General features: G+C 38.1%; 1 protein-coding gene across 1 annotated transcript; it reads right to left on the reverse strand.

Moving 5' to 3' along the window:
• Positions 1-28,028: 28,028 nt before the first annotated feature.
• Positions 28,029-118,334, reverse strand: tsnare1 (T-SNARE Domain Containing 1). The gene is made up of 12 exons (XM_079470125.1): positions 118,213-118,334; positions 101,519-101,644; positions 91,175-91,252; positions 90,974-91,043; positions 80,809-80,899; positions 80,519-80,593; positions 79,249-79,305; positions 75,198-75,353; positions 62,986-63,058; positions 55,269-55,351; positions 47,164-47,273; positions 28,029-28,800 (listed from the first exon to the last, which is right to left on the reverse strand). Exons 2-11 carry the CDS (start codon positions 101,601-101,603, stop codon positions 47,178-47,180), a joined length of 864 nt encoding a protein of 287 aa, XP_079326251.1. The 5' UTR covers positions 101,604-101,644; positions 118,213-118,334; the 3' UTR covers positions 28,029-28,800; positions 47,164-47,177.
• Positions 118,335-144,179: the final 25,845 nt, after the last annotated feature.

Here is a 144,179-nt window from a genome sequence, read left to right on the forward strand (position 1 = left end):
ACCTCCCAGAGAAATTGTGATTTGCTCTAAATAAAATGTTCTACTTTTAATAAAGTCCAAGCTTTAAATATTACCATCACTCCGATAAACATTTCAGCTACCCCTTTAAAACCAAACTGATGTAAACCAAGAGGGCCATTCAAGTGTCTGGGGCAACATAAAGTACAACACAGTAAGAGGTGTACTTAGAACACAGTACAATGCTGGAAGCAGCTGGCCTATTTCTTCTTATCTCCAGCAGCCCATCTGACCAAATTATTGCTAAATCAGCCAACCACTGTTTTTGTAATGTTCCACAGCTTCGCAAAAAGGCTTGTCAGTTTCTATCAGCCCGATGCTGTTATCCACCAATTCAAGCCTTTCCCAAACACATCTCTGTGTAATTTCTCTTTCCTTCTGTATTTTGCCATTGTGCCTTCAGGAATCAATGTTAGGGAACTTTACTTTTTATAAAATATGTTACAATATTGTGTTCCTGCTCAGAGGCAACACACAGATTTTGTCTGCAACAACAAACAAGCACAACTGGATTCCACTGATGCACTGCTTTCATTACCTGCAGTATTTTAAAGATTGAAACATTTTTATAAAATATAATATACTACCAAAACTCAAACATACCTTTATAGCTCCCAAAATGTTGATTTAAAAGATAATTTAGTATTTATTAGTCTGCATTGTTGAATTGTATTTTTGGGACAGGGACAGAATAAATTAAAGAGACATAATAAATAGTGCAATAAAGTGATAGTTAACCCTAAACATTTTTTTCATGATTTAGTAGTTATTCCAAACCTGAATCACTTTTTTGCAGAACAAAAAGTTTATTTTTAAGGACATTGGTAAATAAACAACACTGGAGTCCAATGACTTTCATTCCAATGACAGAAAACCACTGAGACATTTCTCAAAATATCTTCTATCGTGATCCTAAGTAGAAAGTCGTATACAGACTTTTGAATAACACCAAGGTCAGAATTAAAAATTTTATGTGAACTATTCTTTGTGAATTTGGCACTGTGTGTCTTCAACCCTTAACTGTAGACAGCACCACAGCCCTCCAGCTGAGCTACAGAAACAATGCTTAAGAGAAGACATTTACCTCTGTAAAGGTTAACAACAGGTCAACTCTACAGTACATACGGATCTATGTAGTTTCAGTGTTAAAGAAGGGTGCTACCACAGCAGGTAATACATGGGTGCTACGTCAAATTTGAAAAGAATGAAATGTGAAAACAATACACGTGTGCTCGTGTGTGTCTGCGTGGTGACTTTGTGCTTTACCCGGCTTCCAAAAAGCCCCAATCCTGCCATTTCACGGCTGTCACTGGGCATGCCAAAATTAGCTGGCTTTCCTTGTAGGTGAGTGGCACACGAAGGAGGAAATCCGAACTCAGACGTCAGCCAGAGCAGCCGTGTGGGCTGACAGAGGGGCTTCAACGGGTCCATTCCTCCGCGGCTGTCACCCTCCAAGCACCATTAGAGCAGCATTCCTGGGTTCGGTGTATCCAGCCAAAGTGCCCGCGTTCAGCTGTCACATTAAAAGAACCACATGTGACATACTCGCAAGCCAAACACATTATCCTCCCTCTCTGGCTCTGATGCATGAACTCTAAGGCAAACACAGATCCCCCAGTTGAAGTGCACTGATGGCAGTATCCCTGTTTTTTAAAGCTAGTAAGCGTCCTGCTATAGAGCAGCATAACCATCATGGAATTACATATGATTTGAGAGACATGACTCAGCACGGGTATGTTAACGGCATGATACTCCAAAAAACGTGAATACTTTTTTAATGATTTTAATTTCTCTTGTTCGCCATATGGATTTAGTTTTCCACTAAGCTTGGCAGAAAGCCTTAAAGGAATAGTTCACCCAAAAATACAAATTCGTCATTTACTCACCATGCCGTTCAGAAACTGTTTGGTTACCAGCATTATTTTAAATATATTTCTCTGTGTTCATCAGAACAAAGGGATTTGTAAAGATTTGGAACAACTTGAGGTGGAGACAGAATTTTTATTTTTGGGTGAACTGTCCCTTTAAAGATATACTGACAAAATATATGTGATGTTACCAAAACACTGTATCTTAAAGGGATAGTTCACCCAAAAATATAAATTATTTCATCATTTGTTCACCTTCATGTCATTCCAAATCTGTCTGACTTTATACGTTTTTTTTACAGAACACAAAACAAGATATATCCAAGACATTTATCGGAATCTTATTCTGTGTTCTGCAGAAGAAAGAGTCATATACAGGTTTTGAATGACATGGGGTGTATAAATGATGACAGAATTTTTATTTTGGGTGAACTAGCCCTTTAAGTAGGAGCTTTATTAAGATTCTTACCTTCTGAAAGGGAGGAGCACAACTATTTAGTCTTTAATGCATTCTATGTAGGCAGCTGCCTAGGTTTTGGACCAAAGCCTATAATCATGCACATTAGCAGTAAAAACATTTGAATGTGCCGCTCAAGGGGAGAAAACACTGGAAAACAAATGGTCTATCATGTATTTTTCATGAACAAGTTGAACTTTGTTAAAAATAACAAAAACACTGTTTGACGTTTTAATTTATAACTCCTTTTTTTCTGCGCCGAGCAGCGCATGCCTGGTCATTTAGTCTCATTTCTCGGATCATTTAGGGGTATTGTTTTAGTCCAGTAAGCTCTTGAAGAAGGGCCCATCAGGGCTCCAATTTGCAACCACTACTTTCAATAATTCACATTAATGACTTGACTAATCAAGCAAATTGCTTTAACATTTTCTTGGGAGCAGCACTCACAAAACCGAAGAACGGAGCGAACGGTAGCTTTGAGTTAGAGCTTCGCCTGCTTTCGCAAATAGATTTTGGCCATTACTATCCACTGTTTATTGATTTTATACGGTGCGACATTAATGCTAGATGTGTCTTTGGGAATAGGAGTCACAGCACTGGATCTTATCTGGCATTTATTAATGAGATAAAACGCTGCTCTGCACCGCTGCTTTGGGGAAATAACAAGAACAACATTTCATTTTATTCTGTCCCACTTCGTAAATAGGATGTACGGCATAAATATGCACAGTTACCTTGGTGACCGTCATAATTCATTCATTAGTGCTGCTTGTGTTCCACCTTGCTGGTACACTAACAATAGCTTGTCCATTCCGAAAATCAGCCTCCTAGTGTGGATGCATCATGTCCTTCAACAGCGTTCAAATGCATTTGTTTGGATAAATTAATGATCCACTGTTGACTCCTGTGCTGAATAAACATGCATATTGACATAAACATGCATATTACTGAGCATGCATGAGACGTGGTTTTCTTACCGTTTACCTCAAAACAGTTGCATCATAATGATGTGTTTGTGCTTCGGTCCAGATCGTAAAGTGAGGACAGTATGAGTGGGGACAGTAGCACCTCAACACAGATGCCTGTAATTTTTTGTTGGGTTTCATCGGGCTAGGATTGAAATGCAGGATTTTGTTGTTATATTTCCAAAATATTTCATACACGACAACGATCTATGTGACCTTTGCTGACATGATCCTGCCTTCCTAGCAGCTGTATCTCTTGTTATGGCTGACGGGATCATGACAGCCCTATTTCTTGTGTTTGTTTTGGAAGCACATGGCCATTGATCGTGCCATGTGCTCTCCCGTCCTCGGCCGTAGCTCCACGCCCTCGATCCCTCCCCTTAGTTTCTTTCCTTTTTAAAGCCTGTGTGTTTAATGTTTTCAAGTCAAGTCAAGTCAGCTTTATTTATATAGCGCTTTTTACAATTTTCATTGTTACAAAGCAGCTGTACAAGAAAAAAATGACTATAAGTAAAACATAAAAGGTTATGGAATTCAAAACACAGGTCAAATATCAGACACACAATAAATTCCTATATGCAGTGTTAATTAAATAAGACAACCAAATTCTAGCAGCCCCCCCGGCCAGGCAAAACAGTGCAAAACAGTATGCAAACGGTGGCGAGGAACCCAAAACTCCATTGGAGGAGAAAAAAAACCTCGGAGGGAAACCAGGCCTAACCAGGGGATTCCAGTTCCCCTCTGGCAAAAACTGCAGCCTCTGCACAAGCTCAACAGTGCTTGCACAACAAGGCGAAAATAAAAAAAATTAGATTTAAAATTATCATTAATAATCTAATAGTGGCTGAAGTTTTGTAGGGACGTCACTTCCTTCGTCCAGCATTTGTCAGGTCTAGGAATGGATTGCGCCCTGCCCGCTGTTTTGTTATTCTCCCACCACGTCTTGTTAGCCCAGTAAGTTCTTTAGTTAAAGTTTAGTTCTTTTATTTATCCGGTTCCGTTCTGGTCTTGTTTTTCCCCTTGAGGGATTTTTCTGTTCAGTCTTGTTTTCATTATGATCTTCATGCACTTCATGACATTTGCAACTTTGCAAGCAGAACGTTACAGATCGATATGATTTTATTTTAGTTAACTTCTTGAGACATTGTGTCTCGACACAACGCGACAAAGTCAAGAAAAGATATTATATTGAGGCATTTGGAACAGTGTTGTAACTAAAACTTTTCTCGTTTGTAAGACCCAACTAATTTATTTTTCATTCGTAATGAAACACACAGCGTCTCCATGACATGGCGGCAGCAACAACAACACTACAGCTGGAACAGACACGCCTTCTTTCTTTGCGTATACTTTTTAGGCGGTGTTGTTCAATGCTTCTCACGAACATAGAAATGTGGGGGCGTGTTTAAACAAGGTGTTTTAAGCAGGTTTGCATGAGACTCCGCTTTTAAATAAAACACCTTTTTTGGTTTGAGATTTACATTTTTGCAATTTTACGTGTCTAATATACAGTATGCATGAATAACTTGTAACACACCAAAGATACAAGAAAATATGGAATCACGTCATATGACTCCTTTGAACACATTTTTATCCGATTGCATTTAAAATCTAACATACAAATGCTTCAAAATCTCGATATTAACTAAAAAAGGCCCCATAGAATGATCCATGTGAGTGAGTGCCATTACAGTTTTATCTATGCGGTTTATGAGGCAGTGAAGCATTCCATGAGCCGTTTCTTAACTGATTATTCTCAGCTCGGTTAATGACAACCTGAACAAGCAGAAAGTAATTTTCTTCCTGATGACTAAAGGGCAAACTCATGGCGTATTAACATTGGAGAGACAATGGCCTCAGGTGACTATCGACCAGAAAACCTGTTGTACACGTGACCCATATAAGGCGTGAGGTGACGTGTTCAATGTAACTCTGTAATTAAGCCATGCCAACCGTGTTATTCAGCATGGGGAACGGGAAGTGGAATACAGTGGAATTAGAAGTGACAGCTTGAGACTGGGGAAAGAGCGTACTTAAAAGGCCTAGACTCATAAAACATTCAGTTACTCATGTACTGACAAGATAACTCAACAAATGCACAAATCAGGGACAATTATCGAGGCGGTGAGTGCAAACACATGGAAATACGTGCACGTACATACACAACACTCATGTACGCATGCTCACACATACTCATCCAGTGGCTTTAAAAGCATTTGACATAAAACAGATTTTTTTATGCAATCACATTTCAACAAAATTGATTTGTTGTGATCTGTGTACATTACCACTCAGCGAATGTTCTTTTTGTACCGAATAACAGATTGAGATCCACTGAAATGTATTTGATATTTATGACGAGGCTTAGATTTGTTTTAAAATATTCCCATTAGATTCAAAATGTATGGTACATTGACCAAATCTACTTGCTGCATTGGACATCCTACTTACGCAACCACAGATGCTTCACCACATTGGAAACACGGGTTATTCATCCGAATTTTTGTGACACATTGCGCAAATTCGACAAACAAATTGGTTTATAAAACAGTGATGTACTACAGGACTGAGGGATATCATGCACCTTATTTTCTAAAATCTTAGTCCTGGTGTGAGATGTCTCAAGATAAAGTTTTCATACAGCATGCAACGTAGCTGTGTGTAATTTCATAAATGATTATATTGTCGAGGATCTTGTTTAAATCCACCTTGCTAAAAAACTCAACACATTTTTACAGGCAAAATGCTTCTGGTGGAGTATGCGTGTGCACGTGCATGTGTGGGTTGTGTTCACCATTCCAGAGATGTGGGGACTGGGCTCATCTCCATTATTTCCGATGGGAAGCAAAGGCGCTTTTTTAATTCCTAAAAGAATAGAAGCAGAAATGCTATACAGATGGGTGAAGTTGCTCTTTCTGTTTTCTACATTGTGTTTTACAGGGTATTCATGTTTCATTAATGAGCTCTGTGTTTTTTCCTCACTGATAGACAAACAAAACAAGTTACATACACTGTCTGATAACTGCTTAATCCCAAAAACAATTTCTATAATCCCTTTACATGCCAATTTTCCAATCAGCTCATAATGGCATCAGAATCGACAGTTCGCTGTTATATGCTTTTCTATTAACAGAGATGAGACTTATTTAGTATTTCGGTGGTATTATATATCCCCTCTCAGTTACAGTAAATGTATTTTTTCTGCATGTGTAAAAACATGATACCCTATTTGTGTTGACAGCTCTTTAGTGAGTTTGTGAAGCCCTTTCGTTGTAGGAAAGAATAAGGTATCACTGGCACTTGCTAGGGTTATTTTAAGAGGACGTCCACCTCATGCAAGAGCTTCTGTCTGACATAGCAGCCACAGACCTGTCACACTACAATTGCCGCAGCAGGAATAACTCAATTTAATTGGCTGACACAATCAAATCGAAGCTGAATCAATCGAATCGATCCATTTCTAGTAACTTCAATTTTTGAGTAGAAAATATTGGTCCTCTTTGGCCACAGGGGTGATGGATGATCAATTCCTACAACACAGCCCATTTGTTCCCATCATTTAGTTGGTCTCCCTGTTGCTACGCGACCATTGAATATATACAACCAACATCCCCTCAAGTGTAGTTAGAAATCACGCAACTAATGTAACACAAAGCGGGACCTGCAAAATGTAATGTTTTTTCTCCCCCCAAGGGCGAATCTGCCAGTCAAACAAAGCGTATACAGAAAAGGAAGATTGAGAACAAGAAATGATGCATGTGGTTCATGTATGCATCTCCTCGGCCCACAATTTAAAGTGAATGCTTTTAAAAGAAATCGAGCATGAATCTCAAAATGCACATCGCAGCAGCTATCAGTGGCACACAAGCAAACATGTGGATCGGAAAAGTGCGATAAAAGAAGGGGGTGTGGAGACGGGCTATTTTTGTCATGTTTTCTGGAGCGTGGCAATGAGTCAGGGCCGCACGGACACGTAAGCTGCAGGTGGGCTCTGAAGGTGTCAGGCTGGGTTAGCAGGAAGGGGGCGGCACTGCTCTGGCCCGGTCTAAGGGTCCACAGCGGGCCCATCTATCATCTCCACCAAGCAGCAAGCAGGTCTACTGGGCCCCGGAGTGCACTCCCGCTCTGATTAGAGCTCCCTTTTGGCTCGTGTTGACACATGCAGACTGAATCTCGACAGATCTACAGTACAATACAGGCCATTCTACACACATTAACAACCCACTTTTCCACAACAACAAACATGCAGTATGCCGATGGGATTTGAACCAATGGCCTGGCGCTACGGGCACTCAACAAGAGACTTTGGGTAAAAGCCGCTCTGAGCCTTAGCGATTAATGTGTTGTCAATAGAAGGCGGTGATAACAGATGCAGCACAAGGGCAAAAGAGGCTTCTTCAAAGCAAAACAGCTTTTCTTGCATTTCTGCTCTTAAAATCTCTTTGAGGCTTTTAGAATACATCCAGTGGCATAAACAGAAAATCGCAGTTCCTTCAACAGCATCGATACAATCTTATCACACTACCCACAATCGTTTCACTGAATAAAATGATATACGTTTGATTGACTTTAATGCATTAAAAAACGTAATAATAATTTCATACAAGTATGCATTTATGAAAGAAAATTATGTGTAGTAATTTCTAAAACTGATTTTCTCATCAATTGTTTGAAATATGCAGATGATAATCTGATGGAGATGCCTCTTGCAGACTTTGCAGATTTTATTACAGATTGAATAAAAAAGGTAATTAAGTCTGATGGGACTGTTTCCTCCACATCAGTATGATTAAACACTATTTTAAATTACCAGTGCTAAAAATACGGAAGCAATGTGAACAGAAAAGAACAGTATTGCTCGCAATTGAGTTTACCTGTCCCTTTTGCCCCCTTGAAGAATTTAAAAAAGAAATAAAAAAGATAAACATTAACTTTTTTAGTATTGTACATCAAAATATATTTTCGTATATTCCGCAGGGCAATGTACATATATATATAAATATATATATATACCACCCACTGGTCATTACAAACGGCATTAAAACATGAATAAATATTCACACATAGTGTTCCCGAAATGTCCTACATTTCACATAAATACTCTGTACTGTAAATTGTATTCACTGTGTATAGCAGACTTGTACATGCATACTAGTCTATTTTTATTGATGTCTATTTTATTGTGTGTCTGCATGTATATTTATATTAGTGTATTTTATTGTATCGTGTTGTGGTCTGTGTGTGCTGCTGTTGTTGTTTTTTTATACTGGAAGCTAAACATTCTTGGCAATAAAGCTTGTTCTGATTTTCTTACATGTGAAGAGATGTCATATAGCCACTGTGAAGAAGATTCTGGAAAACTAAGAATGTGTAGCACCTGGAGGACTTTTCCAAAAAGTTAGCAGCTCAATTTCAAAAGACCATGTAGGAACTATACCATATCAATCAAAATGTCACAAATAAACAAACAGTCATTGACCATTTGTCAAAATGTAGTAATGGCTTTATCTTGTAAAATATCTTTTGTGAAATTACAAGTAGTAGAGGATATTTTGTCAAAACACTAAACAGTACCGTTAGTTTACAAGGCCATGCTACTAGGATTAAAGCTGGAGAAAGCAAGGGAGAGAATGAACAACAACGAGACATAGACAGTTATCAGTAAATATTTCCGTATTTGATTCGAGCTGAATGGTAAGCTGGTGTTCAACTGATGGGTGGGCCGGTATAACCAGGGGTTCCGTCGTGGAGAGGTTGAGTTGTAGGTGAAGCTCTTTCATCCAAGAAGAGATGTCCACAAGGCAGGCAGAGACACGAGCAGAGATGGTGGGGTGATCTGGCTGAAAGTAGAAATAAAGGTACGTATCATCTGTATAAAATTGTATGAGAACCTACGTGCCTTAATAATTGGAGCCAGGGAGGTGGTATATATAGAAAAGAGGAGAGGAGCAAGAACTGATCCCTGAGGAACTCCAGTTTTCAGCTGGTGAGATCTGGATGTCTCACCTTTCCAGGATAACTTAAAGGATCTTTCTAAGAGATAATAGTCTAACCAGTTGAGTTCAGTTCCAGGGATTCCCATTTTGGAGAGAGTGGACAGAAGGATCTGGTGGTTCACAGTGTCAAATGCAGCAGAGAGATTCTTCATCCTATCTCCGGATCTGGGGTGGTGTAGGGGTTGTCAGTTGTGTAATAATATCCAGTAGCTGTTGCTCTGTTGAGCTGGGTGAGATATTTTTTTCTCCTTCTTTGTCGGGGAGGTTGACCTACACTCATTTGATGCACTGTGGGATGTATGGTGGGGGTAGGTGTGTGAGGTCCTGATGTAGCAGGTGGTGTGTATGTGTCAGACTTGTGTGGGGGTAGCAGGTTTATGAATTGTCTGGGAGGGTGTAACAGACCTTTGTGTGACTGTCAGAGGACTGCATGGTCTGCTAAGTTTTGACATCTCTGCAGACATGTCTAGTATGTCTGGATCTCAAATTTAAATAATAGATTAATATGTTTACACCAACACAAGTATAATTATGACAAAACTTTATCTTACTTCCATTCCCTGATGGTGCCACCAGCTGAGCCACTGGGCCTTTTTTGCTTTTAGTTCTTGACAAAGGCATCTCGAACTTGGATTCGCAAACTTGCATTCGCAAACTGTAAAAACATATAACATATTTATATACATTATATATTTATAAAAAAACATTTATGAATGTATAAACAAGTGATTATAAAAACGTATAACACTTATATATTTGTTTCTTTACAGAATTCTTGCAACTGGGGAGAGCTTCACCAGCCTGGCATTCCAGTATAGACTAGGGATAAGACCGTGGCTGAGTTTGTATACATGCCCTATAGAGCCATTGAGACTCAAATGATGTCATCACAGTTTCCAAGACCAACTGTGGAAATGTGGAGAGACATTCCCTCAGATTTTTGGTTAAAATGGAACTTTCCAAACTGCCTAGGTGCTCTAGATGGAAAACATGTCACATCCACATTCTGGAAGTATGTTTTTCAAATACAAGAGGACATTTTCTATTGTCCTTTTAGCACTGGCAGATGCAAACTACAAGTTCACATTTGTACAGGTGGGTGACTTTGGCAGAACTAGTGATGGTGGAGTGCACAGTGGTTCTGCTCTCGGTAGAGCAATGGAGGGTAAAACTTTGTCTGTGTCTGAAGACTGCCCTTTGCCAGGATCAGGTGTACATGACCCAAATTTCATACACCATGGTGGGAGATTCTGCATTTCTGCTCACGACTCATTGGATGATACCATTTACAGGGAATAGAATTCCATGATGGAGAACAATTTTCAATTACAGACTGTCAAGAGCAAGGATTGTAGTGAAGTGTGCCTTTGTCATTCTAACATCTAGGTGGAGGGTACTCTACACAAGGATGGATATAAAGCCTGAAGATGCCGACTCTGGTCACTGCATGCATCCTTCAAGATGTGCTACCACCTGTTATAAACATGGGTGTAAACAGGGGATCCAGAGAAGCTTATGACGTGAGTGAAAAAACGTGTAAATTTTTCTGCTCCCCTGAGGGTCGCGTTTCAAGGCAAGACAATATGGTCTAGAGTACAGCAGAATACCTAAAGTGACCACAGTGGAAATGTTATAGATATTTGATATGCAATCTAATAATCTTGACATTGTAAATTGTACATATTTTAGGTTTCTGCTCAAAAGTAAATCTATTATTACAACCTTGACATATGTACTTTAATTAAAAACTGAAAATGTAGCATTTTCATGGTATGTTTAGTAGCATACATACATTACCAGTATAATAGCAATAGCACAATAGCAAACCTGTTTATGATTTGTGCTGATAATGCAAAAGCATTAATAATGTAGCGATAACTGATATAAAGCAGTTCGCAGTGGAGTGTTGTGGTAGAAGTTGGTGGAGAGGGCCGATGGGGTAGCAGTGTTTTCTTTACAGATCCATGTTTCAGTCAATAGGATTAGACAGACTGGCGAAGGCCGGGATGAAGTCTTCCTTGTTGACAGATGACTGACAGTTCCAGAGCCCTACAGCCAGACAAGCAGACTATGGAGGGCTAGTGCAGAGTCACTGAAGATGGTGCTGAGGTCTCCGCTGTGTACGTTTGTAAGTGCATATACATTGAACAGTCTGAAATTACTGGAAACAGATATTAGTAGCAAGAAAAATAGACAATGGGAAAGTAAGGGAAAGAAAAATGTAAACGTTTTAATGAATCTTTTTAATAGAGCACATCTCAAAAATAATTTAAACTTCTACTGTGACTCATATTCATATTTACCAACTTATTTAAAGTAGTATTGCACTGGCCGAAGCCTATTACAAAAGGGTGTTAAAAGAATGAATTGGGTTATTACCCATCTTGCGATCAAAGCTTGATCAAAGAAAATAACAGCGTCTCTGCACTTTAACATTTGGGATTTTTTTTCTGAAACAAAGACAGGATGCAGTGATCTAACGCTGGCATTTAGAGGCCAATAAACACAGCCCTCCGGCATGCCTTGTGGCAAGTCAGGGTATATACATTTGGAAAATCTGCAACATTTTGGATTTGACATATGCAGGATATCTGGAGGGCAACACAGCGGATTGCAGAGCTCAATTGAATTCCTGCCCACATATTTCTTTCCTGTGAATACAGACATTGCGTATAAATATTTAATCAACAATTATCAAGAAACTATGAAAACACGCTCTATCCTCTCTCATTATCTGTTCAGCCTGGTGTCTGCTTTTTATTCCAGCTGTGAATGCACCTCATCATTCAGGGCTCTCACAGCTGTACCATGACTAATGATAGGACTCTCAGGACACCTTCCTCACAGTGTCCCTCTCCTACACGGTATCAGTTTGGAAAATGATAAATACGCCGTTTCCTCTGAGGTTTGGAAAAAAGAATGACCTTTTAAGAGCCTTCTTTTGAAAAAAGAGATGCTGTGACACAGGCTTTTTTGTACTCACATTTTTATACACGTTTTCTTCATCTTATATGTGGGTTTAATAATTGCTTTTAATAAGTGTTTGATAAGCTTAATATTTGTTTAATAAGCTTTAGCTTTTTTTCTGGGTAAAAAAATCAAAGTATCAACATATCTTTTGAAGACATTAGGATAAGTGCTTAAACAGCAACTAACTCTCAAAATGAACTTGCCCTCAGAAATATTAGAGACGCATCAAAATATCAGCCAATAGTCTGTATCAGCTGATTTGTTTAAAACAGAAGACGATCAGGATCGATATAGTTAACTTCCAGTTTGTGTTTGGCTGTCATCTAATAATATAACTATTTATAGTTTATTTAATTGATGTTAATATTTATTAATATTATTATTTTAATGTATAATCATTGTATTCGATAAACGATTTGTTGAATTTTGTTGTATTTTCATTTTATTAAATCCAAAATTTGTTGAATGGGTCCGGTAGTTCGATCGCATTTAAACAAACCGCATGGCACATTGACATCTAGCGGTTGAGTTTGGTATCGGAGTCTTAATTCAAAATATTGAAGAGACAAGTTTAGCCAAGAAACGGTTCTTCACGGTTTCTTTTGATTGTTATCAGAAATAATCTACAGGCACTCTATTGTTTGAGAATGTGTACCAGAAGTTAAGGTACATTAGTTTAGGTTGTTAAGATGAAACCGTCTATAAAAAAAATGAACAAACATCACCAATTTAATGTTCAATATTAATAGTTATCATATGAATTAACGACTTTCAAAAAGTTGAGTAATATTAATTTAATCTTCTGAATCTGCATATAGCATTATAAATGTGTGACTACTTGCCCCAGCCTATATAAAAATGTGTCGTTGTTTAGAGGCAAAAGTAAGGTCAACAACTACAGTATATAAAAAATAACATGAACAACTAAAACCTTATTTACTGGCCTTAATGAGATTTTCCATGGCAGTAACATCTCGGGGAAGTGTTAACATACCCCCCTTGTGTTTAACTAATAAGCCTTTGAAATGAAGTTATTTTTACATAAATCAATGCTGCTTCAGTATACAATATCTATATCAGTAGCCTACTAAAATCACAATGTGAAAATGTTCCTATCACTCAGCAAAAAAACAACAACTGCAGCTCAAAATGCAAGGTGCGTGATGGACAGCAGTACTAAAGGGCCACTAAGAACACAAACACGGGAAATGATTAGGAGCCGTCTGCGGGACAGTGGCGTGATTTCCCTCGCCGCTAGTGCTCGATGCCGTTTGTCAGCTGCGGTGGCAGCCGGCCTGCCAGCAACACTCAATCACTGCGTTTATGAATCCAAACAACAGTCAGTTACGTGGTGTGAAAATCCACATAGGAGGGCCCGGAGCATCCAGCATGTCAACGCCGGCATCTTGGGGTTCTCCAATGGCAGATGAGATAAATTGCACGAGGAGGTGCTTTGTACGAAATGCAAACAAAGCAACCTGGGCTGCGCTCCACAATAGCTATACAGTACGTCTAAACAAACTAAGAATGTTCTGAATGTGAAAGCTTCAGGTAGCTTGGGTAACACTTCAATATAGGGGCAATTCTCACTATTAACTAGTTATTAGCATCCCTGTTATTGGCATATTGGCTGTTTATTAGCACTTATAAAGCACATATTCTGCATGACCATAGTCTACATACCTAATCCTACCCAATACCTAAATTTAACAACTACCTTTCTAACTATTAATAAGCAACAAATTAAGAGTTTATTGGGGAAAAATATAAGTTTTTGGTTTCTTAATAGCGGGAATTGCCCCTTGTAGTGAGTTCATGAAACTTTAGTTTATTACATTATATTAGCATACTTTGGGAATGATTATAAAAGACCAAAACACAATAGACAACGGTCTGTTCCAAAACCTAGCATCAGACGACTAAGAGGATTTACAAATTCGGGTAATTTAACAGAACTAAATCTGGTGCACAGATTTCAATGCTTAATTTGGTCTAATGAATAGGTTTAATATTTGTAACCTCTTCACTTTTCTGTTCATCTGTAAATAAATCTGTGTTGACAAAACTGTAAAATCCCAGCAAAGCATTCACAACCTGCATTATGCTAAGACATGATCTGATTTTAATACACACCGAAGCCATGGGTCTTAGCAGGAAAGAATAATAGAAAAGCCATTACTGCAGACTTCCCTTTACCTGTTTCTTTATCCACCCAACTCCTTTTCATTTAAGATCACCTCCTCTGGGCTCCAGCCCTGGGGCTTGAATGATTCACACCGGCTGTCCTGTTATTGGGTTTTCGGCTGCTTTGTCACATGAGAGTGTATGCAGTCTGATCCCTTGGGGAGGCCTAGAGGTGTCCATTTAAATGTTTGAATTGAATATACGGATGCAAACCAAACACCTCAACAACACATCTCAAATGCTATTTAAGGAGCTTTTTAAAGGAGTTTTACTACTATTACTGACAATTATAATATATTGACATATTACTTAATTTGCATGTTTTAGTAATTCAGTCAGAATATAAATATAGCCATACTATCATAGGTGAGTTTTGCATTCATTTTACAGCAGCATTCTGTGGATTCGATTTAACATAGCTAAACTAAGCAAGGAGTTCTTTGCGCTTATTGGTAGCTGAAAGCTTAGCCAAAAGTAATTAAATTAGTTATTTACAGTTACAAGGAAAAGCCAGGGGATATGTTTAATTTCGTAAAGAATGTCCCGTTCCAATTCAGCAGGATTTCTAAGATCTCTGCATCTTGTTTACTTGCTGTCTGCCTCAGCATGGCCAAACTATTGCACAAAATCTTGTTTTTTAGAGGATGGAAAAGAAGCCTCGTCACCATGGATCCTGGAACCCATCCGGACACGCCTCTGGCAGCTAGCCAGCCAAGCAGATTGCCTAAATTGGGTAACGCTTGTCAATTTAAAATGGCATCAGACAGTCTTTGAATAGCTGCACAAAGGTCATGGGTCCAATAAAATTGTAAAACTTGAATGCACTGTAGTCACTTTGGATAAAAGCATCTGCCAAATGCATAAATGTAAATGTGGCCCACTGTTGTCCGCTTGCAGCCTTATTCATCTAGAATCATATTTTTCTTGAATTTAAACAGATTTTTGCCATTGTTTCAGAGTTTCAACACTGCCAAAAGCTCTGTGATAATGACTGTTATCAAAGTTAAGTTAAATCAGAAGTGAAGAGTACTTAACGCAGACCTCCACTGTAACATTTACCTAATATTATCAACAAACACAGATGCGGCAATCTGGTTGTAGATGTTTGTTAAAATCTCACCCCGCAGCGAGTAAGGGCAAGAGATCGTTTGTATTGTTTTCGCACGCTGCGACAGCTGTGTTCTTTTATCACAGATCAGAAGCAATATAAACACAACATCGAGATAATGTGCGTGCATTGTGTTTACTTTACGACGATTGTACCACATCTCAAACATCAGAGAATAAACGGGCCCTATTAGAATAATAGTTTGAAGGACAATGGAGTGCAAGAGAAACGCCGGCGGATGGGAAAGAGAGATAGAGCTGACTTTCGGAATCGGCGCCTACCTCCTCCATGCATTGCAGATTTACAGATCTGTCTGCGCTTTATGTGGACGAAATGGAAAAGAGAATGGTAGCATGTTTACAACGCTATAAACTTTTCTTTAAATTCCCAAGGACTCGACCACCCTGAAACAGCGTCGGAGCCTCCATAAAGCTCAGCGTAATGCCATCCTTTAAATCTGATGAAACATTTATTGATCTTTTTAGATCTTATTTTATTTTCCTCCCCTTACTTTTACCTCTAGCACAGATGCAGCTATAGTCCGGCTAAAGAAGCAATTTGCATTCAAAGGTATAAAAGCAGGAACTGCACTGAGAAAGTTGCAGCTCTTTTGGTTCTGTCTGATGCTGTACAGTATGCCCATTAAGACATTTATTATAATTATAATTAAATGTTAGATAAATTATCTGTATTTGTCTCTTCAATCCACATCCATTTTGAAAGCACTTATGACACCATTGCTGTGTTTACTGGGCTGCCTGCAGAATACGGTCATTTGTAATTCTCTTTGCATAAAAAATCATAATTAAACAATATGTGACCCTGGTCTTATAAGTCAATAGTTTTGAAATTTAGATTTGTTGATATTTTGAAAGCTGAATATTTAAGCTTTCTATTAATGTATGGGTTGTCAGGATCGGACAATATCTGGATGAGATACAACAGTTTAAAGCTCTTGAATCTGAGGATGCGTAGCAGGGTGTCCACTCATAAAAGTTTTTATATATTTATGGTAGATATATAAAAAAAAAACATGAACATGAAAACATGATCTTTACTTAATGACCCGATGATTTTTGGCATAAAAGAAACATCGATAATTGTTACCCATGCAATGTATTTCTGGCTTTTTCAAAAAACGTTCCTGTGCTACTTAAGAATGGTTTTGTCATCCAGGGTCACATATGTGCTGTTAAGAATCAGCATTTACTTATTTTGTGGGTATACAGTATATGAAAATTCAGCTAAAGTCATTTTTATCTCATCATCCAAACTGTTAAAAACATGTTATAACCTTGACCTCTTTAATATTGATATCTTGAAAAGTCATGTAAAAAGTTATAATGGTAGTGAAATCAATGGTGAATATAAAATTTGGTGCTTGTTAACATAATTAGATTGAGACTTTAGCCTGGTTTTCACACACTGGATGACACGATATATGTACATATTAAGGTTTATATCAGCGCTAAACCCAATACAACAGCAAAATTGAGGGTTGCCAGATCTCTTAGCAATCCAGCAGCTATTTATTTAATTGACTTTAACTGCAAATTCCATGCCCGAACTGTGCATCGCACTATTAACTGTGTCATTTCTTTTCACCTTAAACACAAAGTGCATTCCATAGATATCAAATTCACCCACAGGGAATAGATTCATAATGAGGGAATTTTAATAAATTAGAAACGACGTGTTTGTCCTCCAAAGGACACAAACTAACATTGATTATGTAGGCTGTATCGGGTTCCATCTAAATTACATAAAGCCACACATTGGATCAATAGTTATTACTGTGTAAATTAATACAGTAGAGCTTATAGTGTTATCATGTGCTGACTGTTTAACTACAGGATTTTCCTGTTTGCTTCATAGTTCATAAAAACCCCATCAGTCCTGCAGTGATAGCAAGTGTAGCTGTTCAATAATCTGCTTTCGGTGGGCTTGTTTGGTTAAGATGTTCAAAGAGACCTTGAAAGTGTGAAGAGTCAAAGTGTTTAGACAAACAACGTTAGTTAGTGTTAATGATAAAAGGGAAGACTCATCCATTTGATAAGACAATAATATAACAATATTATTTACTCCAAACCATGAAGAATCAAGCTCTTTCAGGGTGCCGCACCAAGCTCCTCCTTCCATTTCATGTTCATTATGCATACAGAGGGGCTATTCCAAATGTTTCAGAAAGGTTGATTAGAACATTAATTGTTCATATGGTGTGTTCACATTTAAAAAGCTAGTTTTTTTGCTGTTAATTACATGCGGTCGCATAACAGGCTGTTTTAATAACTCTGTCCTCTAGTTTGGCAATAAGGTCTATGCTGCAATGTAATTAAAGAAGGGAAAATCACGCTGCTCATTCATAATAGAAATGTTTTGCAAAAATCATCACCCTGTGCCCTGTAGGAATATTCATGACAAATGATGTCATGGAGTTCTGCTTAATACGAATATGAAATGCCTCCTCATGATGACTCCAAATAGCTTTCATAAAGACAAAGACGTTCAGAAGTAGTTCCTGCTCGGCGTGGATGTCTATAGTTTGGTTCAGAATGCTAAACACAGAACTTTTGTCTAAAGCTCTGAATTTAGTTACTAATATATTTCATTGTATTGATTACCTAATTTTCAAAAACAATGTTACTTGATTTTCATTCTGAAGTTGCAGTGAAGTTTGACCTTCAGAATAGTAGAAAGACAAAAGTGCTCTGTCTTTACAAGAAATACATGTATATGCACTTGACAGTATCTTTCTTTCACAGAACAGATTTTCAGAACTGAAATTGCCACATAATTTAAAATATGTGCAAGCGGGTAAGAACAGCAGGTGAAATCATGAGAAATTTCAATGAGTTACTCAGAAAAGTATGTAGCTTTGCATGGCCATGAACACACAAACTCCGGGTGCACAAATCGAGCCGAACTCTTGGTATTTCAGAACTCATTCCTGGCATGTTGTGTCATAATGAAGTATGACAAGACATTTATTCACAGCACTTATTATTTGTTTGGGGGTAATTTGTTATGATGAGAATGCAAAGACAGTGCCTTTGTGTTGTAATTGAATAACACACGAATAATAAATTGGTCAGACGCATTGCAGCTGCTGTTTTGGTTTTTGTAATGTAACTCATCTAAATGAAACAACTTCACTCATTTAGTGTGAGAGCGTGTGCGTGCGTGCACACACACAGGCGGTTTCCATGTTTCATGGTGACTTTCAATGGAAATAATGATTTTTACACCGTACAAACTGCAGATTATATCCCCTAAACCTAGCACCAAAACCCGAAAGTTGAATTATAAACCGTCTTTCACAAAAAGGGCAAGATGACTAATATTACTACAGTTGTGGGAACTCGCACGTTTTTGTACTCATTTTTTTATTTGAATTTTCTACTTATGGACTAGCCTGTATGGCTAAATCTGGCATATTTACATAATGGACTTAAGTGTCCATGAAAATGTATGTGCATTATTAGAAATTGACAATAATAAACATTTCAATCAGAAATACTTGTATCATTTGTTTGCTGTCATTGAGCTGTAGCCTGGAATCACATTGTCCCACAAGATGTTCACTGATGTATCATCTCCAGTAACTTTTCTCTTTAGATTTGATAGAAATGTAGTTAAGGTTAAGACAAAAACAAACTGATGATCAAAGACAGGTGCGTGCTCTGATGCTTTATGCTCTTGTTATGCGAGGCTCAGCATTTTTTATGATGTTATTTCAAAACATATTTCGAAACAATGGCGTTAAAACTTCTAATTGAGTGAATTATACGGTTTGATTAAGACGTGATTCAGTTTACGAGAATTAATTTCCCCCGTGTTTTACGAAAAGATAAACTAATTTCTTGTGCTTTACATTTCATGTGCGTTCGAAAATATTTCAATTAACTTTAGTGATGTTAGCTTGTAATGACATACCTTCATTAGTTGTCAAGCGTTTTATTTATTTAATATACAGCGCGGTGCAATAGCACATTGACAGTCTGGGATTCAAAATCTAATGTAAACTTGGGAATAAAAAAGATAGACGATAAATTAGACTAAAGATTAAAAATATGTTTTACCTCCAAAAAAAAAGGTGATTAAGGAATACCATACACAATTCTCCACTTTCTAGGTTACCGGAGAAAAATACAATTTAAATCCCTAGAAAATAACAAATTTAAATAAATGTTTGAATTCACTTTTCATTCAAATGGTTATGCTGACAACATCATTTGTAATGAATGACTGAATTATGCTAGTGGCCAAATAATTTTGGACCCCACTCTACTAAGGATTGTTATATATTTGATACGTTTTAAATAGTTTTTTACATGAACATGTATTACCTGGTTTCACTGGGGCCGGCGAAGACTGAAAATGTCCCATTCCTGCAAAGAGAATTGTGGGTATTCAACTAAATTATTCCAATTGATCACTAGATGAGGTGTCTAATGTTAATGGTTTATGGTATTATTTTTCAGCTCGCCTGCATGCGTGCGTGGCCGAATTGATGTAAAGCTCTATTAAAATAGATGGCTATATTTTTCAGTGGCGTGAGGGTCACTGTATATCGCCGGACAGACTCGGTTATTCCCACTGGCTGTTGACTTATGCCTGGCTGTCTTGTAATTAAGCCGGGTAATAGCCTGCTCCGATGAGGGCCGTGTGCAGAAGTGAATGCCCCCCGCTTCTCATCACAAGAGAAAGAGCTTGTAATTGAGTGGTCAGCCTGAGACTACCATCAGCTAATGGCCACGAGGTGCACTGAGCGACAAGAATGCGGTATAGCCATCAATAATCAAAACGCTAACTGCAGACATTTGTCATCCATCCACCTGTTATATATATGAATCTTAAAAATAATGAGCTCTGACCCATAAATGCATTCATGCTGAGTCGAAGTATTTGGTTTCAATTCATCCTTATGTGGGTGTGGCCACTCTATCTGTTCTTTTTAATATGTTCAGTATGATCCAATAGACGGTTGGGTATCTGAAAAGAAAACAAAAGATGATCAAAGAGAAATTGAAAGAGTGCATTTTTGGTACTGATAAGGAACTGACTGGTATGTGTATAATAAAGCGACTCTAATAAGCGGATTCTCTTGATTTTTTAATTGCGTAATAAGGGCAAAGGATCACGGTATGTGATATGTTTGTGAATACCGCCACCGTCTTCATTAGTCTTGGTTTTGAAGCTAAAAAGGGCCAACTACCCTGACCTCTTGAAAATTGGACATTATCAGACACAAATTGATGTTTGGTTCCATATCTCCAGCCTCGAGTTTAGCTTTGCTTCTTTGATCATCTTTCAAAGCCACATGCTGTAAAAAGCTTTTATATCTCTGCCTTTTACAGAGAAGGATGTTTTCGGAGATCAGCCCAATTCAGGTTGCCTTGTTACTCATCCAGTAATGAACACACCACCGCTCTGTATGTTTGTGAGATCATCACTCAATTCGGTTATCATAGCAGAAAAAGCAAAGAAAGACAAAAAAAGCTCATCTTCAACTGCTAGATATCCTTCAACACAAGCACAGACAAAACACAAGCATTGAATCTTACAAAACAACAATCTTTTGGGCGAAAACATCCTAGTGCAATTACAGATAAAACGTTTCGAGAGAAATTGCCTGGGTCTGAATGATTGCACCCCCTCGAAGTGCACAATGCATACGTCTCTTTTTATCTTTATAATTTGCCCTATTGTACATTTATCACACGGAAGTCATAGCCAGTCAAAAATAAAAGAGTCTGTTTCTTGAGAGCTAGTGATGTGGTTTATTCTTTGAGTTATTGTCAATGATAGTTTGGCAGATGCTCTGATTCATGTGACCTTTTTGTGCTATTTTTAAATAAATCAGAACGTAATATACACAAGAAGAGCAAACTAATAAATCTGACACAATTTTGAGATCCATAGAAACATCAGTGGGTGATCATATTTTTTTGGTTGTTTTAACCCATGCGTGGCTAAAATATAGTAATTTTCAGGTTAATATAAACCAACAGTTGGGATTGTCCAACTTTTACCCAAACATGGGTCAACTATCAGTTTCTTTAGAATTGAAGATACTTTATAAAAGTTAATTGGCATTCTATAATAGTCCTTTTCTTCTAAGAGTGCACAGTAAGCAAGACAATAGTTAAAGGGATAGGTCACCTAAAAATGAAAATTCTTTCATCGTTTACACGCCCTCATGAGATTCCGAAGACTTTTTTTCTTCTACAGAACACAAAAGAAGATATTGGACAACATTGGACCCCATTGACTGACATTATAAGGACATCAAACTAGTCTGCATACTGTACATTGGTATGTGTGTAATGACAATAAATTGAATCCAATCCAATTGAATCCAATACATGATGACGACATTTTTATTTTAGGTGAACTATCCCTTTAAGATGCGTCTTCATTCCCTGTTTATTTCTATAACAACACTCACATGTGAAAAGGTCTTTGCAATCACACACACAGATACTGAACAGAACGCTTGCTGATTTAAAACAAAGGCTGCCAGTCGGCTGGGAGATTTAAAGTCCAGCAATAGGACGCAGGCTCAGAAGCTATTGTAAGAGAATAATTCCATTTCATGAATATGCGCTTGACTGCATACGGTGACAGAACAGTCTTCATGCTGTCTCTCACGTGCCGAACACTGACAGAATGTCATTTTAATGTTTTAAAATTCCAGGCTGAGAGCGCCACATTCTTCCCTCGGTTTTCAGCACAAGGGAACCTGCGCCGAATGGGAAAAAAGGAAAATGACTGACATCCTACATCTAATCTAACAACATGGAAGCATTTTGGAGTAAGGGCCGGCACAAAGAAAAAGGTGATGAGTGGTCGACAGGTGCTGAACTGGTACATTCTGCCCTCATAGCAAAATCTAGGTCGTACAAGCGTAATGTGGTCAAGCTGTTATGTTAGTGTGTCCGGGGCCACATTCACGCCTTCTATAAGAAAAACATCCGGTTTTATAATGACATGAAAATGTGTTGAACTATTTCTTTAAAAGCACATTTATATGAAATGTGGTTATGCTCTTAAATAGCCAGAGCACCGATGTCTATCTAGACACAAAGCACTTATTAGACCAAGATGTATTTTCCGAACAGCGAAACCAGGGGACTTTCTAAAACATAGAAAAAAAACATTTTAAAACATAAAAGCTCATATTTACACACCTCTGTACAAGATGCAGCCAAGAAAGTCATTGTGAATTGTTGAGCAGTGTCTTTTAAACATAAGACAACTTGTTAGATCCTGCAAACCAGGCCAAAGATCAAAACAGAAGTGTTAATGCATGGGCCAGACAGAAACTTACGCTTGGTGGAACGTGGGTGCAATCTTCCTCCAGCAGGGTCTAACTGGGCCTGACAGCTTTCCTTTCTGAGAACATGCACGGATAGATCCATTATGCATGAGAGGTCAAGGCAACGCCAGCCCTTCTGTTTTCTGACTGCACCTTTAAATGTGCAGCCTCGAACAGCTTCACCTGAGATACTATGTATCACAGATGTATAAAAACGTATGTTTCTGTCATGTTCAATTTAAATCACATTTATTAAAATGCTATTGAACATGAAACGGTGAAAAGGAAAAACGTTCTCAAAGGCGCATGATGACCGAGTTGATAACCACACGTAAAACCAGACAGCAAATTTGGACTTGACATTAATTGACGTCTATATGTCGATGGTCTGTTATAACTGTCATCATTGGATGATTCAAAGCACTCTCTACAGTTTGGTATAAGCCACCCTCATGTTGCACAGAAACACATTTCTGTGATTTATTTCCGGTCTCACAGACTTGAACCATAAGTGGTACAGAGACAACAAGAGGAAGTTTATCAAATTGACCGAGTGCGTCTAATTTTGACAGAGATATTTCAGTGCGACGCCAAAGTTGTCATCCCATGTCAATATAATGATACGCTATGTACTCTCGATTGCTAGCTGTCCAACTGCACAATACTTTATTTGCTACTGACATACTCAAGATGTGATTATAAACGCACCTCTTCAGTGAGAGATCTATTTTAAGACTCATCAAAGTTTCTTATGATGTCTGCCAAAAACTTTTAAAGTATACAAAGTTGCCAGGTGTGAACGTATCAGCTGCCCCTGTATAAGATTTATTTAGTTTAACTGGTAGTTGGAATTTCACCCTTAACATGAATTCCCCTGCATTTCTACGCTATTTTCTCTGCATTTGACGCTATATTTGCAAAGGTTTTTTTGTGACAATTTACTTATTAAAACCCTTTACAACAATAAGAACAAAATCTCCATATCCTTTAAGGGAAAGTTTACCCCAAAATGAAAATTCTTTCATGATTTACTCAAGTCATTCCAGACCTTTATGACTTTACTTATTCGGCAGAACACAAAAGAAGGTATTTCAAGACATGGGTGCCACCACAACATTGGTTGACTTCCATTGTACGGATACGAACCCAATGAAACATTTCTCAAAATATCTTCTTTGTGTTCCACATAAAGAGTCTCACAATTTTGGCTTAACTATAACTTTAAGTAATCATGACCTCAGCGTACAATTAACTTTTGTCCCTGGTTTTTAATAGGAATGAAACCCAGCATATGAAGAGAATTACAATTAATACAATGTCAAAATCTCCAACATGCGTTCCAAAACAATCCCATGACAAACAATCATGACATGGAGCTTATATATCAGTGCTCATGGATTGGAATTACTGACATTTCGCTGCTCTTTAAAACGCAGCGGTGGGTGAGCAGCCCGGTAATAGAGAACGTATGAAGTGTTGGAAGACATTTATCTATAAGTCAGTGATATGAGGCAACCTGTCAAAGCCTCGATGGCAAAGCGCACTGTCTAACGCATAAACACCCTCGCTGACTCCACGCAGACAGTCCTTTTGTGCCATCAATGCAGGCAAGAGGCATTTTAGAAATCCCTGATAACAAGCACACCTCCGCTCCTTTTTCATTCCAACCTGTACCTGTCAATAGCAAATTTTTCTGTTGCGTCACCAGTTGACAAAGCACTTCCGTTATTGACAGGGCTGTCTACCTTTATGTGCGCGAAAGTGATCACGATGGGAACCTTTAAAGAAAGCCTGTGACAAATGTTTCTCATTCATGTGGCTATGGCTATTAGAATTTGCTTTGAAGAGATTTTATAGTCTAATTTAATGAACACCGCATATAGGAATTTATTGTGTGTCTGATATTTGACCTGTGTTTTGACTTGCATAACCTTTTATGTTTTACTTATAGTCAATGTTTTCTTGAACAGCTGCTTTGTAACAATGAAAATTGTAAAAAGCTCTATATAAATAAAGCTGACTTGACTTGACAAAAGAATTATCATACACTGCATTATCATTTCTCAAAGGTCTGTCAATCAAAATAAACAAGTGTTAGTCAAATGAAATATGTTTCTTAAATATATGTGCTAATATCTTAAAATTTAAATACAAAATATTAATTTATATTTAATATAAAAATCACTAAGGGTCTCAAATGTAGACACTTTAAAGCAAAGCATTGTAAAGGCATACAGTCTATAATAATATTATTATTATTAATAATAATTTTTTAACTGACAAAATCATAAAAAGCATAATCCATTCTAAAATGCCCACTGATCAAAGGAAAAAAGTCCAATGAAATATGTGAATTATGTGCTAAATAATAAACATTAATAATAATATTATTTATATTTTTTGAATTATTATTTCAATTATTAATTGGATTGGATTCATTAATGTGATTATTATTGCGAAAAATAAATTTTCAATAGACAAAAAATAATCATACACTGCATTATCATTTCTAAAAGATGCATCGATCAAAATAAAAAAGGTGTACCGGTAGTCCAATGAAATATGTGAATTATGTGCTGATTCATTATTTAATTAATATTAAACTAAAAACAATTGAAATAAAAAGATTAATTAATATTTATATAAAATAACTTTGTATCCCAAATGAAGATAATTTAAAGAAAACGTCCAAGTCCTGTCCAACGTCCAAAACACTTTCTTTATAATGATAAACCTGATAAAACAACAGCAATAATTTGTATGCATTCACTGTAAGTTTACTTTTTCCAATTATAACACAATACAAATAAATATTTTGCCAGAGTTGGCAAATCCGCTGTAGCTTATTTCTTAATATGCGTTTTCTCCTTGTTTACTGATGTGACTTGCAATTTTGTGTCTAGAAAGAGTTGATCCCCAAATACTTGGTATCTATAGTGATCACAAACACGACAATATGTTCCCAGAGCTCAAGCCATAAGAAAGACTTTAATTCTCTCTATAGCCTGATTCATGCTGCCTCAAGGAGCAATAACTCAGAGATTTATCCCTACTAACAGAGTTGCAAATGGGACAGCCAAGAAAAGCTGATGATATACTGTTTCTGCCAGACAGCCTATGCACCCAAACAAAGACAAGTTTAACAAAATTTGAAAATAGCCTGTTAACATCTATAATTCTACAAGCGTGTCCGCTGGGATTTGTGGACAAGATAAACATGATCTAAAGAAATTAGCCTCTTTTAACACAAAGACAAACATGGACATATGTTTAGTACGTAGGGGGATCCTGTGGGTGGTGGAATGTTTTTTTTCTTGTTTTGTTCAATCTCTAGGGGACAAAACATAAAAATATCTCATCTAGGTGCAAAAGAAAACATATGTTTGAAGGTATAAGGCAGATTTATCCAATATCACATCACATTTTCCAAATCCAAAAACATTTTGCACTTGTGCCAGCCAACCCCAACGTAAACTACATGTTCAGACAGAATTACTCATTTTAAACTTCATGTGCCGACCAAACCCTGGCACACTTAAAAAAAGACAGGTGGTATCATTTAGCGCAAACTTTAGTATTTTATCAAATGAGAACTGGTTATAAAAATTTTTACATTTATCCAAGAAGACTTGACCATATTTTGACGTTTAATATCTAAACAATATGTCAAAACATGTAGTGACATTACCTACCTCTAACATGAATACAGGTGGATCTTTACTTCAAAAACGGTTGCGTTTCCTGTTCATGCTACAATGAATCATTGAGGAAACTGATGACGATGAACTTTGTCCATTTGCACCACCCTGCTGAACAATATGATATCACAAAGGTGTTCGACAGAAGTCATAATCTTACATTGTGGTTCTCAAACTGGGGAGCCCCCAAGATGGATCCGGGGGGTGGCACAGATTTTGTGGCATTTTATGAAAAAACTGAAATGTATCAAATTGTATGTAATCAAACACCCTAAAACAAAACCACCAACCAAAAATGATGTTCCTAAGTTAAAATTTAAGATAATAAGTCTGCATTTGGTGGGCCGCAAATCAATTGACTCTACAAAAAAGGGGGCCTCACAATGAGAACGTTTGAGGATCTCTGGTCTAAGATAATGCACATGGTTATGTATATCACATAGCTAAACTAATTCGGCAATGCATTCAATTATATAAAACCAATTGCATGTAATATTTATTTTATTCCTGTTTATTCCTTTAGTAAAAATGGCAAAGAAATGAATAGCATATTGTAATTCCCCTCTTCTTTTCAACCCAGAAGCAAAGCTAAAACTACACATTTATAAATGCACATGCCTAAGCAGTTTCTACAGCGATTCATAAAGATCCAGAAATACAGCGAACATTTAAATTCTGTAGCAGCAAGCCTTGATGTAGCAGGCAAAATTGCTATGACAGAAGAAGCAATGGGTATACCTTATTCAAATTCTGTGTTCACTTTCTCTCCTCTCCACAGCCATCATCTGACAGTGAAGATAATCACTCTGAGGGGAAAACGTAGAAGGCTTGTTGCCCGTCTCTGAATGAAATAGTGTGACACAAAGTTCCTGTCTCATGTTGATTAACAGGCTGCACGACTGAGCCGGTACAAAGCTATTATTTCTATAATTTGGATGTCAGTTCCCAGAACTAGAATCTGCTGATCTGGTATGAGAGTTTGAGAACGTGTGTGTCTACTGTACATGTTTGCCTCTTCACTTAGGGCCAAGTTCTCAAATATGTCCTAGCCAATATTGTAAAATGTCAAAAAACTAAGTTGTGAGGACTCTTGAAGTTGTGGATTGGCCGCATCATGTTTTGCTGTGCATTTATTACAGGGTCAATAGGTTACAAAACATATCGTCCTATAACGTCCTATAACTCTCCTCTCTCTCTCTATGTTTTAGTTTCAGCTAATTTAGGATCAACTGAGCTCACAATGTGGAAACCCATGACATTTGCTCCATTGTGTTTAACTGTTCCTGCAACTCAAATACACATTAAACAATGTCTAAGGGTTAGATTTAGGATCAGGGGTGAGAGAAAAGATAATTTGCTCAGTTTATAACCAACAGAGTTGGAGTCTCTGTTATGATGGAAATATCAGGTACGTGTGGGTGTGTGAGAGAAATAATTGGAGACATTGATCTTTACATATTGTTTAATTAAAGTCAGCACAGAAACAATTAAAAAAAAGCAAGCTAAACTATAAGAAGGACAATTAGAGCAGTACAATCAATACAAGACGATAGAATAAGCCTTTATATTTATGCTTTTATGGTTATGCAAATTTTTCCCAGCAGAAGTTTTTTTAACAACATTGGGCTTCCTGCTGCATTCAATATCAGCTCATATTTGGTAAACAAATACAGCAGGTCACAATATTAATAATAAAAGTCAAACCTTTATGTTTTCTATAACAAACTGTATTCTAAGGATTTTCCAGAAACGAGTATGGCGGCATTACATCGTTTTGTCACAGATAATTTGCGCCCTAGAAAAATACATGTATTTTGAGCACAATGTGAATAAGTTGCAAAAGATCGACATGAGCTGATATGCAAACTAGCCAAAATGAAGGAAACTGGTTTTAATGTTGACATAAAAGCCCAAAGCAACATCAAGTCTATTTGGAGTTTGTTCTTTGATTTAGAGCCCACTTTGAAGAGGTAAGGAGAAATTCATTGCACATTACAGTACAAAGCACTGATAAAAATAGACTCTTCTACCCAACGTTCACACACGCACGCACGCATTTCCATACATGCATACACAGATAAAGCACCCGGTCAAACAGAAGTGAAAATTTCAGAGTGAAGAGAAGACAGGAGGAGAGTGCAGGTGGACACCTCTTAGTGTGGACTCCCTTTTCTACGGGAAGCTGGAAAGAGATCACAGTGGGTGGGAACACAGATCTCTGAAAGAGAATAGCAGAAAAGGTCAGAAGTCACAAAGCTTTTTAACACCATCATGAGGGAGATAGATATGCCACCCAACCTTTGTCCAAACAAGACTACAAACTGGCAAGAGAGTCACATTTTTTAAATAAATTCATGCATTAGGTTTTGTGATTTGTGAAATAAAATAGTAGTTAGGAGTAATATTAAAGAGCCAATTACTTAACCTCTATAGGTATTAAGAGGTCCAATGTGTATTTTCTTGGAGGATCTATTGAGAGAAATGCAATATAATTTACATAACTATGTCTTCAGAGGTGTATAAAGACCTTATATAATGAAGCATTATGTTTTTATTACTTAAGAATGAGCTATTTCTATCTTCATACACCGCGGGTCCCCTTGCATGGAATTCACCATGTTTTTTCTAGTTTATCTCTAAATGGACACGCTGCTCTATAGAGCATGTTTTGTAAATACGGAAAAGAAAACGTGAGAGTATCTTAACCCTATGTCAGCCACCATAGTGCTTTGAAAGGGGTGAGTGCAAATTGTTGGTTGCAATTTGCAAACTCACCACTAGATGCCGCAAAATGCGTTCACTGGACCTTTAGTAGAAAATGTATCTACAAATTGGAACATTTTCCAATTAGAATCGAGATTTTAACAACGCATTATTATTATTCTATCATGTGACCTCATGAGTACTGTAATGCACTACTTAGTGGTTGTCCCGCATCATCAATAAACAAACTACAGTTAATTCAGAACGCAGCTGCCAGAGTTCTAACCAGGTCCAGAAAATACGATCACATAACCACAATGTTATCAACCCTTCACTGGCTACTGGCTACACTGGCTAAGTATCGTATTGACTAACGTTTAAGCTTCTAGCTACATAACAGAGCTTCTATCACACTACAACCCGTCTTGCTCTGTAAGATCTCAAAACTCCAGACTTTTGATAACACCTAGAATAACTAAATCCACCAAAGGGGGTCGAGCTTTCTCATACGTAGCACCAAAACTCTGGGATAGCCTTCCCAATACTATTCGAGTATCAAACACACTCTCCCAATATAAATCTAATTAAAGACTCATCTTTCAGCCCCAGCCTAATATGCAAAATAAACCACCGAGAGACTATATTTATTAGATATTATTTACTAGAATGATCTTGCTTGTTCGCCATGCACTGTGCTGTGTTTTACCTTTTTTCAGTTTTTTCAGTTTTTCTTATTTTCTCCTGTAAAGCTGCTTTGGAACAATGCACATTGTGAAAAGCGCTATCTACATGAAATTTGAATTGAATTTCAAAGTAATTGAGTTATTAGCACTGGATGGGTTGAGTTGGGACACAGTTTTGTTTACGAGTCAGCTTCACCAATGTCTTTGTAAACCACTGAAAAGAAAACATTTCACATAACATTGCCAAACCTTGCGGCTACTTCAGTTAGTGGAACAAACAAATAAACACTGGTCCCATTCTCCAGATGTCCACACCAACAACATCAAATCTGGAAGCAAGTTTTACACTTTATTCTGGAATTGTCCTGAGGTTTGGGGAGGTAATTTATGGTTGGTAGTCGGAGTTAAAGTTTTAATTAAGTGCTGGCCTAAGTCTGGAACAGAAGTGCTTCATTAATCACAAAACCAGAGAATCCATAAAAGGCCATAGCTCATCACTTTCATCTAAAATTATCCTTATTCACTGCACAAACAAGAAACTTTTAAGTAAATGAGAGTCAGGAAGCCATTATCCCTGTCATTGAAAGCTGCTTAGTATCATGGGCTGTGAAAAGTGTTTTGAATGGTGAGGGCAGAGTATGATGAGTATGATGACTAGAATGAATAGCGAATCTCACATCCCCTGAAAACCAAAATGATGGTCAATATTGAACAATGATATTCAAAAGATGCATACAAAAACTGTGTTATAAACAAATGTGGACGAAAATAACAACTTAAAAAATGTATAACTGTTGTTACTACAAAATCCAAAATCAATTAAATCATAAATTTCAGCATTTTTCATGTTGCCACCGTTTGTACTTTTGGCATTTTATCAGACAAAATCTTTAGGTCTCAACCTGAAATGGTTTTTAAAAAAGATGGAAGGAATTCCTGTTTATTCTGGGATCTTATTGGCTGCTTTATCTTTATTATCTTGTAAAAGTCATTTAAAAAATATATTTCACTCATTTAGGAAACAGGCACAATATATGTTTAAATTATATTTGATAAAAAATGGAAAAAGCAATAAAATAAATCTGCTCTGTATATACTTTTCATGTTTTTGTTGAAAGATCTACAAAAAAGTTTAGTGTACATTTATTTACTGTATGCATTTGTTTATGTAATAAAAATGCGAACCACTCAACTGACCGAAACAAATGAATCAGCATTTACGTAACCTGGAGAGATCCGGTAGCCTTTGCTCTCATGCACCCCTTTCTCTTGCCTACCACTGCTAAACACTTTATTCCTTTTACACTCTCTGCACCATTCCTTTAATTTACACCCCACATCCTTCAAAGCATCATATTTTACACACGATTCTAACAGTTTTTTCTTCCAGACGTGCTTATTTCACCTGCTGTGCCTAATACTTCCCAGCCACATCACCAGGCTCTGAACAGTAAGTTTGATCTCAAATGACCTGTCTGTGTCTGTCTTCCTCTGCGAGGCTGATCTGAGTGCAGTGCTGACACATGGAGGGGTCAGAGCCGCCCAATGAAATAAAAGTAAAGGGCTCTGCAGCCTTTTGATGTGTTTCTCACCTGCTATAATCTTCTGACCCATGGCGGGCTGCTTCGCATCCACTTATGTGCACACATACAGAACTGCACACAAAGGCAGAACAACCAAAAGGATGCGAGGACAGAGATATTAAGTAAGCATGGCCAATGAAAGGGACTAAAAAGAATTGAGAGGCAGATAATAAAAGGCTATTCATTAAAAGTGGGATGCGGAAACAATGTGAACTGCCAACTAAAATGACATATAATTGTTTTTTTTAGAAAAACCTTAACTTTAAGCACAAGAGAGTTCATGTGATTTGATGCAAAAGAGAACTCATTTAACTTGCTGAACTTGTACCTGTAGTTTAATACAGCGAAAGATAGATTTACATTTTCGTCTGTGTGAAATGTTTCACTATTGACCACTTTGCAAGATGTAAACACCAGAAAATTACATTTATTATTATTATATATCTTACATATATAGTTAAATATTAGTTTAACATTTTGATTCAGCTAGTTTTATTTTGTTAAATGTTTGTGTAGTGTAAAAAGAATTAAACAGGAATCTGTTCTGGACCCGGGTTGGACTACTTTTATTGTGGTCTATAAGTTTTTTAGCCCAATTTCATGTACAAAACGAATTACTTAAATGAACAATATTTAATGTAACAAAAATGTTTGTTTTCACAATTTTCACTGTCACACGCCGTGATTCACAATATTGTTTCAAAAACAGCCAGATATGTGACTAAATGTATCATATGAATTCCTGTAATATCAAAAACAAAAAATACAAATGACATTCTGCCAAAAAGAAAAGGAAAAACATACACACATACTGTATATAAAGTGAGAGAGAGATTATGTGACTGTCTATGATGTTGTCTGCCAACAAAAAGCCCTTAAGAGTTGTTCACCAGCCACTGTGTGGGAATCTTGGCTGAGCAAATGACAAAACATAGAGAGAGAGAGGATGAGCGAGAGAGCCAGTCAGTGAGCTGACTGTTAAAGGAGTAAACGGATGGGGCAGGGGGATGAAAGGATGGTGGTTGAGAAGGAAGGAGCACCTACTTTGAAATGACACAGATCAGAGGGCAAACTCCACCCAGGCTGTCACTCCAGCCAAGAAGCTCGTACTGCTGGCTACGTCCACATCAAAGGCTGCTTCACAGCCACCGCGGGGAGGATCTCCCCCAGTCACAGAAGCTTCTGTCTCTGCATGCGTGCCAACTATAAACCACGATACTTATTATACGAGCGTCATCTATGAGTGGAAATGACATAAGACAGCTTCTAAAGAAACTTTCAGGCTTATGAGGAAATTATGTGACTTACGTCTGATGTATTCCATGCTACTGTATTATTAAATGTTAATACAATTTCTTTATGGCAGATATACTCGTTTAAATTGGTAAATTCAAAAATTGGAAAAAACCGCCATGAAGTGACAAGCATAAACAACTCTTCGAATGAAGTTGGTTAAAGGATCGATTGATTGTTCAATTTCCATATTTAAATGTGTGTACTTTCATAGTTTTGATTTAAAACATTTATAATTTATGACTGCTATTTACAGTATGTTCAGGTAGGACGATCAATGGCCGGATCTTATGCCACCTAACTGAGCTAAGCATTGGTTCCCTCAACCGAAAGCCTGTTTTTCCCTTAGACTCGCTACGGTCGCTCGATATCTACGTAACCACCATCATGCCTCCGACAACCTTTTAAAACGTTATTAAAAATGTGTAACCTGGTAAGTTTTACTCCGTAAATGAATCCCCATCCACGTTTTTAGACATCTGTGCCCATGTTGCATTATTTGTGAGATTAATATGGGCATGACCTCTAACGTATCCACCAAAAGATCTAGTCGCTTTTAGCAACTTGTTCGCAACTTGTAAACAACCACCGTTTTTAGACATGATAAAGCTTTAAAAAATGACGAGCGGGTTATAACAGGTGTCTTTGTCATAGATTAAAAAATGAAAACGGTTTTGTTAACCGTAGATCTTATTTCAGGCGAGGTAGTCTATAGTGACACAACCCATGTACCAGCTACTAAGCCACATGATAAAAATGTTATATTTATGCAACAGACATCTGTTAAGGCATATGTCAAATAATACGTATCATGTACCCAGACCTACATGTTCCGATCAATTTTCTTAACCCAAACACTCAAAGATTTGGTACTCGGATGCTATTCAGGGCAAATCAATGTGGACAGATGGGCACCTATACTCAAAAAGCATCCATCTCGTCCCATTTCCAGGCAGCGTCCAGATGCCTGCTCCCGATGGCTCATATAAATCAAAGCCGAGCACTCTTCACAGCCAAACTATTGATTGTCAGAGAGGGAATTAAATGGTACCTCCGCACCTCCATTGATGCAGAGCAAATATTCAACAGAGTGAAAGCGGAGAAACGTCACATTCTTGTCCAGCTGCTTGCACACTTAGCAAACGCTCTTCCGGGCACATGCGGAAAGTGCCTAAGCTTTAACACCATCAGAATAGACAGGCTATCTGAAAGCCAGTCAACCATTCCCGTCAACCTGCCCATTTACCCTTTTGAAAAAGATTTTGTGAATTTTTCCCATCCATCAAAGCGCATACACAGTGTGAATAATGCTATATGTTGTGGGCTTTTTCCCAAATCTTTTTGTATGTAGCAGAGGCATGACTAAATGAATCTGGAGCTCAGCCATGGTCCATTTTACACTGAAATATACTATAATACACTAAAATATATATATAAGACCTGGCTAAATTAACCCTTTTAAATAATGCCCTAGATAGATTTTCAGATGCAGTAAATTTAAGCTAGTGCATTGGACAAAAATGTAGTTAAATTTTTTCAACTTAACTAATAATTATTCCCATATTATTCAGCATATGCACGCGTTACTCTAGAGCTACTAAGGTCCAAAATCTAATTTATTCTGATTTAACAACTAATACTGAGGTAAAAGAAAAAGGAGCACATGTAATTTACTCATTTTATTCCCCAGAGGCTTTTACATACACACACAAATAAGGGTAATAAGGGAAAAACAATATTGAAAAAACCTCAATGCTTTCGGCTGAATACGTATTAAGTTTATCTTTAAAGTGATAATTCAACCAAAAAATATTATTCTGTCATCATTCACTCATCCTCTTGTCATTTCAAACCTGTATGACTTACTTCTGCAGAACACAAAAGTAGATATTTTGAAGAATGCTGGTGACAGAACAACGGTGGTACCCATTGACTTTGAAGTGGTTTTGTGTCCATACAGTAGTGAATGGGTATCGCCGTAACTCAACGTTAACATAAAATAGGAATACACAGCTCATCTTAATTACAGACATGCTTCTCATGCAAACTCATGTTAATGTATCCTATCTAATAACCATCCGAGGAAAAACATCTTGAAAATCCTCCTAACGCCTAATTCATGTTGACACCGTCGAGGACTCTCCTATTATAATCAGCATAAAATAAGATCCGAGTCATTAAAAACACATTTGGCGCTACAGCCCAACAACCAGAGCCGAGTCACGCCTCTGGTACACATTCTAAATTTGACAACGCTCAGCTGAGCAGTCGTCCGTAATCCTCAGTCTATTTTATGTGGCGTCTAGCACATTAAGGTGACCAATCAGCTTGAGGTAATCTCAGTTCTTCCCGGAGACACCGAGAGTCGGGGCTGTCTTGTGGTGCCACACGGAGGAAAATATCCCAAAAAAGAGACAAGTGTGATTTTTGTCATCCTCCTTTTCAGGGAGACACTTCTCTCTCTCTCTAGCTCCATTTCCTTCTGTAAACTGTAACATTTAGGTTCGGGCTCGGCAGACTTATAATACCTCTGCCGCACATCTGTTTCTCACGCGGGAGCTACGGCGTCTGTCTCACACCCAGAGAGTTTGTCAGTAATCCCCGTGAGTAAAGTTCAGAGCGAGCTGACAGCACAAAAAATAGATAAATAAGGATTTTCATTTTTCACCCTGTAATGCAAAATTGCACATTACATTTCTCACTCAGCATTTATCCCTGGGCTGCAAATCCATATCCCTTAATTTCTCAAAATCACTTCATTTCAGAGAAAATACTATTTTCTTTGGCAAGTGGTTTGTTAAACGTCTTTCAGTCTTGTTTTTTCTCATGCCAGAGAAATCAATATAAACACTTTTTAATAACAGATGGTCTTTTTCTATCATGTTTCACTCATACAGCTCTTGCTGATTCTCCTGGTGATTTTAAGACATACTGAAAGGCAACAAAAAGGTAAACAGTACGGCAAAAAAGAACTGGGGCTTTAACTTGCGAGCGTGAACATAAGTGAATTCGGAATCTTCTATCAGTCAGGGAGGAAAGTGAGTAATGTCTTGCATTAAGTTTGTTGTTTATTCTCGCCCAGAAGCTGTGAAATAACCCTATTAAATCAAGTGGTCGCCCCGCCATTAATCTAAATGCAACTGACTAGTTCCTCAAAGCTAATGGGGTTTAGAATTGGCATCAGGCAAGTTTACCCACAAAGCTTTGCCTAAGAGGGTTTTAGTCTATACAGAGAGCTTATTGTCACGCTTGTTCATGGACGGGGATTAAAAATACTAGTTCTCTAGCTCCGGGTCCAAGTGCCCAAACTGTTACTAGCAATTACTTTTGGGTTTAAGAACAACCCAAACTTTAGAAAAAGTTCTTTATTACCATTTCGTGAGGGAAGGATTACATTCAGAGTTCCGCTGATGGAAACTGTTTCTTAAGCAAATAGGTTGATGCTGAATTGGGTGTGATTCTTACCAATTTCTACTATTGTTCTAATAATATCAATGAACCTTACGACTTGATAAAATAACATAAGATTACAGGAATCCTGCATACAGGAATACTATGTGATTCTCAATGTTAGTAATAATATTTGCGCAAATACAGTATATGGTACAGTAGTCTCAATTTCAATATTTCTCCCTCACTCACTCACTCACTTTCTTTCTCTCTCGGATTTCATTATTTTCATCTTTGCAACGTCTCATCGCGGTGAATACCAGCTCAGTGTTGTCAACTTAGCTTTTTCATTTGAATAAGCCTCTTTCTGTCTGCACTGTTTCACTCAGGCTAAATCAGCTTTAGAGGCTAAATATAAAAATGTTTCCTGGGCATTAATTCGTTCATATTTATCAGCGAAAAAGGTGCTTGAAATTCAGCTTCAGCCCCTTTAGCAGTTCAGAGAGCAAATAAAGACAAGCTTCACATAAGCTCTGAGGCCTCTGTTGATCCTTAAAACTCACATTGAAGTTTGATGTGTGTGACATGACTTCTGCTTCTATACTGTAATATTAGTCCTAAAAAATTAAATCCCCACTTTCTTGAAGACACCATAGCACGCATATATTAAATATTAGATGCCTTTGGAAATTAAAGTTTTACAGAAGCTTCAATGAAAGAACACATGTTCTTTTCTGTAGTGGAGATGTTTCCAAATTGGGCACTTGCTGAATGAATACATCATAAGTCAATCATAAGTGTTTTTAATACGAACGATTTTGTTATTCAATAATAGCACGAAAACGTTAATGTGTTTCATTCACTTCAAATGAATAAAAGTGAATTTGTTAGCAAAAACTTTTATGATTGGTTAAAGAACAGTTCAGTCAAAAATAAATGTTTGTTTAACCTTGTGTTGTTCCAAACCTGTCTTTCTTTCCTTCAAAGAGCATCGCATTTAGCAGAATGTCTATCTTCAATAGACTACAATGAAAGCTGATGGAGCCAGAGGCTGTAAATCCCCATTCAATAAACATAAAACATCAAAAAAGCCAAGTATTGTAGTAAAATATACATTACAAATGTTCTGGAGCCAAATGATGGGCAGTTTTGTGTGAAGAAAAGACTGAAACGTAACAGAAAACATATCTTTTATTTTAAATAAAGTGAGTTATTCATTTTTAATAAATGTATTGAGAATCTAAGCTATAAGATTCTGGGGCTACGCATTATTTTACAATGCCCTTGATACAGTGTAATTATACATTTATGTAGTGAGTAATAAAATTAGCTACATGTACTTACTATAGGGTTAAGATTAGGGTTTGGTTTAGATGTAGTTACATGAAGTTATGCATAATGTATAGGAAATACTGTAGTAAATACATGTAACGTGTTTAGCAAGGACACCGTAATATAAAGTGTTACCGATTCTGGTTATTAGAAGTTGATGCTAACAAAAAATAGATAAACATATTTCTTGCCAATTTTATTTTCAATGGCTATAGCTAAATAATTTTTACAAAAACAATGAAATATAAAAAATATTTGTAAAAATCAGGAAGAAAATAAGTAAGGTAAAATATGAATACAAATTAATAATAACTAAACAGCCATTAAGGTTAAAAGATCATCACAGAACACTGACACATACACTGCTAAATTACTGTAGTCTGTCAACATCTAATCCTTAAATATTATCACCTCGCAATAAAGCACCACCAATAACCTCCCCTAAAACCTTCTTCCTTTGAATCATTTAATATATCCAAAGGCAACACGCAAAATTGTGAAAATCACTGATGGAAGCGAGGCATTAAACTCTCTTCTACAGCTTGGTAAATCTTCCATACATTCTCTATTCTCCTATCCCAGCATGCCTGGGTGGGTGTTTCGGTCTGTTGAGTCCCTTCTCTCTGTGACTGTGTCTGGCTGCACGGTTTGACTGCATCCCACGCTGCTGGTTCAGAGGATTGTATGATGTCCGCCCACACAGGTGCAGGCCTGCCCACTAATCCTGTGCTCAGCGGTCAGCCTCAGACATGATAAGGGTCAAACCGAGACTTGGCCCGGCCATGCAGATCAGTGCCGAGGAAGACCGGCGAGTTTTGCTGGCACCGTGGCCTTCTGCCATGTTCAAAAACACAGGCCCACTTGAGGACGGACACAGAAGGTGTTTTTATATGTGGGCTGTGAAATGTACTGTATGTGTATTAATGTTTGAAAAACATAAACAACCAAATTGCCTTTCTTGGTAATAGAAATGGGATTCTAACAGTCCTATTTTTAACCAGGACAAATGTTATATACTATCATTGAATAGCTCTTGCTGAATTCTCGGTTTACACTGTTCATATATCTGGTTTGAAATCTTATCAGGCTGCACGATACATTGATGAGCTAAATAAAGCTACTGAAGGTGCCGTGTTGGTTGCTATTTCTATTCTTACATCCATGCAATACATGTAACAGCAACACAGACATTTTTTTAATGCATAGAAAGTGCATCTATGAATTGTATCATTAAGACATTCAGAATTACAACAAGATGAAAACTTCACAAACAACATCCAGCATTATCAAAATGTCATTACGGTCAAGACTCAAATGTGCAATGGGTCGATATTATAATGTTCGGGCTGATATTATTAATATAGGTTATTTAATACACATTCAATTATAAAGATCTTTTTAAAGGGATACTTCAGCCAAGAAACAACATTTTCAAGAAAATTACTGCAATATTCTGTCTGTAACAGAATATTCTAGCAAAACCACAATAGGACTAAGGATTCCCCATCTTTCAAAGTTGCTAATTTAGGGCTGGGAAACCTGATTTAGCTTAAGCCAGGACTAGGTCACTTTTATAAAAAACTCTTGAACAACATAACTGGTGTGCATCTTGAGACAAAACAATGGCAATGATATATTTTAGGACATATCAGGGCATGTTATTTTCAGTTAAGATTGCGCAAGTGTTCAATATAGTCTGGGACTAGCCTTGGAACAGTTAACCCTTGGAACAGAAAGATATTTAGAAGAAAGCTTGTAGCCAAACAGTTCTTGGCCACCACTGACTACCATAGTAGGAAAAATGACAATGGTAGTCATGTGACCCTGAACGGTTTGCTTACCTACATTTTTCAAAATATCTTCTTTTGTGTTCAATAGAACAAAAACAATTTTTTATGTAATTTTTCCTACTATGGTGGCCAATAACTGTTTGGTTACAAGCATTTTTCCAAATATATTTCTCTGTGTTTTTCAGAAAAAAATTATTTATACGGAATTGGAACAATTTGAGGGTGAGGAAATTATGACAGAATTTTTAATTTTGGATGAACTGTCGCTTGGAGCCTCGCCTGTGAAACCGTGCAGAAAGGTTTTACCATATTATCAAACTCATATGCTTCAGAAGATGTACAATCATGAATACGTTTTAAATGCTTAAGCTGTGATACTGAATAACAGTCACAAAATTAATACTTAGTAGTAATAGTCAGCTGTGATGCGTTAGGATTTTATTACTGTGGCGACTCTGTGTCTCTAAGCTATCTCATTGCTCTTGATTTCAACAGCTCAGAGCAGAAGGTACGGCTGAATGAGGCCGACATGCATATACGGTGAAGAGTCATTCAAATGATTCTGTAAACAAGATATGAGGGCAGAACTGGCAACACAACTTGCTGGAATAGGTGTCAAGGAGCAGTTATTGCGTTATTTAGAGCATCATAAAGCGCACGGCTATTGATTTGAGAGGCAAAGTGGCTCCCCGGTTATTTCTGTCATTGCCAGGCTCATTAAACTGATATATTATACACTGCGATCCTCCCTCTGCCACTCTGTCAGTCTTCCACAACACCACGCCAAGTCCCTGCTATGTTCCCATAATCCTTTGCACCAGTGCTTTTGATTTTACGAACGACTTTAATATTTGTTAACTCTCACTTTGGATTAAAGTAAATAACAAAACTGTATGACTTTGTTCTGTCGAACAAATAAGATGATATTTTGAAGAGCGCTGGTAACCAAACAACCTTGGCTCCCATTGACTTCAATTGTAACTGGACAATACAACAAAGACATTTCTCAAAATATCTATTTTTTATTTTCCACATAAGAAAGAGTGATATACAAGTTTTTAACAACATGAGGATGAATATGCATGAGGACATTTTTTTTGGGTCGGCAACCCATGGCTCTCAAGCCCGATATGGCTCATCTGCCCCCTGCTGCGTGCGGCTCTCTGTAGTCTTTTTACAGTTTTTTTTATTCGCTTTGGTACTATTTTCACAAGTATGTGGTAAAACCTCACAACTGTTAGTACAAAACTCAAAGCAGATCATCAAAAAGTCTGTTTTTTCAAACATGTAATCACATGTTCAATTGACAAAGTACAATGCACAAAATGACACAATCACTTTTTCACCACACCTAATCAGAGTGTCATCAAAGAACTACCTTTCATTTGAAGTAATTGTCTTTCACAATGCAATGCCCATGATACTTTTGATATGCTTCTCATCTAATTTGGGTAAATACATTTGACCAACACTTAATCCAACTGATCTTAATGGTTAATCACTGAACCGTTTGGTAAACCTATATATTTTCATTTCAGCAATAAACAGTATATCGATTTTGAGAACTACAGAAATAAAATGTGTTTTTTAAACATATAAATTAAACACACATGATGAATACTCGTTATTGCTCATTGATTTCAGATAGGGGTAACCACAATTGGTCATTAGATATACAGTAAAAGTGGGGGTGTAAACACTGGCAATTTCTTTCAACATGGAGCAGGATAGACAACAAGGAATAGGAAGAGCTCGTGGACAAGGGATCCATCAGAGAGGTGGGCATGGGCACCAACAGAGAGGTCAGAGAGGCGGGCATGGGCACCAACAGAGAGGTCAGAGAGGCGATCATGGGCACCAACAGAGAGGTCAGAGAGGCGATCATGGGCACCAACAGAGAGGTCAGAGAGGCGGGCATGGGCACCAACAGAGAGGTCAGAGAGGCGGGCATGGGCACCAACAGAGAGGTCAGAGAGGCGATCATGGGCACCAACAGAGAGGTCAGAGAGGCGCGCATGGGCACCAACAGAGAGGTCAGAGAGGCGGGCATGGGCACCAACAGAGAGGTCAGAGAGGCGGGCATGGGCACCAACAGAGAGGTCAGAGAGGCGCGCATGGGCACCAACAGAGAGGTCAGAGAGGCGTGCATGGGCACCAACAGAGAGGTCAGAGAGGCGGGCATGGGCACCAACAGAGAGGTCAGAGAGGCGCGCATGGGCACCAACAGAGAGGTCAGAGAGGCGCGCATGGGCACCAACAGAGAGGTCAGAGAGGTGGGCATGGGCACCAACAGAGAGGTCAGAGAGGCGGGCATGGGCACCAACAGAGAGGTCAGAGAGGCGGGCATGGGCACCAACAGAGAGGTCAGAGAGGCGCGCATGGGCACCAACAGAGAGGTCAGAGAGGCGCGCATGGGCACCAACAGAGAGGTCAGAGAGGCGGGCATGGGCACCAACAGAGAGGTCAGAGAGGCGCGCATGGGCACCAACAGAGAGGTCAGAGAGGCGGGCATGGGCACCAACAGAGAGGTCAGAGAGGTGGGCATGGGGCCCATCAAAGGGTTGGTCATGAGTTCTGGGGAGGCAGAACTGTTGTCTCTAATGAAGTTAGAGAAAACCGGTAAGTGTGGAGGATGTATCATATTACATCGTCAGAATCCTATAGTCAGATGTGGCCTGGTGGTTAGAGTGTTGGTCTTGTGATCAGAAGGTTGCCGGTTCTAATCTCAGTGCCAGCAGGTCATGACTGAAGTGCCCTTGAGCAAGACACCTTACCAATGATTGCTCTCCAATAATGTGCCACTGTAAAAAAAAACTACCTGTAAGTTGCTTTTGTCTGCCAAATGAATAAATGTAAATGTAGCCCGCCTTTTAAAGAGGCACCAGGTATCAATGAAACACATTTACCTGGTGCCTTTTGAGACAAACAATGACCGGGTGAAAGGACTAAGGGCACAGCACTGTAAAAAGAACTAACCAACATTTTTTAGAGGGTTATGGTGCTTGACGCTGATGTGAACCATCACATGTACATTTTTGCGGGCTTTAACCTTGCCAAAACTCGTCGCCGTGGACCGAACATCATCGGCCAACGGGCCACTGTCCAAGTGCCTGGACAACGTGGAGGAAACATCTCCATGTGCGCAGCTATCTCTGAAGATGGTGTCGTAGGACGTAGGCCATTACTTGGCTCCTATAATGCTGCACATCTTATTGAGTTTCTCAATGAAATTGAGCCGGCCTGTCAAGGTGAAGGGGTCACCTATGTCATTGTGTGGGACAATGTCAGCTTTCACCACTCTTTCACCACCTCCATACTCTCCTTTCCTCAACCCTATTGAGGAATTTTTTTCAGCCTGGAGGTGGAAGGTCTATGATCGGCAACCCCTTGAGCGTGTTATCCTGCTTCAGGCCATGGATGATGCATGTGATGACATCAATGTAGACCAATGTCAAGCATGGATTCGTCATGCAAAAAGGTTTTTTCCAAGGTGCTTGAACAATGATAACATTTATTGTGATGTGGATGAGAATCTATGGCCAAATGCTCAAGACAGGCTTGATCCAAACTAATGTAATCTGTGCACTAAATGTTATGTTTTGTTCTCATTTAGTTAAATAATAGAAAGTATAACTATGTTACAATTCTATCTGAAAAATAAAAACAAATTTGTACAAATGATTGTAGAGGATGTGTTCATTGATCCTTGACTTGATTACACATAGGATGGATATTTTGGAAATTATAGATTATGTAAATGCAAGGTAATGTCAGTGTACTGCCTAATGTGAAACTGTGTAATCTGTCTTTTATAGTACTGTAGCATATTCATTTCAGCACTTCTAAGGATGATTTGAAACCTGTATCTTGCATTGTTTGCTGTTGGATGAACTGATTGTTAAAAGTACTAAACTGAAAGAAGATCATATTGTTGTGTTTCGGTGATTAAACCAAATGTTCCCATTACATATTACAATAATCTCGTGTTTGAAACCATGATTATGTGGACTGAAAACATGTGCAACTGACTGAAAGCATTCCATCAGGTTTTAAAAGAATGACTAGCTGCGTTACAAGTGTGAGAAGTTTGGATTTTTGTACTAAGAGTTTTGAAAATGTACACCTTACTTGTGAAAATAGTACCAAAGCGAATAAAAAAAACTGTAAGGCCCTCTTCATGCCTGGTAATAAGATGCGTTTTGGTCGATCGGATCACAAGTGGACTAAAGAGGCACATACCTGTTTACACCTGCTGCTGTAAGCCATCTATTTTGTCCACTATTGTCCTGATTTCTTCAAGAAATATTTGAAAAAGCATACACATTCCGCCATACAACCTGGCTGGTAAATGTATTTGCTTTTTCAGATATTTCATTCGAATAGACGAGATAAGTGCTTGCAATGTTCATACGACCGGGGATGACAGATAAAACATACAGAGAGCAGTGGATTTATTTCTGCTTTGAGAGATGTGAGACAGCGCCGAACACTGTATGCGTGTGTTAGAAATGGAATGGTGAGAGAACATTCTCCTTGGTACGTCTTTAGCCGGCATTGTTTAAATCCAGTCTGGCTAGCGTGCTTCTATGCTTATTGTTTACGCATGATGTCCGTATGCGGAGAGTAGGCGGTCTCTTGTGGCTGTTCATCAAACGCCGCAAAAAAAAACCCAAAACAAAAGTTCACAGAAAAAAGCTGAAATCTAACTTAAGCAGAGCGTGCAACACCACATCGCTAATCTCCTATTGCAACACTACCACTTATTGCCAGGGACAAAAATGTATATATTTCTAACATCTAAATACAATAAAAATCACACTTTTTAGGTTAGTGGTGCAACTGCGTAACTACTACCTTACATGCATAACAACCCGTGATGTAGTAATTTAAAGGTTACATATATTTTGCGGCTCCAGACAAATATTATTTGGTGGGAGAGGGCCCAAAATGGCTCTTTTGGTCGCAAAGGTTGATGACCCCTGCTTTAAAGTGACATTTACATATTGATATCAGTAATCCATGAAGTATAAATGTGGTGTTTATGACCTTCAGATAATTTTGCTGAGTTTACAAAGCGAATCTGCACCAAAGAAGTAAACATTATCAGGAGAGGTTGAAAGAAATACATCACCAAATGTGCAGGGCACGAAAAACATCTCTCACCAGAACTGAATGGCCCGTGTTTACAGAGACTCAGAGCTGTTAATTCTCTATAAATCTATGCAGCTTTTGGAGCTGGTCCTTAGCACACAAACTGGCAAGCTCTCTCGAGCTTATAGTCTGTTATGGCACTGAACCAGACTGTGAAGCTTAGGATGACAACCCCCTTTTCCAACTCATTCCTCAAACCATGGAGTCTGCAAACAAGATTTGGTACATTGCTCACCAGGTCTCTGGAAACGGTTTTCTACTACTTAAATCGCAACCCAGGAGATGAAAGGGCATGTTTGCCAACATGCTTTAGTTGGTTACAAAAAGACTAAATGGGTTGGACTCCAAAAGTAAGTTTTTTACTTTTAACAATATCAAAATGTTCACTTAACCTTTCTCTCAATAGTTTAATTAATCTACTAATAATATCTGATACTGCACCACAAGAGGATTCTGTCATTCAGTTATAGTAATATACACTCATGGTCAAAAGTTTGGCATCACTTAGTCATCCTTTATATTTCTTGCACATTTTAAAACGATAGTAAACCTATGAAAACCATAGAATAACACTACTGTAGTGTTAAGTTCTTACTAAAAGCAACCAAAAATAAATTTGCATCTTCACAAAATTGGCATTTAATCAACCAGTTTCATGAGGTCTCAACATGGGAAGCTTTTTAAACCATATTGAAGGAATTTCCATCTATGCTGGACTTCCATCTAATGCAATCTTCATAAATAATTTCAATAATATTTCTATTCAAAATTTTTAAATAATAATTTCGTTTTCTAGTATGTGGGGACACTTATACTTCTGTCTACAAAAGTAATTTGAACTTGAAAAGGTCATTTGAAAACATTGAAACATACACCTTCAGATAAAAAGATTTTCATCTTTCATCAAGTGGTCCTTTTGACCGGTAGTGTATATTTTTCATAGTGACACTGTTCAAAAGAGGTCCTTGGTAACCAAGTGCAGTAACTACACAACTTGTGTGTGCAAATTTGCAAATTTGTGCATACGCATGTATTTTCATGTGTGTCGAGGATACTAAAATGTCACACAAATAAATGTAGACATGCTTATTATATAAGTTTTAACAAACTTCCCAAGCTTCATTACAAGTAGGTGCTATAGACCGCAGATGAAAGAGAAATAGGATTGCCAACCACTTACCCACGGCACTAACACAACTTAAGCGATTTTATATAGTTATCGAAGATCGTTGCTTGTCACACTATATGAACCTGTAATTTATGACAGATTATATGACACATGCAAGAAGATTATCCGGCACAATTGTACACAAATTCGTTATTTATCAAACGCCAATAAACCCGCAGAAAAAGTTCGTAATCACACTGTGACGGTAAAGCACATGACACACGCAAAAAAAATTTCCCTCCGTCATGATGCAGTGGTGATGACAATTCAAACAAACAGTCTTTCTCTCTCCATAATTCAACAAGTTTTGTCTCTTTGTGTGTTTTTTCTCATTGTTGTCATCACGCTCTGTGCTGTACAAAAACGCCGTCTCAGTGTGGGCGAAAGGCCAAAAACTGAGAAACAAAGTTTAGTTCTCAAACAAAAACGCATTATTGTGGATAATAATGCGTTTTTAATGTTTAAACCACAACCAAATTCACAACCGGTCGTAGGTCAAAACAACAGCAGCATTTTATACTCTGTAAATTAATTAGCGCTTAAAAGTACTTGATTTGTAGTGAACAAGGAATACATATCGCAAATGGTGCTTAAGTGATTTTTTTAAGTGACAAAATCTCTCTGTCACTTAACGCTTCACAGAAGATGAGATCTTAGCAACAAAGTTCAAACAACTTTCACTCCTTGTTTCAATCTATTTCACAAATGCAAGTTAAGAGCTACTTAATTAAAGATGTTATCTGATTTCAGTTTCGCACACAGCGCTTAAAAAGAGGCGCGAGTGTGTTTCGAGAAAAAGAAAGTGAGAGAAGAGAGGGTACAGATCGATATGAGAGAAAGTCCAGACTGTCACTCAACCCGTCTCCCTGAGGGAGGCCGCGAGAGATCGAACACACGGATAAACATCTCATGAAAATGGAGTCGGTCCTGATGGGGTTTTCAATGCTTACGGTTGGATGAATGAAAAAACGATGAACTAGTGAATGAGTCAATGAACGAATAAAAGTAGGTTGGGAGGATAAATGAATAACAGAAGTGTGTAATTGTCAGTTGGCCTTTCAAAGATGAATGAGGAGGTAATCCATCTACCTGATAAAATCCCCTTTCCCTCAGAGCGACTGCCCATGGGTGAAATATTAGTCTCAAGCTGTTTCTCAGTATTGGCTTTCTGTGGTGAGAAATAGCATCGCGATACAACGTTTCAGGTTACACAAATGTCAAGAACCAATTAGGTGAGCGAGAACATTTTGACTGCTGTTTTTGTAGACGATGATGTCCAAAGGTTTCAGACTAGGTACAGCTGGAGATCCTGGCGAGCAGAGATGTTTAAAATATCTGCTTTTGGTTGTTTAGAAAAACCTGCAGTTTGTTTTGACGCAAAATGCACCAGGTAATGTAACTTTGATTCATTGTGTTAGTAGTACCTTTTCTGACCTTCCTTTTTAAAGTTATTTATATCATAGACTGGGCACAGTAGTTGCGGCTCACCTGTGCGCTTGCTCTCATTTTCTGGCTGCGACTGCAATAATGATGATAAGCAGGGTAAGAAGCAGAGCCCCAGCGATGAGCAGATAACATTTCCTCTTCCTCAGCTGCCTCTGTGGAAAAAAGAAAACGCTTGTGATAACATTGTTTGATCAAAGATAATCTCTCTTAACATGGGTTGGGGAAGCTACTTTGAAACTGTACTGTAGTTTGCTAAACAACAACCTAGTTAGATTAAATTCATGTAAACCTTTAAATATATAGATTATAGATCACTTTGCAAGATGTTAACACTGGTCCAAAAGCAGTCCGGTTTCAGATTTCAGGTTTCAGTTTTACTTTATTTATTAGTAGTATTCTTTTCATCTTACATATCAAATTTATTCTTGAAGATATTTTTATTCATTTTTAATCGCTTCTGAATATTCTGTCGGTTGTATTTTGATTAAACATTTGCGTTACTGAAACCGGAAGTTCTTCTGGACCAGCGTCAAATGAGAATTGAATACGCCATTGATACGGTCAATATAATAATATTTTTATGTTAATAAACAACAATCCTTTTCCATCTTTTCTAAAAATTTTTGGGTTAAAAATGAACAAAATTTGGTTAAGAAAGTACATAAAAATCATTGTTTAAAACTGAGGTAAGCGTTCCTTACCTCACCCCAATTCTCAATGGTAATCTTAGAAAATAATTAATAAATTGGGCTATACTTTTACAAGAAATATCAATTTGACACCATCTTACTGGAACACCCGTAAAGATTTATGTAAAGTAACCTGCATTTTTATGATCCACCAGAGATGTTGAGGACAAAAGCTATGAAATGCAGCTTTAAAACGATATACATATGAGATTATATAATAACTTTTCAAAATAAGTATTTACTGAACAAAAAGTATTTGTCTACTTGAAAAATCAGGTTCTTAACATCTTGTTAAGATCTGAACACACACATTTACACTAAGTAGTATGACATAAAGAAAAGAAAAAAACGTGTAACTGTAATTATAACATTAAGACATTTATAGAAGGCTGAAAATGCAACACAGTAACTTGAAAGTTTTAGAACAAATTATAGCAATGAACAAAATAAAATATAACCAACAGAAATGCAGTTTCTTAGAAATGTGTTTGTCAATATAAAAGCTGCAATTTTTTGAGAATCTTTGAGATACTGTCACGCTCTCTTTATTAAAATAAGTAAGTAATCCTTTATAGTAGACCAGTCGTTTTGTAAAGAATAGAACCGTGATTGTAAAAATATAAAAACCCAGCAATGTACATTTAAATGACTAAGAACAAATTGAACAGCACCCTGGAGCAAAAATCTATAACACACCGCCGCTCATCACTGTTGTAAATCAATAAATCAACAATCATTTTCCACTATGACCAGTCTTTTAGGTACAAAGAATAAAAGAACAAAACTACACCATTATGTTCCAAATAGGTTCCCACTATTGAAGCAGTACCACAATATGAAATGAAGGTGCCGCCATCAATTGACCTCTATAGGTCCTCTCCTCAATACAGAGACATGCTTTGAAAATGATTTCTCACAGACAGAACTGAATCGTGGCCCAGAGTCAAGAGCAGTTGGACAAGCATGAGAGAACTGCTTTCTCCGGCGTGCCTGAATTCTGGCTGAATGGCGTTCGTAAAACCCATCTGCTCTTTGACTCCGATAAGACTTGGTGGTGGGAGGGAGCTCTGCTCTGTTTTCAAAAGATTTTTGGAAAATTGCTGGAAGTTTCATTCGGGCGTTCAGTTGCTAAGAAATGTCTCGCTGGGCCACCGGAAACTGTTGCTTTGTCGCGTTACGAAATTAGGGTCCAGTTTGGAACCCATTCAACCAACAAGTGTACAAATAATGATAATAATAAAAAATACGGTGCATTTAGTGTCAATATAATTTGTTTGCTGAGTGGATTTAAATATACGCTTTTCCGACTCGGCAGGGAGGCTTCGATGTTTCGCAGCTGAGAACGTGCACCCATTCAAAGTTGTTTTGAAATGCCCCCCGTCCGCCTAACTCCCCATCGCTTTTGACAAAGCCAGAAAGAGCAGCAGTTCTAGACCACAGCTATGCTGGAGTCTTTAAATCCTGACGTGCTTCAAAGCGCGAAGAGCAATTCATCTTCTTATCTGAGAATGGAAACAAGCTTTCTATGTGAAAGTGTGTGTGGGGGAGGGAAGCAAAAAACTGCTGTCGAGTAAATTTCCGTTTAAACGTTCCACTCCACAACAATTTGCATAAGCAGCCTGCGTCTGTGATAAGAAGATTGGTAATTTTCAAAGGCTCTGGAGGGATTGGGAATTAAAAGCCTCTCTCCGCTATCTCCTCTCTTGCAGCTGGTCACCACAGATTCCCCTGCTTCCCTTTCTTACATTTTCTCCCAAACCGCGCCTTATAAACTTTTTCTCTCTCTCCCTTGCGCTTTCTTTTTGCTCAGCATACAGTCCCTCGGTGCAAGCCCTTTTTTGCTCCGCGCAATTCTGGCCTCTACTGTCGTTCAGAGAAAACAGGAAAATAAATCAGGTAAAAGGAAACCGAATAAGCTTTGGGTGACAATGCAACTGTTGCTCCATTTCAGAGCTGGAATTTACTGGATGCTGCGGTGGGGATGAGAGATAGTGAGGGAGAGTGTGAGAGAGAGAGCGAACGGATACTCGCAGAGTGAGAGAGAGATGGAAAATGAGTTAAGGGTAACAGGAAAGCTGATGGAGTGTTGGAGAGAAAATACATTTCCAACCTGTCAATTTAGTCAACCTGCTGTACAAACTACAAAAACTGCAGCACTTCTTATATTGAAGATTTCACTGCAAAAAACAAACCTTTTCCGATGAAATCAAATCAAATACATTTAATTATGAAGCGAAATTACCCCAAAAAATCTGTCATTGTTTGCTCACCTTCTTATCATTTAAGATAACATCACATAAGATATTTTGAAGAATGTCGGTAACCGGACAACGGCGGTATCCGTTGACTTGCATTGGTTTTGTCACACAATAGAAGTGAATGGGTACCGCCATTGTCAGTTTTTTGTGCTCTGGAGAAGGAAAAAAGTCATACAGGTTCGAAATGACAAGAATGACAGAATTGTCATTTTTGGCCAAACTTTGGGTTAACACTTTAAGATTTTAAGCAGTGCTATCTACAAAAGGTATCAAAGTTAAGAGAGTTTTTGCATTGACAGTTGTTAAACAGTTGAATTAATTTGTGACACAACCATCAATCATTAACACATGTTAATGTGATCGTGTACATTTTGCAAAACGAATTGCTAATCGCACAAACAGGTATTGTTTATATTATCACTAGTGTCTAGCTCCTCAGGAAAGTACATACAATTGTTTTCACAAATATCGTCTCATTATTGTCATTTTGTTTATTTACTTTTATATTTGATATGGTTTCCTGAATTAGAAAGCTCCTGTTTTATATCTAACTGAAAACCACCAATTTTCCACTTTTAATAGCCAATTACAGGAAGGGAAAGGGCAACAACATCTTTTTTTTGTTGGCCAACTAATCATGTGACCACAAATGGATTTTCAACCATGAAGAAGAGCAGAAAATATCTGCTAACCTCTGCACCAAGAGTTCACCTTGAAGTCAACTAAATTAAACCCTGTAACAAATCCTGTCTGCTAGAAACAATGCTGCGAATTTCCACAGTCACTTAAACCTGTGTGAGTCACGTATAGGCTGCCTGTGGACATCACCAATTTCCAGAGGAACTGCTTTGCATTTGCGAGTGAGAACCAGAGAGTCATTTACCTTGTGTGACATGAGAAATGTCTTTATAATGCCATAATAACGTAGCATGATGATTACCGACATAATATTATTCTGCCTTTATCTCATCTGCTCAGAAAATTGAAGGTCCATAAAATAAATAATGTTTGTGCTGCCACTGCCTGGCTTGTAATCGGCTTACGCGCAATTTACATAAAAATTCAGAATCCAAGCCTTCCTGATTATGATGTTTAAAAGACGCAGCGAATAAACAGAACTTGAGGTTCTCACTTTGCAGTTCCGCCTTTGGCAAACAAACTGTGTTCTCCGTCTGGTGTACACAAGTGTTTGATAGCTCAGTGGAAGAAAGCGTTATAGATGAACAGAGGTGCTTTAACAACCTTGATCTTCTCACCCAACATAATTCTGAGAACATAAGCAAGTTAGTTTTCTTTCTTTATGTCTAAACTTCTAAATGTTGAAGAGCTGTTTGTAATTCAACAATCGGGGTTAGTTATTAAGTCGATTACCATTAACAGATCTCCAAAACAGATCATTAAAATGTAGTCAATTCTTTAACGTTGAAATCCGTAACACTTACAAAAGGCAACACATTACTACAAGTTTGTATTTGTTAACGTACTAGCTCACATTAACTCACAGTAAGTAATAGTTCTAGCGCATTTAATCTTAGTTTATGTTAATTTCAGAATGCACTAATACAATTTTTAAATCAAACGTTATATCTGTTAACATTTGTCAAGGTGAAAGCAGTGAACTTACATGAATAATTGTATCGACTTTAACTTACATTGCACGGATTAATAAACGCTGAAAATGCTAAAAGTTTATGTTAAGCATTTCATGTTAACAAATACAACCTTATTGTTAAGTGTTACCACAAAAGAAGGCACAAAAAACAGTGTTCAAACCTCTTTATGCTGATTCTCAATAACAAGATTGGTATGATTTTGTGGGAAATGTCAGTTTCATATCATTAAACTTCAAACCACTTAAAGAAAAATACCAAAATAACCTGTACATTTTAGTTTAAATTTGAAAAGTAGTTGCAAAAGTTACGTCCTGCATCTTAAAACCAAACTAAAAACAACATTGAAAAGTTAAAATGAAACTAAATCTAACTGAAAGTGAATCTAAAGTTAATTATTGTTCGAGTCATTTCTGTTTAAAGTAGCTATAAACGTACTGCACTGTGCCCATTCATAGAAAATATCTGCCAGTACTTAGATGGACACCAAGTGACTTGCCTTAAAGAGACAGAGGCCACATTTGAATCCACTGAACATTATGCACATAGGGTGAAACTGGCAATAACATCCTCTTATTCCCATACATATTCATTCCACTTCAACTCCAATATCACAAAAAGGCCAATGTGGCAGTCATCACCCCCAGCTAACTCCATTCATCACCATTTACTAAATTACACTGCATGATTGATTTGCTTTGCTGTGCCTGATCACAGCATGTCTTAGCACTGATCAGTTTCTTTCTGCATACATTACACAAACCTGACAAAGTTTCAATATGAGGAGCGGCAAAGAAAGAAGAATTGATAGAGATGTTCCTACACCTTAAATGCTCTCAAAGCAATACTGAATTTAAACTGAACATAAGATTTGGACATATCAAACAAACAACCCTTATTTCGAAGCACAGTCTAAGCCACTGCAAATATCTTATCTAAACCATGAAGACACATTTCCATTCGATCTCTATTTGCCCCTCAATGCTGCCTACCAGAAAAGAGAAAGAATCGAGAAGTTATAAAGATAGATTTTTCATATATGAACATCCATCTCCTGAATGATTTGTATCAGTCAAGTCTATTAAAAAGCATACGCCTTACACAAATAAATATGAAAAAAAAATATGTTTCCCTAACTTCAAGTGTTAACAAAAAAGCGATTTAAAATAATTGAATACTGTCCATGCTTTTGTGTGTATATGGGAGGAAGAGTTAAAATAGAGGGCATGTTAAAGCAATGAATCTTCTCAAACAAAAATAATAAAATGCACGGTCTACACTGCATGGATTCTGCACTATTGGGACGGCATGTGGATTATATAGAGGCTGATAATCCCACTCGCTTCCCAATGTCACACACTACAAAGCAGGAAATCATACAGTTTATCCAAAGCAACCACGTGACATGTTCTACTTAGAACTGTACATACAACATATAAGCGATATTATGAGATCATTTCATTATATCGTCGCCATCATGGAAATGCACTTTTTCCATACAAATAAAACAAATGTTCCATTAAATGTTCAACAAAAACTGTTTCAATAGACGATCAGTTAGAAAGATATAGTAAAGTACTAAGTACTATGCTTTTTCCTTCCTCATCTCAAGTTTGATCTCTCCTATTGTAAGCACCAAATGAGCCATGACTACCACCGTTGTCCCTTGAAGCCCCCCAAAAACAAAACATGTTGAGCAAAATGCTTCCAGACATGTGTCATTAAAAACCAAGTTCTGATCATACAAGAAAATGTACATGGCATTAAAAAACTAGAGTTTCCAACTTGAAGCCAAAAACTGAAGAGACTTAACAAAGCTTTACTTTGAAGAGTAGCCAGTTAAGCACTTTCCCTCCTTCACTTCACAAAATGGGCTTGTAATAGAAGAAGTGAGCAAATGAATAATGGTAATTGAAGTCTGGAGTCTGTATATTATGGTGTGAACTCCTCACTGTCTGTTCATTTGAGTTTAGAGTTTGGAGCCGCGGCATGGTAATGAACAATCATGTTTCCTCGTGGTCCATTGAACTCTGATGGGGCTGATACAACATCATTCTTGTCACTTACAGACTTCCACAGGAACTGCTCTTGGCCTGATGGATTATAGATTGCATTTGTTTCCAGCCTTCCACGAACTGACATGTTGGGCCATGGAAATGACTTGCTATTTTTAATTGACTTGCGTGCGTAATGTTCAACAGCGTGGGTTTATGGGAGATGTTAAAAAGGTAGTGCCCTAAGCCAGACGCGCACCCCCCATCCCACCTCGGGGTGGGCGGCAGCGAGACTGGCGAAGTGCTAAATTGCTCTGCGTGAGTTTGGTCACGGCTGAGCTCTCCTTGAGATAATGAAATGACAATTAATCCAAAAGCTGTTGCTACTCACTCATTTGCTCCCTTGCGCTCTTGTAAGTGGAGGAAGGAAGAGAGGGCAAAAACTACGACCAAGAGCAGAATGCTAAACCACACGTCGGGGACTTTCATTTGCTTTCACAAGCTGGCACCCGTGTGTCAAGATGAGGAGATGCATACAGTGACAATGGTTTACAACATGCAGAAAGAAATGCGTGCACCTATAAGCCTGTATGATTTATATTGTGAATCTTAGAACACGAAAGGCTGGTAATTCATTTTAAGTTTTTGTAATCTTCCAGAGAATTTTTATCTGAGTAAAATAGTCCCAAAAAAGCTTAAGCCAACATGAGCACAGATTGAAACAAATACCCCTCCACGCTCAAATTATTTATAAAATTATTATTATTATTAAGACACATCGTCATATATTGCAAAAACAACAGAAATAAAAAAGGTTACAACACATCCGTTATTAATGAATGAATTTGTAATTTTTGGGCTTCTGACATATGATATAATTGCTGGGACTTATTATTACAAAATACATTATTATCGTAGTATTATGTCGCATTTCCTAGTCAGATATATTCACGGTTGTCAACGGCAACACTTTACAAAGCCACAAAAGGCTTAGCCTGCAATCATAGCTTAAAAGCGTACAAGGTATGAAATCTGAATTTTTGAATGGATGTCAATGGGGGAGAAGCTTCACTAAGCTGAAAAAATGCTATTGTCAAGAAACAGCGTATCATTGAATGGATCGCCCTTCTGCTAATCTTTGACCTGTTTTATACTAAACAATACCTTTTTCATTCAGTGAATTTAGAAAATGCCCACGGTAACAATTTTTTATTTATAATCATAATTGACGACATTATTGGATATCAGCATCGAAAATATGAAGTCTTATAAAATCTTATAACCTTTATAACTTCAAACCACTACAGCCAATAGGACCTTCGAGTCCTACACTTCACAAAACAAAACATCTTAACAGTCATTTGAAAATGGATATGGAAAATGCACTGTAATTGGTTGAAGGTTAATTATCGAATTTAGTGGCTCATAAATAACCACATGTGGAAGATCATGCTGTGTGTGATGTCAACCGAAACTAATAAACAAGCCCGGTACAATTCTTGGGTTTGTAAACTGTTACATAGAGACTCTGTTTACATAGCAACAAGATTTCAATAAAACACAATATATTACGAGTGAAATCAGATATTAAACTACCTGATAATGACTGGCTTTCGCAAGCTCCTGATTGGCCGTTTCCACATGCGACGAGGTGGTTTGAATGTAGTCTTCAATACTGTCTGTGAAACGAGAAAAGGGAATACGGTTATCATTGTGTTTCAATGTTTCATAAAATCAAAATGTTCTTTTTGCTAAGAGTTCTGTCCGTGTGTCCTTAACCTTAAAAATCACAACAGAATGTGTGACTCACACACATTCACAAAGAACAATGTCCAAGAACAACCTGTACCAAACCATCGTTACAAACACACTCACTCTCTAATGCATGTTTCCTTTCTCAGGAATAAGGGAATAAGAGCACGCTGACAGTAAAAAGCCCACATAGTGTTGCCAAAACTGCATCTGCACAACATGGTTGTGGGTTTCTACTGTATCCACCATCACCGCAAAATTACATCTTTCAGGAGACATTTTGGCCTAGTTTAAACAATACTCACACTTGGATTATTCTATACCTGTAGTTTTTTGTCCAATATAAACATTTAAAAAACACATTTAGGCATTTGGCAGATGCTTTTATTCAAAGCGACTTACATAGCATTATCCTATACATTTTACATAGGTATCTGCATCCCCTGGGATCGAACTCACAACCTTGCGTTGTTAACGCAATGCTCTTACCACTGAGCTACAGGAAAGAAAATACATTTCTACTTTTGTGTTTCACTCTCGGATGTAAAGATTTTACCATCGTGTAGTGGCAGAATTCATCTGGATTTGCATTGCATAATTTTTGTTTACTAGTGCTTTGAAACACACTTAAAATATGACTGTGGTGAGGAAGGCGGGACGAGAGTTGTGAGGTGGGGCCGATATTTGGAATCAGATGTGCGCGCACCGGTCCCGCATATCTCACGGAGGAGATCGGGAGCTTAAGAGAACGAGCGGCAGGACTAATGACGAGAGAGAACAGGGCCCGGACATGTGTCAAGTTTGTGTTTTATGTTATCCATTACTTCCGTGTTTGTTGTTTGATTGTTTTTTTTATTAAGGTTTGTTAAGCGTTCGCCAGTTCCCGCCTCCTTCCTTCCCTTTTATGGATCTTTGTTACAATAACATTTAATTAATATCATTGTTGCTCCCATTTGCCAACCAGACAACAATAGAGGCTCTGGTAATATTAGTAATCTCCTACCATAATATTTGCATCTCCTACCAAGAGAAAACAGCTTTGACAACTTTAGCCAGTATATTACTACAAAGGGACCAACAAAAGAGACCCTCCTGAGAATCCACACACATACTGTATGCTAATAAGCTAGACCCACACAATGGCTTGGCTATGTCCTTGCTTTCATAACTATGGGAAAAAGTCACCCAATTATTAACTTTGAATAATCCAAATGAGTTGTCTTGTTCCAATGCACATGTACTTATTCTAGCAAGTGAGAACATTGATTCAAATGCAAAGTCAATTCCCTTCCCAATTAAAAACAAATGTGTGGTTCGCCACACCGGAGAGCAGAAAGAAAGTGAGAGAGCCACGCCGAGGTTAAAGCAGGGCAGACTCAGTTGAGGGGAACACTGTAGACTTCACCTCCGTCTAGCTGGAGGAACTAATGAGGTTTTGTTTATTTTTCCTTGATTTAATTTGCTGCTGGCATAGGTATGGGGGGGGGGGGGCTGTGCAAGCAAGAGACTGGAAAGAAACCTGTGGAGGTGACGGGAAATATTTTTCTGTATTTTTACGCATTTATTCTTATAGTTGCCCTTTTCGAGGATTAACTGAAGCTCAAACGTGTCTATCATCTTGTAATCTTCCAGCCACCCATTCCCCTTTCTGTGTTTCTTACTATTTGTAGAAACTGGTAAATTGTCAGTTGTACAGTAACTGAGCTTGGTGATATGCAATAGCTCCCTGGTATAATTAAATCTGTAGGAGCTGCTGTATTGCACTGCCAAAGTTTTTCCTTTAGGTTCTTTATATCATGTTCTCTGTAAGGTCACAGGCTTCTTCACAGGTGGGGGAGCTTTAACAAGATTCATTGAGTCACAAAAGTGAAAAACAGCAAGAATGAAATTAACAGTGAAGCAGATAGGAACAAACAGGCCGCCAAAGTGAACACAAAGTAATATCTGAAAGGGTGCGCATGCAACCGAATGTTATTCACAACCTTTTTAGTCTTTTCGCCAGCGACCGATTCAACACTTACAGTTTAGTCAATTATATTCTGTCTTCAATATTACTAAAAAGTCATTTATTAATACATAAACTAGGTAGAAATACAGGAAAATTTTCCTATATTTTACATGGCCTCAAGCGGTCTGTTCTCATTCAAAATGGACGCCCGCATGCTCAATGAATCTCATCTTTTGAATTTAATTTGGTTGTTGCATGTCTTGTAACTACTAGAACCAATGAGATTCAGAAGATGAGATGTATTGCTCCTACGTGCTCACAAATGTAACCCTGGAGTCTATGTATTATTTTTATGATGGATATATGCAGTTTTGGAGCTTCGAAAACTCTATCCTTGGCCATTACCAAGCTGGGAAGAGCCAGGATATTTTTTAATATAACTGAGATTTTGTTCAACTAAGAGAATACAGTTACTGAATAAAACTTGGGACTGAGGGTGAGTAAAATATAGGCAAATTAAATTCTTTGGGGTGAAATGTTCCATCAAACACAGAACGGGAATGACAAACCTTGTCAAAAAGGGACAAACCGAACAGTTGGGTTGAATTAAGACAGAAATGTTTAGATTTGACCCCACAATGGGTTAAAACAACCCACCCTGATGTAATATATACCCCAAAGGTTGAGTTTGTCCCATTCTTCGACCCAATATTGTGTAGAAACTCAGCATTTTTACATGTTTATCGAACAGAGACTTCTGTATTATAATCTATATTTATAATTTCTTCTGTACCATCAACATAGTGTACCATGGCTTGTTCTGTAAACATATTAAAGGAGCAATGTGGAGATTTTTGTGGCATCTACTGGTGAGGTTGTGAATTGCAACCAACAGCTCACTTCACACCACCATTTCGAAGCACTAAGGTGGCTGCACAACATTATTGCTTCTTTGGTACTGGGTACCGTAGAAACAACAACAACATGGATTTCATGTATTTGGACCCACATTGTGTAGACAGAAATGGCTTATTCAAATGTATTAAAAACATAGCACTTAATTACATGAGATCTTTAGAAAACTCTGAAGACTACTTATGCATATTATATTGCATTTTTGTCGATATCCAAAAACTACACACTGGACCTTTAAAAAACATTGTTTAGTACAGCAGCATGTGGATTACTTTTTGTATCACTTTGTTTATGTTTATCCAAGGAGGACACAGTACGATAAAAAGGTTCAAGTTTCGCCAATAGAAACTAAATAAATAAATATAAATTTCAGTCCAATGCATTCTGATATTGCTTCATAAAGTACATACTGTATTGGTACTCTGGATTATTTTTGGAATAGGATGATGTCTAAAATACTGCCTCGATAGGCAGCTCACTTGTGTTTGGAACACAGCTCCAGTGATGTTCTGATTCATCTTATTCTTATTCATTTTATGACCGATTACTCAAAAAAGATCTCTTGAACCATTAACTACAATGTATTGCCAGCCATGCTGTGGGGATAGAGTGTGCTGCATTGGGGTCCATAAAGGCTAGGACTGTTTGTGCTTTTGAGATGATTCACACACCGGCTCTGGCAACACAGGCCCCGATTCCCTCTTTTAATTCAGCTTTTTATATGCAGTCTTGCTCTGCAGAATGTAGCCTTATCAATTGCCAAACGTAAGCAAATAAGGCTCTGAAAACATAACAAAATAATTGTAGCTTTTATTTTTCACCAGCTCTACACCCTCAATTCATTTAAGAATAACAGGGACATACTTGACTCTAAATGAACGGGCCTGACAAGTCCTTATCTGGAGACTCCTCAGTTGGTCACTACAGAGAAACACACACAGCAGCGAATGCTGAATGCACCTGAAAACATTACGGTAGAAATAATTACAGAATGAACCAATTAGGGAGCCACAAAGCTAAGCCGTAAAACAAACACCCAATTAGTTTGAAACTCAATTTAACATTCCTTGCCACGGAATCAAATCACCTCTTTAGGAAATTAATAGATGCACTATGTACACTGACACCTTTAAGCAGTGCTAAAGCAGCAAATGAAAACAGCAGAATGAAGACGAGCTACTGCTGTATGAACAAATGGGCTGTCACGATACAAACAAATCTGAGACTGTAATTGGTAAATGGTAACTGCTATGTATTTAATAATTTTAATAATAATTTGCATCATTATTATAAGCTTACTATTGCAAATGGGGAGGAAAAAGTAAGGAAATACACAATGTTTTTTATTTCAAAAATGAAAGTTATAAGTATTAATGGTGTGGTTTTCCAAATATGGCCACTTGGCTCCAAAGGTTAAAAGACTGCAATCTGCAACTTTTTTGGTTAAACATAAACACAAATCAGTCATTGAGCAAGTACATAAAACTGCAATGTTTAAAACTATCCCCTTACCCTTAAAAAGGTAAGTTTATAAATATTATCGAGTAGGATTCTGCGAGAAATATCAGTTGTTTATCAACACAAGTAAATATAAACACGTAAAGGACCCCCCCAATTGTATTTTTAAACAGAGATGCCAACAGAGAGGCAAAATCTATAGATTGCACCTTTAAAGGTATGAAATTTAGTGGCATCTAGTGTTGAGGTTGTGAATTGTAACCAACGGCTCACTCCACCGCTCCCTTTGAAAGCACTACGGCAGAACTAAGACACAGAACTAAGACTTTGTGACGTTTTTCCTTCTTTGCCGAAATTGTTCATGTATTTACTGTCGAAACAACATGTCGAATTTCACGCACCCGGGGTGTTTGTAGATAGAACTATCTCAACATAATGTAAGGTCTTTATACACTTCTGAAGACATAGCTATGTATATTATATTGCATTTCTGTCAATAGTTCCTCCAAAAAATTACACACAGCACATTTAAAACAAACATAAAAAAGTCTAAGTGTAAAAAATATGTATTCTTGTATATGGGAAGTATTTAAGGGTTGCAGAAGTGTTATATAAAGTAGATATAGTACTCATTTATAGTTAATCAGCTTATATAAATACCCAGGATGCAAGTTTGGCTCATGGTTTCCCAAGTCGCTCCCAGACTCAAAACTGCAAGGACGTAGAAGCCAGAGGCCAGTCTCTCAAAAAAGTTGGCAACAATTTATAGACAATTTATGTGGTCCTCACCACTGAAATTGATGTTTCAATTTAAATATAATAATGTAATCAAGTTTTTGCAGGGCTTAGGTTAGGGAGTACAGTAAATATTAATACACTAAGCTAACTCTACAAAATTGGTGGTCTATGGGATACCCTCACAAATGCAGAGAAACAAACCTATGTGTGTTTGGTTGTTTTTATGGTCACACCACTAATAGCACAGCCAAACCCTTTTCATTCAGATACAGTATGTGTCAAGACGTCACATCAGAGTGCAGGCTTTGTCACCAAAGTCCTCCACTCCATACAGGTGTGCTAAAAGCCCCAATCCAAACTTCTCCACTCTCCTATCTCACCCTAATCACCACCATCCACACAGCCTCATTCACGTCCACATCCCGATAAACACACACCCTGCAACAATGGAAAAGAGCAATTTATCCACTTCTATTTCAAGCATTGAGAGACACTCTTTAAACTCTAATGGACTCCCAAAGCATAACCGTGTCACACCGGCTTTCATTTCCGCCTACCTCTGATCCAAAGGCTTTGGGAAGATTTTTCTAAACATGGATGCAAATGTTTTCTGTGGTAGCAATAAAACATTTTGCATGTTTGCATGCACGTATGGAGGTGTATATAATCACGTAGACATGGACAAACAATTAAGGAAGTATATTTGAAGGAACACATAATTCCAGGAACATATGGCGACCAAATGAAGAATAGCATCTTTCAATACATCAACAAACTTTGGCTTTACCATAAAGAACATTATGGGATATGAAAGATGATGGTTGGAGGGGAACACATTACCTACATCCCCTCATCTAGGTTCTTCAGACTGCATGCTCAGAGTGTTCAAAGAGAAAGATGAAAATACATGAATGCCGCTATATGCTCAAGTTTGTAGTTGTTGTTATTTTTTATTCTGTCGGATATCTGTCAAGGTTTAACATAAATCACTTCTGTGCATTCTTGTATTGCTATATCCACAAAGGATATACTGTTTGTAATGCGGCCTTACAATGTGGCCCAAACAACATGTCTTCAAAGTCAGTATTTCTGAGCATCTTCACATCTAAAAAAATGATTGATTTCAAAACAGAGCATTTGAATAATTTTATAAACAAAACTCAAAATAAATGAAACAATATAAACACCGCAATATATGAGGCGAAATAAGATCAGCAAAAGATGGCCCAGACTCCTCCAAAAACTAAAAACAGCCCACCTGCATCCTAAATTGTTTTTCCAAAGGGCAGAACGGCACTATCGAGTGGATTATTGTATACCGTGTTAGCGTGTCTGAAATAATTTCCTTGTGAAGATGTTAAGCGGAAGAAAGCTGTGTGTTTCAAAGTTTCAATATTCAGCCCCTCTGTTTCTCACCACCATTGTGTCTCATTTCTCCTTGAGCTGCTGTTTTACTGTGACCGTGAGAGTGTTAAATTAGGATGAAAGATGGGCAAAGTATATCTTTAACCTCTCCTGAAGGAATAATATCTTCACTCATCTGCTCTGCTGAATGTACAGTACACACAGGATTAATTAAAACAGCCGGACGAAAGGACATGGTGTCGGATGGCTACCAATTAGCATAAGAACGGCAATATCCAAAAGGGAGGCCATGACTATGCGGTAATCTCATGCAATATGTCACACTCAGCTGTACTGTAAAATCTTTTTATGTTCTTTATCACACATATTTCATACGCCGAGGTGAATGCAATACTGATGCACACTCAACAATAGTAGTGTAGTTATGGGTATAGTTCAACCAAAAATAAAAATTCTGTTATCATTTGCTCACCCTCTTGTGATTTTAAACCTGAATGACTTTCTTTCTTCTGCAATAAACAAAAGAAGATATTTTGAAGAATGTTGGTAACCGAACAACAGCGGTACCCATTCATTTCTATTGTGTGGACACAAAACCAATGCAAGTCAATGGGTACCACCGTTGTTTGGTTACCAACATTCTTCCAGATATCGTCTCTTGTGTTCTGCACGGAAAAAAAAGTCGTACAGGTTTGAAATGACAACAAGGTGAATCATTTTTGGGCGAACTATCCCTTTAAAGAATGTGGTTGTTGTCACTCTCATTTATGACCAATCTGTTGAAAATCACTTTTAACATAATATGGTTCTGGGGTAATGCGGGAAATTCTTGAAACTTCCCGAATCAAGTTCTTGTTGAATCTGCTTTCTACTTCGATCTTTTCACACAGATCTGTTCTTCTTTGATCTCCTCTATAGAGGCCGAAGAGACGAACACTCTATCTGTTATGTATTGAGCCAGTGAGGCTGGTGTCTTGTTCACTCCTCTGAATCTCCATCCCATCACAGCAGGGGATTGTGGGATGGATATGGAGGGGAGAAGTGATTATCAATAAAAGGCCAGACAAACAAGGCCGAGTCAATATAGACTCTTAACTTGAAAAACAGTCACAAACACACACACAAATAAGTTCTCACCTATGGTGTCTCCTTGTTCATGCACCATGCTGGCCAAGTCCTTCATAATCTGATTAACGTCCAGCATGTCTCTCTGCAAAAACAAACCAGAGGTTAAAGCTTGCAGATGAGTTAAACAAGCTTCAAGGTGTTCTAAAGGGCTCTTCAATGTACTCTCATGCATTACTTCAAAGAAATAACAAGCAACAAATGAAGCAGAACGATAAAACAGGAATGGATATTAATGAACATCAATCAGACATTCTCACATATAAATAGTCTTTAATACCTTATAGTACTTGCTCTTATAAGCAGTCAAGCTTGGGAGTTGAGACCACCCTAGTTTGTATCGCTCTTGATAAAATCTAAATGCTTTAATGTAAATACAATTTACTGTACCCAAACATTTTTCTAGTTTCAAAAGGAGGTGTGGCTACAAACATTTTTTTGACAGTCATAAAACATAATAAACAAAAAACGTGAAGTACAACTATGTAAAAACCAAACCTCCACCTTCTCTGGAGCCGTTTTATTTCAAACCTCTATTCTCTCACCCAGGCCTGAAGCAACACGAAGGCTTCAAAACCCTCAGTCTATCTCCCCCTCACAGGCCGTTTTCGTCCATACACAAACCCATGCAAGTGCAGGTGGGTCGGTGGAGCCGAAACCATTGAGCCATTCATCACAGGTGTCTGCAATTGTTTGGGAAACTGGCAGCCATCCTGGCTCTGGCACAAACTGTCCACCAGGAGCCAAAATGGCCCCTAGCAAACACCACATTACCAATTTCTGCATTTCTCACCGTGGCTGTCAGGACCATCACAAAGCAACATATTTATTTTAACCAGCAAGGAGCTTGAGCAATTTACATTTAGGTCTGCAGTAACGAAAAAGATGTGTAGTCTCTTTATGCTTGATTCTATATTAGAAAAAAAGCATGGACATCAAGTCAGAGCAACCATACAGTAAGTATATTTACACTATTGGTTAAAAATGACTCTGTTAGTAAATACCTCTCGGTGGAGAGGCATCCCCTTTGAGAATTGAGTTTGTAGCTAACAGGCGTTCAATCCAGAATAAATCAAAGCACAAGTCATAACCGCCAAACACAATTGAGAATACTGAAGGGAGTCTGGGGGGAAAAGTCTGATGAAATATTAAGAAATTACCTAAATGACCTAAACAAACTTTCCCCTACTCTAACTTCCAGACAAAATAATTTGCTGCCTTATCTGTAAAATGTTTTCTCCACAATTTTCAATTAAAGGTCAACTGTAAAAACATTATAAATGTATAAAAAATAAAGCAAATACTGCATTTAAAATTCTTAACATCAATAAATTAAAAACATTTTAAGATTACATAAAACAAAAAGAGGGCCTTTAGATTTAGTTCAATAAACTTGTTTGTGTTCATTTTATATATAAACAAGAAAGGCCCCTCAGCCCAGGGGGAGTCTGGAGGGCCCCGGGGGGAGGTGTGGTAGTTTATGTCATTTATACAGCAATAATAGGCACATATAGTGCCCTAATGTTCCCTTACGACCCAAAACCCACTGTTTGTCTTCATATTACTTTTTCATGAAGCTTGCCCCCTGAGACTCACAGTAACCCATGCTAGTAAAGTGACTTCAACATGCACGTCAGGGATACTTTGGATAATATGAGATACAGTAATGAGGGATGTGTGGGATGTTTTCAATGTTGAAAGGAACAGTTCACTCCAAAAAGAAAGTTCTGTCTTTATTTATTCACCCTCAGGTTGTTCCAAATCTGTATATATATCTTTGCTCTGATGAACACAGAGAAAGATATCTGGAAGAATGCTTGTAACCAAACAGTTCTTGGCCACAACTGACTACCATAGTAAGAACAAATGATTTGTTCTGTTGAACATAAAAGAAGATGTTTTAAATAATGTAGGAAAGCAAACACTTCTGGGGCACTTTTGACTACCGTTGTCATATTTCCCACTGTACCGATTGGAGACAAATGGTCTTTCTTTGTTTTATTAGATACAAAATGTCAGACGTCTGCCGACTCTGACACACAGACAAGCTTCACAGGGCCAGATGACAAGAGTTGCAGCAATACAATTAAATGTGAGGACCGATAAAGCTACAGATGTCACGAAAAAAAAACACACTTCCAAACAGAAGATGATTGGCACTTCTATGAATACAACAAGCCAGGAAGTTTTGTAGGAGCTGTGACTGACAGGGTTGAATGTGAGAGTGACTGTAAACCATCAGACGGTCCAAGACAAGAAAACTGTGAGAATGTATTGTGCAGATAAGGCGAGATGTTAGGAGGAGAGGGAGTAGAGACCTGTGGGGACGAACTGACTGTTCCATGCGGCACCTGAGGTATATTTGCAGTTGTGTCTACTTTGGACAAAAAGGACAAGATGTGGAAGATATTGTTAAATATATAGTTCAGCATGACTTCTGTTATATCTCTGAAGTCAGGAGAGAGCCCTCTTGTGTCCACAATTTACTTACTGTAGATTTAAAGGTACTGTATGTAATTTACTGGCAATAGTTTGTTTAAAGTTTTTATCTTAACAGATAAAATTGATTAAATAACAACCTTATGCAAAGAATTCTGGGAACCAAAAACTGAAAAAGTTAATGAGGATTTCTGGGAAACAATATAAACAACATAAGGTAAAATCAAACTGTATTTGCATACAGATGATAACCTTAAAGCTGTAAATACCAATGCAATGTTTACGGTCCAGGGACAATTCTTATGTGTCGAAATGCGCTGTGGATGATGCAGACGTGGTACACCGGGTGAAGATAATGTGATTTGACTTCCCTCTGTGTTTCTGATTTCAAGTTCTCTCACCGAACGCAGCACGTATCAAGGCTCCCCCAGGGCTAACAAACTGAAATCTCCATATTCAGAAGCTGCCAGCTGGGTGTGTGTAACTCCGAGAGCACGTTAGAAAGTATAGCTTGAACTGCGTATGATAGAGAAAGAGCAGTCGGCTGGTGGCTGATAGCTTCATAATAGCCTGCGAAAAGGAGCGTTCAGTCACACCGGTAGACAATCAGCTGCGAGAGCTCTGACCATCAGAAATAAGTGAGTGAAGGAGCTGTAGTAGAGAGAAAGAAACAGGTGAGATAAGACACGGTCGATAGTCACAAACGAGGTGAGGCAGTGGAATATCTGATTATGGCTGTATCATAAATCATCACAGGTACTTCCGTATCAACGGACGTCACGGTTTAAAAGACAGACGAGTTTTTAAGATAATTGATCACTTTGAAGGGGACTCCCTGTATGGATCGTAACAGGGCAATGAAGCAGGTTAAATTAGCTTTTTGGAGAGATAATGACACAGGTTTAATTAAATGTGTAACCACAGATAGATCTAGATAAACAAGCACAAGGCCTGAGAGCCTATTTTTCTGTGTGTCTTTTTTTATCAAAGGAGACTGGGGTAAGTTGTCACATTTATAATGCCAATTATAAAGATATTTTCGGTAAAGGCCTTTAAGGGATAGTTCACCAAAACAAAATTTAAATTATTTTGTCATTTTAAACATGTAGTACTTTCTCATGTCAAACACAATATGTATTTTAAAGAATGCTTGACTTGTGTTGCATAGACACAAAACCAATGTCAATTGGGACTTAAAGCTTTCTGTTACCAACATTCTTCAAAATACTATATTTTCCTGTCTGTTCTGCAGAAAAAAGAAAGTCAAACAGGATTGAAATGACAAGAGGGTGAGTAAATGATGAGAGGATTTTCATTTTTGGTTATTGACCTTATAACCAATTCATAAATTACACAACAAATAAAACGTGTAAAATTAAAACATACTATAAACGTGACAACTAAGCCTGGTAACCTTAGGCACGAGAACAATTTCTGTAAATATATAAATAGTGCTTTTAGTGCAGCGTTTGATGTTACTTTGATATGAAGGCTGTGCAGTGATGAATGTCAATCTCGGGCACCTCTGTTTAGTTTACTGCCACATCAATGCATTTAAATTCTATATGAGACTCATATGCTGCTCTTGTGTTAGTCATCATTTGCTTGAAGCGTTTGTCATTAATCTAGTCATCCATCCGTCTACCTCACGTCTCCTCAGATGCCCAAACAGTGCCTACAGCTGTTCTACCTCTCCAAATGCCAGTTTTTCTCTATGTTAAACTGCAACCGACCCCGTGTGCATGCTATATCGGGTAATGTGCTGCAGAGACTTTTCCTCTAACTGTATTTTGAACATAATTTTTTTTAAATATTAGATTTCCACAGCTTCAAAATCTTAGAACAGCTCTACCGACTTCAGATGCAATCTTTTTGTGGTCCTTTAAAAATCATATATAACATACTATACATCGCCGTGCAGTGTCTTTGAAAGCATTGCTATCCTGAAGGACAATCACGTTTCTATGTAAAGTTGAGCTTTTGGCACTTAAATAAAAGGTGCTGAGGTTATGATGGATGAAAGGAATCAATAAACTCTGCTCTTTCATTGAAAACATAGTTACTTTGGTGTTGACCTACAGTGCACGCCAGGCCACTATGTCAGTCAAACTCAGTCTTAGATTACTAAGCTTAAGCACACTGTCAAGTTAGTTTTTGTTTTCGGAGAAACATCTAGTGACATGATGCTTTGTCTGACCCCATACATGCCCAAAGCAATATCACACACTTCAATGGAGCATTAAAACAATAGCGTGACCTCGGCCTTTAAACGTACAGTACACGCAAGAACACACACAGTACAGAACACATACGAACATATAAATATTACACGGCAAACCACATCAACATACATATTTTAAGTAAAAAATATCTACCTTTAAAAAGCATGTCAAACATGACAACATTACTCCATTACAATATAATATGTAAACATTTTATCTTTGAATCGCTCAGCTTTTTTCTTTTTTAATGTCCTTTAGTATCTCTGAGCGGCCTGTGTTTTCCTAAGAGGCATAATTAGACTTAAATTAGGGCATTTTCACCGAGCAAGCACCAGCATAAAGCAATCTCCAGAATGTGTTTGTAATAACATCAAGGGAGACTGCAGCATGCATAAAGGCTGGTTTTATCAAACAAAACCAAAATAAAAGAACATATTGTGTAAGCACGATGGCTGTACTGATGGCTGTCATTGCTGCTCTGGCAGTAGTCGAGATGAGTATGCCAGCTAAGCTAGCGCCTGGGGAGACGTTGGCTAATTATTCTCTGTGTGTACGTTTTGTTTTGGGAGGGGAGGTGCTCGGCGCGATGCTGTATTTGCCGTGCTAACATGCAAGACTTTGATCTTGGCCAGTTTAACAGCCCCAGCGCATTCAAATTGGCAGCTTATTTACTGCTTGATCGCTAAAGCTCTGATTTAAAGGAACCGGTGGAGTGTGTGCAGTTTGTCCAAAGACAGTGGTCAAAAACAGCAATGCTTTGACAGAAGGGCCCTAAAAATCCAGCTGTCGATAAAAACAATCATATGAGCTCAAAACGATCCTGACTTAAGGGAAACGAATATCTAATAGCCATTAACTGGAACAACAGGATAGTGTTCATTATATTGATCAGTAGGATATCAATATATGGACATCTTCTAGAATGTAAGCCTTTTAATGCATGTACTTGTTGTTTCATGTTACAAGTACTAAGGTTGAAAATATATTAATTTGAACAATTAAACATTTTGCTTGAACTGCATCTCTACAGCAATGGATATTTTGGAAGATATTTTGAAGAATGTTGGTAACCGAACAACAGCGGTACCCATTGACAAGATTCTTCAAAATATATTATTTTGTTTTTCTGCAGAAGAGAGAAGGTCATACAGGTTTGACATGATAAGAGAGTGAGTATATGATGACAAACATTTTGGGGTGAACTATCACTTTATATACAGTACATATACAGTAATGCATACAATGTCAATACATTTGTGTATTAAAAGGTATTCAAATGATTGCATATGTATATATAACTAAATACAAATTAGATCATCTGAAACAAACTTTTCTGAGACCATTATTTTTAGCTTTTAAGTTCTTATTAGTACAGTACTAACCAAATATGTGATTCCTAATATGTTCTCTTCCTCTCTCTCTCTCTCTCTCTCTCTCTCTCTCTCTCTCTCTCTCTCTCTCTCTCTCTCTCTCTCTCTCTCTCTGTCTCTCTCTCTCTCTCTCTCTCTCTCCTTCTTTCATTCGCCTAGATAAATGTGTTTAAAGCTGATATGAGATCCCACCACAGCCCAGCCCCCCTTCCCGGCCCAAAGGCAACAGGCAACAGGACGCAGTGTCACAGCAGAGAAATTGTTAAGCAGATTTACGCGCTTACAGCCCCCCAAAAAACGATGACATTTTTGTGCGCGGCCTGCTGAGGGCTTAAGCGCGAAACGTCTCTTTCTGCCCTTGCTGAATAAACGGTTTATAATGTAAAATCAAATGTTTCCTTTCCGTAAAACCCCAAGGACCTTAAAACTCAAAGCACACACTCTTAGGCACAAACCATGCGTGTGTTTGTGCGCACGTGCATCATTTACGCAGGAAGAGTGTTTGTCATCCTCTTGATGAGGATTGAAATATGATTTTTACGAGTCTTCTGATACACATCTCTGCATCTGAATGTAGCCGGCTAGCTGCTCTAAAGCACTTGCTATCGATTGTGACACAGAAAACATAATCACAATCGCAGCGCGGGGACACACAATGAAGGCGATGCCAAACGCTAAAGAAGACAAGACAGATATTAATGTTAGAAAAAAGAATAGAAATGACTTTCAGAAAACAAATCAATACAGAATTGTAACATCAGGCTGAGCGAAGGCTCTTAGTGTGAGATGATAAAGAATCTCTGCGTATATACAGGTATCATAAGGAATGTAACAATAGTGGTTCAGATTGTTTAAAGGTCCAGTCAGTAATATCTAGAGGCAAGGTTGCGAATTGCAACCAACGGCTGACTCCACTCCACCCCTCCCAATCCCTTTCGAAACACTACGACGGCTGACAGAACATGGCGAATTACATGCAAGGGGATCCGTGGCGTATGTAAATAGAAATAGCTTATTATAAGGTTATAAAAACATAACGCTTTATTGTGCAAAATCTCCATAGACCTCTGAAAACATAGCAATGTATATTACATTGCATTTCTATCAATAGATCATCCCAAAAATTACACACTGGACCTTTAAGTATATCAAATGTATAGATAACATAGAAATAATTTGTTATAATTTTTTCCCCCTCATGTCATTTGAAACTTGCATATTACTTAGAACACCGAAGTTATTTTGAGAAATATCTGTGTGGTTTGTGTCCATACAATGGAAGTCGATGGGTCAAATGTTGTTTCTTTACCAACTTTCTTCAAAATATCTTCTTTTGTGTTCTGTAGAAGAAAGTCAGTCATACATGTGTGGAATGGCATGAGGGTGCGTATAAAAAAAGAAAGAATATAAATTTTGGAGTGACAAATCCCATTAAGAAAGAAATATTTTGAAATTGGAAATACAATTCTTATCACATTTATTCTGAGAAATAACTAAGAAGATGGAATAACCTTTACTCTCGTTATATTTATTCAGGTGCTCAAAATCCAATCCGATAATTGTCAAATAATTTATTTATTTATTGTTAGAAAAACTAAAACTTTCTACAACTACTGTTTCTTTCGCTACACACTGTCATACTGTATACAATAATTGTGAATATTTATTTAGGTGGCTAAAATCCAATCTAATAATTGTCACTAACAAATAAAACATAAAAAATCCTCTTTCGCTACACGCATTGATTTCACATATTATTGTTACTCTTCCGTTGATGTATGGATGTAATTCATTTAATAACTTCCTTCCACTGATTCAGAAGTTTTGGGTTCACTAAAAATAACCAAGTCTTTGTTTAGAAACTGCATCGCTGAGTTTTTTATTATTGTGTTCCTCCCACACCGGCATCTAAGCGTGCATCCAGCATTTATTAACAATACAGAAATGACATAAAAATCAATAAAACTTATCTGAATAAGAACTTCTTTGTTCCCAGTCCTTCCTACAGTATATGATTGAATTGAAAAGAAGGATGAAAACGTGTAGGGGCTGGTCTTTCTCAACACGAAGCTGTGGGTGAACCGAGAGCGCGAGGGAAAGACTGGGATAGAGAGAAAGCACACCCACAGAGTCAGGGTTGTTTGTTATAAGAATAACACCACCCTTGCCTTACTGCATCAAAGTAGATCAACACAGGACGTGCTTTGACTAGACACGTACACACTATATACATGCAGAACAATGCAAAGAACAAAAAACAAACACCAGCATACACGGCATTGAAGCCATATGCACAGTTACGTGCCTAGGCACCCACAAAGAGACATAGTCATGCATTACGACGTGGCCACTCAAAGAACTATATTTTATTCCTGTAAGGGTACTCTTTCATAGCTCAGGAGATTTAGTCCTCTGTATAGTTCAGGTATCAGGTTTATTTCAGAATAAAATAAAATGAATTGTTGAAATAGTGTAGAGTTTTGAGGTAGAATGTTAAAAGTATTTGAACAATTATAGTAGAGGAAAAGTTTGCTTTTGGGGTGGGCGGTATGACCACAATCTTATATCACTTCAGCAGTTAGTCATTTTATATCATGGGAATGATATGTTTCAGAACCGTAAAATGTTTTATAAATTACATAACCGTGTATGCCATTCTGAGATAAAGTAGAAAACTTTACAAAGAACTTAAGTTTTCTTAAATAAAACCATTGGTCCCAATTGACTTGCATTGGTTTTGTCTCCATAGAATAGAATCATTTATTTAATTCTTTCCAAAGCTGAGCTTCAGTTGAAACCCCAAACACACCAATGCAGCATGCATACATTTAAATGCATCTTCAATCAAATAATAGAATAATGAGTGATGTTATCCAATTGTCCAGAGTTGGACATCACTTTTGGTCACTACTATACTATATTGCCAAATGTATCCTATAAAGTGACAGAAATTAAGCTATTTTATATTACAAATATGAATATTAACAACATTAATTTAGTTTTATGAATTTTTGCTGTCACACCATCACTCTAAAAAGTTTAACAGTGGTTTACTTAATATTTTTTTGTGAAATTATTTACACACAAAAACATTTTTATCAATAAAAATATACTGTTTAAATGAGTAAATGTTAGTCAAAAGTAAGTAAATCGAGTAACTCAAATAATATTAAGGGTATATTAAAAATGTAATTTGTTAATCAAAATCTTTTCATTCAATAAACTTAAATAATAAATGTAATTTATTATATAGTACAATAATAATAATAAGTTAATATAGCTTTTTATTTTGGTGATATTTACCAAGACACTGGATTATGTTTTAGAATTATATTTTTCAACCACCCTTTTGGGACATTCTATTTTTGAAGACACTTAAAAATAGAGAATATTGGTCTCCTAATTCTCCAAAGCAACTAAGAAATCACACTTTTTCTTCCTTACAATCATGTCTTATAGTCAAGTAAAATGATTAAGCAATTCTGTCTTTTAATCTTGACATCACGACTTAAGATTCTTAACTAGGCTGGAGAACCACCAGCATTTGTTACAGATGTGCTTGTCTGCCGTTATCATGGTTTACTGTAGCTGCACTTGGCATTAAAACTTCCATTTTCACTGAAGGGCAAATGAGCTGCTCTGAACACATTTGCAGCGCAGACACGTGTGTCTATTTTTTCTATTGGATGGGCCAGGTGTTGATTTCAGATTCCCCTTGAAATGTGTCCTTTGTCATGCCCTATGTTTTCTTTTTTTTAAGAATTCATTCTGATGAAATGATAGCTGTGCCAGCGTGTCAGAGGTGCGACTGGGGTTGATGTCACAAAGGTGGAAAGGCGGAGCCTGGCTCCTCCCTTTCAATGTGTCATGTCCAAATTGAATTTGTTAATACCGAGGTACTATTTATTACCCTTGTGGGTTGCCGCAAAGAAAATGAAGATGGAGAATCTATAAGCATGAACAACCCTTGTGTCCTTTATCCGTGCCGTCCCTTCCCACGGTTCGCCAGAGAACGCTTCGCCCGAGCGCACATGCTGCCAGAGTAAATGCGAACTACCGAAGAGGATAGATCAGCTTTTGGAGGGAGGGGGAGAGAGAGAGGGGGGGGGGACTGATTGTGCTTTACACGGATAACAGACATTCCATCTTCTGTATTTCCCTTGAGAACCCATCTAAAAGTGAACGAGAGAGGGAGAGATAAAGAGAGAGAGAGTGGTGGGGTACAAACACTGCTGATTCACTTGAGTCTCGTTGGTGAAGATGATGTGTGGGGCAAGCTGGAGGTGAGGATTGAGGAAACGCAGGGAAGATGCCAGACAGGAAGAGCACATTGTCAGATATGATCAGCTCGGCAGGGCCCCGGGGCCATCGACATCTCCAGAACTTCCATCAGAGCTTCTGGAGCACAAACTCATCTTCATCACCTTTCCAATCATGTGAAAACCCGGGCCAATTTCTCCTCCAATAAATAGGCTGTCGGTTTTGTTTGAGCTTTTCATGTTTTGTCTATGTGACGAATGGGAATTTATTAGAGGGGCGGTGGGATGCGAGACTGTCTGATGCCTGTCCGTTAAGCAGATGGGGAGATGCGCTAGCAATTGAACATCTTTGAACTTCAGACAGGTCTTCAGCTTTGAAATGCCATTCATCTTAATTCCAAGGCTTTCTCAAGGTTGTCATTGGTCATTAGGACACGCAACCTCTCTCGTTTTTTCAGCTCCGTGCTATTCGAACTAGAAAGCGTCATTTGTTTCGACAACGCCATCTGTGCGACTCGCTTTCAATCTATTTTTCTACCCCGTCAATAATTATGACAGGCCACATTTACTTCTGGCTCTCATTCTCACTTTTCTCTTTGACCACACCGCATCAATAAGGAACAGCGCATGCTACGTGTCTAAAACACATGGCTTTGAAATCAGACCAAGCCCGTGTCAAAGAACAATAGGATGATCCCATCATAGCAGGTTCACATACGGGAACGCACATATGGAGCAAAACAGCTGTTCGGCCACAGACGGGACATACTTCAATAGTCACTCGACGCTGTTTTTTCAGTGGGGTATGAAAAGCCTTCTGCTTGTGTGTGCCACTAAACAGCAGAACAAACTGTATTAGTGAGAGCCGGGAAATTGGGCAGAGAGCTCGGTGTTCAACACAACAGTTACTAAAGATAATGACGAGTACAGCAAATAAGTTTAACAACAAAGTTCTTCAGGGCTTTTATGCACAAGGAAATAAGTTATGTTGTGATGTTACCGCTAAAGATCCTGTTTGTTCATTCAAATGTGCTTGAAGTGGTGAAGAAGGGACAATGATAGTGTTTTCCGCAAGCGGACCGCAAGCCACCCTTACAGATAATATGAGTAAGTTTGTTAGGGACAGATAACAAGGTTAAAGTGCTTATTCTGTGGGGGGTTATACAAAAATTCATTCATCCTTCCGCTGTTGTACCAACATTTATGCAAAACAATATTTGGATATTTAACTCTTTCAAAAGACTGCATAGAGAAAACACTAAAAATAAGATAACTTGTGCAACTTTTGAAATGATGCATTAATTTCAGAGTTGGACAGTACTGGTGAAGTATTTTCTCTATTTAAATACATTTGTGTCTGATTTTTCTTTGGGAACATTTACTTCACCACATTATGAAGCATACTGTATATATTTTGTTCTACTCTTTTTACATTAAAAACCTAAGTACATTAAAAATCTAGTACTTTTTAAAACTTTTACTCAAGGAAAATATTTAAGTAAAATGTAGTAGATTTTTTATGTACTTGAGTAAAGTATTTTAGTGTATTCGCACATTTTAAACTTAAAGTAGTGCAGTAAACATTCTCAATTGTATTGTAGTGCATTTCTTCAACTAGGAATATACTTCAAAATGTACCTGGGAGTAAAAATACTTTACCACTGTACACCTTTAACTTTACACCAAATGCAAGATTAGGCAAAGGCAGTTTATTACTGTACAATAATTTAATTTCACTTCTTCATAAAAGATATAAATGTACAAATTTGTAAATTTATTTAGTTTTGTTTTTGAGCAGCAAAAAAGTTCAGTTAAAACACTTTTTTAACATAAGAACGTTTTAAAAACGTAATCATTTTAAAGAAGCTTGTCAAGGCCGGCGAGGCTTATTTATGCCCTGGTGTGGTCAGTGGGTGTGGCTACCGATCTCCTACCTCAATCTGAAGCAGCGCTTCTTCTCTCTGCCTCAGGATCTCCACGTCTTCCTCACTGATCTCCGACAGGAACGCCTGGCCATCACTGTCCACGTTTTCCCCTCCTCCAAACAACGGCCCCTCTTCAACTAATTCACTGAAAGGAGTCTGTACGCTCTATAGACAAACAAAAATTACATTTGTTTATTATACTGTACTTTGGGGACCAAATTATATACATTGTCTGGAACATTTGAGTATTGCGGCTGTTCACACCGGTTGCACCTAACTTTTTCAAAGTCCAAGTTGTACTTCAGAAATGGCGTTAGTTACATAACTTTCTTAGTGGTCGGTCTGTAAACCGCTCACATAATAGCAACAAGCTATTTCATGGTGGTGGAGAAAAGGAGATAAAACCTAATGATAATGACTCGCCAACCACTATTTCAGCAAAGGAAGAGACTGCCGCCTTTGTTAGTCATTTAGGTTGAACTATCCCTCAGCCTGAAGGTTCTGAAGGTGGGAGTCGGTCACTTAGAGAGGAGAACGTTGATCTGTTAATTCCTCAAATTGCATATGCATGACATCGATAAAGACCCCAGGCGGGCTATTATTTTTTGCTATGTGTCGGATGACTCATTGTATTTTTCCCTCTCAGAATTAGCACATCCGATACATCTCGGTCCACCTCGGGAACATCATCTCTTTCGCGATGCCACTGTCTTCCCACTCGTTCAGGATTCCACTGTCTATTAGGTCGCAGAGCGGCTTGTGTTTGGGAGGATTTTTGCATCTATTGACAAGCTGAAGAACAAAATGCTTTAATCTGTATTCATGCTCGGATGCATAATTTGCTCTGAAATATAGTGTTGCCAAAGTTTCGTCTATTTCAAATTCAAATGCATGTGAATGTAACTTGCAAAAAAACATCCCTAGTTCAAAATGGATAACAAAAATGCTTTTTAGACTATACTTAAAATGAGGATATCCCATCTTGAATGAGCCAGGTTGATCCTATGATGTGATTTATTCATAAATCCTCTAGATTTTATTCTTAGGAAGTTTTCTTAGGGCTGGTAGATGAGAGATGATGGTTTAATTATTGCAGTTATGGCAGAGAGCTAGTTATATACATCAGTGGAGACATTCTTCCGCCAATCAATCATAACAAGGAACGTCCTTATGCCACCTTGTCTGTGATATTTTTAAAGACAGGTCGGCTTATTCCAAAAGATGTTTCTGTTTTCAGGATGAGCAAGCACAGTTTCTTAGTTCTTTAGTTTCTTATAATTTAGACTGTTATGTTAATTGGACTGCAGAACTCAAGATTTAAAAATTCAAAAAAATCTGTACACATTTTCTTAATGATGATTAAATTTTTTAAGTAGGTATAAATAAAGATGTATTGATAAAGGTTACCTTGCTTAGTAACTCCAAAGAACAGCCATCTTAATGGAAGTCTATAACTTCAAGCTCAAAGGCATACTTCAGCAAAGAAACAAAATGTATCCATGTTTTACTTATCCCAACTGAATATGACTTTCTTCTTGAAGAATAATGCAGTCGTAATTATTACCAGTTATAATACCACCAATCCTTTTTCTTACAAGCGGTAGAATGTGCGTGAATGTTATTTTTTTTGAAGCACCAAAAAGTGCATCCATCGATCGAAGAACTGCGCGATACACGCCTCCGTGGTTTTAACAATGCCTTCTGCGAATCGATGCGTTTGTTTAAGAGATATATCCATATTGACAACACTATTAACGTGAATTCACTTCGGTTATCCCTCTGCTGCACGTGAACCAGAGGCTTGTTTTCCGACAAATGATGCAGGCGTGTCGCAAGTTTACTCCCCATTAACTCCTATTCTACTGTTTGGAAGAAAAAGTATACGTGGTATTATAACTCCGACTGCATTATTCTTTAAGAAGAAAGTAATATGTATTAAAATATGGGGACATTTTATTTCTTGGCTGAAGTATCCCCTTAATTCGACAAATGAAAGGACAGTTTACTTACATGTGACTCACATGCATTGTGATATTTTTCTTCACTACAGCATTATAAGAGACCGACTCCGGCAAAACCGGGCGATCAAACAGATCCTTTTAATAGTGTTTTACTCTTGACTATCACCTCTGCGTGTTAAATATTTTGGTTGTGTTCTTGATGTTGATATGGGAACTACACATCCTGTTTGATTGCTCTGGTGCGCTGTTTCCTCAGGGATTGTTGAGGGAGATGGGAAGATCAGAGACGAGCCACAGGTGAAAGAGTCTCACATAAAATAAGCATCTCCAGAGAACAGTGTAAGGTAAAAGAACAAAATAAATGTGGATTCTAATAGACCTGAGACTGTTAGACAAGAGTGTGTATTGTCACAAACTAGTCATGAGTCAATCTGAGCTGATGGTATAAACTGCTGGTAATACAGAAGACAATTGCTTTCATTCAGTCAGTACTTATCAATCATCAGGACATCCTTGAATCATCTCAGGTGAACTGAAAATTGAAGTTATGATGGAAGTTGAAAAATGTCTGACATTAGAAAAAATGACAGATTTTCACGTTGTATGTGGTTGGTTTGTCAACTTCCCTTTGTAGTGAATCACAAAGTTTCTTGTTTCTTCTTACCAAGACCACCATTTTCTCAGTAACACATAAAGAAACAAGTATGAGATTTAAGTTGCCCTGAAGTTAAAACATTAAGCAAACATTTTTCTAAACAAACTTTATTTGCATCAACCAGCACCCACGCGATAAACTGTGTGGCAAAAATGCCCACCACAATATTAGTATGGTAACATTTTAACCTCATTCTAGAGGATTCTGTAAAGGATTTTGTTATTTATGGTTACCACATATACGATATGTGATGCAGAAAGTATTCAAGGACAAAAGCTGTACATCTTTACAGTACAAAATGTATTGTGTGCGTTTGTGTGACTGTTCTGTACACATCAAACTAATGCGGAATTTGCATTGTTCCAAAGCAGCTTTACAGGGGAAAATAAGAAAACCTAAAAAAAGGTAAAACACAGTACATGGACTAACATTGCATTATATTATACATTTGTGGGTATTTGCAATCCCGGGGATCAAACCCGTGACCTTGGCGTTGCTAGTGCCATGCTTTTACCACTGAGCTAGAGAAAAGCTACATTTTATAATATTGCATATCAGAATTTTAAGTAAAACTGATCAGAGAATAACAAAATGAGTTAAAAATGTTACCAGTGATATTTGGTGCACGGATAAACAATAGTAGAGCATTTTTCTTATTATTGTATTGTTAACTAAAAGGGGTCATACGATGCGAATACGTGTCTTTGGTGTGTTATAAGTTGCCCATGCATGTATTAGACATGTAAAATTGCTCAAATTTAAGTGCATTCTATTGAAAGCGATGTAACCACACCCCCAATAATCTATGTCAGTTCATGGTATGATTTGACCAAGGCAGCCCCAATGTATACGCAAGTAAGGTTGGCGTTCCTCTCTGCAAAAATCTGTGTGTTTCAGAGAGGCGGGACAAAGAGGAGATACAAACCTGCACGGTATGTGGAAAATACAGCGTTTTTTGGACCTTAAATCGTGTATACACGTTGCATTACATCTAAAACAAAAGATAATGTTCGTTTTAGCCATGTCATTTGACCCCTTTAAGACAGAAATATTCTCCCTGTAGTAACAGGGTTAATGTCTTGCTCAGGGTTTAACCCTTACATGTCTCTCAAATCTACATTATTTTGGTTACCAGCCCACTACACCACACCCCTGTGTTGACCTCCAGACCTACAATGCTGCTATCACATTCTCTACCACAAGCACAGCTATTCCAAACAAACACACAGAATAGCAACCGGCTCTGTAAGTGACAGGCTGCTGTGCGAGTCAATATCTGACCTGCAAGAAAATAAAATGCTGAGAAACAGGCATCAAAGAGCTCCATTCCGCATGCAATCACACCCTCTTTATGTTCCTGTCACATGGCCGTCGCAGAGCTTGTGAAAGAACAAAGAGGAAGAAGTAGACTCGCTCAGGACTTCGCAATATTAAAGCCACTCACCTGCTTCCTGTCCTTTTGTGCTGGAGGTAGCAAGGCTCTTGAACGATCTGCAATTTTCTGTCAGAAATGAGAAAAAAAGACTTCAATATGCAAAAGGATGCAGGCACACGTGACACCAGCTCAGCTGAGGTTAACATCAGAGTAGTCTTTTTGCACAGCTTTAAATGATTTCTTCATGGGTGGGTTACACAAGTGGCACCTTAGCAAAAATTCAGTACACCGTGGCGTCCCTTGGCTACTTTGAAGCGTCAGAGCCACAAATTCCCCTGTTCTTAGTTTTATTCAATATTAGTCACTATGTGACATAAGTTATTATCTAACATAAAATTAACTTATCATGACGAGCTCGGCTTTAAACGCATTTCATTTGTGTGTCCACCACTCCTCCATTCTAAGATTTTTTTCGGCCTGTAGATATTCGGAACTTTAGAGAACAACTAAAATCATGCCACAATGTCATATTTTTGTCATAATGTATTAAACTGATATTTAATTAATTATAGTGTTATTAAGTGTTAGATTTCCTTCCCCACATTTTGTGCTGCATTTTTGTTAAAACTATTCCTATTAAAAATAAGTTTTTCTAATACTGTAATTTGCCGGTTTATGTGGTGATTTTTTAGACATTTCGCAAATAATGCAAACCTAAAATTTAAAGGACCATTTCAAAATGAGTTTTTCTGATTGTAAGATTGACTGTTTATAGGTATGTGTTTAGGTAAAATTGTCATTCTTGTTTTATTCTGTGAACTACAATAACTATTTCTACCAAATTCCACAAATATTGTTTCCATCTGCATTTATTTGCAGAAAATAAAATCTGGAGAAACAGATCAAAATAACTGAAAATATATATTTTTACAGTAATATTGTACATGTATGTAGGAAAAGTTATGTCATAACCAGTTTTCATGCGTCTTGTCATGCTATCAGACTTTCACATTGCTGTTGGATGACTTTATGTCACTCCAGAGGTTTGATTTTGTTGAATTTCAACAGACACTGGACTGGAATAAATAAATAAACACTTAAATAAATCAATTGGAATGGTCTCTTATTTTTTGCTGTATATGATATCAAATTGTACTGTACATTCTTTAGGATGACAATACCATTTTTGAGGACCAAGCACTGACACAAAAAAAAATTGTACTTATAGAAAGTGCCAAGTAGACTTTTGTGGCTGGTGCATCCGCAGACATCTGTTGTGGAATCTTTGACAGAGGTAAGCATGTGATCCTGTGTGGACAAATACGATTTTCATTTATACCTTCTGCAGGTCTCCATATCGCTGCACAGAATCTGACAGCTCTGTCTTGAGTCTCGTCAAACGGAGCCTGTCTTGCTGTTGGAAAAGAGTGAACACATCACCAGTTTAACAACTCCATAACATTACCATGACATATAGAAAGCTGTCAATGCACATTATTTTACTCCCGTTAAGTTATTTCATAAGTGACAGATATTAATAGACTGATAACCATATATAAGTGACACGTTGTTTTTTTGAACGGCGAGATAAATGAGACTTAAATCGAAGGACACAGAAAATACTTTTACCCGTGAGGATCCGCTGATGATGTCACTAAGTTGCTTGACAAGTTGACTTGTGCTTGTTATGACTTTATTGGTCTGCTGTTGTGTGGAATGTCTAAAAGAAAAAAGGGACACAGAGGGAAAGAAAGGACAAAAATAAATAGATAATCATGCAGTACCACAGAAGACGATTCCAAACAGTGCGGCCGCTATCCCAGTGTGCATTGCCGGGCTAGGTTTACAGCCCTATTGAAGGGATTAGGCTCAACCAATTAAGTAAATCAATATTAATGACTGTGCGACAGAGGAACAGCTTTGTGCACTGATGGACTGTGCATCTGGGCTGCAGGGCTCAGATGATGTCAGGCAAGCTTTAGGTTCCAGGCAGGAGTCAATCTGCTGCCTCGCAGGAAAAGCAAAGGATTAGACGTTGCGTACTGAGACAGCAAATCAAATGGAGGAAAGGTAGCGGAGCACAATGAAAGAGAAACCAGATCATTTGCTGTTCTTTATGCATCAGCAGAGCGCATTAAATCCAGGCTATATCGTTGAGGTTTATAGAAGGCAATATTTGGATCGCACAAATAAAAGAGGGCAGGGGAAGCATAATTTCAGTCGGGATACGCACAGGCCGCACGAGGGTCAAGCTTACAGGCCGTGCTTGTGGGGCTTGTCTTTATGTGTATGCCTGGTAATTGTTCTCACAACTTAATGCATTCAAATCTGCAGTTGTGCTCTATAAATCAGATTTGATTTTGCTTCAAGACCAAGTCATTTTGTCCTTTCTTTTGGCACGAAGTAAATTTTTATTTTAAAGCTGTGAAATTAGAGGAAAGTATTTTTACAGATATTCTGGATATTTTTCAGATGTACTTTTAAACTTTAAGACAAACATTTTAACATTTGCAGTTTTGCCAAATGGTTTGTTCAATTAAAAGACGTTAGAAATACAACATGCAACCTTTTATTTTAAGCAAATGTGACGCTAAAGCAAATGTGATAACTCACTTGAACAAAATTCATATTTTACATGTCCTCTTGTCACTCCAAACCTGCGTGACTGTCTTATTACTGACAAACACTAAGGATAATATTATAAAGAATGTTGGTAACCAAACAACGCAGGACCCCATTGACTTCCATTATATTAACACAAAACCACAGAAACTAGAGATGCACTATATATTATCTGCCATATCGGTTTTGGACGATAAATAGTCATTTTTAATATTATCTGTTTTGGCCCATTAATAAAATCAGGCTGTTATATTAAAGCCGATAAATTATAAACATTTCCTCTGGGAACACTTTTCTGCATAGCACTGGATGAAAATCCATAATTTGCTTATTAAATAAACATACCAGAAAAGTTTTAAAGTTAAAGAATCTTTATTCTTTATTATTGTAAAGTAGGCTTGGTACATGATTTTTGTAAAAAAAGAACTGAATGTTACCTTGTTTTTTATAGTAAGAAATGCAGTTTTTGCCTTTTGTTTCAGGACAGAATTTTTTTTAATTATTGTTAAGATACTGTATGTTGGTCAATATCAGTTATCAACTTCCATTGTTAAAGAATTATCGGTTATCGGTATCTGCCAAAATGTACATATCTAAGCATCCCTAACCGAAACAATTCTCAAAATAACTTCTGTTGTGTTCCGCTAAAGAAAAAAGTTATTTTAAGTAGTAATTTTGGGGTGTCTCTTTAAGACACAGGATAGTTTGACCGTAGCTTCAGCCCCAGTAATATTTAAACATTAATACAACTAATAAAAACAATGCCTAGATGTAAAACTATCATTTTTATTATACAGCGCATTTTATACCAGCATCTTCTAAAGGAATAGGCCACAGATCCACACAGACAAAGTCCTGACCCCACTAACCCTAAAACAGATCCTTAACTAGGGTGACAAAAGTGTGGCTGAAAAGATACAGGAAAGGAAGTGAGGAGAAAGTAAGCGCATTAGAGACACTGAAATCTTGAGCTTGTCTATATGTTATTTGCAGTAGTGCGCTAGGTGGTAGATGGAGAGAAAAAGAGGCCAGCAGGTCAGACGCTGCTGAACAAATATAATCTACTGATAGAAATGCAGTGTTCTCTTCAGGCGGAGCTGGGGGGTTTGGATAAGGCCATTGATTTAGTGTCTGTGCCCTGCGCCGTCTGATCCCTGCCTTGAAAACCCGAAACCGGGACCGGTGGTCAGAGTGTCTCCTGTTCCCCAGAGATATGCGGTACAGAGCCCAGAGCCCACCACCCACTCAAATATTGATTTGAAAAGCAAGGGAGAAAGCTTTGGGATGAAACATCTCGGTACGGGTGGGGGCACGTCACTGTCGCTCTCAGTCCACGAGACAGAAACGAGACCAGCGGAGCAGAAAAGCACACATAACTAACGGCAGGGGTGGAAGGATGAGGTCCACGGCCAACGTTCTAATTATACGGCAGAAAAAAGGAGAATGGATCAGAGCACTTCAACCACAAAGCTTGAAGTTTTTTTACGTGACCACGTTGGAACATGAGCAATGACTCACGTCCCCACAGTTCTGCACGCAAAGGTTTAATATCACTGGTTGAGAAGTTTTGGTAAGGTCATGACTGTTCAAAAAGCCTCCAAGCTAAAGAACACGAGGCGTGCTAAAACGACAACCGAAATCTAAAAGCTGAAAATCAAAAACGTCTTTTCCCTCTCTCCAGTAGTTTTAATTTGAGAACTCCTCCTGGCGTTGTTGAATGGCTTGGCATTGGGTTTTAAGACACATTTGATGGTGCCCTATTGGATGTAGCAGCGGGTCACTCTCAGAAGCGGTGAATTAATAGCTAATAAATCTGCGGTAGACAGGTCGTTGTTTCGCTATAAACTCCCCGGCAGCCGGTCTGTGCATTAGGAAGGAGGCGGTTTGGAAATCACAAGCATCGCATGCACCAACACAGCACCATCTGAGGCAGACACAGAGGTCAACTTGGCACCATTTGCATCCGTGTTATGCCGTAGCCAGTGTCACATTAGCGGCAGTTAACCCTGTGCCTGAGATAATCGAACGTAAATGGTCTCAATGAAATTCAGTTGACCGCTGGATTTGAAGGACATTTAGCAAGGAAACAGAGGCTGACTGAAAAACCGCACAAAAATACAACGTCACACTACCATTTTCTCAGTATGAACAGATTTAGGAGGAGATTCAAAACTAGAAGTGCAAAAAAACAGGGAAAAAAAATCTTGTTTTTTTCTCTCTCAGCTAAATCGAAAACGTAACCGCTATAAATTTATTTTAAACGATAATGCCAGGGTTTAGTCATGGCCATAATACAAATAGAGCCCTTTTGAAACTCTTTTGGATCTCTATGACTCAGCCTCATTATATTGCACACTATTAACCACTGAACACTTTCAATACGCCTTCAATTAAGCCTTCCTGTGTTCCCTCAACAGCAACATGTAAAGCACAATATGGCCTACACAATCTCAAGGGTCAACAGGCAGCCACGCAAAAGTTTTGCTATTACTCATCCCACATATTCAAAAGCCAGCAGTTTATTTCCCCAGACGTTGGTTAGTCATGCTCTGCATTTAGCATGTTTTGTGTTCCAAAGACTCCCAGGGAAGTTGAGTCTTCCTCCGCTATGACTGGACGTGGCCATCTTGAGCATGATGAAAGCCCTGGAGGGCTGGACACACATTCAGGCGGTGGTACAGCCGAGGCGGTTGCTACTAGACACGAGGAACTGGAGGATGCGGAGGTCAGGGCTGAGCAGATGCTGAATCAGTAAAACCTGCATGATTCCATCAGGTTCGTCTCCGACACGGAAGCCGTGAATCAGAGAAGTCAAAGGTTGACTTTCTTGCTGCACATTTGTGTGGTACCTTGAAAAATTATAATACGCATTCAGTATTAATATTATGAACAAAATCTAACTCGCTAATCCCCCTAAAATAAGTTTTTTAACCAGTTGCCAAAATAGTTAGTTTGTTTGCCCCACGTTCAACAGACACTGGACTGGCCACAATACATCTACAAATGCTGAATAAATAAATATTTGAAAGAGTCTCTTTATCTTTTCTGTATGTATATCTTCAATTTGTACAAAGAAACAATCTCTGCAATACCTCAGACAATTTGGCAGACAAAGCTTATATTACAATGAAGGGTTGCAGAGAAAGCATCACCGCAATAGACGCAGACACAGGACACCTGCAGCACGTCTCCCATACACGGCGCTCAATTTCAAACCCTGACTGCAGAACTCAGAGGTCAAGTCAGTGTCTAACTTTGTCTTTTCTTGTGTTGGGCATAGATAGACTTTGTGAAAATTACTCAAGAGCCATTTCTCTCTCAGAAAGTGTGATGTACGGAGGTCATGCTGTGTGAAGTCAGCAGGGTATTTACTTTTGCGAGTTTGTATCTAGTTTTAGACGGCTGTGTGTGAGGGACACGTCGCTTTCTTTTCCTAAGGTGTTTCATTGCATTTCACATAAGCTGAGTATTTTCCGTCCCTATTTATGATCTGTTCTGGCTTCTCGCAGTCAAACCTGTATAAATGTTTCTCAAATACACAAAACACTGGTGCGGATAAGCACAACATTCTTCATCTGCGCGGTGAAGACTACAAAGCATAAAAATAATATATTTTTATTGAGCCCAACCCTAACCATAGCCTTACTTTTTAAAGCAACATTAAAAATGTATTAGTGGAGTGCAGAAAATATAGCTTGCTACATATATAATAGTTCTATTGCTCGCTGGCTGATGTTAATCACAAAGAATGCACAGAATAAGTTGAACACAGCTACAAATGAACTTTGTTTGTACAGCAGGGCTGGTTGCACATTTTGTAACTACATATAATCTTAAAGGAATAAAAATGCCTATGGAAAGTCAATGGGGGCAAATTTTGGAGTGAACTACTCCTTTAAGAACATATACCTCAGTAATGTTTTGTTCGGGCCAACATGGACCATTGTGTCTGTAACCACCCAATAATAATATAACAATAATAATAATAATATGTACATTATATGCACAAACACAATGTATGCTAACAGTCGAAAACAGATGTGAGCAATAACAACAAAGCTACATAAATCTATACTTTTTAAAACTTTTTTATCTTTGGACTTTCTCATTTCAGTCCACCACACGCCACTGATATGCTTATAAATGCATATGGCATGTTTTATAAGAACGCATCCTCTTCTCTCTTATATTATTGCATTAAGTGACATATTGTTAGCAATAAAGACCACATTCATGATAAACAAATGTATTCTATTACTCTGTAAATAAAACAGTCAATCCAAGTCATGTGGCCCGAATTGAGAAGTGAATGGAGAGATCCTATATTTTATATGAATAATATCGCACCCAAACCCTCTTAATATCTAATAAACCCATACATTCCAAGCTAGGTCTTCTTTTGTCCTTTTAAGACTGTGGATGTTTAATATGTCTAGCATTAAAAACCACACACACAATCTCTAAATCCTTGCAGTAGACAAACAGAACAGAATAGAACAAAACTTTAAAGTACAAAGTGTTGAGATAAAGCACTTCCGATGGCTCTCTGTTGTAATAATGGAAAATGTACACAAATGTCTCTGTTAATCAGAAGTCTGTTTACTGCCCACTTTTCAGGGTTTTGCGTTAAAATAGAACACGTGCAAGTTCTGTAGTCATCAAAATATTCTTTGTTCACGACAAAAGTGCACATTTCGAACTAAATAAACATACCTAATTATCTGTTGTCACCCCACTGTCTGAAAACTAAAGGTCTTCACTTTAGGACATTGATGAATATTCTCGTGTACTCATCCAGCACACAGAGTACAGCCCGTCCGCAAGATCACTCGACCGCTGAGCCGAGGAAATGTAGGGCTAATGAGCAGGAAACAATTATCCCAGCGCAACGTGCCATTAAACAGCGATCTCGACCTGGGGTAATGACGCGTACAGGATCAGTCACGATGATGGACACCATTCTGACATTGTCAGATAAGGCGACATTTGCGCAGATGTTGTTTAAAATCAAGATTACATAGAGTGCACATCTCATAGTCATAGCAATATAGTTATTTGTGTGTTGGTGGAAGATTTTAAACTTAATTTAGCTAATGGTCTTTATAGTGCATCTTTCAAGTATACCTAACATGTTGGATTAATGAATAATATATTTCACAGAACATTGATTAAGTGGATTTTCAATAGATGTTAAATTAGTTAGATGAGTATGAGAGTAGATTGCACTTGTTGTGCTTTGAAAGCTTGAGGTGAGTTAGGAGTCGCTTTTAATCAACTGTTCATTTTCTGATTGCTCTGGTAATGCGTAGTTAACTTTGCATTTGGTTAGAAGATCAGACACTTGATAATGCACACGCTCGGCCGTCCGCCGATATTGTGTAACTGAATTATCGCATTACAAGTGCTGATTTTCACATCAATTATACAAATCACCTGTGAGTATGCATCCCTCTAGAACAATGATAATCACAGAGCTGATATAATACCTGAATATAACATCTGATTTCCAACCGTACCAATCTACAAGAAAACAAACTTGCTTGGAAATTGTAAAAAGTAAGGGCCAGATTTACAAAACAGAGCAGAGAAGCGTGAGAGCGCAATTTAAAAAAGGGCGAATGGGAGTGGAAAGTTCTGTGGGTGATTAAAAAACACAGACCCAATAATTCATTATCAAAATGACCAATGCAATCTTCTAAGGGGAGTGCAAATTAGCACAGGGTTAAGAGATGTTTTCTTGGCTGTTAAACACCAGTACAATGAAGAGCGCAAACATTAGTGTAGCAAGGTTCAATAAAAGGGAGGAAGTAGGCGGGAACCGACGAATGAAAAACGACTTTTAATATAACAAATAAACATCAAACCGAAAGTAAAATGCAGGCAGTCGACCGTGAGCGAGTTTCACACCCATACAAACACACTTAAACACAACATAAAGTCCAGGCCTGGTCCTCTCTCGTCGTACACTCCTGTCGCTCGTCCTTTTATGCTCCCGGAGCTCCTCCGTGAGAGATGCGAGACCGGTGCAACGCACAGCTGACACTCATTATCACTCGCGTCACCGGCCTCGGACTTTCCCTCACGGCTCTCGTCACGCCTTGCTCGTTACAATTAGTAAATCACGCTGCTTGATTCATTTAAATACTTTCCACCCTTGGTTTGCATCTGAAGAGGAAACTCCTACAAATGCATGAGGTCAGTCGCAAAAACAGCTGTGTCCGCGACTTTTTAGCGCTAACTTTCAAGGCATTTGCACCGCAGGTTATTAGTTAATCTGGTCCTAAGATTATTATCCTAATCGCTCTATATGGGTAGTTAACATGCATCATCATGTGTACTAGGGCTGGCACAAAAACTTCACAGTTATCATAGCCAAAAACATGGTCACAATATTAGCTCAATATATTTTTTTTAAGAAATAAATTAAGCTATCAGTCGAATTTTTTTATTATTATTGTTTGTTTGGTCTTTAATTTTGTACAATAAAACAAATATACGATGAAATGTAAATACATGAAAGCATTTGAAAAAGTGCTGAACAGTTTACAATATTATAACATGTGTAGAATTAACACAATATTGATAACCAATGATTTCAATATCACTGTTTGAGACAGTACAGATGCAATGTATTGGGACACCCCTAGTGTGTACTTAACATGTTCCACCATCCAAAAACGATTTTCCAAAATTAAGTTAATCCCTTTGATTATCATCCATGAGGCAAAATGGTGGCTAGAAATTAAAAGCAATTGTAGTGGTCTTGTACACATTCACATACCTGTAAACCAAACCGACATCAACGACCCATGCCAGCGTTCTCAACAAACTCTGCTTTAACCTCTGACAGTTAAGGTAGTGTTTTAAAGCCACATTCTACTAGACTGTAGGCTTGTCTATAGGTCTTCACGGCTTCTCAGCATACGGCACACCTTCTGTCAACAGAATCCTCAGCAGAGGCCAGGACAAACAGTACAGGTGTCCTCCAGTCTAAAGAAAAAGGCTGTCTCATATGCAGAAGAGCTGAATGTGCAATGCTCCAAGCAGCACAATGACAAACTAAGGGTGTGAACATTTAATCCACTTAGTTTTGCCGCATGTGTGTTTGTTCGATTACAAAGAGGGTCGCACATAATCAGCCAAATGAATTTTTGCTGATTTACGTCATACAGTGCGTATAAAAAGCCTGTTCAAATTGGGTTCAATTTCTTGACAACAAGAACCTCTAGAAAGGCAGTAGCAATGCATATGAACAGTACCAATGCATATGATCAAATTCTTTTTTATTTCACTTTAAAACAGTTACTTTCTATTATGCATCCTAAAACAATCCGATCCTTACATAGGATTCTACACACTAAAATATATACTGTATTTACACTGAACATAAAAATAGATGTTCGACACAGCCAATCACAACCTTGGAATTTCGAAATAATTAGCGTAATCATAATACCTAATAAATAATTATCAAAATTACTTTTTTTATTGATTGATAGGCCTCATTCTGAAATCATGTTACTAGTTACTAGTTGAAACTAGTAACTTTGTATTAGCACCTACTATTGCTCTTTTGTGACATACCGCTTATTGCTCCCCGAACTCTTTGTAAGTCGCTTTGGATAAAAGCGTCTGCTAAATGACTAAATGTTAATGTAATCATCAGTCATCCAGTCAAACTTTCCAAATCGGGCAAAACAGCAGCCACCACCTCACTGATCTCTTATAGCACCAGTCTCTGAGGTCCACGGTGAGTCAGTGCATTAAAGTGCTCATATCTTGTCCGGTCTGTGACATTGTAGAGTAAATGTGTATGTGTGGGCATGAGGAAGTTTGGGGGGGCAGTCTGCCAGGGCCTTTGGGCGACATATTGCCATCTGGGAAGTATGACCCTGGAACTACGAGGTTTCTGTGGAACCTGACTGTAATAGAATCACGGCTGAGGTGCAGCAGAGGGCAGAAAGAGTAAGAAAATGGGTAGATTTAGTGAGGAGAGAGAGAGAGAGAGCGAGAGAGTTGCTGTCAAGTGCCCTGTTTGGAGCAACATAGTCAAGGTCAACTAACAAACTAAAGGAAGAAACACCAACAGGAAATGCGTAAGCAAAACAGATAGGATGACTTGTCGGCTATTACATAGAATGAAAATATTTTTTTTCTATTCACTTCATTAGACTGCCTCTTATGAAGTGGATGCAAACGATATATTCACAAATATTATGCACACATTAGCTAATGACTCTGGTGTACTGATTTCTGCTATGAACGTACACACGTTTACATAGCTAAACCCCAAACCACAGACTGCAAAGTGGTACCAAATGTGAATCTGAAACATTAATGCGTTTTATGGTAGAATATTACTGCTCTAAATGCACTATAACATGCGCTGTACCGTGCAGTCGCTTAGCAAGAACAGCAGAGGGTGTAGCTGCAGACAAACATGGCTGCTTATCTCATTTGGTTTCAGGCAGCTAATTTGCACCGAGGCTTAATAGCTGTCACGTTGTGCCTCAATAATGGCAATTCATCAAGAAAAAAACAAGCGCACACCTTAAGACAGTGCCTATTAGATTTTCTATGCTATCATTAACCAAAAAAATGGCTGATATAATTGATGAGCCGCCACTGGACACAGGTAGCATAATGCATTTCAAACAACAGCCATTTCATGCTGCCTACTTTGTCATCCGCAAGGAATTTTCTGAGTGCTGCATCCTCACTCCGAGAGTCAGATGAGTAATCAATACATGCTGGGCAGTAGGTGTTGAAACAGTGAGAGTGAACGCTCAGATATGGCTTGGTTTCAATGCTGTCTATAGAAAATCAGCAAGAAGCAAGCTATTAAAATTCTTGTATAATTTCCCAAAGGCCTTCAATGACCATTAAGACATTGTAGCGTGGCATAAGCTTGCTTTTCTGTCCGTGATAGTTTGGTTATACTTGTAAAGGACGTGTCATTACAAACAGATGCTGAAAACTTCTGAAGCTTTCCTTACTTTTCGAAAGACTCATAAGCTGGACAAATCAGGTTTTGCCTTTAACCAAACAATGGCAATGGGTTTCTATGAGAGCTATGATATAGTGCATGTATATGCCAAATCATAATCCAAATATGACAACAAGTGGTCTTGACTAATTTGTGTGTGCGTGTGTGTTTGAGAGAGAGACTTACAAACTCTGTCGCAGCTCTGCTGTGTCTCTTGACGTTCCCAATGACTGAAAGTTCTTCTCTAGGGTTACGACTGCAAAGAACAGACAGTAATTTCCATGTGACTTTAAATTTGTCGCTTTCACATCACAACTTACATCTCATGCTGTCCTTAATAGCTTACAGTCAAATTTAGTTTATATTGGCAATTCTGTTTAAACTTACCATTGGCATTGATCTGAAAGATATTAGAGGAGGTTTCCTGGAACACATCTTGCAGCTCTGAGGGGCTAACTTGTGTTGCTGTGTAGAAAAAAAAGTTTAACAGTTTATTTTTTCAATTCAATTTTAATCAAATGTAATGAACTTAGTAAATAAAAATGGTTCTATGTCACGGTCACATGTGTGCTAACTGCTAAGCCACACTTTCAACAAGACATCTTGTTAATTTATCAATTGTGGCAATTCCATGCAAATTTACACTGGCACTTATGCATTTGGCAGACGCTTTTATCCAAAGAAACTTACATTGCATTATCCTATAGATCCCTGGGATCAAACCCATGACACTATGCTCTAACCACTGAGCTACAGGAAAACATTGTGGTTAGAGGTCCCTCTAAGGTTTTGAAGCATTTGTTTTGTGTGCTTTTAAAGCAAAGTTTTCCATAGTAAGTGTATTGTCACAGCCATAACGGTCCAAATCCCTCATGAATGGGCACATGCAACGTTAAACAGTAGTATCTATTTGATATTCCATATGGAGTCATCCCTTCCTCATTTGTAGGACATTATTGCGTCTGATTTGTACATTTTAATTCACAGAAATCCCAGAAATAAGTATGTTGTCTCTCAGAAACTTGCATCCTTTTTGTCACATAGAAACTCGTGCATAGAACGATATCTTTCTCGTCAGGGGTTTAGGAAATTTTGACCGAAAACATCCCAAACACTGTAATTGAAAATATATAAAAAATCAAATCAAAATTCATAAACCTTCAGTTGATTTTTATTATTTTTTACATAAAACACTCAATAAACGTCTAATATGCATGAGAACAAAACACATCCAATCGAACGCTTCCAAAATCAAGATGTCAAATGAATCTCTTAAGATTTCATTAAATATCTTGTGCCAGTGCAATTGCGGCCCGACCAGAGTTCGATTCTCGTCTCGAACGTCCTTTGCCGGTCCCGTGTCTATCCAATGCTTTCCTGTCTGTTCTCCACTGTCCTTTCAAATGAAATTAAATATATCTTTAAAAAAATATGTATAAAAGACTGAAAATAACAGAAATGTAAAGTGCATCTGTAACACGTTGTGTTCGTCTTGCAAAATTGTACAGCAAAACGCTTTCCAATGGCCCTTACCCATGGTAAATCACCTCAAGTGGCTCATTGCTTTAATATAACACGTTAATGTGGTCACGATGTTAGTTCTCTTTGACTGATGTACTGTTGTTGGCAGGCTCTGCTCACCAGGGTCTCCATATTTCAGCTCGCCACTCTAGCGATGCCAAATAAATCAGAAAGAGGCGCATGCACGCCAGTTTTCCAGGCAGCAGGCAGGCCTAAACAGACTGAGTCGTGAGCTGCCCAAATAGGCGTGTGGGCACAGTCATTTTCTTCATCCAATAAATGTACCCTGACAAGTACAGGTAATCATCAATAGCTCTTAATCAAATCCACTACACAACCTCTGTATCTCAGCACAACCCACGGGACCTGCACACACACACACACACACAAACACACATCTTTACATGCTTTTGTCTACTTCTGCCCTCGAAATGACTGTAATTGGTGAGCTGTTTTTCACAACTCATTTCTGAGCTCTAATGCACTTGCACTTGAGAGTAGAAAATCACAGACAATCTTTTACACCAGTGCATAATATGGGCCAACAGAAGGTTGGGATTTAGTTACTAAAACAAGAAAACCTACTTACCTTATTACAGTTTCCAGTAAAGTGACAAAAATTTTGCTGTTTTAAAATACCATATATCGGGCAAAAATATATCCATAAAAGCAATTTTTCTAGTTTTAAAATGAGTCATCCAATCATAATTTAGGATCTGAACATTATAATGGTAACTAAAATCGGAAAAGATTCAATATAAAAAGACATTTTAGACATACATTCAACATGACAGGGAAAGAAACACAGGAGATTATCTGACTGCTTGCAGCCAGATGTGCTTGTTTGTGTGTGCATGTGTGAGCTACAAGGTGATAAGCAGCCGTCAGTGGATAATTTTTCAAGGAAACAACCTTTCGTGCCCTTACTGTTATCTCCATTGGCCTCCAGCTATGAGCACACCTCTCATCCTTTCTCTCAAACCATCTCTGTGATAGATAGATGTTCCATATTCATTTCACTCGGCATACAGCATCACCGCTCAGAGCTCAATTCAGAAGGGGTGGGCTGACGGAGGACACCAGATCCTACTTCCTATGTGTGTGTGTAAGACCTTCTGTCGGGGGTGCAAGTCTGTGGCTGTTGGCATGTAGGGTGCAACAGGTTAAAGACTTTCCTAAACAACTGTTTGTCAATGTGCACTGTGAAATTTTGGAAAACTGTGCACTAACAGTAACAGTAAGTTCGATTTTCAAGAGATTTGATCAAGCATGGCAACCCTAAAATGTTCACATTCATTTTGAACTACCCCATTAAAATATTTAATAAAAGAAAACAGATTTCTCCGGTCAGTATGCAGTATACTTCGGACAAAAAGCCCTGTTGTAAAAGACCTTCCGTAAAATGGAGGATATGCTCTCTCTCAACCTCATGAGGCCTGGATTCACCTTAAATCCTTGCTCATAACAGACAAAAGTGCACACACACTTACTGTGTTGGGAATCTGTGAAATTTGTTCTACTGTATTGTCTATGGTCCAATTTGTCTACTTGCTATTTTTCTTGTGTTTGTGCCAAAGTAGGAAATTACCAGTGTGGCTCTGCCTCACACAAGCACTTTGAAGGTCTGAAACAATAATATTTATTATCCTATCTGTGAAATAGGGAACGGAAACTCTGAACAAAAACAATTCTGTATTTAGATATTTTGGTGCAGCATGCAATGACCGTGACAGCATATATGACTATTTATCTTTTTTATATTATACAATAGTTATCTATTATATAATTTTTTATATAAATCAACTATTTATTAGACCCATTAAAGTTTGAGGAGAGAGTGAAACCACAAAGTTATTAGGGTTCGAGCCCGTAGGGCTAGAAAACTATTGTATTTGTAGGTTTTATTCTTATTTTTCCGCCGTATTCGCAGTAAAACTGATCGTGCAGCCCAAACCGTAAGGCCGACAAATCTGAGACTTGGTCAGATGGTAGTAGTCCTTGTCGCTACTCAGATACATGGACCCAGCCAAATCGGCCCATAGGTGGCGCTACAGCGATGAAAAGCGTGTTTGACCTCTTTACTCCTAAACCGTTTGTCGCACACCCAAGTGTTTTATATCATTGTAATCATTGGCTCCAAACTTAAAAAACGTATATCTCCGATTTCATTTCCGGTATGCAAATGTTTTCGCTAATTTGCAATTTATGAAAAAAAAAAATGAACTAGTCCCTGGATTTTTGCCCGATCGGAACCAAATCAATGCTGATGAATTCTGTGGAGAGTGAATTATAAAAAAAAAGTTGAAATTTCGATTCACCGTTTCTAGGGGTCGCCAAAACGTCTGAACCGGAAGTGGAATATTTTACTAGAATGGCCATAACTTGTGAACCGTTTGAGCAATCTTCACGTGGCTTGTACCCTATGTGTAGACTCTCAGTCCGAGGTCACAGTAAAAAGGAGTCGGCGTTTGGCCACTAGGTGGCGCTATAATATACATGAACTCGAAAAGGGCTATAACTACCCAACCGTTTGCCCGATCAACTTATTATTTGGTATGGTGTGTCTTTGTGTCATGTACCATGACTGTATAAAAGGACAGTGGCGTATCTAAAGAAACATGGCGGTCATCGGCCAATGAAGTTTGAGCACTCATTAGACCGGGTTAACGGAGGCCAATCGAAACGACACTCGCTGGGCTTGTTCGACTCGTGGTCCTGAAGGTGTGTAAGAAATATGAACTCATTCGGCCACCGGGGGGCGAAGTAACGATTTTGGAGTGCATAAACAATTGTGTATCACGTGACATTTGACACATACTCAAACTATTTACATCATATGATAGCTCCTCTCATTCTGAACAACTTTGCCTCTGGACTCGCTTCTGTCGATTGAACGGTTCGTGAGTTATCGCTGACGATGTCAAAAACCTACTTTCGCGAACTAGTCCTAGGTTTTTCGACCGACCGAATCCAAACCAATGCAGATGACTTCTGTGGAGTGTGAATGTAAATAATTATCAAAAAAAAGTTGAAATTTCCTTTCACCGTTGCTTAGGGGCTTAAACATTTTAAATAGGCGGAGCCTATTACATAAAAAAGCCCATAACTCGAGCACTATTAGAGATATCATCATGGGGCTTGGAACATATGTGTAGACCAGCACTCCGAGATGACTTACAAAATACCGCAGCGTTTGAGCTGGCGCTATAACAGTAAAAATGGCAAAATTTACACATCTTTGGTTGCCTTAACAATTGTGTATCACGTGACATTTGACATATACACAAACTATCAATATCATATGAAAGCTCTCATAATTCCAAACAAATTTGGCTCTTGAACCATTGATGTCGATCAAACAGTTTGTGAGTTATATGTGATGATGTTAAGAACCTACTTTTGTGAACTTGTCCTAGGTTTTTCAATCGATTTCAAAATTTCCACCACAGTACAATTCTCTGGACTCTCTAGATCAATAACTTTCAAAAACATGTTCAACTTTTTTCATTTCCGTGACCGTTACAGGGTCCTTTATTATATACAAGTGAACGGTGTACCTGAAAGCTCGCAACTCCTTAACAAATAATCCAATTGACTTGCCATTAAGTACAATCATACATCTTATTACACTAAACAAGCATGCTAAATATGATGGTGATCGGACAAGGGATATGTTTCCTGTCTCACAGGAACACAGTGTTAGACATATAATGCATTAAACATTAAACGTTGCTCCATATTTAAACATCTATAAATATAGAACATGTCTGGCTGGTTGTAAGATGCTGTTTTGCTAAAAATAACACACACCTTTATTATGTACAATTGCATGTAAACCCAAATAGCTACTCAACCAGTCACGTGGCAGCAACTCAATGCATTTAGGGGTCATTTCTTAAATTGATGTGACCAAATGAACCTGAAAAGATCATTCCCCTCAAGTGTACTCTATGTGCATATGTGTGTAATCATGCGTAGTGTCTGTGAACCGTTGCTGACCTTATCTATAATTTTTCAGGCGTTGGGAGTATCGTCCACTTGGGTGTTTTAGGATGAGAGTCCTCGGCCTACTTGATGAAGGCAAAGCTGCTTTAGATGCCTTAAACTGCTCGAACCCGCTAAATGCTGCTCGCAGCTTTAATTAAAATTATAATTCTGTCACGACAACTCTCGGAGGGTTTAGCATTGTAGTGTACATGACCTATAAATGTATTTGGTCTTGGCTCGGAACTACTCTGCCATTAACATTGGCTGTTTTACAAAGCTGGCACAAATCAGGTCCATTCTGCAATCATCTTTTATTGAAACACAATATTAACAGTCCATGAAGATAAATAAAAGTTCAAGCAAAAAACACCTTTCCTTCATTTTGCATCTGCCATGTACAGAAGACTGTGGAAAGATGGGGAGTTAGAAGAGCTCATAAATTTACATTATTCAGTTCTGAGTGTAAGGCCTCCAGAAAAATAAACAGATTACACAAAGTGCTGAAGTGCTTAACCATGATGCATTTTTTTCTGGACTGGAGTGAGCACATTGATCTTAAATATATGGGATGCAAATTATCTTTAGCTCTTTCTGCATTGTGTTCAAATCAGGAAATGACATAATCAAATGCTTTCTCCTTAGTTAGACTATGCATAAGGTCATCATGTGCCCCTCACAAACTCAAACTGAACAATAACACATGCTCAAACTGAAAAAAAGCAATCCCATGTAACGCCTGAGCGCTATGACAGAGGGTAAAAAAGCTGAGATGAGCACGGGGAGAGCGGTGTTTGCAGGCTAAAAATGGCTGTCAGACGTGCCATACAGTGCGAGACGGGGCTTTATCCCTGCAGTGCAACACCAGGCTGTCGCACAATCTGTAATGACTCACCAGGAAAAGCAATGCATCTGTAACTGCAATTCATCTGTCTTGCACGCTTTAAAAGGAAAAATGCAGAGATCATAATTCTTCAGTGGTCTCGAGGGGGTCCTACCATCTGGACAGGAATGTCTATGATTGCCGTTATACTTTTTGGAGAATCTGATCAAGGATCGTTTAGAACAGACACCGTACACGCAATTACAAGTGCTGACATTTCAGACACAACACAGCTATCTAAGGTTTGCTTTGCCAAGAAAAATAGTACCAAAAACAGACAGCATTAAATGCATGATCAAATGGTGTATGTCTGATTTGTATTGTAGCAAGCGTGTGTTCCAAACACAATTTTTCTCAAAATGCTATCCCAACTACTTGCACTTATCTATATTAGTGGACCTTTTCTGATTAGTTTACGTTTAACGTCAACTACGTATTAAATGATTCAGGAATTTTTTGGAGTGTTTAAGCACTGTCAAATATGCTCGGTTTTGTTGTTTGCCTTATAATCGTTTAAAAATCCCAGTCTAAATGAAATAAGTGCAGTGCTTTTGCATGCATGTTTGTTTTTGTCAACACCAGAAGTCACTGTGTGATCTAAGTTGCGTGCACAGCATGTGAAACCCCAGTAAGTGCATTGAAAGGTTCTGCTAATGCTTGGCGCACACACACACACACACACACACACAGTCCTTAGCGCTTGTGGTTGTTTCTGGTAAGTATAAAGTTAACAAAAGCCCAGATTCTCAGGTTCTTCACATAATCTTTCAGGTAAAAGGACACAAGGGGTTACGAAGTTTCGCACACAACGTGCACTTAATTAGTCAATCAATCCTCTCCAGCAGAAGTGGGTGCGGGCATAAATGTTTTAAAAATGTTTATGAGTAATTACTTTGGTGTTTTGCTGGATTCATGCTGCATGCAAATCTATAACATTTCCTCGTTAAAAAGGAGAAGTTTGCCCCAGCACGTGGCTTCCAGAGATCCAGATGGGAGTCAAACGTGATTTCTATGATCTGTGTGTTGTGTCTATATTATTTTTCGTAATTATTTTACAGCTGATAAAATATGGTTAGATCTTATTCAGCTTGTCTAGATTCAAAATGTAGACTACAGCCATTCCTGAAGGGAAACCAACAGAAATCAGTAAACGATACCCTCTGTCTCCATTTATACTTTTCATCAAAAATAAAATTTGCAAATTACAATAATCAAATTGACAAAACAGGAAAAAGAAGTAGTAAAAATGTTTTATTCAAAGTTGGAGAGATTCTAAAACGTTGAGATTAATCCTGTTATGTTGGTGGGTTGTGGGTTCCAAAAAGACCGGGTATAAAAGTGATAGTTCTCCCATAAATACAAATTCGGTCATCATGAATTTATCATCATGCTGTTAAAAACCTGTACATGACTTCTGTGGAACACAAAAGAAGACATTTTGAAAAATTATTTTGTGTCCATACAATGGACGTCAATGGGGACCAGGGTTGTTTGTTTACAAAAAACTTCTTTTTCAAGTTTGGAATGAAGTGATTTTTGGAAAAGAACCTCTTAATTCAGCTTGGCCACTTACCCAAAGACATCACCTAGTATGTTTTAATCTTTTACAAACCAAAGCACTAAAAAATCTTAATGGGTATTTTACATCCTGTTTGACATTTCCAGTCATTCTCAGCACTTAACTTGTCTTAAACAGTAGAGTTACCTTAACGGCATAAAATTTGTTCTCATTACGCTGATCTCATCTCACAATCCAGAAGATCTCAGTCTTCCAGCGTAGTAAAAGACCACCATCCGTCCTATCCGACCCAAAGCCCGCAAATTACAACGCAATCAAGACACTGACGCACGACATGGCCTTTCTATGTAATCATGGAATGCGTGATTACTTCTGTGAGTGAAAGGAGCATTATTCATAGAGCCTTTCATATTTTGTTTCTGTAACTTACCGCGCGGTTGATATATGATAATATCGAATTAAGTGCAATGACATTTTGAGACTTCTGTGAGGGTTGGGACTCACAGAATCAGTAAGATAAAGGCAGTAATAAAACACACGACGCACACCTGACAATACAGTTAACAAACACATCCACATGAAAAAGCACAGACAATAAGGGCCGTGTTTTGTCTCGCAGAGGCAGTTTGTTTGAGTGTGTTGGGTGAACGAAGCAGGACACCTGAGCTCATTTCTTCCTTCTCCTGCATGGATCACCAAGGCGTGTTTGTGGAGCACGCTCCGGGTTTGGCCACTCACCATGGTTGTCCGGTACCTGCTGGTGTTGAAGTGTCCCTTCATTAGTCTCTCCACACAGATAGACCACCCGGAAAACCTTCCTAATCATCACAAGTCTCACACGGACGCAGGCTGACCGCATGAGCCAGGCTTCTCATGACAAAAGCTTTTATACTAGTGGGGCGTTAGATGACACATGCACAGTGGATGGCAAAATAGTAAAAAAACTAAGAAATGAGGGTTAGAAATGAATGAAAACAAGAAAGAAAGAGAGAGAGAGAGAGAGAGAGAGAGAGAGAGAGGATTGGGTGGAATTGGAAGGATTGCAAAAAGCAAAAGGACAAAAAAAAGGAAGGAAAGGAGAGACAAACAGATACTGTGGATGCAACAGATGCAGAAAGAATAAAAAGAGGAAAAGCAAGCAACAGCGAAAAATAAAGTGACACAAATGCATATGCTGGAGGGGAGTTGAAAGGCTTGGCAGGGGAGAGGTGGGGAAAGATTAGCTCGACTGACAACTCCATTAGTGGCTTAACCCCGGCTTTGATCATTGCCTGAGCCCCTCTTCAGCCAGACTGATGTGAGAGAACCCAAACACAGCAAAGCTGACAGGCTCCTGAACGCAGGTCTGCCTGTGATCAAAGCCCTGTCTCTTATAACTGTAGACGCTTCTTCCTCCAACCGTTGTCCTGCGGGACCGGCAGCAGTCGAACGCTCCGAGTGAGAGATATCGCAGGACGTGTGATTTACTGAGGTCACGCCATGTGAAATAGAAAGCGATTTCCTCTTGTTTATTTATTTTTCAATTTCGAGGTGTTTCAGTCGATTTGTCACGTACCTTTCTAAAGTGTTGCTATGAAAGCAAACTGAACATAATAAAGAACATCAAACTTCAGCTGCGCACTTTTATTTTCAACATGTTCTTGTAAAATATACAGTACTCATGACAATGAAGTCACACTGAATATGTTGTGACGTGGCCCTCTGCGGATAAGATCACAGGAAAACAGGATCTAAGACAAACGCAACAGTTGGTTTTAGTCTCACCACAATTCTCTGATTATATTTGTTGATTTGATCACTCAGTCGATGTATTGTTTTATGTTTATAGCCATGTTCTCATTTGTTAGCTTGTGTTCTCGTTGCTATAATTAGAAACACATTAAAAGATCAGTCAATAGCTAGAAGCAAACAAACTATTTTCATCAATCCATCATCCATCCATTTAACTACAAGACAATTACAACATAACTATTTAATAAAAAAATTATATATAACATTTATGCCATTTCTAATACAGTAAATTAATAAATTACAACTTTGCAGCCTTTCCCCCCTTTTAATGTATTTTGCCAGCACTTTAACTGAGGTTAACAAATACAACTTTATCATAATGTATTAGCTAACATGACTGTACAACGAACAAAACCTCTACAGCATTTATTATTCTTAGTTCATGTTGATTTCAGCATTTACTAATACTAATACAACAAATGTTCCACAGTTAACATTAGTGTGTGACAACATGTCAATATCGTAGCCCTGTGTCAGTCACCGTAGTGCTTTGAAAGGGAAGGGGAGGAGTGAGTGAGACGTTTATTGCAATTGAACGTTTATTGCTAGATTTAATTCACTGGACCTTTTACATTTAGAAATATTAATAAAGCTGAAAAACCAAATTGCTCATTGTTAGGTAATGTTAGTAAATGTATTTAGTAATGTTTACAAATGCAACATTTAAAGTGTGCTGTATATCTTTTTGGCATGATAAACACATTTTTGTAACACATTCTGCTTTAAGCTATTCTGTTACTATAATGTTGTATTATATCTTAATGGGGGCATATAAATGTTTAATGCAATATGCATATTACTTGTTACTGAACACATCAGAACTCTGATGAGGCAGAACTTTGTCAAATTGGCCATATGGCTGATTATTCCCATAATGATTTATGACGAGAGAATAAATGCAGAATGCTGTGCTTTAGTAAATGAAGAGGGACCAACTCCCTGTCTCTGTCTTATGATTTATAGTATTTTTAAAGAATGCCTGGTGATAAATAGAGGGAACTCTGCCTGTGAGTATGACAAAATGGGTGTTTACCTACTGGCTGGTAGCCCTGCCTTGTGGGCCCACCAAAAGGATTTCTGCTTCCGAAAGAACCCGCATCGATGGATCCGTAAGACATTCTGGCTTGGATGTTTTCTCGAGCAGCAAACAGGGATTAAACTGCACAGACAAATAAAAGTCATCCCATTAAATATACAATGCATATGACAATAGAGACAAGTACAAGTGCCAATAAATAGGTACAGCATCATGAATCTACTAGGACTGTGCGTCAGTCAGATTCATTTGCAAAGCGCTGAATGTGTGAAATAAAAAGGAGAATCTGTAGCACGATTTCACCCCAGTGACATGTACTTTTTGTGTGTGAGAGAGCATAAATTAAACCTTGTGACAGAGTTACACAATTCAGCCATGAATCAGTCCCGAATCAAACTCCTCCGTCATCCGCATCGGTCGGTCGCTTTCATATAAAAGTTTATGAGGTGCGTGTAACACGGTCGAAAAGGTCAAAGAATGTGTTGGAAAAGCATCCTCACCCTCCACGCAGGGTGAAAACATCCCCCACTAGCTTGTTACATATACACCATGAAATATCATCATGCAAACCACATCAAGCAGCTAGAGAAAAACAAATCATCTTTAAAAAGAGGCAGGAATAACTAAACTTAACATATAATGCAATGTCATCCAAATGGTCAATATATGATCTATACAGTACATTTACTGCGGTCGATATTAACATGGAGACAGACAGATGCAGTAAATGAAGGGCCATATTTGTACAGGTACATACATTTTTCAATAAAGATACATTTATATTTGACAACTGCAAATAGTCTTGAGGTCTTCAATAATTCAGAATCCATTAAGGTTTTGTTTTGGAGTCCCTCCCCACTTGTTGCATCAAAAACATGGATTGATGAAGCACTGAAGTAATTCTGAAAGCTGATTTGTTTGAAAGATTACCTCTGACAATATCTTTGATTGTGATTTTGTAGCTCAACTGCTGCTAACAAGTCAAGGTCATAGGTTTAATCCCAACCAACACAGACGCTTTGGATAAAAGTTCCTGCAGAATGCATAATTGTAAATGTTATTTATCTAGAAGGCAATACCTTTTGGCCACATCTTAGATCAAATTAAATAATCCTGATTTACAAGAAAACCTTGATTGGTCCATTTAGTCAATGTTCCCCCTGATATTTGTGCCCTGATTAAACTCGCCTGGTTACTGCCTGTCAAAGAATGTAAATATATACAACATATGCATATGTGCTATGAATATTAGTGAGTCGTTAGTTCATGTAATACATTTTGGAGTTGGCTGGTTAAAACAATTAGAAGATGAAAATTGTGAGAATTGAAAGATAATTCAAATTGAAAAAGTTTATTATTAAGATTTCTGTAAATGTTTTGAAGGGACGAGTTCCGTGGCTTCACCTCACTTAACAAATATGAATTCATTATTATTCAGCATTATCTTATTTCAAATTGATGATAAGATTTTCACGTATTTGGCGCTCGTTCTGAATTGTCAAAAGGCCTCTTTAAAAATGCTTGCTACAGATGCGAAAAATGCTGAAAATCGAGCCCGGTCCGAATTTTTTATGAAAATGCAAAATATCGTAGGCAGCGTGTGCAATGCGATTGACACAACGTGAGGCCGTATTTATTTTTGAACTTGCGGAAATTTCGGATGGTAATTTCAGACTCAAAGCGCAATGGCCTTTACTGTGAAAAGCGATTTCTTATCATCGTGTTCGAAAATATCTTCCATTAGCACACATTCTTCCCTTGAGGAGTTTCTATATGTGTGATTGTATTGTTTCAGGAAAGCGAGAAAAGGTGGAAAATCACAAGACAGGTTAGTACTCTACTGTTAGTATTGCAATCTAACGATTTTATGGCGTGATCGATTCCAAAGACATCCACAGTCTACAGAACAAGCGAATATTGCCTCACGCAAAGCAAGAGTAAAAATTCAGCTTTTTAAGCAGCCTGTGTAAATAAATGTCCACACGATATGGTTGTCGTGTTCGTATTGCATCACGTGTTTTTGTTGATAAACGCAAGCTTAGCCTACACATTATACTTGGGTTTAAGAAGCGCTGCGTAATCAGACGCCGCAAACTCACACACAACAATGCAATGAGCGAACAAGTTTGTTAAAGCGCTTATGTTTTTTTCCACATTAATTCCTTTATTCTTCATCTCATGTGCTGAAACAGTATCACTGAAAGATCCATTAAAGTAGTCAAAAACACGACTGAGATCGTCAGAGTTTAAAGCTGTGAACACAGTTTATGATCATCATTATAAAAACGTGTCATTCTGCATGTAAAATGTATATTATAAATAAACAAGTAGGTCTATATTCAATAATGGTGTTTGATGGTGATTGCCAAGTTCAATACCAGAGATTTGAGCCCCAACCCTCAGATTTGTTGGGTCAACTATTTATTTTATGTTAATAAGACTGTTATGTAATTACCCGATTGTCACATGTTCCCTCGATGATGCTGATTGAAATGTTCAACACTAAAAATCAGATTTAGAGTTATTCTCTGTTAAATTGCTTGTTGTCTTTCGTTTCAAACAGACTATTCTGAAATTAACATTAAATATTTCCTCCATTCTTTTTGTTATGTATACTATAAATGACACATGGCTTTGTTTAGGAAACTAGTTATTCCAATTACATTTGTATTGATTGATTGTAAACCTCAAATACATGTTATTCTTGATTTTACTTGTAAAGTTTAAAGGCCCATTCTCTCAAATCTTTTAACACATTTTTTTTTTTTTAACTAATAACACATTTCAAACAATTTAAAAACTATTCCGCAGAATTCCGCAGATTAAGAAAAAAATTCTGCACAGAATTAACAAAAAAAGTCTGCAGATTCCGTCTGGCCCTGCCTATAAGTAATGAAGTAGTTAGTTGACTCTGTTAGCTTAAATACTGCATTTTGAACGTAAGGCAGATCGGCCTGTGGAACTCCTTGAGAGTGCTGAAGCTGACTTCTGCTGGCAAAACCACAAACTATTTTTCTTCACTACATTTTCTTTTATTAATGGCATTCATAACGTCCTTTCTTCATTCATCATAACTGGTCTACGGGTCATTTATTGTAAATCCCCAACAGTTTATCTCACTATGATACGCAACTATACAAGTGTGAGGAATGTGTGAGGCCATACCGCAAAATAATGATAATCAAAAACAATGATGATACCGACAAACATCTCTGCTAAAAGCAGATGAGAGTTAAGGTGGGCGAAGTGGGCAAGCCTGCAGGAGGCATGAGACGGAAGATCAAATTTGTCGGGCCACGTGGCCAAATAATCAGATTCATTTCCATACAGCAAGAAGATTAATTACTTTTGGCAGCAATAAACAATCCCCGTGCTTCTTGCTTTTAAGCCCAGATAATGTTTTATTCTGCTTCCTCCTCACTCAATATGAGATCCTTAGGGATATTTATTTTGGATTCTATTTTTATTTTAAGTATATATTGGTTTATTGCCTTTATTTTACGCATAACAAATAAACCATGTGCTGCCTCGCACAGTTCACAGAAATTGCTGTTATTTCTGATTAATACTGCTGTCATTTATCATTTCTTCCAACACTTTCAAACATGCCACTTTTGTTTAACACAGAATAAAACTCATGAGTTATTTCTCAGATTTTAATTAAACAGGAGCCTAGTTTCATTAAATCTTATGACTTCCAACTCCGGATGATGACTGAAGCTCTGGGTTTCATGGCTTTCTGAACTGGCAGCGGATCTGACTGACAGGTCACTCGTATATGAGACAGAGCAGCTGATTATTTCAGGTTGATCAGTCTGTCACTCACAATTAGACACCTGTCAATCCCTCTCTTAACCGTGGACAGGGCAAGGCAGAAAGAAAGTCTCTTCACAAATATTTTCCCGATCAGTGTTTCAGGACAAAAGTATGTAGCATGCAACAAAAATACACATTCACTCATTCAATTTTATACATACCTATATTAATACTAAGCCCTGGTAAAAAAAAACACTACAAAAGCAGTTCTTTAAAGATTACATGATAATAAGTTATCCATTTATCTATGAATAATCATGATTAACAAAATTTGAGTGATGTTTGTCTAGTATAAATAAAGTGACTTTCACTTCATTGGCCCTTTTGAATTTGCATTTTATTTCAACATTAAGCCGTGGTCACACTTGACTTTTCGTTCCATTGACATCCATTCATATGCATGTGTATGCATCAGACCGGAAACGTGAGCCCGTCCAAAGTTCAAGTTTGTTGAACTCTTACCTCACGTGAGTGTGTGAGACCAATAGAAGATCAAAACATCACTGATATGTAAAAGATGGAAGAATCGAATGCTCAAAGTCTAGTCTGACCACGGCATAAGTAAAGGTCGCTAAAAGCTTTGCTTGAAAAAGCGTTGTTCAAGTGATGCTCTAAAATATATTATAAGTTATTATTATTAGGTTGCTCTGGATGGGTAGATATGAGCTCAATTAAGAATCAACGAGAAGCCAGAGCTTGTGGACACAGGGCGACCCGAGTTCCAGTCCCGATTCGTGGTCCTTTCCCTATCTCTTCTCCCACCACTTCTTGTTTATCTATACTGTCCCATCAAAAATTTACAAAACAAAAAAAAAGAATCAAAGAGAAATATAATACAACATGGAAAATAAAGAACAGCTGTCCCTAAAATAAAGAGAGTGCTGAGAAAAAGAGAGACAGAGAACCAAAAATAAATTTTTGGAATTCTTAGAAAATCAAATAATAGTAGTAGAAGTAAGAGAGCGAAGCAAATAAATCACAAATATTTTTAGCCTTTCTGATGTGTGAACTGGCTAAACCTGGAAGTCATTGTGTTCAAGGCTGTTTCAAAGAATCTCTCTCATCAATAATTTTTGCCAGGTTCATGGCATGAAATCTTTTTAAGAGATTTGGAATGAGGCATTTATGGCGATTGTGATTGGTTTAAAAAATCCTGGCTTCAGAAATGAGCGCTCATGAGCAAATGTATTTCAGGAATACGGAATAGCGAACAAAAGCTAACACTCAATTTAGAACCTGAAAGAAGAAGAGGTGTTTTAAGGTGATGAAGAGAAAGCAGCAGAGACGGTAAAGAGGGGGTCTTACATGTCATCTCACAGCTGCCCACTGAAGTCTCTTCAGCCGTTTGCGTGTGAGTTGAGCAAGTGTGGGAGTTTGTCAATGCGTGTTATCAGAGGGGCGGTGGAAGTGGGGTGGCAATAAATACAGCCATCAGAGGCCGTGCAGGATTGCGCACGCCTATAGGGGGCCGACAGAATGCTTCATCTCTTGCTCTCATTCCGAATTTGTCCCCCTCACTCCATTTCCCATCTCCCATTATCACCGCAGAGAGGCTTAGCGCAGCACGACACCGAGCAGTCAGAAAGTGGAACGCTAAGGACACACAGCCATTGCTGTCACATGCCTGGCCTGCTTATTTCAGACACACACAGTCAGAGCGTACCCACCTGAGGGTTTTGTGTGTGCATGTTACTCCTAGAGTCCGTAAACACCAGCAGTGCACAGTCTCCAAGCCTGTAATCCACATTTTTACGGAGTGATTTACAGGCATTACGGATGTCAGACGCGCCGCTTTCGATCTGCCCGAAGACTCTGTTTAGTACCATCAAATCAGGTGTGCCAATTCCACAAAACAAAGTGCATCAACGTTCCCAGGATTTAATATATAAAATAGCATAACTGAGTTTGATACCTCAGGTTTAGGCTTGACTGTGTATTTTGTTTTGGGGCTCTCACTTTGTAGACAGTGTAAGCAGTGGGATTATTTGTTAGATTTTAAGCTTCAATCTCTCTAAAACCAAGTCTTTTCTCAAATGACATTCGCATCCAAAACTAGAGAGTGAAGGACACATGCATTCCCCTAAACAAACAAATTTAGACACTACAATTGCCCTGTCAAAAATAAGACAAACTCATTATTGAGATAAATTGCCAAGTTCTTCCCTAAAATAACCTCTCCTATCAGCTGGAGCGGTCATCCTCCGTGCGGGTTCTGGTTAGATGCCCAAGTGCTGTCAGTGAGCTTGTATGAGTGAGTAATTCACCATTTTTACATGAAACCCCCGAACCCCCCCCCCCCCCCCCCCAGGCACTTCACAGCGTTCGCACATTCACCACACACCACAGGCGTCATTTAGACATCAAGACTTCTGAATTCTGCAAAAGTAGGAAGGGCTTTTGTGGATTGTCTTGGTGCATGCTTTCATGTACAATCTTTCCCTCCTTAAGAATCCCCGTCTAGATAGAATAAGCAAGCAGTGGCCAAACCAATTACTAACCGCTCCACAATTATTTACAAAGTGCACAGGGTCATATTTTCATTCATGGTTTCTCTTTAAATTGCACAAAGATGGCACAACTCTAGTGTTACATTAGGACACGAAATCCTTCAACCAAGTGTGTTAAATGGATTGTTCACCCAAAAATAAACATTCTGTCATCATTTACTCACCTTCCAGATCTGTATAAATGTCCTTGTTCTGATGAACACAAAAGAAGATATTTTGAAGAATGTAGGACAGCAAACAGTTGCGGGGCACTTTTTTCTACCCTTCTAATTCTTCCTACTACGGTAGTCGATGGGGTCCAAGAACTGTTTGGCTTCAAGCATTCATCCAAATATCTTCCTCTGTGTTCAACAAAACAAATACATTTATACAGATTTGGAACCAGTAGAGAGTGAGTAATCCATGAAAGAGTATTGGGGCGAATTCTCTCTTTAAAGATAAAGGCAAGGATGCTCGAGCTATATGCGATCTCTCTATCTTACGTTCTTAGTCTGCTGAGAATTCCCTAACAGGATTCCATTGAGATCCAAGGATAGCTCGACATGATTTCCCAAACAATCAGCCGGTAACAAGGGGTATGGGAAATACGTGGCTTTGAAAATAATACAATGAGAAAATGATTAGCCTGTGTCTGCTTTTTTTGTGCCAAAGGTGATTATCTTCATAGCTGTATTGTTTAGCACACAAGGCAAGGTCAAAAGCACTTGTGAGAATATTTCTGTGCCTAAGCATTAGAATAGGAATATTTAACACACAACACAATGTATTAAAAGTCATAATTACAGATCACGCAAAGTTCATCTCGTGCCTTGAGCTTCAAAAATAGTGCCATTAGCTAGTATAACTTTAGTTTTGAAGTCTTTATGTCAACGTGGATTAAAGCGTGAGCAGAGGATAGCAGAATTGATATTGCAGAAAGAATAGCTATGTTTGGTGAATTGTCATAATTTTAATAATTATGTTGTTTTCTAGTATGACGTACAGTATACAGAACCTTTAAGGAGGATTTTTGGTAAATATAACACAATGATACTACATTATGACTTACTTTCACGGTTAATATATCACCCAGGAATGCCAGCATAAGTGTACTGTGCACTGATAGGTTTTAGTGAAAAACATCTAAATATGTAGTCAATTATACATTACAATTGTGGCATCGGGCACTGCATGAACACACCCAGGAAAAGTAATGACGGCCTGCATGATTTCCCTGTAAAATTGCCTAAATATTGGAGTGTTATCCACTGAAATCAATCGGACAGCACTTGGACAATGATCAGCGAGCCACAAATACATTTTTGCTGACACTCTCGGCTGCTTTAATAGGTGTTAAAGTGAGTCATGAGGTACAGCCAATGTATTGATTTCACCCAACCGGATATTCATTCAATAAACTCCTTTGTGTTCTGCAGAAGAAAGAAAGTCAGACAGACTTGGAACAACCTGAGGTCAAATGATATTCAGAAATGTAAAGTACTTCTATATAACTTTATATTTAAGAGGTGCATAGATGGCCATATGGAAACTAGCTGGTAGAGTGTGTGTACTGACTGTAGTGTGAGTATCCTGACCTTCTGAAGGTAAGAAGACACAGACGGACTGACCCAAAATACTGTAATTCAGAAAGAACACGAAAAATCCGGCAGATTATTAAAGTGCCACTTTTGTTTATTTGTGCAGCTCAATTCAGTGTCTAAAGATAAAGAGTGTCTTAAGATATTGGCCAAAACTTTTTCGGTTTGTTAAATATGAAGATGAAAAAAAATGCTTACATAGATATGAACATTTTATTTTCCCCACTCAGTAATTTACAGTTAAACAGTAATAAGATACAGATTTTCCAATTACATACTCACCTACTAATGTCATCATTTATTCACCTCTTTTTTATTCTCCAAAATGTTTTTGTTCTGAAGATAGGAAGAATGCTTATGACCAAACAATTCTTCGCCACCATTGACTACCATAATAGGAAAAATGACATTGGTAATCAAAAGTGTCCCAGAACTGTTTGCTTTCCTAAATATCTTCTTTTGTGTTTAACAGAACAAAGACATGTATAAAGCTATTTTTCCTCCCATGGTAGTCAATGGTAGCCAAGATCTGACGGTTACAAGCCTTCTTCCAAATATCTTTATGTGTTCATCAGAACAAATCCATTTATACAGATTTGGAACAACTTGAGGGTGAGTAAATAAAGACAGTATTTAAATTTTAAGGTGAACTGTTCATCAGTTTCATCAGGTCAATTTTGCCGAAGTGAACACTACCAAAAAACTGCAACTAATGCATTTCACAACAGAATATAAATGTACAAAGATGCCTTTTTTAAACGAGAGACAGAAAAGAAAAATCTGCTGTTGGCACTTACAGTATAAACCTTGTCTACACCTATAAACCTTTTCAACACATTTCAGCCTCAGTGCTTTTGTGTAGTGGAGCAGATACAAAAAGTATCAAATAATCTGGCTCTCATTTCTACAGTTGGTTCCATATACAATAAGACCAGATGCCCTATTAAAAAAGACTCTGTTTTTGATGAAATTGTCAAATTTATAAGATGAGAGGACTACTGGGTCAGGTATCAATAACGTTAAAAAACACAGCCTGTCCGCATGGCAAAAGCATCTGGAGTAACCTTTTATTAGCAAGGTTGGGAAGCAGAGGGACTTTAATGATTTAATTTCTGAGAGTGCATTAAAGCCTACTGGTCACACATCCTACACTTCCCTCTTTTTTTGGATGACACAGAAAGCTCTTTTCTCTCTTTTTCTTTTCAATTATCCCTTCTGTGCATTTAAATGTGTCATAAAGGAAGCCTGGCTCTGCTGTTTATGTGTCATTTGGCTTTATCAACATGTTCAGCCTCATCATTTATTTAAAATGAGTCACCTGGGATCCAGAGGCACTTCACCAGTTTTGCTGTGAATGGAAGACTGACAAAGCCTTCATGGATGAAAAGTTTTTAAATGCGAGACCAATTTGCCCTTAGCCAAGCGCAGCCCGTAAGCAACAAACCATTTGCATACGATCAAAGTCTGAAATAGTCACATGCAGCCATTGTTTTCGAATCTGTGTACCAGAATAGCAAAGTCTGCGTGCTTTGTGTCGCTACATTTGTACATGACTTCAGTTATGGACGCTGTTGCTTCTAATAAAGCATAAAAACCGTAGGGACTAGACACAATTTCTAACACTAACACAAGTATTTACATTTACTTTTAAGCAATTAACAGAGGCCTTTATACTAAGTGACTTAAAGGTAATTTTCTCCCCTCGAGTTGGTCCAAACCTGTATGAATTTCATTGTTCTGCTGAACACAAAGAAAGATATTTGGAAGTTCTGTGGCCCCATTGACTGCAATTTTAGGATCAACGGTACTATAGTAGTCAATGGGGCCCCAGAACTGCACTGGTTTCCCACATTCTTCAAAATATCTTCTTATGTGTTCAACAGAACCAAAAAATCATGCAGTTTGGGATCACTTGAGGGTGAGTAAATGACATAATTGTATGTCCATTTAACTGGCCTTAATCTATACTTTTTATCAATATGTGTGTTCCCTACAAATGTAATTGTCACCTTATTTATTATTTAGATATTTTGCATATTTTTGCATGTTTTTTTTCTCAAAACTGATTAGTCGGTTTGCGTGTATAAATAAATGTAATCATCTGTATAATTAGCTTGGAGCTGGTTTTACCTGACACTGATCGGAAACATTTTAAGGGAGGAGGGCGTTAACATACGACAAACAGCTAGATGAAGTACAAAGAAATAGAACAGAACACAGGGGTCTGAAACATTTTTTTAAAAGTTGGATTATTTATAATTTGACACAGCTAAATAAAAATCTTTAAAGGATGTTTACGAAACAGCATAGACACTTAAACTATGCCCCAAACTGAAGATATTTTCTTGTCTTTCAATCTAAAGCTGTATAACTTTCTTCTGCAGAAAAAAAGAAGATAAAGAATAATGTTGGAAACCAACAACACGTTGACATTCACAGAATGAACACAAAACTACAGAAATATTTTTCAAAATGGAGTCATATACGGGTTTTAACCCCCATTAATAAATTATGACATCATTTTTATTTTTGGGTAAACTACCATTTTAAATAAAGGTGCTTACCGGTACAATAATGGTTTAAATGTATAAACGGTCTAACAGCAAACTGAAACACAACAACTTAAAACATTAACCTGACAACTAAAAACATGAACCTGTCCACCACACTAACCCATATTGAGACATCCAAGACATGCAAACAATAGTAAACATAAGCAGAAACCCACAGAGACAGCACATGGTACCCCGGCAGGTAACCAGTCATGTAATAGTGACGTTACAGAAAGCATGCAGTTGTATGGACCGAAACGACATAACATACTATCTACAAGTTTAGTCATCATCATGATTGTTGTCGAGGGTATTTCGGGTAGTAGCGCGCAGTGAAGTCTATCAAAGAAGACGTGATGTGATGCTCAGGGGCTAAACGCAGTCTTACTCATTTCGGTTCAATTTCAAAATGGGGAGATCACATGAAAAGCTTTCTCAACACCAAGAGTGTACAAGAATAAGCACCACATCAAAAGAGCTAGTAAGTGTTATAAAAAGAGACGAGAGAGGGTGAAGTCTGGGTGACTATAAATCACACATGGAAATTGAACGACAAATGCAAGAATTTAAGGGACATTCTGACAAAATAATAGACCAATATTTTTTACACAAAATAGACGTGCTTGTCATGTTGGCACTAAATAAAATTTGCATGCTAGTTTGTTTTGGTTTGTGGGAAATCTAGGGGCAGTTTTTTTACGAGTATTATATGTTGCAGTAAATAAGAAAATTTAGGTCTACTTAAATCAAGGGTAACCTTTTAATATAACCTTTGGTATATTAATGTAACTCATGGGTTCCTACGCTACTAAGGTAAATACAATGGCGTTTACAAAATAAATTTTGTATTGTTGGCATTTCAACATATTTCAATGGAATACGTCCAAAATACTACACCAGTAGCATGTTACCATTATGGTAATCATTATACTTTTTAAAAGTGCAGTGTTTCGGCTATATTTATTTTGTCGTGGCAGGCCATTATGCCAAAAATCTACGTACCACCGTCCGAACGATCTCCGCATGCTTCACTGCTTTGAATGATTCACTGCTTTTTTATATTTGATAGTGACTCAAAAAGTTTCAACAGTTTAAACGAATCGGTTTTAAACGAAAGACGGATTTATTTGCGAGTCGTTCTGATCGCAATGTGGGTTCAAACTGGCGAACTCACTGTGTAACGTACGGTATAATGCTGATTCAACAAGCCAACTGCACAGCCTAAACATTATACAATGATTTACACCACGTTCATTAAAAAAAGGATTGAAAAAAATTTACGTACTTGGATGCAAAACAAACAATATTCACATAAAAAGCAGTGAAACACAGCTAGTACAGCTCCTATTACGAGGTGCACTATCCTCAATCTACCCCCGTATCAAGAGGCTGTGCTCCCAAAAGCAGGCACATGTTTCCCATTAAAATACCCGTAACACAGCTCCATGCATAGGTCTACAGGTCAGGTGCACTCAGTCTATAAGATTTGTTAACATGTGTCAAAGAGTTGAAAATGACAGATTTTAATGAGTTGTTTCAGCTCATATAATGTATGTTGTAATGCACTTGTAATAAATTCATAGAGCTGTTTATACTTCATATGTTGTTTGGTCATCTGGATTTTATATACAATGAATACAATTATTAACGCAACACTTTGGCTTTTGCCCCCCTTTTCTATGTACACAAAAGCCCTATTTCTCTCAAATATTGTTCACAAATCTGTCTAAATTTGTGTTAGTGAGCACTTCTCCTTTGCCGAGATAATCCATCCACCTCACAGGTGTGGCATATCAAGATGCTGAATAGACAGCATGATTATTGCACAGATGGCCTTAGGCTGGCCACAATTAAATGCCACAATATTTAGTAACAAGGTATTTTCAGCATCGAAAATTGTGTCTCCCAAATTTCGTCCCGCCCAATGTTGATAAATCTACATTGAAATCATACCTTTAATGTTGGTTAATCTAGATATTTCCTTTGCGTTTTTGGTGGGAAATATCACACCTATCTGATTTGTATTGAACACAGTATTAAAACAATGGCTCCACTGACGATTCCTTCAGGTTCCAAACTGATGTTTTTGCGTAACATGTCAGCGCTCATTGTTGGAAATTTGACGATCAATTCTTTACAATGTAATGAAGCGGTGTCATGCTGTCCATCTTTTACACATGAATACTGTTGGTTTTAACATAATAGCAGCACTACAGTATATTCATTTCACGAGACAACATGGCACATGATATGTAGACATTTAAACAGGACCTAAGGCCGTTTTGGCTGCCAGTGTTGGACATCATTATGACCCCCTTTTGGGATTACAAGCTGTTTTAGGGTTGGACTTGGGGAAAGCTGCTCTCACTATGAGCTCCAAGGGCTCCCTGGCTCATGAAGGGGAGGAAAACAGATGGTACACTGGACCTCCAAGTTCCAGCCTTCTGGTTCTCTCCCCACAGCACATATGTTTCACCCTACGGCTATAGTACATCCTGGTGATGGGTTTCCCACAATCCAACATACTCATGACCCAAATGACATAGGGAAGGACACACAAGATTTTTGGCTGGGAATTTCATATACAGTGCATACAAACTGTCTGTAGAGCACAGCATTACACTTTATAAGCTAATTCAGAGTACTTTCTGAGTTGCAAATACATGCTAAAAATACAGGTGCTCATAAGCACAGGTAATGACATTACATGGATATATCTGTTTTAAGAATGAATGTGCTGGTGACTCTTTCTGACGTAATGTGGCAGATGGTAAAATCTGTCATCGATGAGTCACGTTATTTTCCCATTTTCCATAACCTGTCAAATTCTGTGTCATTCCAATGCGGCATCTGATAATGAGCAGAAACTATTTTCGTCTTTGGCTCCCTTTACTGTATATCACGGTACACTTCAAGAGTTATCGGATAACAAAGTGTTCCTCTGCAGTAGTTATTCTATGAATGCAATAACCGCTGCAGTTAAACACAGAAATACAGTGCGTGGTATCTATAGAACAGATAATCATGCAGAGCAGGTTTTGTGTGTCATATCTTCCGTAATCTCATCTATAATCAGAGCCAGAAAATGTCTTTGTGAGATGATATCTCATGTAGTTTCAGAAGTGTGCTCAAAACCCTGTTATCGCACTGTACTTAAAAAGTGATATTTATTGTGCTTTACATTCGGCAGGCCTCCATTTTTCACAATGACGAGAATCTGGTTTAACAGAGGGAGAATCAATTCACAGAAAAGTAAACTTCAGCATCTGGATGCCCTTGTCAATGCCTCCTGGAACAAATAAAGTTATGAAGCAGAACCAGGAACTAATCTCATTAATGGCTGCCATTTGTGAGTGATTAAGGCCTGTCCTCGTGCAATGGTGCATTGGACACAAAGTTCTTAGAGGTTAATAACCAGATACAATCAATTACTCACATAATATGATAAAATCAATGGGTTCCTCTAATCGCATGAGGGGTCAAAAATCAAGCAAAATGTGATCGAATCATTTGGATATCTAATGCTAATACTCATGTTATGCTTATATCTAATGCTAATGTTGTAGGCTAATGTGAATGACTCCAAAACTGTAAATTGTGGTTTAAAGGAACTCAAGAAAGACAATTCTGTCTTGATTTACACACCTTCAAGTTGTTCCAAATCTGTATAAATGTCTTTGTTCTCATAAACACAGAGAAAGATATTTGGAAGAATCCTTGTAACCCAACAGTTCTTTGCCACCATTGACTACTCTAGTAGGAAAATTTGCCAAGTGGACAAGAAACTGTTTGGTTACAAGCATTCTTGCAAACATCTTTCTCTGTGTTTATCAGAAAAATACATTTATATAGAAACAACTCGAGGGTGAGTAAATGATGACAGAAGTTTTATCTTTGAGTGAACTGTCCCTTTAAGTTCCCTAAAAAAGGGTAAAGTAGGGGCTTATTCTGGCATTACTTTTAAGCAATTAAATTACATGAACTTTATATGTCCTTGCGTTGCATACTGTGTATACTTTTAACAATTCAGTATAAAGAAAGGATGCAAATAGGCCTCTTCATGTCTAAGTGTGCAGTTTAAGGTCAGAATAGCCTACAGTGTAAGCCAGAGAGTCAAACATTTAGCTACACTAGACTAATAGGAAGCACTGTCTGGACACACTGTCAATACCATATCTTGCTTAAAAGAGTAAATAATATCAGTAAGCATCATGCCACCTCTATCAGTATAACAGACTGCTCTTCTACAAGTGTCCCAGCCTTATCTTTCAGCACTTCGAACACGTATTACTTTAATTTGATCTAAACCCTTGTCCACCCATTATCACAGATCACTAAAGCACATGGCTTGTTATCTGGTTGGGTGAAACCTTTTGTCTACAGGAGTACACAAATTAAATCCCAGCTTGGCTTTTTCCGAACTGCCTGCTTTATAATGCAGTCCAATTACACAGATTTCGAGTTACTTACTTATGCAATCAAGTAATTACAACCCAATCGCATGCCAGTTGCGAGCGCAACGTAATCTTTAGATTGGATGGAAAATGATGTCGAAGGATGCACCATTCTTTGAGATGTGACAATTGCCTTCTTAATTATGATGCAATTGTGTCAACTCGCTTTCTCAACCCAATCAAGGCTAAGTGTAATTAGGAAAGTGGTCCTGAGATGTGGACCACTGTATTGTAATTGCATTTTATTCAAAACGGTGCAAGGAACATGAGCTTTTACTTTCTCATCAGTTTCTCAAAATTGAAGTTGTAATTCTGAGAACTAGAAAAAGGACCCAGAGGACACCTGGGGGGGGGTTGTGAACTGCCCCGACATCAAAACCATGCTGGTTTTGTGTAATACGATGAGATGAAGAGGGAAAAATGCAAAGGATTTGAATTAGGAAAATGAGGCGATGTTTTGTGTCTCATTACCGAAAATGCAATGCTGCTCTATAGTGTATCATCTATGTCTTTAATCAAAACCAATTCAAATTCATCCTATTTAAACAATCGTGATATCTGCTGAGGTAAACTAATTTGCAATAAATATTACCAACAGGGGCACAGGACTGATCCAAATAACACATAAATCTCACTCCTGCCAACACATTTTTAACATCTGCCATGGCAACAATCATATGAGATATCCTTTGAAAGCTTAAAATGATAAACTTTTATATTACTCACACATTTTGTCAAAAGTTTTAAGTAACACACTGTTGGGAAAACTATGAATGTAAAAATGCACACATTTCCTCAAATTTGACTTTGCTTCTCTTTTGTTGGCCATATCTTCTCTTCTCAGAAAGTTAACTTCCTTTCCATGGATCAGGGCACAAACTGTGCCAGGCACGGCTTATGAAAAGAATTGCAGAATGGCATAGATAAACCACCAGCCATGTAAGATTATCATTTAGTTTGCTCATTCAGTCCACCGCCAAAGCAACCAGTCAATGTACTATGTGACCAACTACATTTAAGTTACAATAAGGCAAAGCAAAATAAAACTCCTTCACAAAAAAAGGAGATTAAAGCATATGACAACTTGGGTTTTCCCTGAGGAGATTCACTCATTTATTAGATAAAGGTAAAATAAAAAAATAAAAATATCTTAAGCAAAAACAGTAAGGACAGAGCAAGACTTGTTTCATTGTAAAACATGTGCTTGCACACGACTATAAAACAACGAAGAACACAGTCTTCAATTTGATTTTAAACAGATTCAATCTGTGGGGTTTGTGCGCAAACATGGTTTAGCATCATGTGCAAGACATTGCGAGTGACACTGCCTCAACTACCACTGCAAAACAAAAGATACGCAAAAGAAAAACAGAGGCTCATTATTGCACCTCTGCCTAAAGAAATCATTAAGTCAAATCTGATTGGTCGAATGAGGATGACACATGCACAATAGCTCTCTATAAAATACAGGCCCCACTCACATCCATAGGAAATTAGATAATGCAACTCAGTTTGCAATTGTCAATTCATGATCTGCGCATATAACATATGAAACATGTCTACATGCAGTCAAATCAAAACAACTGATTTGTAGCAAACACACTGTTGTCTTTGAATGTTGCTGCAGAAGGGAGCTGGTACCCGAGAAAGTATCCTCTCTGGCCTACCCTCCCCCTCACATCCTCTCCATCCTCACACACTTCCCTTAACCTGAGACAATACCAGACAAAGGAATCTATGCTTTTAATCAGGCACAATAAAACAAAGCTGATTTTCATACGTTACCTTTTCCAGAGAGAGCACTTAGCCTTAGCAGTCACATAAGAGGCAACCTCTCCGATTCAATCCCGGCTGACAACATCACATGACTCTAGTCTGTACCATCTGCTCCTTGCTGCCGCTCATGTGACACAAAGCTGTGGGATTATGGGATATGTAGTTTGATTGTGAGAACACACTTATTGTCGTCTTAAAGATATAATGATAAGTGAGAAATTTAGAGTCATAATTGAGGCAGAATGTTAAAGACCGATGGCTTCAGTCACCATTTATTTTAAAGTGAATGCTGACTGAGGCTGTCAGTTCTCAAGGTCATTTGGCTTTTGAACAACCAGCTGACAGTAAATAAAGAAATTATTATAAAAGATTATTCCTTAAATGTAATGAGTAACATTTCACACAATGAATATTGAGACAAAACAGCATATTATGAACACATTAGTTTATGTAAAATTATGTTGATGATGATTACTGAAAAATACATGTAGTATATTTTAATAAATAAAATAGTTATTCATTTTTCGTTTGCATAATACAATGAAACTTACTAAGATATATAAATAAAAGACAAGGATTAAGTGTAAAGAAAAGGCTGAGCTGACAAAATGACCTTTGTGGCTCACACAAAGAAGAGAAACGAAACTGACCATGAATTTTACATTAACCTGTGTGTGTGGGGGTCAGCAAACACACATCTAGGTTAAGGGGAGTACAGAACTGACAGACAGCCCACCCCACAAAGATGGCAGGGGGTTATACCATCAATAACAGATCACTTTCATCGTTTAGGACAGATTACATTTAAACTAACCCCGAAGTTCACATGGCATGTTCCCCGGAATCAAATCGGATCAGCAGGAAAAACTGCATAGTCAATGTCTGTCTGCACAGCGAGGACATGGCCAAATATGACACTCTGAATATAGTATCACCATAACAGACATATTTTAAAACATGTATCCCGTTTAGGAATGGCTTGAGGAGCGATCCACCGCCTGACCTCATTTTACTTCCATGTGATTCTAACAGGTTATTTGGAGGTCATTGCTAAGGAAGGAGATGTGTTTCTTACACTGACTGTGGGAGAGCTGTGGTGATAGGACATGAAATGAACCAGCATGCAACAGCCTCAAGACTGAATAATAGATGCCTCCCATCTGCTGACAGAGGAGCAGTCTGTCAGACCTTCTTAGTGTTACCACTCCGGGGTTATGCCCCATTCATTCTCACCTCTTCCTGAAGTAAGAGTACCACCCATTGACCCAGGCACGAAGACAATACTAGGGACAGGGGGACATAACCGCCTCAAATTTATAGTGACCTGATCTGTCCCCCTCACTTTCCTTACGAAAGGTGACAAACATCGGTAAAACTGAGGATTAATGAGGATTTCCACTATGTACATTAGCCTAAGTAATGGGGGACAGACCCCCGCTCCATAGTTATTTTGCAGACACTGCTTCAGAACCGAGTCGGCAACCATCGTTTACGTTCTCTGTGTCTATGGCTGCTGCTGCTAGTCTGCTACGACTCCTGACCCTGTCCCCGGGATCCTACGAGGAGCTATTAGCTGCCTGAATTGTGCCTTTAGTAGCGGTAACCATAGTGATCAAATGCCATCGTCTATGACTGAGCTGGTGATTTTTCTGGACTGAAAAACATTTACTGCATAACTGCGTAACAACCAAATAAAGCCAATGAAGAGACAAAATACAATCACCTATTTTTTTCATAAAACAAACAATGTAAGTATCCTATTCCTGTTGACGTTTCACAGATTAGTTTTGTTATTTATTTGTATTGTTAGTCTTTTGCACAGCAAAACATGGAGAGCATGACTATGCAATTCGGTGAGTGGACGTTGGCAAATAGCGAATTAACACAAAAGAATTGTTGGATAAATCAAACTATTTATTGTCAGGAATAATCTGGACTTGCAAGACTATATTAGGGTCCTGGTAATCTTACCCAATTACTGTATACGTTTCCTGATGTAAATCGACTGATTTAGGTTTAAATGCTTAAATAAAGCATTTTTTAAGAAGGCATGAAGTTTTGGAACTTGATTGGCATACTAGACAGATAACAGTTTCATCATGCATTGCCAGTGTTGATAGGTAGGCCTTTGTTCGTTGTTGTTTATCTATGATTTCAAATAGGAATTCTCCAATCGCTTTTTGGTGCAAACCATTAGCCCAAATTACGGAAACTAACTACTTGAGCACTAGTTAAAGCCCAAATTATGGAAAATAACAATAACTGAGCTGAAATCATTTGACAGCTTGGTCCCCCCAGTTTAAAAATCCCATCTGCGCCCCTGCCTTGACCTAACCTCACTCTGAGAGTTGAGATCATTTCAGCAGTAAAAATGATAGAACAGTCTCCACTGTTAAAAAATGTGTGAACATGGGGTCAATTAAAAAATGTATATATTTAAAGTTTAGTCTAAACCTTTTAACTTAAATTTAAAAATGTTAAAAAGATTTATGACATATTCAGTGATTAATCATGCTATTTAAATATGGTTGACGATTAAATCGTACATGTGTCCAATAGTGTGACATCGAATGTTTTTTAAAACAAACTTTAAATCATATTAAGATGTCCCAACTGTATCATATTATTTTTAGTTAGCATATAAAATAGCATTAGAGAGATTTATCTTCATTGTTAGTATTTTTCTACATTTTTAATGTAAACACACTGCATATACATTTAAGAAGGTCAATTGATGCTTTTGTTTACATACAGTACAGTTATAATGTTAGTCAATAGAAAACATCCTAATATACCTAATATACTGTAATTCAGTCATGCCGCATTACAATCTGTTTCTATGGGCAGCTATACGTAGGTCGTCAGCCATATTGGAATGGTGAGAGCTGGTCTGTGTTGACATGTCTGCGGCTTTCCAGTGGAATTGGGTTACTTTGTAACTGTTGATCCGGTCTGATTTTAAACACAGGTTAGGAGTGGAAGGATATTTTTATATAGCTGTCTATCTTAAAATTATTTTATATATGAATGTTAAGTTCTGTTATTTGGACTAGGGACGTCAGGCTCGTGATGAAGGATTTTGTTTCACAGATCTGGCAACCCTGCCAAGCTGGTCCATTAACACTCAAGAGTAAACTGACTATGTATGATTATGAAAACATATTTGTTGTTGTGTAAACTCAAAAATTATATTTCCTTCACTAAAACATGAAAACAACGACATGGTATCCAATCATGGTATCCAACATGAAAACAACGACATGGTATCCAACGACATGTTATCCAATCTTGGTTGGCTATCCAATAGCCAACCAAGTTACTTCAAAGGGTGTTTTAAAAACATTTGTGTCTGTCAATCCTTAGCGAAACTGCTGCTTTAAATGATAATTGGATCAGGAATAACGTACATATATCTACCTGCTATGACCATAATGAGGTTCACACATTGTAAATAAACAGTTAATTCAAGTATAAGAAACCGTTAATATTTTGAGTTGTCATGGGAGTGTGGTTACTATTCCCGCTATATGGTGATGAGCGCACATGTAGTTTCAGAAAGCGTGTTGCTTCTTCTGTCATTGCCACTGGTGAGTGAATTCTGCCGAGTTACACGTTCATCTGTGTAAATCCTTGATAATAAATTCAATGAATATTCATTGAAAGTAAATATTAATTGTACCATGTCTGTACTTAAAACTGTGATGATAACTATCGTTCAGTTTTATGACATCCGTAAAAAATTATTAGCTAACTTTGCACCTGCCAAGAACGCCAATTTCGAATGATTGGTCAACCTTTTTCGTCTCAGTCTGGTCTGTCAAAATAAAAGTTTATGTAGTGGTACAGCTGTTCAATTTTGGGGGGGTGTTGATATATCTGGTTGGATATTGAACCATTTGTCTCAAACTAGTTATTATTTCTTTGTGAATTTAATATTTATTTTTCAATACATTTATAGAGTTTATGGAAAATTGTTTAAAAAATAGGTATCTTGTAAATCTATTAAACATTTAAGTATTCAAAGCTGATTACATTGGTGTGTGCAGATTTTATTTTCCCTCTATCTCAAGATGGGAAGCCTATCCCAGCAAGTCCTTCATGATCAAATTCTGAGGCTGAAGATCTGCTTTTTTTTGTGGAGCACCCAATTCTTTCTCTGATTTAACCAAAGGAACAGATAATGTTTTTCTAAATGACATTTACTTGTTTAAAAGGTTCTTTTACCTGAAACTCTTAAAGACCATTTTTCCATATTGAACAAACCACAACACTGGTCATTTTTCAATTGTATTTTATTTAAATGTTTAGAAAATACACATTAAACCCCATTCTTTAATCAATTTAGTCCGTTTGTAACTCAGTGAGGTCTTCTTATATTGAGTACGGTTACTGCATTTGCAATCGCTGATCTCTGTGGTGAATACTATGTGAAGTTCAACCTTCACATAAGTTTTTGTAAAAAGACAAGGTAAACAAATTCACATATTGTCTTTAGCTCTTTGCACCTTATCAAATCTCTCACTTATGAACCTCAGTGTCAAATCTGACAATCAAAGACAGTCTAAATTATTTTTCCTGGAAAAAAAGTCCACACTTCGATGTTGGTATTTACAAATCAATGCCAAAGCCTTTGGCGTTATTTTACTTTATATGGACCCCTTACTGCACATCAGACTTGTTGTGTCTGTATTAGATTCCCCATAGAGTAAAAAAAACATGCACTGCTGGCAAATCCCCTGTCTGAACATGAAAGAAATACAACTCACTTCGATCTAGTTTTATATATTCTCCCTCTAAACTGTAATGACAACTTTAGTCTCTGCAAGCTGATGGGCCCTGACACTAGCTGCCATAAGGAGAATTTAGGCGAGATATTTAATTTCAGAAACATGGTGCCAAGTCCGGTCTTACAGTACCAAAACTGCAAGCCCAGAGAAGTCAGCTCACACTAAAACTCAAAGGAAGGAGGGATGAAAGGGTACAGCTGGATTCATTCTATTACAAGTGAAGAAGCATCAGATATCTTGCCCTGATTATAACGCATAATAAAGTGCAGGTAATGAAATGTAATGGCGCATAGTGGCTGTGATAAATGAAAGAAACAAACCAGAACAGATCATCACTCACCTCAGACAGCGGGTTTGGACCTGTATCTGCCAAGCAGTTTGGCACGATGTCTTGGATGGAAAGACCACACCAACTCACATGAGCCTCAGTAAGACTGCTTTGATGTCCAATTGTATGCATTGTATATAGTATGCATTTAAATTGTATACATGTTTATGTGGATTTTGTTTTGACCGTTTTGTTATGTTTTTTCCCTTTCAACATGTCTTTACTTGTGGTCATAAGATTAAAGGTCTGGGCTTGTCAATGAAAGGTTGCAGGTTGTTAAGTGAGCCAACATCATTTTACTTTTGACAAGGCCTTTAACTCCAGGTTGCTCCGTGGGAATTGTCCCTGAAATGTGTATTACATCTTCTAAATAGGTGCTTGTCTGCATATAAAACATCTTAATGGGTGCGAGCAGACTAGACAAAATCAAATACGCAGAAAAATCGTGCACAATACTTTAGCTTGCCAGAAATCCAGTAAATATTGAGAAGCCAACGCAACATTTGTCAGGCAGTTCATTTTGTTTGTTCTTTACTAAAACACATGGTCACAGATACAGAAGTGGGAAATGGAGATGGGACTGTGTAGCTCAGATGCATCCAAAATATGGCCTTGCTGTTATCCTGGTAATTTTTTTGGATGCTGTTCATATCATAGAGTCAGAGGAAAAATAAACGGGATGCCAGATTATGAAAGGATCAGAACAGAGGGGAAAAAAGAAACAATTAACTTTGCGTTTCACCGTATTGTAGAGCAGCAATATCTATAACAGTCAAGCTGGCACAAGGTATTATTGCCCAGTATGTTGCAGTTAGATTGCGTTGTTATTTGTGTTCTTGTAGCTCTTTCTGTATGTAAGGACATCTTTCTGTCAATGCAAAGGTCATGGGTGCACATACTGGAAAAATGTGTACATCAAACATCGCTTTAAAATAAGCATCAGCCAAATGCATACTTGTAATGTAAATGAAGAAGTGTCTTGTTGGAAGTATCTGCACGGATAGATACAAACAGAGATTTAACTAATCTTAATGAGTTTTACTTGTGAGACTCCGAGAGCTTTTGTTCTTGTGGTAAAACATCTTAAACAGCCAGGATACTTATGAGAGAAGCTTTTATGATTCTATCACCCCTTGCGGCACATAATGGTAGCTTTAAACTGCACCCTATGGACAATGTCTCCTTATTGGGTTTAAAGTTTCAATAAGCACTTAGGTCAGACGTTCCCACTGGCTGCTATTAGACATTGTGATTTCCTTCAAAGAATGCTGAGACAATTAAGAAGTGAAGGAAGGAATTAGATGACATTAATTAAAAGGACCGAAATGGAATGGGCAGTGGTCTATTGTGTGAGGTGCCAACAGTGGTGCGGTGATTTACATGAATTGTGGACTTAAGCGCTTCTGTAAAGAGCCGACTGAAAGGTTAATTTGGAGGTCCCCGTCCTCCCCTAACATCCACCGAAGAGAAGCATGTCTGCTGCAGAGCATTCTGGGATATTGTTTCTGTGGGTGAAAGATAATGGATTAGGTCCAGCGAGGGCCAAAAGAGAATTTTCGCACTGAGATGAATGAGGTGACAGGAGGCAGTTCGGGGTGGCAGTAATTTTTTTTGTGTGTGTTGCGTGTGAATGGACAGGTTTTTTTTCTATTTTAAACAGCAAACTTTGTCATGGTTAGGATTAAATAACATTATTTCCTAACGTCCGTTAAAGAATGAAAATGAAAGCTTAACGTATCCCGTACCGTTGGAGAGAGGGATGATATTAAAGGACCGAGATGCTCTGACCGAGATTTTATTTCCTTTCATTCTATTTGGTGCCGCGCTGAAACTGCTCAATTGGCATGCCACGCGCCGCATTATCATTTCTCACCAAGACATAGATGCATTGAAACCTCTTACAGGGCACATTTTCCCAAACTTCACCTCACCTCAGCAGACAAGACTATGAGAAAACCCTCTTCAGAGTCTGATGACAGACTGTGAGAAGGCACATTCGTGGTACTGTTTCTTCTTCTACAAAGGCTCCATTTTTCCCCACTTACACGATAAATACATTTACATCCAAGTCAGCACTGTTAGCACTTTCCTGTTGTCGAGTCTGTCCGTCTTTTACACAATTCACTTACAGTATGTATTTCTAGCATATATTTTCAGAATTGCAGCCACTCGAAATCAAACTTTTTCAAAACAAGGACACAGTGAAAGTGTTGAGAGATTTGAGTTGGAATTGCAAATGTGAACAGCAGGAGCACTGGTGTAATCCAAAAGGCTTTTTTATGGGGGGATGCTGGATGGGAATAAACCCTGGTTGTAATTTTCAGCTTTTCAGTATCGACTCAGTCCTCGCTCAGCGTGAGATTTCAAAGCGACAATGCAAAGTTAAATTACCTGCGGATGAATTGTCCGGGACCACGCACTCGAAATTAAGTCGCTGTTCACCTGAACGTGATGAATGCCCCATGGACTATTTTCAAGAGTACTTTTGATCAATATAAAAGTTTTTGGCAATACATTTCATGCATCGCACGTGACACAGTCATCACACTTTTAGTGGAACTTAAAGGGATACTTGAACATTTAAAATTCTGTCATCGCTTACTCATACTCACTCCTCCACAGAACACAGAAGAAAATATTTTGAAGAATGTTGTTAACTGAACAACAGCAGTACCCATTCTCTTTTATGGTATGGACACAAAACCAATGCGTACCATTCGGTTACCAACATTCTTCAAAATATCTCATTAAAAATTACTTCGAAGAGCATTATTTACATTTACGTATATTTTGCACATGCTTTTATCCAAAGCAACTTGCATCGTATTCAATGTACAACATACATTTTATTTGAATGTTTGTTCATTGGGATTCAAACCCTTTGTGCTGCTAATGAAGTTACAAGAACATGCTGAAACAGTTATGCCTTTGTTTTTCTTTGTTGCTGGTTATTTTAATTTGCTTTTGTATGAATGTATCGATAGTCTTATGACCTGTGACTGATGTCTTAGGTTTCATTAGCTTACAAGCCTTTGAGATATTCTACCATTGTTCTGGAAGTTGCTAGGCCTCATTCTTACAGTAGCGCGTCTCATGGTTGAGATTTAGTTTGTCATAAGACAATCGGCTTTGTGATTTAGTCACAACCTTGTAGTTCAATTATTAAGCTTATTTATTACTTTCAATAAAAGCTTGACTCTTGACATTAAGCGTAGACCTACAATTACGCTTTTTAGTCCAAAATCAACAAGCCGGGTCATTTGTTGGTGCTTAAGCTTGGGTAATGAATGTGATCATAATGGACACTTTGGCGAAGAGGTTCTTTACTGCCCGAATGACCTCTTCCTTAGTCGCCCCTCAGTTTTAAATGCCACTTGCAAATGCTTTTCAGGGCAACTTAAAAATCCATTTCCCACTTCACTTGCCCATTCAAAGCCCATTCGTCTTGCCAGTATTCCTGTGTTTTACGTATTGATTTTCTGTTTTGATCTTGCAGGGGATCTTCAGAGGAGCGGGCCATACTCGAGTCGTCTCTTCCTTGTTATACTGTGTTCTCAGGAAGAACAGGAAGTGGCTTCGACCTACATTCATAATAAAGGAACACATTGTTTGTAAACAATATAGCAGAATTGAAAAGAAAATTCAGTGTTGGTGCACATTATGTCTGAAGTGGTTTCTTTTCAGTGAGGAATTATAAAAGTCAAAGTTTTTAAGCATAATGTAAACATATACTCCTAACACAGATTGATAACTGAATTTATAAAAGTACGCAGTCACCTGTTTTGTGACTGTTGTTCATGTTTCTTGTTTGTCCTGAGTTAGCTGTTCACTGACCTTCAGAAGAGTCCTCCAGGTCCTTCACATTATTTGCTATTCCAGCATCTTCTGCATATACATATAGATATACAGTATGTATGGTTATTATAGTCAAATTAAATATTTATAAATCAAATAAAAGATCGCCTCTCTGATCTCAAAGAAATTAAAAGCTTTTTTAACGCTGTACCCTTAATATCTTTTACCAAACAGCGCCGGCAACCATTTACTTCTATTGTACAGACACAAACCCAATGCTAGTCAACTAGCGTCTGCTAAAAATGCCAATGCTAGTCAAAAAGCGTCTGCTAAAAATGACTAAATGTAACTGGAGCTGGTTAACAACATTTTCTAAATATCTTCTTTTATGTTCTACTGAAGAAAGAAAGTCATGCAGGTTTGCTATGTCAAGAGCATGTAAACGAAGACAGAATTTTCATTTTTGCGTGAACTATCACTTTTTAATAGCTTCAATGTAGCTACTTTTAAATGCTGTTAAAATTTTGTTATTTAAAGAAGCCCACCCGTGTGCATTTCCTTGAATCTACCCCACAACTTTGCCTTTCTAGTCTTCAAGCTTTCACCAGTCAGACATGCTGACCCGTGTATCACCCTTCCGTGATCGTAGACCGAGCAGCCATCCTTCCCAACACCTCAATGGCTGATGATGACACTGCCTCACAGATGCCCGCCATCTCCATACAGTACCGCTGATGCCTTGTCGCCTCTTTCACACTTGATGTTCTTGAGATGTTTAGCATATGATCAGATGACTGATATTACAGTATCTATATTGGTATCTCCACAGGGACTGACAGAGGACCAAACGTTGAACAAGAGTAACCCTAGCTCGACATTCACGTAAAAAAAGAAGGGACCCTGGCAGGTGCCGAGGGCCCAGAGGATCGATACATCTACGCTCGGCTAACAAGCGGTTATATTTAGCCTTAAGACTCCAAGTGTCAAAACGTGGCTATGTGGGTTCCCACCTGCGAAGAAACATCAATTTCTGCTTCTCAGCCATCTCTTTCTCACCTATGTAGTGGAGAAGGGGATTGACCTTTCTGCGTGTGGTGTGTTTGATGCGGAAAGAATACGGGTAAGTGATACTTTCAAGGTCAGACTCGTTACACAGTCATTTGATTAAAGTCTAAAGGTGCCCCCCAAAATAGCATTAATGTGCTACAATTTTACTGTGGGAGACCTGTTATTTTCTTTTGTGTGCGCGAGTGCGTGTATGATCAGTGAGGTAATCTTCCCGTACGCACAATAAAGTAAATAATTACACATGTCTCTTATTCTCCCATAAGAGGGGTGATGCTCAGCCTTCCAATGCTTTCAAAGCATTCCTAATTAGAGAGAGAGATTTCAGCATAATGATCCTGTATTAAGCGTTGAAAGATTTCAGGCCACAAGAAAAAAACTTTACTGACATGCTACATTAATTAAGCCGAGTGGATTTTCTTTGTGGAAAAAACAGGTGCGTCTGTAATGGCAGGCCGTAGGTATAAAACATGGTCATCGAGTTAAACAATTGTGCCAAACACAAAATCCATTTATGACAAATCCATATAATTGATACTTCCTCCCTCCATTGTGTCACTAAAGCTATGCTGAATTCAATGCAACAGTTAAGCGTTTCCTCGCTGAGGGTGTGTGGGGATGTGAGAGAGGGACGATATGTATGCGAGTGTGTGTTTGTATGAAAATAAGCGTATTTAATCATTTTGTGCCGCTCAAGCTCCTGTGTGCCAGAGGCAGTGTTGGTGTGGCGGTTTGTGACTAACTGGGCGGGGGGATGGGGGTGTTGGCAGAGGGACAGGGTAGAATGTATGTCAGGTTTCTGCTTCCTGCTCTCCGTGGGAATCCGCTTAAGGATTCAGTCTTCATTGGAGACCATGACATCATGATTCAGCCTAGGCTGGAATGCCGTGTGTTACTTTTTGGTAAGATAACATAAAACCTGGTTCATGCATATGATCCAATCTGTGCTTTCTCGTCTCTGGACCGTGGCACAATGTGGGCATGCAATCCCTTGTGTGACACTGAAACGACTATCAGCCTATATTCTGTCCAATGCAAAGCATGTAGACGGTGTCTGAATAGTTCCCGGTTGCCTAGATAGAACACGGTATGCCATTTTCCATATACAGTAGAGATAGGGAATGTTGATTAGCTGGTTATTTCAGGTACAGCTACAGTGTCTATTGATGCAGGGGCAGGATCTAGTTCTAGTTGCAGCATCTACCTGTAGCAGCTGGGGCATCGTTTCAAAGCCCAGAATAAAATCCTTGAACCGTTGTGACATTATGAAGGACGACTGTGTGTGTTTCTCTATACATACAGTACATATACAGTATACACTATGTATTTAGTGATGTCGATATGTCACTGTGCTAGCATGGTTCAGTGAGAAAAAAATTGCATTGCCCCAAGAACCAGGCTGTCAGGTACGGTCCACCTCAGCTCTTCCACGGCCTTGATGAAAAATAAAAGAGGAGCTTTTCCACCGAATCAGCATGGCTGTAATTGCATGCGACAGGAATGGATTTCCTGTCACTGCTTGAGTTTATGAAGATGGTCTGGAAATACGGTCCAGGTTTTTTTTTTCCCACGGCTTGTGCGTGTCCCCATGGGTGGTCTGATCAAACACTCTGTAGAGCTGATCAATCTGCATGGGCCTTTTTTTAATGACTATCAGTAAACACAACACAAAACACCCATCTGATCAGCTCTGCATCACACACATGTGTAACGTGTAAAGTAGGAAAAGAAGAAAGGTTGAAATTAAACATTGGCTGCCTTAAGCATTCATGTCTGATTAAAAACATATTCGATAATAATTCAGTTTTATGTCTTGTGCACAGCACACCATGTCTGCAGATAATTTGCTCCTTTAGACGGATTGTAATGTAATAAGTTGCTGAATTAATGGACACTTTACTTGTCTTGGATCGGAGAGTTGATGAGTACAGCAATTATTGAGATGTTAAAACATAGAAATGACCACTCATGAGAAAAAGAAAAAAGATCAATATGGATTAACTCTTCTTTTATCCGCTATAGCTGAATGTAAACTGTAGATTGAATATGTCTCTTTCCATTGTGTTTCTTAAAGCTATACCTTTAATCGTCGGATGTGCTTATTATATCATGCCGACATAAGCAAATAAGTGTTTGTGATGCAACAAAAATGGTTTGCTGTGGATTTGCACAGGTATGATTGCATTAGTGGGCTGATTAATGTGTCAGGAGAAAGGTATGTGGTAGAGCTGCCGGTGAGGCGTGTCCGATTGGTAGGTTATAAACATGGTCTGCTGAGCTGCCTGATTGGTTTGATCTGTTTTTTCGACGACGCCCTGGGCCGCTAAGCCAGATCGGTCGCATCTACGAATGCGACTCACTGCAGAGAAGGTTGCAATTTGGATTTTAGGATAATGTGGCGTTTAGATGCCATAAAAATTCCCTTCAATTATAACGGCGAGGATTATGCTAAAAGTTTATGCTTCGCTTTGTCTGGCCGTCATTTACGTTTAGCTTTTTTATTGCCTGCCTGCTGTGTGTTTGTTAAGACAATCTTCAACTCAGCTTCGGTATTGTCATGTAGAAAAGAATAACCACAAACATTTCTAATATCTCGATTGCATCTTTTGTGTTTTAGCCCTGAGGAAAATAATTTCTTAGGAAAATAAGATGTAGGAGACCTCATAAAAGTCTCAGTTGTAGTTCATTAACTGTGTTAAAGTGTACAGTGAATGTATACAGGTATGTGATAAATGAACGAATTTGATGATACATGTTTGTGTTCATGTTAAAAATCAATATATGCCACAAGCTTTGGTATCTTGACAAGTCTGAGCACGGTTTGAAATGTTGTTGACCTTTAGGGGATCTAAACATTTTCTTATTTTCTCAAACCAAACCTGTTTTCCCAATCCATATAAAGTGTTGGATGTTGGCCACCTTTCTCATTTTCTGTTCGTCTGTGCCTCTGCAGTCTTCCTGCGTTTCAAAAATGTAAGTGTACTCTTTTTACATATTGTACAGTATATCCTTTTTTTGTTTGGCTTCACAAAAGACTCTAGAAAGATTAATCTTTTATTAGTTTTGAGCATCTTTGTGAATTATGCAACGGGCAGACCGATTCTCCCCAGGCGGCTTCACCTTGCCTGAATGGATGGGATCTCAAACTGACCCGACTTGTCATTTACTGGTAAGCGGAAAACATTTGTTTTGTGAATGTGTAAGACAGATTTGTCTTCTTGGATCACAGACCACTTTAATGACATGAGAAAATGGAGACAGCAGTTTTAATGATGACAAATTAGTTTTAAAGGCTGTGGTTTTGTTCACAGATGGTAATAAACATCACAGTCCATTACGGTATCTATTAATTCCACAATTATGTGGGTGGGATTGGATAGGACAGAAATATCAGAAACTAATGCAAAAATGCCTTGTGTCATATCCCACATATGCAGTATACGAGAGGGTATAATAATAAATACAGTATATGTGTACAAATTTATACACGATGTGTGCTTCTAATTTAATGGCAACAGTACAGGGCTCCTTTCTATAACAACATGACAGTGCCCATGTGTTCAAGCAATGATTGATTCAGTCTAATGTAGAAGAACTTGACAGGTCTGTATAAAGCCAAGTCCTGAATCCAGCTGAATACTTTTGAGCCAAACCCTCATCACCCAAACCCATAAATGACTTATACACATCTGTACAGTCATTTCGTAAAAGAAAAAGGTCCTTTTTAAAACTGGATTAATAACTGGATTAAACATGTGTATTAGAAGGGAAGCGTCACAATATGTTTGTTCATAATGTATGTTTGTGTGCCTTCATGACATTTTGTAGAGATGGGTGTTAAAAAACCAGATGGTCCTGCCATGGACTCCTTTAGGAAAATTGGACTTCATTGCATATAATATCAATATTTAATCTAATAGTCTGTACGTTTGGCTGTAGATTTATCCTACCAGTGTTCTAAGTAACTCTCCGGGAGATCTTTCCACCTGCTGGGGTAACATAGCACCGCTAACTTATCCTCCTCTTCCTCATGCTGTGACCAATTGCCGATAACATCTGACTGTAACCCCTGTCTGGAGGAACTTGCAAAAGGTTTTCTAAGATTCCAGTTACACTGTTGTAAAAACATACATAATCCCTGCAAATGTGGTGCAAATACTTGCATGGATACATTGATTGTATCTAATAGGATGTTTAACTACTAGGATGTCAAGTTAACATTCTTCTTTCACCAGTGCACAAAAAACTCAACAATCACCCATTTGACCAGTCTTTTTTCTTTATTTTGGGGAAATTGGACTATTCTCAGAAATTATTGATATATACAGTACCTAAAGGAATACAGTTTTCAACCAAAATGAAAGTTCTTCCATCATGTACTCACTCCTGTCATTCAAAACCTGTATGAATGATTTGCAGAACACAGAAGATATTTTCAAGAATATTGGTAGCCAAACAAAATCGGTACTATTGACTTTCCTTGTATGAACAAAGTCATTTCTATAATATATTTTGTGTTCCACAGATGGAAAAGTCAAATATTATCATTTTTATGCAGTATTTTTTCATCAGTTAACATTCCTAATATTTTTATCAATTGTTAAAATAGTATTTTTATTATTAATAGCTGTAGTGCCTGAGGCAGGTCAGACACGCAATAACTAGTTTGCTTTCTTAAATGTAATAACTTCACCCTTAACCCAGCCAGCAAGCTAGTCACCAGGGGGTCTACCCCAATCTGCAACCTATGCACATGACCAGATCTCTGGTAACCATAGCAACCCACACCAAACCATCAAGATAAGACTATTTTATGACCCAGTGGAATGTAGGGAGTTGCGCTCTCTTTATTCACTTTGGGGACAGACATACAGTCCTATATACATTTATATAGATATGTACATATATCCATTTATAACCTTACCATGAATTGATGTTCTTGTTAATATATCTGTCTTAAACATTAACACAATGTAGTTTGAAGGAATGTGTATAACTACTAGAATTATAAGATTGTAGCAACTCATTTAACCAGGATGGATAGTTTGCTATCCTGTCCATGTTCTGCCGGCTATCCTGTCCATTTCTGTCCTTGTTTGGACTTCCCCTTTTGGGACTCTTGTGCTTCCCCGTTTTGGTTTTTGAATTTTTTTTGTAATTCATGTTGCCTTGTTTATGCCAGTCTGTCTTGTCTTGTTTGTGCCATGAGGAGCGTCAGGTTGCCGCTCCTTAAGGAGGGGCTTCTGTCATGATTCTGCCACATCATGTCAAGTTTCTCTTGGTCTAGTGGCAGGATCATGAAATAATGTGTAGAGAGGCAATTATTGTTGGTTTGGGTAACAAAGACAATTAACTTTCCCTCCAAAGGTGCCATCTCATGATTGGGTCAGTCAAATCTGTAGGATGATCACATCCATTTCTGATCACATTCAGCCCAGGTCAACTGGAGCCTCAACAAACTGCATCAGGACACTTTCTTTCTTTTGAGGGGCAAGACATGCATGTATTATACTTTGTCTTATTAATGGATGCATAGAGCATTATTAATCCTTTTATCAAAGGTGCTTTACAAGTAAGACATTTATGTTTTGTACAGGCTATCGATCTTCTGAATATCAAGTACTGCCATAAATCAATGCTCTGTTCTTCTTTCTGCTTCAACTTAAACCTTATTTTAATGCTAAACTGTATGTGTGTGTATGTTAGATTAGTGGAGTAGGTAATAAAGTCCTGTTTAATGTCACATGTGACGTTGTTTGTAGTTATTGCTCATAATCCTCAATGAATCCCCTACATAGCCCTAGCGCAATATGTGTTATTTTCAAATTAAAATGTTTACAATGCTTGTTTTACAACTTTACGTACAGATATTTACATTTTCAGCTTTCTTCGCCATGCATTTAATGTGGCTTTGAGCCTAAATGTTTCCTCTTAATATTGCAAAAACATTTTCTCTTAATTGATCTTAATTTCTCATCAGCGCCTGTGGACAACTGCCTGCTTCATTTCCCTTTGGACCACTGCCTTAAAGCAGGATTTGCCTGATACACAAATTCATTCAACACACCATCTTAACTAAAAAACTTTCAGTCAACCTATACATTTTCATTAAAAGCTTTGTGTATTGCAGGCAAGTAGCTCCCCATTTTATCAAATATCTGATGCCGTGACCCAACAACGTGAGTCAGCGTCAAATTATCTTCCAAAGAGAGTTACAGCAGATATGCATGCAAGAAATTAATAGCTTTGGAAAAGCTTTAAAAGTTATCTTTTATCAGTGTGATGGGAAGGTGTTGAAGCCTTTGGGTTCATTTTTAAGAGGAGGTAAAAGAATGGTGCATATGCAGTAAAACAGCAGTGTCCTGTGACTTTGTTCTGGCTGACATATACTGTTTAAGATCTGATGTTCATTAAAGGTGTGGGAGGGTTTATGCATTTGATTCCGTAGCATCTCGCTGCATCACTCACTGAGAACCAAGAATAGGATTGAACAGGCGAGAAAATCCCTCCTGGAGAGATAATGAGAGACACTGATAATCCGGATGGAAGTAACTTATTTTGTCAAGCTCCTTTATAGTTAATTAGAATTTATAGAAAAATCAAGCAATAGATATCTTTAGTACAGAATTTGGCTTAAAGAAAAAGTTCACCGATCTAAATTCATTCACCCTCATTTCATTCCAAACCAATATGTTCACTCTCATTACATTTTTTTCAAGGCAGAACCTTTTGTTATATTTTACACATTTTTACATCTTTTTGTTTGTCTTACTGCATGTTGACAATTGTCTCTTTATTTTTTTTACTTTTACTAAGAAATTTTAGGTAAATTATCCATTTAAAGGAAACAACTGAGCAAAAAACATGCTACAATTAAGTAGCTATATGCATAAAAAAGAATGTCTCTGTTCCGTCATGTTGTTACGACAAAATCAATGAGCATGTTTTAAAGAAAAGATTTTAAGTGAAACTCACTTGAAAATGTTCCTTCGTAATCTCCTGCTAGGATCATCAAAGGCTACAAGGCCTACATGAAGAGCAAGTCAATGAAAAGGATTAGCGAGAAACAAAAGAAGACAAATTTAGCAAAGAGAGGAAACAATTGTTAACACACAGCTCATCAAACACTCTCCCACCACCACTGCCTGAACGGTGGATGAACTACTTGCTGAATTGAAATGCCTCCGTATGTTTGCTGTTTAAAGTCTGCAAGTGCATCTCATCTGAATTACTCAATCTTTAAAAATGGAACCAATCTGTTAAATCTCTTGAAATTGTGGGTTGTCTTTTACAGCCTAGAAATATCCTTGCTTTTGAAGGTTTTTGGTGTGTTGGTTATGGTTGGCAAAATTGGTCCATATGTGATGTGTGTGTGTTTTTTCTTTTAGCTCTAATACGCATGAGACATGTGCTTGTGTGTGTATTCTCTGAAAGAGGGGGCATTCAAACGACCTCCAGGCTTTCGCAACAGCACATGAAATGCTTACTTTAATTCCGTGGCCGCGACCTTTCCCGCCTGAAGTCAAACTGTCTGACACTCATCTGAACATAGAGATTCTTTCCTCTCCCTCTCTTAGGGCTAAAAGAAGTCAAGGAAGGATGCTGAAGCCAACAGAGCAGAGTGAACATTCAGCTGAATGACCAGCACAGCATATTTTACAAGAGGAAAAGAGCTACACCTTGCAAACTTGCATCTGACCCCTCTTTAACACCTTGGACTCAAAAAGAGGTTTGTTTTGCTTTAGAGCTACATTAAATGAGAGATCTTTGCCGTTTCTTGAACTTTAATGGCAAGCCAATAACAATATGTTTGTGTGTGAGTAAGTGTCTGAGGGTCCATATATGAATTGTGCATGCAAACACACACAAGCAGAGGCAGATGGTTGCATTACTCATCTGAGACTGTATAACTGACACATTTTAACCCCCCCCCCCATCCTCTCGGCAGAAACGCGTCGCACAGCGCTGTGCGTTCGCACGTCCAAACCTCCCCCATATTCAAGCAAGACGAGGCACTTGGATAGAACAGTGAATGCTGTCCTAAATCCTAAGCATCTTTGCAGCAGCCACTTCAGTGGAAAAAAAGATTAGGAAAAACAAACATCTGGGGTGTAAAACAAACAAGTCAGCAGATAAAATTATATTGTCCATAAGTAAGGTATTTTCAGTATGGTTTATAGGTAACATGCCGTAATCTGTGGCATGGATATTGTCCAGATACACTGCAAAAAATGACTTTCTTACTTAGTCTTTTTATCTTGTTTTCCAGTAAAATTGTACTGGTAAAATTGGGGTAAGAAAAATAAACTTGAATTAAAGTGTACCTTTTTTTAGTCACTCAATTCAAGAAATATTTTCTTACCCCACTGGCAGAATTTTTAGCTTGTTTTAAGCACAAATTTACAGAAATTTTATATTTTTTATACTAAAAACAAGACTTATTTTCTTAGGTCAGTTTGCTCATCAAGAAAATGCTTCTTGGTTCAAGATTTAGACATTTTTCCTGGAAAACAAGAAAAATAGACTAAGTAAGAAAGTCATTTTTTGCAGTGTAGTAATAGACCTTATATAACATACAAATAACATGTATGCACGTTTTGGGTTGAACTTTAATTGTTTGGGTACATTTACAGTACCTCCAAACATTTACATGTACGCATTTGGCACACACTTTTATCCAAAGCGACTTACATTCCATTATTGACCTTGGCGTTTCTAGCACCAAGCTCTTGAGCAACAGCAAAGATGTGTTAGTCACCATTTAGATGTGTTGGTCACACAAATGCCTGCATATCATTGCACTAGATGTGGCAAAAAACAGACAGACGGAGAGGTAGATAGATGGACAGATATATATTAATGGATGGATGGATGGATATATACAGACCTTCCACCCTTATTATGAATCAAAATGATTAAGGGGACAGTGTATTGCTAAGAGTACATGGATGCCAGTAGACATGCTTTTAATGGTTGTGATAAGATTTCTGACCAGTTGTGAAAATAACCTGTTAGATGCTTCTAACACAGATAAGGCATAATTCAAACGGATGCCCTTTCAACATTCCCATCTCATGCAGGGTGTAGTTATCTCTCCACTAGATTATTGCAGCTCGCCACTTTCCTGTCTACCTGCATCTGTGATTTTCCCTCCTGAGCACAACCAAAACGCTTCCCACTGCCTGGCTTTCTGCATTCAGTTTATAGAAATGAGATTTAAAACACATTTCTGTTTTCCAATGCGGTCTCTTACCTGAGCTAATCTACTAATGTTTACCCTTCAGTGTGAACCCCCCCAAACCCAATCAAAACCACCAACACACGGTGACATTTCAGTAAAGTTTTCATCTTTGTCTTTTATGCCTTCTCTGGTAAAATAGTAATAATAACCTTCATGCCTGCCCACACCTGGCAACTAGAACTAATATGACACTTCCTCTGTTCTGTAGACGCACACTATGTTATTGTAGGCACTGTGTTATTATTAGAATACTTGCACGAAATCACCAAAGTTTCAGAGGTGAAATCATGTATATATTTCCTCTATTTAGAACTGTGCCTAAATAAACAGCTGAACAATAACTGTTGATGAGAAGATATAGGCTTTATTGCCGTGTGGTCAAATATTTTAAATGCATGTTCATGACCAACTGTATATAGTGAAAGAGTCATAATTACGAATAGTTGGTAATGAAGGTTACTAGCTGAAAATGTAGGCTTCGGTATAGGTTTTAGGGCGGAACCTGCACCTGTCTGCCTCTGTTTAAATTGTCTACCTTTGGACGTGTGTGGCTGAGAACATATTTAAGTGGATTGTGTATATAGGCCCAGAATTGAATGAATGGGCAGAAGCTACCTCCTTTACATATGACCATCCAAAAAAATTGCTTCGACCATAGGCATCATGCTTACTGAGTTAAGTCCGCTCTGACATGGCTCTGTGCCACCTACAAATACTGGGAATTAATACCATGCATAAATGTACTTAAATTATATGTTTATGGGGCATCTGTGGCACATTAAAAAAAGTCACAATGAATATACATTTTGTTTTTCCAAGCAGTGTAAAGCCCTCTACCGCAGTTAATATGCATTTATTTAATAATAAATATCAATGGTTCTGAACTGAGTAATATAATTTATCTTAAAGATGTTTTGGTGTGTAAAGACGTTTCGAGCACACCCTTTCCTTACAGAGCCCGGTTTTACATACAGTGCATGTTCGTGCAAGCTTTTTTGCGCATTTCCGTCAGTCTCACATCGGTGGGTTTTCTCCAGCTGTGATGTTGCAGCCAAGGGCAAAACTTAAATAAGAAGTGCTATTTGAACATCAAAATGACACATTTGTGCCTGACATCAGAATGTGCAATTCGAAAGACTTCAGTCGCTTCGATCTAGCCATTTTACTTTATCTTCTTGTATCCATAAACGTGGGAGACATCTAAATGTTGGGTAGGTGTGATTTAAAACATACGCGATTTAAAAAAAGTTCTCATCTCCCTATTTGCTTACGTGCACAGGTGGTGTATTGTTCAGCAGGATCAAGTGCGTGCTTTGCGCACAAGAACGCGGCGCCTGGCGACATGACGACACGTTATGGGCTTTTGCGTAATATTGCTCCCCCACTTCTGACGGATTCTTGTCGTTTACATAAGAAACAGATTTAACATCAGAAGCCTCCCACTCCCCGCCCTCGAGCTGGAGAACCCAGAGTCAGCGCGCGCACTGAGCAGGTGGCCGCCCACGAGCCAAACGCTGGAGGAGCCGCGGGAAGCCGAAGCGCGTTTTCTAGGCGCCTCTCCGATAGTGTGCCGCCAAATATCTATGCGCAATTTGCGTTTAATTTGTCTAATGGCGCGTGTCACGTTTTTCTTTGGCATCTGTAAAAAGCTGCATTTTTTCCCTCTCAAATTTGAATATTATAATTATGAATTATTATAACAAAAACAACTATTTAACCAACCTTTCTGTAAGGTTATAGCAGGCTTTTGACGTGTGTTTGTTAAAAATGTACGCACATACAGATGTGTTTAAACAACTGCCTCTCTCTCTCTCTCTCTCTCTCTCTCTCTCTCTCTCTCTCTCTCTCTCTCTCTCTCTCTCTCTCTCTCTCTCTCTCTGTCTGCGCTTCGTTTTCACTTTCTCGTCGATGCGTCTCCTTCATTCTGGTGTGACCCACGCAGTGCTGTTGCTCCACAAGGGGGGGCTGCTGGATATATGCTTTAGTGCCCAACTCACTGCCTTCCAACGCTGAATCCAGTTTGTGTGGACAGAGCGGGCGAGGACAGCCCCAGAACCCAAAGGAAGATTCCCACATCCCCGACACACACCGAGAAACCGACCGAGCCTGAGACACACGCCTCCCTGGAGCTTTCACACTACTTGAGGACTTCTTATCTGGACAACGAAAGGACGCACACGATTTATTGGCTTTAAATGTCTGGATTAAATAAAACATTTGGGTAACAGTGCAACACTCAGAAGTGACAGAACAGAAATACACATTAAGGGGATCTGCTGTGAATGTATGGATGCTTGTTTCTTTACTCGGACTTAGAAGAACCTATATCTGCCACTGGAGAAAACAGACCTTCTTTGTGACATCGTGTCAGCAGATTATTGCCTGTTGAAAGAATGAATGCACACAAATTATTCTGAAGAAGTTGGAGGAATAGTCGTGGGCATTTTGAGAAGGTTTTTACGCGCTGGGAAACAAATGGGACATGACAACTTTTTGAAGGTAACCAATCAATCATTATTACTGATATAACGTCATTAAAGACATTCATTTACATGTGTATTTCCAGCTACGTTTTTCATTCTAATTTAATTAAATGCGTTTGCTTAAATAGCAAATACGACCAAACACGGAGTAGGTGGTATAAAACCCATAGCACTCATCATTGATTTCAATGAACTTTTAATATATTTTGTTTTAAGGTGTTGTTGAGTGGAGGCTAAAGATTATTTTCTTAACCAATAGTGGTGAGACGTCTCTTTTTGTTTTTACTAAATTGTACGTGTTTGAATTTCACGATTTGTTTTGTTTTAAGGTATTTGAACACTCCGATGCATGCGTTGGTTTTGTTTGGACAGTGTCGCTGTCCAAGGTACCGGATTGCGGAGGTGACATCCCGATGGACGAAGCGTGTTTGACACAATAACATTATCCCATTAAAAAGATTGCGTTGTTTTTAGTTTTAACGCAAGGCGTGTGCTGTTTATTTCGTTGGCTCTACAAAGAGCGAGATAGTTGCTGGTCTCATCTCCCTTGTGGAACGGGAATACTGTACACCTTAACGGTTCGCGTCTCATTTTTTTTCTCTGCACAACAAAAATAATCAAATATGACCTGTTTGTATTGCATTTAACCATATCCTATATTAGTTAAATCTGGAGAAAACTTGTCTTCAAAAGTAATGTGGTTGATTTCTCACAACTTATTCTGGAATGAAAGTTGGCTTGCGTCCTTTGTTGTTACGTTTTTCTATCGGGTGCATGTTTAATTGTAGCCTACATGTTTTGTTTAAGAACAGTTTATTCAAAATTAAATGACAGTTTTGGTCTATATGTGAATGAGTGACGATTGACATTGCATTAAGTTATTTTGATGCGCGCAGTTTTGCGCATGAAACAGTAGTACTTAATTTGAGAGGAATTGGGATACCTTTTGACTTATGTTGGTCAAATATTTGCACCAGAAGATAGAATGTGTTTTGTCCGGTTGATGTCCCTGTAACGATGAGAATAAAAAGCAAGCCATCTCAGTCTCGGGCGAGCTGATAAGCTGACTTTAGTTGATATGGTTGAAACGCGCTACATACGGTAGGTTGTTATACACTTCTCGTTAAACCGCTCGTTTACCGAATGTGTTTTGCTATTGTCTGTCTGATGGTCAGTGGGTGAAAGTTCCGTGTTTGCACAGCAGGGGGAAGTCTGCCTGCGCTCAATTCCCTCAGCGGAATAGGGGCATAAACGGGGATCACGGAACAAGAGATGCCTCAATGCGCACTTTGAGCCTCACAAGAGCCTCTGCAGCACAGGCGAGAGCGCAGTCTATGCCTTTGATCTTTCATCAAACCAACAGGTTATGATGCTGCTTGACTTTAACATGCTGTGCTCTGTTTTCAATTATTTGCGTATCTTTAACCTTGTCTGTAATTGCAACAACAATTAAAATTACATTTACACATGCCCTTTCTATCAAGAGCTCCATAGGGTTCAAACCTGCCATGCTCCACCGATTGAGCTACAAAAACACTTTTGATGATGTCATTTAGTATCGTGTAATTTAATTTTTGCATTCAGTCTGTGCCACCGCTCTGAATTAGTAATATGAATGCCCTATCAGTGCTGTCCGACTGCCCCTTTTCTGAATGCAGCTCACCCCATGCAGAGACTCAGAAGAGGCATAGGACACAACACTTGCCCTGTGGCCGTGTACTTAGAAGGCTGTATTTTCTTTATCTTGGGAAAGAAGGGGGACGATACATTGAGAATAAAAATAGATCACGGCGGAACAGGCTGACAGCATAGTTTTGAATCACGAGCCGGGGTGAAATCAGACAGGCTGGCACCATTGTCTTTTTGGAGGGCAGCCATGCATGCCCTTTAACCTAGATGTTCCTCTTTTTCTCTCTCCTGTACATCCTTATTCTGTCATTTATTTCCTCTCCTATATGGATTTGTAAATCATAAATTGACCAATATTGTCCGTATGCTACAATAGAAGTCTGTACAGAGGGAATGAATGTGCGCGCACCCGCGTCATGTTCGCTAGCCTGTTTGTGACAGGTTCCTCCTCCAAACCCGTATCTGCAGAGACCCTAATGCTCTCTCTTTCTTTGTTTATAAGCACCTCATCCTCTCAGAATAGCACTTGCTGCTTTCAATGTCGAGAAACTTGGAAGGAAATTCAATCTGCAGTGACAATCAAACCGTGATAAAGAAATGTGGTCATGTTTGTGTTTTTTGTTTAAGGCGAATATGTAGTAGACAAGAAATGATTGCCAAGAGTGAAGGAAATGATGCACAACGTTTTACAGACTCAAACGTGCATCACCTACATTAGCTTCACGACCTTAAAACATTCAACCCACATAAGAGACCACTTAAGGATTTGTGATGTAGATAGCTCAAAGTGGGATGTCTTCCCGTTCTAGAGTTGGTATGAAAAGAGAGGCAGGTGCTGAGAGAATGGAATTGGTATTTGCAAGGTGCTAACCGATTAGTGGTGTGATTGTGCAGAGGGAGCCTGTGGCCCGTGGCCATCCACGATGAGCACAGCGATCAGGATTGGAGGCGGCTGCATTTGGCTATTCTTTCTGTAATTATGGTCTAAGTCACAGTCTATGCTTCTGCCTCATGAATCTTAGAGACTGAACTAGCTTGGGACGAGGAGAAAAACAAGATAAAGAGCATTACGTCTCCTCAGGTCCTGAATCCTATGATGACAAAAAGCTTATTAATGGCTGGGTTTTTAAACATTGCACAGATGGCTTTGTGTTTGTGTGTTGCATGATGCAACTTTGGTAGTTTAGGAGTAAACGTATGTGTATTTGCATAATTTCTGAGAAACGGTGTGGCAGACCTTGAACTGTATGTAAGACATTGACTTGGTGCATCTCCTCATTATCATATCCTGTGATTTGGGGAAATCTTTTTCAATCTGCTCTTAAAGATCTCATAGATGTAAAATTTGCAGACCTGTGAAATGGCAACATCTAAGCAATAACATTTTCCTTAGGGTTGATTGAAAAGTTCACATGTTTATTGAGTTAACATTTCAGACAGACACTCTGAAGGCCGATTCACATTTCGCGTCAAAACCGCACAGAAAACCTGAGCAGTGCCGCTTTCTCTAGTCAAATGACCCGCACTTTAAAAAAAAAAGTTGAACTATGAACCATCAACATCCGCAGAACCTTCCTGGTTCTATTTCTGAATTGCAAAAAGGTTCTTTAGACTATAAAAAGATGATCATTAAACAAAACTGTTCTTTTCTGGCATCGCTGTGAAGAACCTTTTGTAGTACATTTATTTTGAATAGTTTTGAGTGCAGAGTCAGGCTGAATGTTTTTGCTCTTCTAATCTCACAGACCTGATCTCAAAATAAACTTGCGATAGCTTCAGGGAGGGAAACACCTTGCACCAAACACATGTGCAATTACGCAGTTAAACTCGAGAAGTGGAGAGACGGCAGATGACACGATTGTGTGAGGACCCTACCAGCACCACATGGCACCTTTATTGCTAATTATAGTCGGGAAACTACGACTAGTCTGCTATGACGAAAAAGCTGTTCTTAGCCATGCTCTTATTCATATTTGTAAATGTCAAACGTTGTGCGTGGAGGAGTTTCGTTGTGTCTGTAGCATCCACATGGATGTCAGAGACAAACGACATCTGAATAATTTTCTGTTCGGTTATTGTTCTCTCTTTGTCTTTTGTTTGCTTCATCTTCTCTTGTGCGTCTCTTTCCATCCTTTGAATTATTTCCTTATCTCATCTTGACTTCTCTTTAATTTCTTCCAACATGCTTGTTTCTAGATATTTTTCACATTGTTTGTGAAATATCTTTGATAGCTCTCTATCAAATGAGCCTGGTCGTCACATATTAGAGATTTGATGTGGATAATGCATAATTGAATCGAAGTGTCTCCCTATTTTAATGTTGATAAGGGTCTTTAATGATATAGTGAGTGAGTGAGTGAGTGAGTGAGTGAGTGAGTGAGTGAGTGAGTGAGTGAGTGAGTGAGTGAGTGAGTGAGTGAGTGAGTGAGTGAGTACTGTCTGTGATGTTCTAAGCAAATAAGATTTCACTCCTTTGTTCCTCGTTGCTTGTCAAATGCATAAATATATTTTATGTATATTGATACATTAGCCGTCCAGGTCCGGATCTAACTCATTAATGCTTTACATGGGGATCTATAAAGAAGCAGTCAGTGCAATATCTGTATTGATTGTAGCCTATACACATATACAGTATGAGACTAAAACAA

The sequence above is a fragment of the Barbatula barbatula genome, assembly GCF_947034865.1.
Source record: "Barbatula barbatula genome assembly, chromosome: 12".
Lineage (NCBI taxonomy): Eukaryota > Metazoa > Chordata > Actinopteri > Cypriniformes > Nemacheilidae > Barbatula > Barbatula barbatula.

Coding starts and splice junctions, on each gene's coding strand:
- tsnare1 (XM_079470125.1), bottom strand. CDS start 101,603: ATGTCTTACGGATCCATCGATGCGGGTTCTTTCGGAAGCAGAAATCCT. Junction 75,354..79,248: donor CACAAAAGGACAGGAAGCAG/GTGAGTGGCTTT, acceptor GTTTGTCTATAG/AGCGTACAGACTCCTTTCAG. Junction 47,274..55,268: donor CGAAAGCCAGTCATTATCAG/GTAGTTTAATAT, acceptor TTTTTTCCACAG/AGGCAGCTGAGGAAGAGGAA.